This window comes from Artibeus jamaicensis, unplaced genomic scaffold (genome assembly GCF_021234435.1).
Source record: "Artibeus jamaicensis isolate MK-2021 breed Jamaican fruit bat unplaced genomic scaffold, CSHL_Jam_final contig_497, whole genome shotgun sequence".
Taxonomy (NCBI): Eukaryota; Metazoa; Chordata; class Mammalia; order Chiroptera; family Phyllostomidae; genus Artibeus; species Artibeus jamaicensis.
Window position 1 is genome coordinate 8,929,025 of NW_026521863.1, and position 132,052 is coordinate 9,061,076.

Sequence of the window (132,052 nt, forward strand, 5' to 3'; positions counted from 1 at the left end):
GGGAATGTGGTTATGAGCTACAGTTATACAAGTTTAACTTGCTGTAACAATTCATGGTCAACATCAAGATATGTTTCGGAAGTTGGGGATACATGGTTGGAGCTTAAATGAGAGATTGGGACAAGAGGTATAGACTGAAGAGGCTTTAAGGCAAGCGGTAAGCGAAGCTATCGGGATGGTTAAGATCTTCCTTGATTAATAGTAAGGACATATATTGATGGAGGAAAGGGCCCATGAAAAAGACTGAGAAAATGGTGAAAGTGGACATCCTTGTCTTGCTTCTCATTGGAAGAAGATGCTTCAGCACTGAGTGTGATGTTGGCTGTGTGTTTGTCATATGTGGCCTTTGTTATGTTGAGTTATTTTCCCTCTATTTCCACTTTGCTGACAGTTTTTTAAATCATAAATGGGTGCTAGATTGTGTCAAATGCTTTTTCTGCATCTCTCGATATGATATGACTTTTATCCTTCATTTTGTTTATGTGGTGTATCACATTAATTGATTTGCAGATATTGAATCAACCATAATTGAAAAAATAGAAAGATAATAAAAAAGAAAGGATGGAGAAAGAAGAATATTATCAATAGTAGTGTGGCCAATGGAGGTGAAGGTAGACACTGTTATGGAAGGCAAATGACAGAGTTTCGAGAGCCTGTGATAATCTGGGTCAAAGTACTAATCAATTATTAATTCATTGGACAAACAGTAAGCACTCATCATGTGTCTGGGGTGGAATTAGGCTCCGGGAACACAGAGATGGAAAGGCAAAGCTGCAGAGCAGTTCAGCAGAGTGTGAGTGTGGAACAGGTCCCTGGGTTTTGCCACCAGGAAGACACAGCGCAGTTTTAACAAGGTGTTGGGATCAGAGGTGAGGCTGTAGTTGCTGAGGTGTGACCCGGGACACAGGGAGAAACTCCTTTAAAGAAAATCTGTGGTGACCTGGCTGGTGTGGCTTTGCTGGTTGGAGAGGCATCTAGTGAACTGCAAGGTCAAAGTTTGGTTCCCTGTCAGGGTACACGCCAGGGTCGTGAGCTCAGTCTATGTCAGGCAACCATTGATGTTTCTCTCACTATGACATCTCTCTCTCTTCCTCCCCCTCTCCTTCTCTGGAATATATATATATTCCAGAGGGAAAAATATATATACACATATACACACATATATATATATACATATACATATATTCCAGAGGGGAAAAAATATATATATTTTAAAGTTAAAAAAGGAAAGAAAAAAGAAAATCTGTGGTGAAATGCAGGAAAGCAGTGGAGATCTGTGGGGCTCGCATTGGGAAGAAGGCATGTCTATACAGAGAGAAGCATGAGTTTGTATGTAAGCTAAGAGAAATAAGCCAATAGATTATATACTGCTTTCCAGAAAATGTTTATTGAGCAGCTTTTCTGTGCTGGACACTGTTCCCACAGTGGGAGGGCAGGATGAGGGAGCCGGGAACAGAGCCCTGTCCCCAGTGGGGCCCCTCTGTAGTGGGAGGAGACGGACATAAACTCCCTGTGCAAAGGCCTAACTGGAAAGAAGGGGAAGACCACACAAATGCCCAGGTGAGCAGCCCTGCCCGCCTGGTGTTTCTGGAAGAGATTAGCATCTGGGTCAGTGGACTGAGTCAAGAGATCCCCCCTCTCCAATGTGACAGACATCATCCAAGCCATTTGGAGCTCAAGGGGATCTTGCTCTGAGTCCAAAGGCCATGGAGCCAGAAGCTCAAATGCCTGGTAGCAGGAAAAGATGGATGTCCCAGGTCAAGAAAAGAGCAAGAATTTTCCCACACAGACACACCCAGAAATAACGTTTTACCATAAAATGAACTATCACGGGAGGTTAAAGAAAAGACGGGTTTGGAATACAACTGAAGCCTCAGGAGTAATGCATAAAGAAGTCTCCAGAAGTGATTGGAGGTAGGGGAGTAAGCACTGGTGTTTGTGTGTATAAGATTTGATAGGGATGCTTCATTTCATTTCTTTTACTTTTCCAGCTTTATTGAGCTACAACTGACAAATAAAATCTCACCACACTTAGAGTGTACAAAGTGATGATTTGATACATATGCCTGGTGCAAGGCTCCCCCATGGAGCTAGTTAAGACATTACCTCGCACATTTACTTTTTCTATGTTTTCTTTGCTGAGAACATTGAAGTTCTACTTGCTTAGCAAATTTCAGTTTTAAACACAGCGTTACCAACCATGGGATACTTCTTTGGAGACCTAGAGGAGGCACATGCAAACTGAAGAGACGTTCCATGACTTTGGCAAACTTCTGAATCTCTCGGAGCCTTTTTGTGAAGCAGACCATTGTGTTTGGGATTCAGTCCCCACACAGGTGCTGAGAGGGCCTGGCGGGCTGCTGGGCCCTGGCGCAGGTAGGTGGCCAGCAGGTCGTGCACATGAGGAGTGAGAAAGACTTTGACCAGGCAGAGGAATCTGGACTGGACAGACTCCTTCCTACCGTCGCACTGTCTAGGTGAGGAGAAGAGGGAATTCTCCGAGACCAATCTGGGCTCGGAGGAGAGGGCAAATGTTTAAAGGGCAGCCACTGAGGATGCCGGGGGCGGGAGGGTTGGGGACAGTGACTTCTAAGGTCCTTGCAAACTCTGTGCTCAGTGATATTTTTTCCCCCTGAAGAATTCTTTGAAGCCAATGGTTTCATCTAAAATGAAAGTGTCTCTGTACTGAGTCCAAGAAAAACAGAAGTCCTATTACCATGATAAGACTTGACAGGAAACGGTACCCGAGGGAGCTGTCCTGCGTGTGGCAGGGTGGAAGCTCTCCTCCATGATGCTGTGTTCTCCATCCATCCCCCAAACTGACTGACCTGGGCCTGGTCCATGCTGAAGTCTCTAAACTGACCTTACCTTGGACGTGATGGCCCTGGGGGTGGGGGGTGGAGCCTGTGCCAATTCACTTCCAGATTGGTTGGATGCCTAGGTGGGTTCTGTTTGCAGAGAGCCATGAATCTGGTAAATCCAATAAGAAAGGGCAAGGAATAGTTACGATATACAATGTTTTGATACGTAATTTATATAGCTCAAGGTCCAATTAGGGCATATTTTGATGGATCTAAATACCCAGTTCATTTTTTTCATTTAAAAACATAGTTTGGAAGCGTATAATATTCTTATCCTAATACAATTACTTGAAATTTCTGCTATTTTCTTTCTAGTTTCCTTTGCTAGACAAATATATGAAATATGGCCATTACAATATTGTGCTTTTACTTTTTTAATGTCCACTATATTTGGGTTGAGTCATTAAGTGAATTAAACTTCTTTTGTACTTGTTTTCTGTATATATGAAAATAAAATAAAATGTACAAGTATTTTCATGGAGTTATTAATGAAAGAAGTTAATTTACTTCTTTGTGATAATGATTTCACAGTTTTTCTTTTCTGTAAATAGCTACATCTTGTTTTAATGAAACGACTTGTGACATTTCCTGAAGTACTGTTAGTTTTTCTTTCTTTCATTTTTCTCACATACTCTCAAAGTTAATTTAAAAGCTTGCAATGTTTTTATCTTGGTATCTAACTGTTAAGGTTTTGTTCCTTTAAAAAGGTTTCTTATACAGACATGTAAAACCCAGGGTAAATTTATGGCTTTAGACTTGTGTTTAAGTTAAACAACAAAATCTGTTGTTGCTGGGTGAGAAAAAGATCTGCACCAGGATAGCTCTCTTTGGCCTTTCTTAAAAAGTGACATTTTCCTGTTAAATATCCAGTTTGGGGAAAGTCCTCAGAGGAGATGAAGACACTTTATGGGCATGAATGCCCATATGGGCTGTCTTCCTGATTTAAGGTCTAAGAAACCCATCAGTTCTCCATATGTTGACATCTTATACAGACTCTTGGTTTGCAAATCTGCCCAGAGGTCAGAGGTCAGTGTGATTGTGGTCCTGGGACCATGGGGCTCCCTCACCGGTGCTGTGGCTCTCCTTGGCAGTTTCAATTTCTGGACTGTTCCTCTTCAGCTTCAGTGGAGCTATAAGCTGTTTTGTGTAGATGTATAATGGCACCTATGTACTGAATACCACCTCTATAAACATATGATATCACATGAACAAACTGGAAAGCAGCTGAATTTGCCAATTGCCAATGCTTTAACCTATATTATAACACTATTTACTTTAAGTATTTAATTTTTTTCTTGCTATTTTTGGACTGTGGTCAAATCCACAGAATAAACTATGTGAGTAATTAATTCAGGCTGAACATGTATGCATGTTAAATTTCCATTCTTGGAAAAGAGTAAAATAATCCAGTGTTTTTGATCAAATTTCTTCTCTTGATTAGTCTTATGATTCAGTCTTTAAATTCTGCTTTAATGATATATTTAACTTAAATATAGTTTGACATTTGAACAATGATAGCAATTTGTTATTTTAAAGAACACAGGCTTACGAGGGAGGAAAAGTAAATTAAAAGCATTGGGAATTCAGATTTTCTGGTCACCAGGGAGTGAGTGATTTTGTTTTCTTTCTGGCACAGTGACAATGGGGGAATTTGTTTAGAAGTCAGGGTCAGAGAATCATGAAATTTCTGACCAATGGATATTCTTAAATTCTAATGAGATCTGATCAACTCCCTTATTTTTGTAGAGAGGTAAGCAGGGGAGAAAGGACGTGACTTGTCTGAGGACACTCAGCTGTACATGGTAGAGACTGACTAGGCCCTAATTCTTCAGCATGTTCAGCACTCCGCCTATTGTAACAAATCATATAAACTGAGGTGGGGGGAATAAAGGGGATTGGGGCAGGATTTTGAAAACAATGATCCCTTTGTTGAGTCCAGCTTTATTGGAACCCACAACTCAGTACTATCAAGGAGAAAAGAAGCTGAAATTCACCTGGATATATTTCACACCCTTGAAGCCTGCAAGAGATTTGGAATCGAATGCTGATTTTGACATTAATGATTCAATTAAATGTATTGGCCTAAACCTGTGCTTCTCAGACTTTACCAAGCATCAGAATGACTTGGAGGACTTGTCAAAAGCTAATTGTCTGAGCCCAAACCCCATGTTTCTTGTTGAATAGGTCCAGGTGGAGCCTGAAATTTGCATTTCTAGTAAGTCTGCAGGTGGTGTGAGGACCGCATTGGGAGAGCTAGTGATCTGGAGATCACCGAGGGTTTTCCGCATGAAAAATACTGGACCTTCTTCCTTGAACCTTCTCAGTGAGTGAAAGTTAATCCTTTCTACTTCCCTAACCCTGGGAAGGGGTAGGGCCAAGAGGGATTGTATTAATGGAACCAGTTTTGTGAGATCTTCAGGGGAGGGCAGAAGTTATTTTAGCATGATATTAATATAGTATTATGTTGAAGGTCACAGATGCTGTTGGAAAAGGAATGTGAAATATTTTACATGTCTGGCAAAAAGAGAATGTGGAGGAGCTTTACAGAGTGCATTGTGGTTTCTCAGGAGTGCCTTCCCAAGGAAGCCTCTCTCAAAACAAACCTTGTTTATTTAAATTGGAGTCAGTTGGGAGTTCCCAATGAGAAAAAAAAATAGTTGTAAGATCAAAGCACTGAGTGAAAAATCACACACACACACAAATATGTATAATCACTATCTGGAAAGAATTCTTCAGGTAAGAATTTTTCAGTTACATTTTATTGATGTTCTTTCATAGTTAAAATGGTATAAAGCCAGGGTTTTAATCCCATTTTACTCTTTCTTAAGCTTTAATACAATATGCTTGGTGTTGTATTGGGCTAAAGGCAGTTCTTTGATCGTAACAAGGAAAAATGGGGAAGTTCAAGTGTCTAGTCAGTTCCTGTTTCTATCACAGATCCGCAGTTCTGCCTGTCGCCATTTTTCTGTGGGAATCTGTACTGGCTGGAGTTGTTGTGCTGGGGTTTTAGGGATTACAGGGATAGTTTGCAGGATATGCAGTCTGATTGATGAATGGATGCACCCCTTCTTGTTGCCCATGGTTTATTTGTTTTAGGCCAGGTTTTAAAATAAATAATCCCCAAAGTTGGAACTTGTCCTTTAAAAAACTAAAAATTGCATTTAAGATGTAAAATACGCTCCCAATGTAAAATGTTATTTTACATTTCTTTTTTTTTTTTTTTTTTATAAAAGAAGCGATTTTACATTTCTTTAGTTTAAAAATGACCCTGAATCTAATTGAAGCCACTTAAAAAGAGGTGACCTTCTTTTTCTGGTAAAGATCTAATGCATTGCTATCTCCTTTTGTCTCAATGACATAGGACTATTTAAAAAAATTAATCTTTATTTTCTTTTTTTCCATTACCATTGAGTCCCCTTATATCCCCCTTCCCCCGGAAATCACCACACTGGTGTCCATGTCCATGAGTCTTTTTTCCCATCCACCCCCCACCTTCCCCGCAAAATATGGCTCTTGTAAAATGTAAATTTATAGAAAAGAATAAAAAACAAACACATACCTCTCCGTCGGCTTTCTGCTGAGTGTGTAACAGAGTTAGTGTTTTACCTGGTCCTGGATTTGCACAGACGCAGCAGGGAGGAGGATGTCTGAGAGAGGTCTTGCAGTGAAAAGTAGCCTGATTGATCATTTCGGGACCATCTGGGAAACTTGCCTCAAAGGAGCTGGTGGGTGTCCGCTTTCCCCATGGAAACGCCAAGGCAAGTTCTGGTGTGGGGGTTGAGCTTAATTAGGGCTACATATTTGAGACTTTTCCCCCTTAGTTTGGTTGATTTTTGAAATACTGTGGTTGTGTTTTAGAAGTAAGAATATCAGAAATTTAAAATGAGGCCATAATAATTTTTAAAAGTCAGGTAATACCAAATGTTGGCAAGGATGTAGAGGAATTGGAACCCATGTATTTTAGTAATGATTTGCAAAAAGGTGCAGCTGCTTTGGAAAACAGCTGATACGTCCTTAACTGGTTAGACCTCGAGTTACCATATAATCAATTGGGCAAGGCCACTCCTCTTTCTCTCCCTCCCTCTCTCCCTTTCCCCTCCCCCATATACCTCTGGAGGCTCCACACTAGAATGCAAGCTCCAGGATGTCCAGGCCTGGGCTGCCGGGTCTCTGCTCTACCTCCAACATCTGAAATGGAGTTTGGCACACAGCAGGCACTCAGGGTATTTTTCAGTTGAATAAACAAGGGAGACAGGTGTGTGGAGAAGTCATTAAGAGCACAGGCTCTGGAATTACCCTGCCCTGGTGTGAATTTTGGCCCAGCTCTTATCTTACTCTGGAAACTTGCATTACTTAGCCTCTTTGAGCCTTGGTTTCCCCATCTGTGAAATGGGACAGTAATAGCACATAAGATTTTTGAGTGACAAGTATTAAAAAAACTTATAAAAGAAAATTTATAACAATTAAGAATTGACTATATAACACTTTGTACCAAGTAATAAGGGTATCATCTCTATAGATAATTAAGATGTGGTCCCTGGCCTTAAAATCCTAAGGAACTTTCACCCTCGTAGGCAAGAAATCTGGAAAAGCCAAGGAAGAGGCGTAGGTGTATGAGGAATACATACACCGGAGTGAACTTACCACATCAGCCAAACACTGGGAATCACAAATCAGCCTGACTTTGTTGCCAGTTTTTAGCAATAAGAAGACAATAATTTTGAAATAAATTTCTTTCTCTAATATATTGTGTTATGTGTAAAAATATTCATGTGTTTAAGTGGACAAATCCGAATCACCAGGAGAAAAAATTATTTCATGCCTAACCCATGTACTTTATTTGAAAACAATGGAAATTAGTCCATTGAACATAGTATATATTTAAAAAGAATACTTATTTTTGTCTTCTACTCCTCTTTAAAAATGTATTTAGCGGGAGTGTTTTTCCCATTCCTGGACTATTTCTCGGGTGGGCCCCAAGATTATGGGGCTGGTTCTTGGGTTATTGTAGTTCTGTGAGGTTGTGATCACAGTAGCAGGTTGTAATCTTGAATTAAAATCCTTCCTAGACCTGAGTTTTAGAAAATATGCTGCCTGTGTGTGTGTGTATGGACTTTTTATAGTCCTAATATGTCTATAGTCCTAATATTGGGCAAAGGTGCCAAGTGTCAGCATTCTGCTTTCAACTTAAATAGTAAAAGCATTTCCACCACTGCTCTGTTAGAACAGGAGGGTAAGTGCCAGCCATCTCTGTAGGAGTGGCCCGGGACTGGCTTTTCTGTATAAAGCAGACAAAAATTCAATGGAGTGAATGACATATATTTAGCCTTTACAAAGTCCCTTATGCATATTTTTACATTTAACAAAAGCATGCACTAAATAAAACTATTCAGGGTGGTGTCTTACACATGTTAAGCTAATAACAATGACTGACGAACCCTGCCTTGTCACATACTATAGCTGGAAGCTTTCTTTCTCTGCTTCTTCTGTGAGATCTTAAATACATTCGCTTCACCTTACAACCAAAGAGCTTCTCCCTTTCCAGTCCTCTGTCCACACATGCCTCTCGGGCTCTACCACCCAGAGCTCTTAGTGTGGGGCACTTAGGTTCCAGCACGGTCCCAGGAGGATCAGACCGGAATGCTTGTGATGGGGAAAGTCCTGAGAAACCTTTACTTAAGCTATTCGATGTAGTTAAATGTTTCTCTCGGCTCCCCAGACTCCTGCCCTCACTACTTGCAGGACACAGGTGGTGTCCCCTCGGCCCTGCCAGGGATAACGTCTTGTCACCTGCTGGGATCTCTCTGGTTCTGGGTATCAGCCCTGCTTCCCCGTAGGACATTTACAATGTATACATGGCTTAACCCCCAAATCCTCAGCTTCTGCTTTACCTGCTTTTTTTTCCAGACCTAACTCACAGATTTGCTTTTTAAAGTATTTTCAAAAGCCTGTTTTATAATGCATGTCACTGCACCAGTTTTTGCTGTCATCTAGTGACATCCAATATTACATGACATTCCACGTTATACGATATCTAATGTCATATAAAAATAAATCCACTGTACCAGAAAGTGGCATAAGAAAAAGAAAAAAACCGTCCTGGGGAAAAAGTGCATTATCTAAAAACAAAAAGCAGATTAACAACTCAATGTAAACAACCACACCACAAATCCCCATTCGCTGATTAGCTTCTGAATAGAGGATTCACTAGTTAAGCTCTGTCTCAGAGTATTGACGAATCTGTCCAGCAGATTTTGATTAGGTTTTGTAATAGAAGCATTTTTGCCCTCCTCTTCTTTTTTTAAACCTAAAATCTTCACAAAAATATAAAATTTTGCTCTACAGTTTCCTGCTTCATGGTTAAATAGTCGAAGCTCTCACAGCTCGTCACATCATAAACAGGACCCAACACAGGACCCACGGCCGCCTGGCCCTGCACTGTGTCGCGACGCCTTGGAAATCACGGCTGGATTTGACTTCTTTTCATATTTTCCTCTGGCTCTTAACTTTCCACATAAGTTAATAGAGGAAAAAATATTTCTTAATACCCCCCCTTTTTTCTCTGCAAGATGATTTATAAAAAATTAAGTCATCGTTTCCATCGACCCTCCAAAAAGAAATAAAGTTTAGTTTGTGCCAATGCTGTTTATTTCACTAGCATAAAAGACTGAGAAGAAATAGATATAAACTCAGGACAGCCTAGAATCCCTTATAGGCAAAAATCACATAAGGACGTTTTATGAGGATGCTTTAGTTTGCCATTAAGTAACTCTTAAATCACTACTCCAGGTGTAGTTACTGTGGGCAAGTATTCAAGACTCGCCAGCCTTTGCTCTTCTTCAGAGTGAAGGGGTCTTTAAACGGCAGAAGTGGAAGACACAGAGGAGGAACACACGTACTCACACCCACACAGGCCCACACACGTGCACACCCATGCACCCACACACGCTGACAAGAGGCTGCCCCTGTGACTGCCCTGCGGGCTCAGCTGCTGTTTTGCAGCCTTTCTTGGTCTTGCTCAGGGCAGGGACACAGTGACCAGGCTGCATCGCAACGTGTGAGCACCCAGCTGGTGCTGCCATCGTCAAGAACAACACAGGTGAGCTCACACAGACCTGGTAATAAACATAATCACAGAGATGCACGGCAATGAAGCACGAATGTTTAGCACTTTACATAAATTGCTGTAATTATTATGACATTAAAAAAACACAGCTTCTTCATTTCTTGCTTTGGTTTATTTGTAATCAGTCTAGAATGTTCCCCCAACACATACCATTCCTTTCTGACATCATCATCACCAAGTCTAAGTGCATGAACTATGAGTACTTGGGCTTCTTTGCCTTCTATGGCATTCCTCCTATATCTCCAAACCAGAGTCCTCCTTGCATCCTCGGACCCAGGCCCTGTCTCCTCCACCCTCCCACGCCATGCTCCCAGGCCCCAGGGCTGAGGGGCTAAGAGGCAGTGGGAGGGCTGTGGGTCCCAACAGTGCACGGGTAGGAAGATAACAATTTGAAGGGAAGAAACGCCAAAACTCAGGGTCAGTCATATAGTAATAAAAGCACCCATTGAGAGTAAGGGCTGGCTCCCTTGAAGGCTTGAGTATTGATCAGGTGCACTGAAGGAGGGCCGTTAAGAAGAAAGGTGACATCCCAGTCACCATACTAACCACTGGCCCAGCATTTCCACCCAGCCACGTGAAGCCACAGACTTCTACCTCGGCTCCCCTTCAGGACACACGGGGATTCAGGGGCACCTCTGACACCCCCACCTAGTGCGGGGTGTGCCTAGCATGAGTACTCTACTTTAATGTAGGGGTTAATAACAACAGCCCGCCAATTTTGTTTGGAGGTAAAGTGTTCTCATTTAACCCTAACATCCCAGTGCGGTAAGCATCATTAGCATCTCCATTTAAAAATAATTTAAAAAAATTTCAGCTTTACTGAGGTATAATTGATGTAGAAAATTGTCATATATTTAAAGTATACTTTGTGGTGACTCAATATGTGACATATTGTGAAAGAATCACCCCCCCATCTAGTTAATTATCACCTCATGTATTCATCATTGTTCTTTTCCGTGAGAACACTTAAGCTATACTACCTTAGCAAACTTCAGTTATAACCCATTTTTGAAACAAGTAAATCAAAGCTCAGAGGCTGGTGGTCAAGCCAGAACCTTGGCTCATGTCAAGAAGGCAGAGAACACTGGGACTCACTGCAGGGAACTCGGGGAAGAGACAAGAGGAGGATGGGAGTCGCTGCCGTGAAGGTGGAGGAAAGGGGGCGGGCAGGAGGGGGCCCTGGACACCACACTTGCCCAGTAGCTCTGGGCCGTCAGCTGGGAGCTGTACGCGGGGTGAATTGGGCCCTTCCCGGGCCTGCCGCTTCATCTCAGCAAGGCTTCTTAGCTACAATATTAAAAACCTGAAAAAAATCTATCCTATTTTTGGAAATCCCTACAGTCTTCGTTGCAGTCATATCATCCGATTCCGTCTGTAATTAATTTGAAGGGACTGTAAAAATCCTTCAGCTGTGTTGACACCTGGCACCAAATGTGGCTTCTCTGAGAACACCTAGGAAGTTTTCTTTCTCTTGGAAAAGCTGAGTTCTGTTGTTTTATCTTCATGTCACCTATAAAATATTCTACCAGAGACTATTAACTATCAAACTGCTTCCCTGCTCATTCTGCTCTTTCCTAATTTTAAAACAAGAAAAAAGGTTCATTTTTGTTCTTAAATAGGATTTTAAAAATCTGTTATTTTTAGGTGATAAAATATTCTTGGCCCACTCTTCGTAGGTAGAGATCAATTGTTCTCCTCACGGATTTTTCTTGCTTCTTCTCGCTCTCACCTCGTTACCTTCCACATTCAGATTGAGATTGTTTTTCTACAACAGAAACCAGGTTTATATTTTTATGATGCAATAGCTCACCTCTAAGTGACCAAATCAGTGTTTCTCAAACATTTAGTCTTAGGATCTCCTTACACTCTTTTTTTAAAAAAGATTTTATTTATTGATTTTTAGAGGAAAGGGAAGGGAGGGAGAAAGAGAGGGAGAGAAACATTAATATGTGGTTGCCTCTCATGTGCCTGCACTGGGGACCTGGCCCACAACCCAGGCAGCCCTGACTGGGAATTGAACTGGTGACCCTGTGGTTCACAGGCCTGCGCTCAATCCACTGAGCTACACCAGCCAGGGCAGGATCTCCTTACACTCTCAAAAATTATTGAGAACCCCAGAGGGTACTCTTATAGGTTTATGTGAGTTATATCTACCAATATTTACCCATAAGAGAATTTAAAACTAAGAAAATTGTGAAATCCTTCTTTATAGTTTATTTAAAAGGCAGTAATAGTGTTAACTGAAGTAACATATTTTTTCAATAAAAAATAACTACACCACACAAAAAGGATTTACAAGAAGAACAGCATTGTTTTCCATTTTTGCAGATGTCTTCAATGTCAGCGTCACAGAAGATGCCTGAATTCCCTGTCCGTGTCTGTATGCAAGGTGCTACTGTATCAGACATCAGGTAGCCTCTGCAAAACTCCACTGAGAAAAGACACATGACATCTTCCTTTTATTACGAAAATAATTTCGATATTGTGGAACACCTGAGAGGCTGTTAGGGACCAGGATGGGTTCCCAAACCACGTTTTGGTAATCACTACACTAGATCATTATGAAAAGGCTTAAACAAACCTAAGAGGTCATTGCTAATAGTCATGGTCACATTTAAACCACCCCCAAATGTTGGTTATCTATAGGTATCCTTACAGATTGTCCTTTTGCGACTATGCTACCAGGCATTTATGTATGTCCTTCCTCCCTCCCTTCCTTCCTTCCTTCCTTCCTTCCTTCCTTCCTTCCTTCCTTCCTTCCTTCCTTCCTTCCTTCCTTCCTTCCTTCCTTCCTTCTTATACATCTCATCTTTTACATGCCATTAGAAGAGCTTAACACTTAGAAATAAACAATATGCTGTAGTGGTTAAGAAAAACACACAGTTTACAAGGTGCAGAATATTATGTGCTATCATTTGCATTAAAAAATAAAGAACAAGGGTTGCTTTATAGACTTTCCAGAAGAACATATGAAAACCTGGTGGTAGTGGTTTTGGGGGGTGAGGCCAAGTGAACAGAATATCTGGAGTAGAAAAAAATGGCTGTCGCCCATTCATAGTTCATGGTTTGTTTTTTAATCCGGTGTATGCATTGGTTTCTCAATTAAAATATGTAGCTAGTAACAAAAGGAAAACCGAACAACACCTTTAGAATCAGAACAATTCAGCTCAGAACCTTAGTCAGCCACTTATTGCCTACATAACCTTGGCCCAATTACTCAATCTGTTTCATACTCATTTTTTAACCTGTAAATTGAAGTTATTGACAGCAACTACCTTATAAGATTAGTGTGATTATTCCTAACACTAGACCACCAGGGAGCGGTAGATTAGTGTGATTATTAAATGAAAAAATAAAATAGTATCTTGTTCTTGGCCCATAGAAGCATATGTTTTACTTATTTTATTTTGTATCATAATTATCATCCCTTTATAAATCAAAGGCTTATTTTGAAAGCCAATAATCATTCTATAATATTTCTTTCCTTGTGTGAGTCTTAAGTTTCATTAGCTGAATATAGTAATGTGATTAAAGTCATGACTGGCTCATTGAGGGGCCATTTAAAAGTCTAGATATCGCTCAGTTTTTGCTGCATCTTCTTATCTTTCTGCCTAACATCATTGGGGCTAGACTTCCATAAGCACTTCTGTGTGCACAGCTGCCCTCAGTCAGTCAAACCTGTGCCTGGTCACAGGTCCATGGTTCTTTCAGCCTAAGGCAGAATCCCCAGCCCTAGGCCAGCCAGTCTGAGTCGGCCTTTTGCTCTTTTTGTGCTTGAACATGCTTCATTTATCCCTGCCTTTGCCCTACTGTATTTGGAACCTATTTTTAGTAAACTTCTTAGTTCTTGATTATTCTGCTCAGCTGGGATAAATTTGTAAGTCTGACCCTTCTGGTTTTGATTCTGTGTATGTTCTGGTACTGAATGCCCAACTCGCCTCCTACTTATTATACATGTGATTATTTACTGGGTGCTGTCTGTCCATCCATTGGGTTTGAGCCTTGCTGGTCACTTCACAAATGTCTGTCTGAGCTTCAGCTGCTACTTCCTGGTGCCCAAGAAAGCTGAAGATTCCCGCTCAATAATGTAGAGGTTTCAATGTAGAAATATCTTTCTCTGATACCGTGAAACGCACCGTATCAGGGATGGGTCTGGCTGAAACGGGTGTCCTACAGGGTGGCCGCGATCTGCAGGGGTCTCTCCACATCATCACCCCTCTGCCTGTGTCCCGATTTCCCCTTGTTAAAAGGACACGACTCATACTGGAGAAAATACCCTAATGACATCATTTAAACTGCATTATTTTTGCAAAGACCCCATCTCCAAATTAGGCTACATTTTGAGGTACTGGGGGTTAGAATCCAACATAGTTTAAGGAACGTAATTCTACCCTTCCCAGGCAGGGATTCCAGCTACTTAGAGTATGGTACGAAAGGGGCGGCCTGGGTTCCACGTGGCCATGTCCTTCTAGCTCCACACATGCCTTCCCCTTGTAGGGAGGGCCAGACCCAGAGGTGGGACACAGGGGCCTCATCGGCAGTGTGCCTGACAGTAACGCCCGCTATATGCAGCATCTGTAATTATAAACTATAGCAAACCCTGCCCCTCCCTTTCCCCCAGCCTCTAGCATTTCAGAGCCTGCTGGGCCAATGACACACAGCCAGCATCTACATCCATCTGCCTGAAGGCTTTCTGTGGCCCAAGGAGCCTGCTCCGTGCCAGGGAATTAACACGCCCCCGGAAGCAGTTCTCCACCCAGGACTGGGGACCATCCGGACCTACATGCCTCAGCTCCCTCAGTCCTTGTGGGAAATAGTTCTGAGAAGAGGGTCAGTATGTGAGTCAACACCAAAGACTTCCGCCCCTCATTTAAAAATGTCATTTAAAGATATTTGTTTAATGCCAACAAATTAACATTGAAGTATCATGCATATATTTTTCCATTATGTATTTTACGTATGCTCCTTCACATCAAAAAGCAAGTTCCAACAGAACTACAAGCAAAACAGAGACAGATTCATAGATGGAGAGCAGATGATGACAGCTAGCGGTGGGGGGGAGGGGTTGGGGGGGAGGGAGGGAGCAAAAACGGAAAAGGACTCATGGACACGGACAGCAGGGTGGTGACTGCTGGGGGAGGGGGGTTTAAGGGGACTAGTGATGATGAAGAAAAATGTAATAAAGACTATATGAAAAATAAAAATAAAGATCAACTCCAATAAAAAATAAGTAAGTAAGTAAGTAAATAAATAAATAAACAAATAAATAACTAACAAGCTCTAAGCCTTGGCTGGGTGGCTCAGTTGGTTGGAGCATCATTCTGTAACCAAAAGGTTCTGGGTTACATCCCCAATCGGGGCGTGTACAGGAGGCAACCAATCAATGTTTTTCTCTCACATCAACATTTCCTCTCTCTCCCTCATTGTCTCTCTCTCTCTCCCTCTCTCCCTCTTTAAAATCAATAAAAAACGTATCCTTGGGTGAGGATTAAAAAGAAAAGAAGCAAGCTCCAGGTAGACAGGGATTTGGGTCTGTTTGGCTGACTGCCGCAGCCCGAGCCGACATGGGCCCTGCCCTGTGCAGTGAGCAGGGCCGTGGGGTGCCGGGTATAAGACAGCGGACTGGCAGCGCTTGTTGTTATTATTATTATTATTATTATTGCCCTACATTTGCAATATTGTTGTTATTACTTCACATTTGTATTAGTAGACAAAGTTCTGATGACCTCATGCATTTCAGGGTCTTACTTTGTTTTATCATGATTTTCCTTCCCCTTAGTACTATGATTATTTGAGAACTCTTGTACCTGGCTCATGATGTTTGTTGGTATTTAAATTTCCAAACTAACTGACTAAGGGAGACATGTGACTGTTGCCAGAGTGGCCCATCATGGTCACCCCCTGGCCACACACACACCTTCTAACCTCCTGCTGCGGTCTCCTCTTCCAAATGTAAGATCATCCAGCAATTCTAATTCTTCCCTCAGGGACCCATAATGCATAAAGAATCGATCGTTATTTTTCTGTGAAAGGTGGCATCCCATTATTCAGTCTTTTTTTTTTTAATGTAACTGCTTACTTGTTCACTATTATTTTTCTCTGTTCATTCCCTTTTTCTCTCTTCATTTTCCAGGATTACTTTCTTTAAGACATACAAGCCAGTCTTCTTTCAGCCCAAACAAACAACACAAGACCTGGCATTAACCTTTTCTCCTTTTGAGGTGTTTATCTCCTTCGGATTTCACTAACTTCCTATAGTTTCAGACACAATTCAGCCAGAGAGCTGAATTAACGTGCAATCCCCCCAACCCCCTACCATAACACCAGTGTGATGATCATGTCTGCCACCATAACATTTTGTGGGGTGGGTTGTATTTTCTTTTAGAAAATATTACCTAATTTTTAAAGCATTATTTCATTGACCTCACCTAACACAATAGGAGCTTCTGGTAGATTCTCGACTCCTTGTCGAATTGATAATCACAGAGTGTGTAAAGCTGTCTTGGACCTGAAAGGACCTGAATGGTAAAATGCAGCTTAGTCATCTAGCAAGCACTTCTTTAATGCCCAGTGAGTTCAAAGAAAGTAAAAAGACACAATGACTGCCTGGAAGAACACAGAGGACACTACCACTCAAACAAAGAGTCAATTTAGTGGAGAAGGACTTAGTTGGACATGGGTGGAGAACAATTAGATTGATTATGTGGATCTGGAGATGCAAATCAGAAGGCTGCCAGAACAAAGGGAGCGGTTGAGCAGCCTGCCTGGCTCTGTGGCGCACCCGGGGCAGCCCAGCTTCGCTGCCTGGGACGTGGACACAGCTCCGTTCACTTGGGCTTTCAGGAGACTGACCACGTCGTACTTGAGTCACAGCCTCTCAACGTTTTCCAAGTTACCAACCGAGTTCCTCACATGCTTATGAGAACTTTTAGTCCATTCTCCCACCCCAGATTCTGGGGGTGTACATGTGTGTGGGTCAGGTTATCATTTTGATTTTCATTTAATTTTCCATAGAGCTCTCTCTTCTTCCACTTGTTAGTTGGTTAATACCATGTGGACACGATAGAATTTTATCTCCATTTGAGTCTTTTCCTTTTGTCAACAAATAGATTTCACAGATACTGTATCTATATAATAAAATTATCTTAACATTACTATGACTATTACTAACATTAATTGCTCTGATGAAGTATATTTAGTTTACTACTGATGAAACAATAGTTGAAAAAGTTTTTACCCTCCAAGCTTTATCTGACAGAGATAATGAGAAATTTATCAAATGGTTTGTACATTCAAGAAATGTTTATTGAGCACCTACTCTGTGACATGCATCATTTTTCACTATAAGTGAAAAACATTAAACAAAATCCAGACATTTTTTCTTGCAGTTCCCACATTCTAATGGGATGAGCTTGACAATAGAAAAATTAATAACATTTGAGATAGTGACATATTACATATGTATGTGATAGAAATCTTAATGTATACAGAAATGGTTCAAATATTCTATATTAGTTATCTATTGCTGCAGAACTTGCCTCCCAAATTTAGTAGCTAAAAGCAATGCATGTCTATTTTCTTACCCAGTTTCCACAAGTCAGGGATCTAGGATCAGCTTAGCTAATGGTTCAGCTCAGGGTCTCCCATGAGATTGTACTCAAGATGCTGCCCAAAGCCCGCCTGGGACTGACACACACCTTCCTGGCGGCTCACGTCCATGGCTGGCACGCTCGTGCTGGTCTGCGGCAGGGGCCACCACTCCTCAGGGTGCAAGACGCTGCAGGGCTGCTTGAGTGTTCTCACAACGTGGAGGCTGGTTTCATCCACAGGGAGTGATTCAAGAGAAGGAGGCAGAAGCCACATATTCTTTAAGACATAATCCCAGAGTTACGTATCCCGGTTTCTGACCATGCTCTGTTAGAATCAACGCGCTCACTCAAGATGAGGGGCTTCTCTCTGCCTCTTGAAGGGGAGATATCAAAGAGTTGGCAGATATTTTTACAAACCACTCTACCTATCCTGATACATTTAAAAACATATCAAACACATGCAAAGGTGTTATTTCGAAATTAGTTATGTTATGTTTTACCTACATTGTTAGTATAGAATGCCTTATTTACAGCTGTTGTTTTTTTGTTTATTAGTATCATTTTTGAACAAAGGATCATTGAAACTTAGGTTTCTTGAACTTGATTCGTATTGCTATGATTGCTTTACTACTATGTTATCAGCACTGTTTAGGGTTCCATCAATGAAAACATTTAAGCTTTAAAAATTTGGGTGGGCATTAGTTGATGAATTAAATATCACTTATTACTTCACATGGGCATTGAACGCGATTTGTTTCATGACTGGGAAACTCCAGTTGCATGGCTCAGAAGTAAAATAAAATCCCCGCTGGTTTTCAAATGCGTTACTTTAGGCAGGGCATTGATGGTCCGTAGAAATGGGGCTCCTGTGGAACTCGGGTGTGTCTGTCCTCATAAATGCGGTGTGACGGGACAAAAATGCGAAATCGTGGCTGGCTGCACTTTAACTGGGAAACCTAGTGAGAAACTGCATATGGCCATTCAGAGAATATCGATAACGTACAGAGAGACAAGTGGGTGAAGGAGTACTCCTTTGGTTGTTTAGCTGTGGAATGTGCATATTTGCCTGGGACACCTGAGAAATCCCCCTCCGTGGCCCACGTGTGCTGACAGCTCTTCTCTCTCAATGACTGAAATGGTCAGTTGGGAATTCATCAGGTTCAGCTTCTCTCCACCACCGGGCCTCCCTTTTGGACAGTCTCCCACAGGAAGCCTTCAGGGGGCTCCCAGGGCACCGCGGCTCTGCTGGGGATTGACAGGGACCAAGCCTCTGGACCTTTGGAGATAAAGGACTGTTGTCATCTGTAAAGGGCCCCCTTCCCCGAAGGGAAGGCTTTTACGGTTCTTAGTAAGTTAATTAGTAACTGAAGATAGTGTCATCCTTTGAATGGTTCCCACTTTTACAGCCAATAACTGCAGAAGCAAGTGCTAGCAGAAGACGAGATGAGAAAAAAAATCTATGAAAGATAATCAGTCTAATTTCAGACCTTGCTGGTTACGTAGAGATTTTGTCTCTACTCCTAGATTCTGCCCTGAACAGAAGCTGTTGGTAGAAGCTGTTGTTAAAGAGAAAAGGGTAGAGGAAAGATACTTGTTCTCTCACTCCGTTGCTGGGGAACAGGGTTGGCCCTTGGCAACCTGAGACTTTTCCAGTTGTATGGAGGTGTGGACTGAGGGGCTGGGAGCTCACTGTCAGGAAAGACATCAGATTTTATAGAATGGGTACAAAATGAAAATGAAAAAAAAAAAACCCGTGCTGATTAGAGCCATGTTTGTATCTGAAAATTCTTTTCAGTAGGAGCAGGCAAACCTCAGATGTATTTATGCTCATTGTTAAACATTGATAGGTGGCGTTGCAACAGTTAAAGTTATGACGACCTAGAGCGGGGAGAGATTTCATAGATGGCTTGGTTCTGACCCCAAACCCACATTCCTTCCTGAAGGAATGTGGGCACAGCAGGGACCAGAGCCTTCCAGTATATATATTTTTTCTTCTGGATAAACAAAACCATGGATTTTGGATTTTCACTCTTTGTAAAATAGTAATCTAATTAGAGGTCATTTTATGGATATGTTTTCATCTGAGGAAAAAAAAGAGAGAAGAAATGAGAGCCACAGAGCTAAATAGATTATGAGTTGTAAAAAAAAATCCAGTGAAATTCACTTTTGAACAGTGTTTGCTTCTGAGAAGTGGTGGGTGAAGGTGCAGGGCAGCTGGGTCCTAAATGATATCGGGGCTCCTCACTTCACTCCGGGTGACATTTCTATCTTGGGGATCGACACCCTCAAGGAGGAGCCAGGTTCGGCCTCTGATGACTAGTTATAGAAATAAGTGCTTCTTTGTGCATGTAATATTTTTATTTATTTTCTTTTAATACTGATGTAAGAGAAACCCTCCATTTGACAACCAAAGTATGATTTGCTATCATTGCGTTACTGAGAGCCTCTGACAAGTCACATACCTTCATTTTGCTTTAAATTCTGTAAACAAGGCACAGTTTTGAACCTTCTCCCTTTTCTCCCCTAATTTTCTATTTTCAAAGTCAGTGTCAGCAAGTGAGGCTACACAACCCTTTTGTAAGCCCCATGGAGTTAGGAGCAGCCAGAAAGGAATCCATCAAGTCCCTCAAGGAAAACTGTCATCTTCTGCACTCCACGACTGATGTCTCATGACTAGAAAGAAAAATTTCGAAGCTAGAAGCATTATTAAAAATCCTTTGAAAAAAAAATTCCCAGTAGAGTCACAAAACACTTAAGTTGATTTTGCACACACATATATAGTTACTAAAGATATACATGCAAGGACTATGTCTCTGTAGTCCTGGTCATCAGCATGTATTTCTATTCATGAGGTGTGACCCTGATCACATTTGCCCCTGATGGTCAAAGGTGATGCCAGTAACCCTTGTGAGAAGGGTATATAGTCCGAGTTTGGTTTCCGGTATGTGGGTTCCTAATGGAGTCTTTCTTTCTATAAAAGGCATGACCACTTATCCTCTCTGAACCTATTGCCTCATGTATAAAATGTACCCAATAAATATTTATGGGCTGCCCCCCCCCCCCCCCCCCCCCCAATCCTTTGGACCTTTGTAACCCTGGCTGACTTGCTCAAGGTTACCTGGCCAGCTATGGACTGGTTAAGAAGTTGAGATAACAAAACTGGTTGGGACCTCGTAAGTTCCCCTTCAAAACAGGAATTCTCTGAGAACAGGACCATCTCCAGCCAGCACCTTAGTGAAGATGAGGGTCTCTGACCATAGGACCTGGGCACAAAGGGCACAGCTGAGGTCACGACTGTATTTCTCCTGGTTTCCTGCCCTGCCGGGCTGGGCACCATGTGGCACCCACATGGTGGCATTTGGAGCAAGGCAGACGTGAAGCCTGCTGGCTTACCTCCCTGGTGTAGGCAGGTCTCCTCCTTGTTTCATTCCACCCAGAGCAGGGACTTCCTGGGTCTCAGGTATCACAGGCTTAAGCACCCCAGGGCTTTCCGTCGGGCTCTAAATGGAGCTTCCTCCAGCTCCTGGGATCTCCCCCGCCCCCACCCCACAACTGCTCCTCCCAGTCTATGCTCAGGAGAAGGAGAAAAAAGTGGGAAAAGAATGGATATAACCTCTTCTCTCTGTCACTAAAAGCAAAAGTTATATGGAATGCAAATGGAAAAAGGAGATTGGATCTGTGAGTTTTTCCAGAGTAGAATGACCCCTGGAAAACAATTACTGTAGCTATCATTCGTGAGCGGGTTGTGGGTTTCAATAACCATTTCGCTGACTTTTTGGCAACAAGTGTGAGTTTTCCTGTTCGATTAGGCCTTTGGGAGTGCTCTTAAAATGCTATGGAATTATCTGACTCTGTCCAGGAAAACACTGATTGGCATTAATTTTCATCCTTTCCTTTTGATGTTGAAGTGAACCGGAACACTTCCTGATTTTCTCATATGTTCTTTTCTTACCACCTTTCCCCCCCTCTCCAAATGATTACAGTAAATCCAAATACAAGGGTCAAGTTGTGGAAAATTGAGGAATAGGGTCCCATTACAGGCTCAGATATCTAAGGATCCCAAATAGGAGGCATCAATGTGCTCTTAGTGAAAACCTGGATGTGTTAAGTCAGCAATGGCTGCAGAACTGAAATACCCTTGATAGAATAAAACTGGAAGAAATTTTCTCTCTATGAAATTGTAGCTAAGTAGTAAAAGAGCAAATATCTTTTAGACTGAACTCAAAGTTCATTAAAGCTGCTTAACTATAGTCTAGAGCCTCATATATTCTATTTGGTTTAAAATGGCAAAAAAATATTTCTGTTTTGCTAAACTCAAATTCAAAAAGCACAGGATAGTAAATAAAATTATTTTCATGTTCTCATGAACACTTTAGAGCATTTTGTGAAGTTTGAGCTCAGCATGCTCGCGGTACTCAAATCTGTGTTTTATTATTGTGCTACAAGTTTATTTGGCCTAATCAGGTTATGGTTTTATTGGGAGGTTTAGAGTGATTTCCATCCATCTTTTTCTTCCCCCTGTCTGTTATTATCAGCATGAAACTTAAGTCTGAAACAAAAGTCACTGAGTCTGAAACTCTGGGTATTACACGTACTTGTTGGGAGATTACGAGTCTGCAGACTTGGATGGACAGTGTCGCAACGAGCGGTACAGATGGCATCTTCTTCTTTTTGGACACTCCGCAGCTTGATAGCTGGAACGAAAAGCGCCATAATCCCGTGGGGGAGACGTGGGCTGGGTTCTTCCCTCTCCCTTTCTAACGAGCACCTTCGTTGGCTGTTTGAGCACTTGCAAGAAACACAGCTCAACACTCTTCCAAAATGCTGCTATAAACCCTGGAAAATGGGATTTACCAGGGTCCAAGTTTCTCTTTTGGGTTAGAAAAGCTGAATCACTTTCTCCAAATCTGACCTGAAGTAGGTGAGAGTTTTGATTGTTTAACCACTTGACATGGGTCTTGGAGTTACAGATAGGGCTCAGGAAAAAAAAGTCCATATATCAGTTTTCCACCTCTAGGGTGATGTCATTGAAGTGACTGAATGATTAAAAGAATTCTAATCAGTAGAGCAGCATTTGTGACTCAAGAAAACAAACTAAAAAAAATTGAGGACTCAACACCTGAATTATCTGATAGAAAACCTGGCATATTTAGGAAGAAAACTACATTACTATGATGTGAAGAATTCAGGCCAAATGGAATTAAATGACAGACAGGATCGTCAACAGCGTGGGTGATTTAGTTAACCAATGGCCTTGCAGTGAGGTGATGTCATAGATAAGAAGGGGTGTCTCCCAAGATAAAAGATAAATGAACAGAAGAGGCACGCGTGAGACAACCACAGATGAAGACAATATTAAGTAATTTTGAGTGGTATGAAAACAGTAGAAAAAGCAATGTGATGAGAAGAAAATCATAATCTTAGATTGTGAGATAAAGTGTAATATTTGGAGCCTCTTGCTTATTCATTTTTTTCTTTCATTTTGAAAAACATTGTTTTGGGCTGAGAAAGGAGTCTGGATCTTTACAGATTAATAACTCGTTTAAACATTTGCTTATTTTGCTCCTCCCGTGTTTATCAGATAAATTCTAGGCATAACCACTAATCCATAATGCTCCACCCCTAGTTCTCAAATAGAACAAATAATAAAATACGGACTGGCTGATGAGGAAAATATCACATCCATCCTTAAAACTCCCTTGTCTGGTTCTCCCAGGGCTCTTTCCTTTGACTGAAGACCACAGAAGAACCCCTGCCCAGACGTCACACGATGCCTTCAATTTATAAGGGCTGCTCGCATGTGTTCTGAATCCTCCTCATGCCTAGGTTAGTGTCTTTCAAGTACTGAGTGAATATTTCATTGATTGAATAAATGATCTAAATATGTATGGAGACCCAAAGTCAGAAAAAGCAGGAAGCTGGAAAGAGAACCCTAGGAGACCTGGACTCGAATATCAGTTCTTCTACAAGTTCAATTAAAAAAATTATGTATTGATTTTAGAGAGAGAGACAAAGAGACTTGTTGTTTCACTTACTTGGGCATTGACTGGCCGATCCCTGTACGTGCCTTGACCAGGAATCAAACCTGCAACCTTAGCATAGGGGGTCGATGCTCTAACCAGCTGAGCTACCTGGCCAGGGCATGAGTTCAATTCAGTTTAAAAAAGGATTTATTCAGCCCCTGGTTAAGTGTCCGGAACTGTGTGTGGGAAACATGGAGGAGCCAAGGAGGAGGTCTGCTTCTGAAAGAGAGGGTATGGCTGCTATTTGGTACTACGCAGGCATGCACGAGGTTACAGTGTAGCTACAGGTTGGAGCTAGCAGGGGAGAAAACTCAGCAAAGCCCTAACCCATCATTTGATACCCACTTTAACTTCCAAAGCGATTTACCGAAGATTCCACCTTTATTGTATGCCATCATCAGTGACTTTGGATGTCGTCAAGTTTGCTTTTCAGACAGGAAGACAGGCTTTCCTGAAACTTTCACATGCTAACAGCTGTAATTAAGGTAGAAGGCCTTACTTAAATAGTAATTGGCTTCCAGGACTTGGAAGTGTAAACCAAATGCTAATTCATTTAGATAGTTCACCAAGTTCCCTTTAGAGGTCCTAGCCTGGCCTTCCTCTTGAGCTATGATATGTCTATGTCCTGAGTGCAGACAGTGTATTGACTCAGTGGGGGTGATATTTTGCAAAAATCTTGCTTGACTCCCAGAGTTTTACCTTTGAGCTCTCTAGTAATGACTAATGCAAATGTATTTAAAAGCACTGTGAAAACATAAGTAAAATTCTATGGCTAAATAGATATTGTTTCATCTCTTAAAATGTTTCTTCTTCCGGTCTATTCTAGCTCATCACACTATACAACAGATGCTGTGGCTTGCTGCTCGCCACCTTTCCAACATGGGCATCCAAATAGGCCTGTACCAACATATTGGTACATATCGCACCAATTCAACAAATATTTAATGAGGGCAGTGGCTGGCACACAGAGGCATTCACAGGTATTTATTGAATGAATAAGCGCCAGCTGCACCTTTGAGTCCATACTAGGTGCTACAAGCTAGGAGGTGGGGTCTGCCCTCAGGGATTAGCAGTCTCTAAGGGGACGAAGATGTAAATAAGTGAACCATAACTGAATGTAAGAATCGTTACATTAAGTGCCAAAAGAATCTCTAACTATGCGCGGGAGGTAGAGCTCCCTGGGAATGGAAAGGAGATGCAGGGGGCGGAGGGCGGGGGTGGGGCGTTGGGGGGCGGAGCTTGAAGGAGGAACCGTAAATGTTCCAATTTTGGATTTTGCCTCAAATCCGGGTAGCTCTGGCTCCAGACTGAGTCCCAGGAATGTGGAAGGGCCCCCTCCTGTCAGTCGCTGAAATTGTGCACGTGCTAATTTTTCTTTTTGCGGGGGGGGGAGGGGCTGACAACTTCCCATCTGTGCATTAGCTCACTTTGCAAATATGAATATTATAATACGGCAATAACCAATATATTACGACTCATTTTGATGCTGAAGTTATTGCAGGAGTATTCAAAGGGGAGTGAGATTAAATTTTGCCACTATGCCATCCAAAATATAAAATAAAGTAATTTCACCGTAGGAAATAAAAAATAAGGAAGACTTCATTTGCAGAGCCATAGCGACACAAATATTTTAAAATGAACAGGACAAGCAGATTCCTTTTTTTTTTTTTTTTTTTTTGCGTGTACTGTTGCTCACAGCGAGACAGACTGCCGCGCTACCAATAGGACCCACGCCTCACCCAAGCCCGCAGGCTCCCCAGGAAGCACGCACGGTCTACAACCCGCCCCCTGAAAAGGAAAGTACGCCAGGGACGCTCTGGGTGTGTGAGCCGAGGGCTTAGAGAGGGAAAGTAACCGGAGTTGCCCGTTCCGGGCGGACCCACCCCCACCCACGAGTTTCGCTGGGCCCCGGCCCCGCCCCCTTTATTATTCTGCCAGCAGCGACCGGAGCTGAAACTTTGTAACCCGAGCGCGCTGGCTCCACTCGACTCTTAGCCTCTGTGCAGCCGAGAGGGCGGCGCGGGAGGTGGGACCTGCAGGCGGGAAGGCTCGGACGCCAGTGCACGCCGAGCTGGGACCCGGGGAGAACACGCCGCTGCGTAGAGGTGGAGCTGGAGTAGGAGACGAACGCCAGGCCCGAGGACCCGAAGGGGTGGCCCCAGCCGTAGGCTCAAAGGAGCAGTGGGGAGCGGCGGGCTAGGAGAGTCCAGGGGGGTCTGGGGTTGCGGCCCGAGTTTCTGAAGCTGCCATCACCCAGGAGTAGCAGCTGTGTCGGGGGCTCCCGGCGGTGGCGGAAGCAGAAGGAGCTGCAGCTGGACGGTGGCAGCTGGAGGAGCAGCCGGCTGTCCCGTGTGCCGGGGGGAGCACCGCGCTGCCCTGCGCTGGGATGACCCACTGACAGCAGCCATGCATCCTTGACGGGGCGCAGGGACAGTCGCACGGTGAACCCTTCGGGAGACACAGTGGACGCGAGCAGCAGGACTTTACCGCCGACTCTAGCTCAGCTAGGAGCGAAGCCTTTTACCATGGAACCCGTGACCAAGTGGAGCCCCAAGCAAGTGGTGGACTGGACTAGAGGTGAGCAGCCCCGGGGCTCGGAGTCTCCAGCCCGGGAGATGGGGCCAGCGGGGAGCTGGGGTAAGGGTGCTCAGTCCCTCCTGCGGGCGAGAAGCATTGAGAGCGCAGCGCAGGGCGGCGACAATGCAAACTTTTTCAGAGTGGCCAGTGTGCCCCTCGCTTCTGTCCCTGCTTCCGGGGGTGTGGGTTGTGCCAAGCCGAGGGGAACCCCATCTTTAAACCAAAGAGTGAGGATGGCCTTTCTATTGAGGGGGGCGGTGTTCGGGATGCCTGTGTCGGACTGGGGGGGGGGGCTCTCTCTGCACCTCCTGGGTGAGGTGCCCGGTGCCCTGGCTGTGCGTCCCGGAATGCGAGGCACAAAGCGCCTTTGTGTGGATGACTCCCCTCGGACCTCGTAAATGCCTCCTGCCTGGAGCGCTCGCAGGCATGACGGGGCAGTTGGACAGGTACAGGGAGACTCCGGCCGGGCGCCGAGCCTCCGTTTTTGTTGGAGAAGGCGAGAGGGCAGCGCCGGAGCCAACGCTGAGGCTTTTGCGTCGGGGAGAAACTGTGAGCCAGACTGCCCGGGACTCGGTGACTTTTGCGATGGGAAGGCGCCAGTACCCCTGGTGGCGCTGCCTGTTTAGGCCACAGTGAGACCCTGGGAAGAAGAAATCTGTTGTGAACCACTGGCCTGACTCATGCATATTTGGAACGAGGGAAGCAGTAGGATGTGAAGGTAATGGATGATGGAGCAGGGGTAGAAGCTTGTATACTCTGGGCTGTCGCGGTTACTGTTTTACTCCCTCCCAAGATTTACAGGAGAGAAAAAAAAAAAGGAACAGAGGTTTCTCAGGCCTCTTTATATTCTTCCAAGAGAACCAAGTCCACTAAGAACAATAATATTTTCATGGGTCCCTTACCAGCCCCCTCCCCGCCCCGGTCTCCTGCTCCAGCTCAGCATCTCTGTTCCAGTTACAACTCCCTTTTCTCTTTCTTCTACCTGCTCTTCCAGGTGAGGAACGAGGTCCTTTCTCAATAATAATAACTAGAGTTGTATAGCGCTTTACAGTTTGCTAAGAGCTCTCTGTCTGTTATTGTCCTTGGTCATCACAGTAAGCCGGGGAGGTGGGTAGTAACACTGGTAAAATGAGGTTATCCCTCAAACTGTCTCGCCCGTGGCTGGGAGGCAGCGGACACCGATCAGCTTCGTCTCATTGCGCAGGCCTGCAGTAGGCAGAGACCACGTGGAATGGGATGCATGGGCGTGTCAGTGGGGTGTGTCTGGTTCTTTCCCGCCCTTCTGGGAAGGCGAAGGGATACATACACTATGCCCTGAGCAGAGGTTTGTCGAGTGACCAGAATTTCCTGGGCTCTTACTTAAAACGAAGTTGAAAACAAGTATTTGTACAGTGGGTAGAAAGTGAATAGCATTGTCCGTGCTTGGGACCAAACACTAACGTCAAAGCCGAAAATACCCAGAGCCCGTTTTGAAAAGGGTTTCTTCCCCCGTTCAAGACACTTCTAAGTTCTCCACTTGCCTACACTGAGTTGGTCTATTTTACTTGCGTATGGCAGAGACTACCTGCTGAAGAAACTGGTGATTTTGGCAGTCTTTGCCTTTGAGAGCTGCTCGGTCCGACAGGGTAGCCAGCCGCTACGTATGGCCCTTGAGCCGTTGAAATGTGGCCGGTCAGAACTGTGATAGTCTGTAAAGGTCAAGTACACATGGCATGTGTGTGCACACCATCCCATTAGTAGTTCTTAATCCTTATTACACGTTGAAATGATAGTATTTTGGAAACATTGGGTTAAATAAAATTTATTTGCAAAATTAATTTCACCTGTCTAGTTTTACCTTCTTAAATGTCCCTCCTAAAAAATAGCACACGAGGCTCACATTTGTGGCTTGCATTTCTATTGCACTGCTGTCCAGTAAGGAAAGGGTTACAGCTTATCACGCTGGCTTTCCTGAGCCTCTGCCAGCCTCCTTGATAATGTACAACCAGAAAAATGCTAACAGGCACACAGGAAGATTATGGAGTGAGATCTTCACACTCTCCAGATTTGTCTTTTTTTTTTGGTTCCTTTTTGGATTGGGAGAGAAGTGTAAATTCACATCCTGTTATGTTTGTTTAGCATTTAAAAGGAAGAGCAGACGCAAATTATTTTGGTATCCAGTTGCCTTGACGTGCTGGCTTGGCCAAGATGGCTTTCAGCCAGGGAAACTTTCCTCCTGACGTGACAGCGACTCCGGCTGTTCCAGTATCTGGGTGCCCGGAGCGCTGGACGCTGATTAGGTTACATACCTGTGGTTAGCACGTGACAACTTTGTACAGCAAGCCGGTGCCCTTTTGGACTCTTCGGTACAGCTTCAGAGCATGACCTGGATACTTAATGTACGAGGGTCTAGAAAGCCAAAAGGAGCAAGTACGTGGCTAACTTTTAGATGGCAAGAGGCTACACACTCCCGAATTCCGTGGTGCAATGCTGTCCTCGGATAGTTCCCGTAGGAGTAGTGTGCGAGGATTTGACTTTTGAAATGAACTATTGATGTATGCAAACTTGTTGGCTTATAGGACCATTTTCAGCTCTCTTTGCCCTCTACCCAGCCCCCACTTTATAAATACATCCTACTGATAAGCAGCTCTTCACGTAGACCTGGCCACTCTTGGTGGCCCAGGAGTATGGCTGCAGTGACCATGGGCACCGTGGAGAGCTTTCCGCTCCGTACTCACGTTGATGTTGTTAAGCAGATGTATGCATTAAGAAAAAGGTTGGTGTCTACAGAATGAATTGATTCATCTAGTTATTATTATTTATTTATTTGTATTAATCTTTAGCTATCCTGTCACCGATGGATCATAGTATCAGTAGATCCTCACTAAATATTAGCAATGTGTCAGGCACAGGGGCTACGCAACCTACAGGTGTTAGCTCATTTAATATGCACAGCCAGTTGAGATAGGAACTATTATTTCCATTTTGCAGCCGAGGAAACTGAGGCACAGGAAAGTTCAGCACCTTGACCAATGTCACACAGCCGGAAAGTGACAGAGAGGCGTTTGACCCCAGGCAGTGGGACTTCATTCCATTCTGTCTGCTCCGGAGGTTCTGGCCAGGGTCATGCCTGGAGGGCTCGGGAGTCCATCACAGGGGCGACCAGACCTGCGGGATTCCGGGATGTGTGTTACTGGCGCTGTGGGCTCGTGGGGCCAGCTGCACGGTGGACGTGTGCCTTACTCCACATGTGTGGTGTGTGTCAGGAAAGTTGTTTGTGAACCGAATTAATCCACGGTTCAGTAAAGGTTCCTTAATCATAATAACTGAAAAGTTACCATAATAGCTGTAGCATTTATTAAGTGTCAGATGCTGGGTTAAGTGCTTTATTTAGGCTTCATTTAATCCTCGGAAAACCCAGCGAGGTGTACAAACCATTATGAACCCATAGGAAAGATGAAGAAACTAAGCAGAGAGAGGGACAGAATTTGCTCAGTGTCCCATATTTGTGAGTGCTGGTGCTCTTCAGTGCTCTTCCCCCTCGGTCCCCTCTGTCACCTCGTCACGTGGCCTGGACCAGGCAGTGGGGTTTGGTGGTGGCACTGTGGGCTCTGGAATCAGACTCTGGGTTCATATCCCAGTCCTACCCTGGACTGTGTGATCTCATGTAAGTTCTCAGTAAATCACCACTCCTTGTTTTTATTGCTTCCTCTCTATCCTATAGCTCCAAGATGTAAATGGTCTGTCCTGAGGTTGATGCCTTCCACTCAGGGGGCAGTCGGTGCCTGAGAGATTTCCCTGCTATCAGCCCACCACTCGGAGGATGCCGGCCAGCACTTGCAGCTGCCGGAAGGGTCTCGGTTAGCCGAAGCATAGATGCTTCTTTTCAATATCGTGAACCTTCAGAACGTATTGTCTCAAGTTTTTTCTTATAGTCACCGGACTTCTAGTGAGCCTAGCTAGCCTTAGGACCGACTCTTGCTGTCAACAGCTGACCCCTGTGGCACCTGCCTCACCCAGGAGATTGTTAGAGATGCAGATTCACAGGCCAGTGAGTCGGAATCTGCATTTTACCTGGGTCCTGGGGGACCGGTGTGCTCAGTACAGTTTGGGAAGCACTGGTCTATCAAGCAGGTGCAAACGCGTCTTCACACTCTGTTGGTAGGTCCTGCTCTCCAGTCTGACCTGGGCTCAGTCTCTTTGATTTAAGTTCTCCAGTGATGACACTTAATTTGAGGATGCTTGACCGCCAGGCCACTGAGTAAAGCAAAAAGTTCATCTTAGGGTGTGTGCTTATATTTATAAGCACCACCTAGCAACAGCATCAGGTAATTCTCAGCAAACTAAACGAGATCGTTCCTCTGAGATTTCTTACATATTCCTTGGGATTGAAGAGTTCTCATAACAACTTTTTTTTTTTTAAGACGAGTAGTAAGAAGGACATTGTGGGGTGGTCAGTGGGCTGTGGTTCAAGTTTGTCCCCAGGGTCCTCAGGGAGACTTTGAAGGATGAGATGAGCTTTGGGCCAGTGACACGGAGTTGATTTGGGTTCATCACACAGAGTTGCTTTTGGGGGGAGATTTTATGGTTGGTGGAAAAGGACACTGCATGTCATTCAGGAGTAAATGACCAGGGCGGGTCTCAAAATCCGAAAGTATGGGCTGTGCCAAGGCAAGGTGTCTCAGTCTAAGTCCTTGGAGATTGGGAGGTGACCCCTTCTTGCGCAGGCCTCCCCTGCCCACCTCCCTTTGAGTTCACTTCACACACTGAGGGTTGCGGGGGCCTCTCTTTTCTGTGTCACCACTTTGGTGGCACTGCCTTGGCTTTTGACCCTCCCTACTCTGTGGTCTGCAAGCTCTGGGACGTTTCATCTTCTCACCTTGCTTTCTCTCTTTACTCTCCCTTTGTGCTGTTTCTGGAGTTTTCACCACTGGCTTAGCCATACTCTGGGCTCTTAATGAATAGAGCAAGTTTTATGAACTCGGCCTCTGCAGAGTTCTCCGCATTTGTTCCCACTTGACTTTTGTCACAGGCCCAAGACACGCACAGCGAAGGCACATCTCCGTTGCAGATGAGGAAACAGGCTTTTGGATGTGACATGAGTCATCCGAGGTCAAAGGCCAGGCGTTTGGACCGCGCTCCGCGCAGGCTTCTGTTCTGCTTTTCCGTCCGGAGGGACGGAGGGTGCAGTCTGTTCTCTGCTAACTGACAGCTGTGGGAAAGGGGCGGCTTCAAAGAACACCCCACTTCTGTGTTTCCTGATTGTCCTTGTAGGGTGTATACTCGTGAGATGTACCTTTTCTTAATTTTCCTTTTTTAAAAAAATTTCCACAGCTTAAGCAGAACCTTACATATTTTGGACCTGACCTTTTAGTATTTTTAGTATTTAATGCCAATTAATTTGTTTTTATTGTAGTTTATTGTTTCAGAAGACAAGTCAGTGATGGAGTGATTTCTCTTTTGACTATCTTTATCTAATTTTTATTTTTTTTCTTTAAATAATTTATTTATTTTTAGAGAGAGGGAAGGAAGGAGAAAGAAGAAGAGAGACATCGGTGTGTGATTCTTTCTCGCATGCCCCCTACTGGGGACCTGGCCTTAAACCCAGGCATGTGTCCTGATTGGGAATTGAACCGGCGACCCTTTGCTTCATAGGCCAGTACTCAAGCCACTGAGCCACACCAACCAGGGCTAATTTTTATTTTTATTTTGAGTGTTATATTACAAACCTTTTGTCTGATATAAGTAACATTTCAGGTTGGTAGAATCACAACACACAAACTCACAATACATTTAACTTTTTTAAGAAACACCTGTAACTTTTGTAAACCCCATTTCATGCTTGCTTTTGATTCTTCACATCTTTCCTTTAACTGCTTTGGGAGAGAGGTCAGGCAGTTAAAGTGAACGACACATAGGCTTTGAAAGAAAATAGAACTGGATTCAACTTCAGTCCCTGGCACTAACTGGTTCAAAAGTCTAGGGAAGTAAATTTCCTTCACCAAAGCCTTCCTTAGTTTTCTCATCTGGCAACTGGGACTGATAATAACCAAGTCACAGAATTTTACTTAGAATTAAAAGAGGAAATATGGGAACAGCACTTTGCATAATGCAAATCTTCACAAAGTTCTTGACTTATTCTTAGTCAAGAGTAAGTTTGGTTGATAGTCGCCTTTCACATGCTTGCTAAAAATTCATGACGACCCCTTCCACCTTTTATTGGCACACAGGTGGTAAGTTAAATCAGCTCCTTGTTCTGCCTTCTCACTGGTGGTAAGTTAAATCAGCTCCTTGTTCTGCCTTCTCATTGGTGGTAAGTTAAATCAGCTCCTTGTTCTGCCTTCTCATTGGTGGTAAGTTAAATCAGCTCCTTGTTCTGCCTTCTCATTGGTGGTAAGTTAAATCAGCTCCTTGTTCTGCCTTCTCATTGTGTGATAGTTTCCTCTCATTTCCTTTGAGGACCTTGTACGTCTCAGATGAAGGTGGGGTCACAGAAAGGTTTAGTGGCAGCTCTCTGAGGACCTACTAAGTTCCAGGTATCATTGTAGGTGCTGGCAGTCCAGTTGTGTTCCAGGTGCCGGGGTCAAGTTGGGTCCTTGCTTCAATGTGGGAGAAGTGGGGGTGACGATCAGCAGTACCACCAGCCACCACCACAACAGAACAGATGGACAAGAAAATATCAGCTACCGATAAGCTCAAAGTAAAGCAGAGATGTGAAGGCAAGCAACTGGGGAAGTGGGGGGGCATTTTTGGGTGGTGTCATCGGGGTGTCTCCTGAGAAGATGCCACTGAGGCATGATGACAAGAAGGAACCAGCCATTGCAAAATTAGGGGGAAGAGCACTGTAGGCAGAAAAACAGGTCGTGCAAACAAAGGCCCTGAGGTGTGAATGAGTTTGGCATGTTTGAGGAAAGGAAGGGCGGTGGAGTCACTCCGAAGGGCACAGGTGGTGGGGTGGCGGTGGGTGCTGATGGGGGGCAGAGAGACACACAGAGGCCAGGTCAGGTAGGGTCTCATCTTGGCCATTTTTTCTAGTTGTTTTGGAAAGTAGGGGAGTAACTTGATCTGATTTGCGTTCTTGGGGCAGAAATGAATTCAGGAATCCAGTTGGAAGGCCCTGCAGTATCTGGAGGTGATGGTATCTTGGTGGCTCCAGCATCTGAGAACCCAAGTTCTAGGTACAGTGGGTTCATTGATACCTTCACATCCCAGTAATTGTAAAGTCATATTTGAAATTGGGAGCCCTCGATACACGTATTCTTTCCCGGCCAGTATTCCCACAGCTCCCGGCCCTCCCCTCATCCTGGTTACTCTCTCACTGAAAACGAGAGTGGAGATCTTTCTTTTGCGTTCACATGCTTCGTGCACGTCATTGTTCTTTCCTGGCACATTTTGCTGGGAGCTACAGTTTCTGAAGCTGTTTATTCGTCTATGAATAGGGTTTTTGTGGAAGCGGACTTAGCCTAGTTTGTTTTCTTTGACATCAAATGGCTGATGGAACAGTTTTTAAACCTGGGATCACAAGGCCAAATGCAGTTGTGTTTATTAGAGCAAAACAGTTCCTTAGCACGCAGGTCGGTAGGTTGGAAAAATTAGAAAGCTTTTTCTGTATGAAAACTTAAAAACTATTTGAGTCCTTAAAAACAAGGAGGTGATAGAGAGATCTGATTTTAAATATTTGCTCCACTGCTAGACTGTCGTCGTACTTTTGCGCTAGGGCCACCGTATTTCTGGCTGAATAGCTGGTATCTTGAAAAATTTTCAACAGGTGAGAGTTGAACACATTTTTAAACAGTGCATCTCACCAGGGGAGGAGAAGGTGGCAGGGAATCGAGGGCAGGTAGGTGTAGAATAACCTGGAAGCTTTCTCTCACTATGCACACACCTCATCCCTCCACCCCTGACCTTAAAGATAATATCCATCAGCCCTCTCAGAGGAAAATCCCGAAAGTGTTCTCCACCAGCCAAGGCCCTGATTATGATAATCTGAATCATGCTTTCCTGAGGAAAACCGTTGGAGTGAGAGGAAACATTCTATTTCCTATTTTCAGAGATTGGCCGCAGAGGGGAAATTCAGGGCTTGGGGGTTTAGCAGAGAACACGTGTGTGCCCCTGGGCACATGCACGTGTCGGTGTTTCCAACTCGACCCTGTGCGAGTCGAACAGTCTTTTCTGTCCTCAGAGTACTTTTATATTACAGCATCTTAAGGAGGACCTGGAGCGTGGTCTTTGCAGTAGAGGACAGGCTAGTTCAAGGTGGTGAGTGGGCCAGACTTCAAGTAATGGAACACCTGCCGTTGTCAGCAGCGTCTTGACATGCACTCCAGCTGGAGCCTCGCACTAACCGTGAGCAGATGGCACGGCTGTGAGCAGCATTTGTGAAAATGACCGACTACACTAAAGCCTAAAATTGTCCGTAATAAGCGTTTAAAGAAACATAAATATTCCTTGTGAGTAAGATGTCTGGAGACATGTGATATGAAGTAGTGTGGTTACAGGCAGCCCTAGGCCAAGTTGGAAAGTCAGCTACAGAGCTGACCTGTGAAGAAAGACCCATTTTGGAGGTGGAGAAATTCTGCATTCTTGTTTGGCACTGCCTAATCGGGATACCTCATGAGCGCCTATAAATACACCACGATTGTACCTGGCTCCTGATATTTTTAAACTGAGATTGTCGAGAGGCCCTTTCCCAGCCACGTCCATGTGGTGCCTCCCAACAGCTTGTCACTATTGTTCTTGAACTCACTTCTTCCGCATCAGCCTCACCAGGGAACTTAGCCATGTGAATTCCCGGGCCCCACCCCAGACCCACAGAATCAGAAAGTCGGGCTGGTACCCAGGATGCGGTGTGTTAACTGGTGACCCAGGCGATGCTGGGGCTGGTTACAGAACCACTGGTTGATGCCACTGACGTGGAATGTACAAAAATAATTGGTGTCGGTTAGACTGTCTCTCGTATGTCATGGTTGACTAGGAAGTTTTCCTTCAGGGAAGGACATTACAGGTTTCAGTGGGTCAGTTAAGGCACCTAGGTCTATAAGCGTGCTTTTTGTAGAGTGGGCAGGGAAGAGTTAAATCTGCACCCCAACCCCCAGGGGCTCTACCCTGGGTCCCCCCTCCCTCCTTTTGTTGTGTTCCTTTGTGAGTGCCCAGCCCCAGGAAAACACATTAGTAGGGCCATGATTTAGGTCTGTTTGGGCTTTGTGTGGAATCTCCAGACCCTGATCTCATAGAGGAACGGAGTGTAACACCCTTCCCCTGATGCCGTTTTGAGAGGGAGCAGATCATTTTCTTTCACTTAGCACTCACACTTTGGCTTTGAACAGCACAAGCAGATGCGAAGAGAAGTGAGGAGGAGAAACACTGAAAAGAGAAATACTCAGAGTGGCAACTATGTTGCAGCTCTAGGTAAAAAGCTCTTTTGTCCTAGCACATGGATGTTAAATCAAGGCAGATAGGGTCTGGGAGTCCCTGAAGTTGAAAAAGGACAAGAGAATCCACAGTAAAAATGATACTTACAGGAGTGACAGCTGAAGATCAGGAACGGCATGGAGACTTGCAACAAAGTTGCCAACTCAGATGCCTACAGTGTCCAGGCAGACAATGCAAGAAATTGAAATGTGAGACAATAAGGCATGTGATACAATAGGAGTGGTGGAGACGGTGGCATATACAAAGACACATTGCTCAGTTTCTGCTGACTGTGGACTTACAGTTTCTAGGTGTTCTGATTTTTCTTTTGTCTTGAAATAAAGCTGGAAATCTGGATTTCTATATGATACTCCCATTTTCAGAAAACCGTCCATAGATTTTTTTTTGTTTTTGTTGTTTATTTTTTGCATAGGACAAACAAAATATATCCGATAGCCAGTTCCCTCTGTGGAGAGCTGTGCTCAGGTGTTAACCATCCAAGTGAGAAACATACCTATATGGTGTGAATACAGTAAACTGTATAGTAACTCGTCAACTATTTAGTAAATCTGTTTATTACCATAATTGCATTTTGCTACTTAGCTAGTGCTACTTCTAAAACTGCAGTATGTGATTCCATGCAGGTGTTGTTAAGGCAGAAATACTCATCTGAGTTGATGAGCCCAGCCGGCCATTGTGAGTGACCCTTCAGTGCACAAGCAGGAATTGTCACGTGGTCTGGGCAGTGCAGCTTGAGAGCCTCTGACTTTGAGGAAGTTTATTATCAATTCAGTGGACAGTGAGGAAATAATACAGGGGTTTGAGAGGAAGAGATTGCTGCAGAACTGTGGGAAGTGGGGAGGGTTGAGGAGAGGCTGAGAGACCAGCACCAGGAGGCACATGGGTGGACTCTGGGTGGGAATCGGAGAGGCCTGAGCTACCCCGCGGAGGCCCTGGGAGAGAGAGGAGGAGGAAAAGCTGAGAGAGGCCCTGCCCAGGAGCAGTCAGGAAGCCTGTACAAGGGTCTGAATGTGGGAGCGGTGAGAAGGGGCCTCAGGTGCATGTTCTGTGCTTCTGTACCTTCACGGGGCGGTGCCTTTGACTTCTGAGAGGAGTTGCTCTGCGGGTTCAGGAGTGGGTCCAGCATACAGGCACCAGCCTCAGAAGTGGTTCTGATTTGTAGCTAATAGCTCTTGCGTGGTACCAACATCTTGACTTAAACGCTTTACAAAGCAGCCATTAGAAAGTGCCCTCTCTCAGAGCAGCACTAGAACAGTCTCATGTTTTCATGAGGTGTAAACACCCTGCAGTTTGGCGCATGAAAAGTGTTAAAATAGGCTGGCGTTAGCTGAAACTCAGGTCCTCACCCTTGGGTGTGAAATGATGCAATATACATGAATATAACACCCAGAATTATTTCCGTACAGCACTTTCTGAGTCTTAGAACACAAAATAAAAGAGAGAGGATTAGGACAGCCTGTAAATGGGGATAGAAAGTCAGTGCTGATTAATGCAGAATGCATCTGGAGTCATCCCTGAGGTCTTAGCGAGATAAGTCGTCTGGCTAACGCATCTGGCCGCAGTTGCTGTGTGGGCGGGTGAACCGGTTCCCTGTGATCAGTGCCTCGTTGGGGTTGCCAAAGCAAACGGTGAGTAGAAGTCTCAACCGGAATAGTGCCAAGGATGTGCAGGCTCTTCAAGGGCCTGCAGTGACCGGGAGGGCGTGGCAGGCGCTTGCTCAACAGGCGTGGCCTGGCTGTTTTCTTATTCATCACTGGCCCAACCAACCCTCAGAGACAGAGGTGATTTCTCATGTGATTCCCCTCAGGCAAAGTTAACCTGATTCTCCAATTAATAGTAACAAGATTTTTTATTCAATAGGACCAGCTATAAAATGGTAGTTTATTTTTTCCTAAAATAATCTTTCCTAGTGCTCTGCATGGGGACAGTTCCACTCAAACTTGCTCAATTCTCATCTATGGTTTTTAAATGAATACTAACACCATGCACCTGGTATTCTGAAATGAGGGTCCCCGTCACATTCATTGTAGCTCTGGAAATGAGGTTTTCAACGAAGGGCCGTATCACTGGGACGCCTTAGGAGAAATACCCCCTAATTCTTCATAGCCTCAGTCTGTTAAATTGGATGACTTGTTAACTGACACTTTTACCAAGTCTGACGAGGGTTGATGGTCACCATGAGTTTATTCAACAGGTATTTATTGAGTGCCTACAGTGTACGGCCCTGGTCCCGAGCTGAGGAAAGTGCAGAGAACAAAATAAGCGATAGTTCCTGTCTTCCTGCAGCTGACAGGTGTAGAGGGACCGTAGGTGAAACTCGTAGCACAGAGAGAGGATGTACACTGCAGGGAAGGGTCAGAGTGGATGCAGGAAGGCAGTGGGGATGCGGCCAGAGGAAGATTTCAGCGGGCAGTGCAGCTGACACGTGGAAAAGTGTGCTCGGCAGAGGGAAAGCAGGTGCAAATGCCCCGAGACAGGAGAGTGTCTGACACGTGGAAGGAACGAGGAGGCCAGCGTGACTGGAGCGAAAAGGAAGAGCAGCAGCAGGAGGAAGAGATGGGAGAGGAGAGGGAGACCGGTTGGTGCAGAGCCTCAGGGGTCCTTCTGTGGCTCTTGGCTTTCGTTTGGTGTTTTGGGGAGCTGTTGGAGGGTTGTTCTGAGCCAAGGAGTGCTATCAGGTTTATATTTTAAGTGCACAACGTTTGCCATGTTGAGAGGACCAAGAGGGCAAAGGTGGAACCAGTTAAGATGCTGTGGGTTAGGATGTGCAGATCGGCAGTTATAAAAACAGGCGGAGGTGTGAAGTACAGCGTAGGGAATATAGCCAATAATATTGTGAGAACTATGTGTACCGCCAGGTGGGCACTGGAAATTTTGGGCGATCACTTCTTAAGTTCTATAAATGTCTAATCTCTATCATGTTCACCTGAAACTAATATAATATTGTATGTCAACTGTACTTGAAAAACAAAAAAATTATTTAAAAGGTAAGTTGAAAAAAAAAGGCTCTATGGCTGCGATGCTTGGTCCAGGTGGTACCCTGGCCTCCGGCAGAGGCATCGTGTTCTGGGAGTTCTGAGAGGTCAGCAGGACTAACCCCCAGGGTGGCCTGGTTTGAGAGGCCGCCCATAAAACTTTTGGTCTGGGCAGTTGGCAGGACTGATCAGAGGCGGAAGCGTGGCAGGAGCAAGTTAAGGGACTATTGGGATTTGAAATTGGCAATGCCTGTCAGTCCACTGAAGGAAGTAGGTTGTTAGGTACGTGTGTCTGGATTAATGGGGGAGGTTGGGACTGGATAGAAATTTGGTGGCCATCGGAGTAGGCGTGGCATTAAGGCTTTGAGACTGGATGATGTCACCAAACGAGGGAGCAGAGGGAGACAGGAAGTCTGGGGCGTCCCAACCTGTAGGTCTGGGAGATAAGCGACCAGCAGAGACGGCTGTGAGTTGCTTCCAGCGAGAAGGAAACCAGGAGAGGGCGTGTCTGAGGGGCCAGGGAGGAAGCGGCTCCAGAAGGAGTGACCCGCTGGGCCGATACTGTGGTTAGACCACAGGGAAGGGCTGAGAATTAACCACTGTATTAGGCCGTGTGGAGGACACTGGAGCACTGGACAGGGTCGTTTTGGCGGGTTGGAGGGGACAAAGTCTGAATAAAGTTGAGAAAAAATGGGAGAAGGGGAATGACTGTCCCCCACCCCCCAAGAGAGACCGCCCAATAGCGAAGCACCTTCGTGAATGAGCACAGCACTGCTCTGTTCGTGGTTGGACGCCTGCACCGGATGCATTTTATTTTAGTTCTTTAAAAATCTGTAGTCAACTTTTGGAATAGATAACTGATTGGCAATTAGATATTCAGTAAATTAGGACGTGTCACGCCCTCCTGCGCTGAGTAACAGGACGTTGCGCATTATGCTATCTCTTATTTTAATACTAACGCAGCCACTGGTTTAGGGAATGAGTACACACTGGTGACTTCTGCAGAGAAGAGTTATTCAGCAGGAATTCTCTCTCAACTCTGTGTTTTTTTTTGTTTTTTTTTTACAAATGAGAGCAAACAGGTTTCTACCTGAGTTCTGTGTTATTACATACTTTCACCATTTGGGTAGAAAAGATTTGTTATGGACGGATCCAAAACCTTGGAAGAATTCCTTGGTATTGTCGATTTACCTTCTTTTTGAGGTTTATTTGAAATATTCAGAATGCCATGTAATCACATATAAATAATGTCTTTTATAGCCCATATGTAGAAGCTATTTGTTAATGGGAAAATTGGTGCAAACAGATAAACCAGTCAATTTTAATTATAAGTCATCAAATAAATATTGAGCACCTATCATTTGTAATGTCTTTCCAGGTCAGGGAAGAGAAGGGGCCCTGTGTCTTTGGCACCTTCTGTCGAGACAAGTCCCTGGGCATTTAAGCTACAGGGCATCCTAGGAGTGCAGAGGAGGAGTATTAACTTGGATGGGAATGGGTGCAGCATGGAGGGCTTCTTGGAGGAAGGGACATCTAAATTGAGACCCACAGGAAGATCAGGAAGTAGTCAGGTGTTGAGCAGAGGAAAGGAAATATTTTGTCAGAAAACTGGGAGGCGAGAGAGAGAGAGAGAGAGCATGACATCTGTGAGCAACTGAAAGAGCTCGATCATGCTGCGTCAGTCATGAGTGAGGGGGACCGAGATGAGGCTGGAGAAGTGGTGGGTGGGGAAGAGTCTGGATGGCCAGGGCTGTTTGCACCTCTGAGCAGGCAGAAACCAGGTAAGAGCTTGATGCCTTTGAGTGGCCTTCCCTTGTGGAAGGAGCATGTGTGTGGATGCATACATAATACACACATATGTATACTCACACATATGCATATAACTAGACATACATGTGTATATATGTTTGTGAGATTCCTATGTTACTTGGTTCAGGATTCTATTAGGGAGGCACCACACCACTCTTTATGGAATGTGACATTGTTTGGGTTTTAGACCAGGAGTGAACCAGTCATTGTAAGACAGGGGCACCTCTGAAGCTCAAGGAGAAATATCAGTTAAAGGCTCTGCAAAGATTAACTTGACTTCCTGGCTGTGCATTTCTTTTGATCTGTGAAATGTGACACTGAGTGGACTTTTTGCATCAGGAAACATAAAAACTTCATTAAAAAAAGAGGAAGGAACCACTAAAACCTTGACTTGCGTTACAGAGGAGGCAAGAATTGGGCTGCGGGCAGTGGGGGAGCAGGGGAGTGGCAGGGGATGCAGAGAAGCAGCCCGGAGTGCTGAGGGGGTGTGCCTGGAGGTCACACCTTGAGCTGTGGGTGTTCCGTGTGTTATCACCTGTAATCTGCTGCTGGTGGAGTGACTGATTAATGATTAATCACTGTTTCCAGTTCAGGATATAATGTAGTCTTTGTGTGTTCAGAGCCTTTACTTAGTGGGGCAAGCCAGAGGGTAGCAGGGCCTTTGTAGGATTTATTCTCTAGAAGTGGTTAGAAATATCACACTGGGGTTAGCAAGCACCCCTCTCCAATGCCAACTTCAGGAGGATCTCCAGGCACGTAAGACAATGACCCCCACCCCCCCATTTGCACTTTGAGCTTGGTGCAGTTCATACTTAATTCTTGAAAACACACGCTTTGAACATTTCAGACCCAGGTCCAGATGAACCATACTTGCTATACCAGCTCCAGAAGCAGCCACATGGGTATTCATTTCTGAGGTCCTGAACTCTGGAAGAACACACAGATTATACTTAAAACTAATGGGGCTTGATTATGGCAGGATGCAAAACAACGAAATGAGAACCCACCTCGGCAGGGTGTGGCTGCCCTGTCTCTCACTTACATTGTTTCCCAGCTTGTAGTGGGTGGTTGACTTTGCCACATCATTCCCAGAATTAAACATATGCTCAGCCTGGGAAAACGTCTGTCTTCAGCAGTCCACAATTATAACTCAGTGGAATGTGGTTTTTAAAATAATTGAACAAGTTAAAATTTTAGTTTTTGAGAGTTACCATTAAAAAAAAAAAAAGCCAGCCAGTTTTTCTTCCCCCTGCCCTATGATTTGGGAGCATGTGATCCCTTGGGGGACATTCATAGCTATTACTTTAATCAATTTAACATCCTTCTTTGCATATTGCAGCAATCTGCAATTCTTTTTTATAAGTAAGTTCTTTTTGCACCAGCGGCTTTGTTTCATATCCCAAGGGTGTTTTTGTTTTCCTTCATCTTTTCTTAAAAAGCACCAGAATGGATATTGCAAAAATATTGTGTTAAGGTAGCATGCAGATCGATAACTTTTTTCTATTTTCTAATTTTACAATTAACTTTAACTTGAGATAATAGGTACTGTTTCAGTTCTGCCATAGAAATTCCATCTCCTACATTCATGTTCTAACGAAGCAAGGAGCAAAAGGTCATTTTCTAAGACTCATAAACAACACAAAAAGAAATGTAAATGCCTATAAGCAATCTTAGGAATTCAGGGAGAAATCTAAGGATCCAAGAAAAATCTGTCTAATTAAATGCAATTTGTGCTAAACTTCCTGGAAGTGAAAGGCAGGGAAACCAATCTTTTACAATGACTTTAATTGTCCTCAGAAGATCTGAAAACAATTTTGTGGGTTAAGATAGGTAGTTACCATCCCTGGAGATAACTATGTAACTATAATGTTATAAAAACATTATAAAACTATTTTTCTTACAAAAGCAGACTGCATCTTATTACTGTAATTGTTGGTTTTATTTGCTTGTTACAAATGCAAAGTTATAATGAAAGTGACACATTGTTGCAATCAGATGTAAAGGGTAGAGTTTTTTACTTTTAAGGATTTTGCCTGGAACACGGATCTGTTCATTCTCTCTGTTGTATACTCTCTGTGCTTTAGTGTGGGCCAGTCCTCATTGTAAACACTCATGGCCACTATAGTATTTATTACATAGTGGTTACGACCAGGGTTGTCTCTCTAAACTCTGGATTATTTATCGCCACTTAGAGATGTGTGATGTTGGCCAGTTTGTGTACATTGTTAAGTCAACCAGCTTATTTTTAAACTTGGGGTCATATTGGTACTAAACTTTCAGGCTTTATGTTGAGAATTAAGTGAGAGAATGCAGGTGAAACATTCATCACAAAAAATGCAATTTTTATCAATGCCTAATAAAACTCTAGCTGTCGTTTGGGTGCATAAACTACGGCAGTATCCTGGGGGGGGGGAAATTCACATTTCCGACAGAATAGTTTCAAATTAAACAAAGATATCCTGCCCTTTCCAGATGATAAATTACGGTTAGTGAGAAGAACAGGGGAGATAAGGTCACATACCCTTTGGGCAGTTTGTTGATATAAAACGACATTGAAAAGGGGAGATGCCAGTTCCCCCTCTTGAATTACCAGACGTGGATGATTCCTTAAATCTCTCCCTGGTGACTCCTCTCACCTGGTGTTTTGGGACCCGACAGATGCTACCTGCGATCTGTAGAGTGCCCTGAGGGCAGGTTGTCACCAACGACAGGCCCTTTACATTCATGTTTCTCGTTGTATCACAATTTATGTCCACAACTTAACTACATTTCCTGCTTAACTGTGACTTTGGATAACTAGTGGGTGTGACCGTCATCCTTGGGTGTGTCCACGGTGCAGTTTGCATTCCACTGAGTAATAGACCTCCGTCATCACCTGGCCCATCAGCCCCACTCAGGATGCGCCCCTCTTGCCAAGCCCAATTAAGGAAACCCGCCCGGTTTCTTCTCTGGAGCCAAGAAGTTATTTCGTAAGATCTGCTTCTGTACGCGCTCTGGGAATAGCTATCAGAGTGGGGATTACTTCTGTTCTGGAGTCCCCAGAGTGGTTTCCCTCCATGTCAAACATCACAGAAAGTTGCAGACTTCTCAAAGGACTTTTAGGTTATACATGCAAAGGGGTGAAAGGGTGATCCCTGCGGGTGAGGAAGAGGCACCTGTGCAGGTGGGCACCTGCCATCTGCGCTCACAGTGGACCCGGGTTACAAGCAAGACATAGAGCTACTGTTTGTTTTGGAAGGAGTGGGGCCTCAATGAAAGCTTCAGAGTTTACCTGATTTGCTTATCTATAGATGGAACGGACTGTATGAGGTACTTTTGAGCCAGTAGCAGGGGTTTGGGGCAGCTTTTATACCTTAGCCCATGGGCGCCCGCTTCCTGAGCATCTCGTTTCCGTGGTGACCAATGTGGGAGAGCTGCCTGGAAACCGGGCAGATCTGTATCAGGCAAAGAACACCCTTCCCCATGAGAAGCTTTCTTTTAGATCTGCGATTCTCAACCTTTTTCACCTTGTGGCACACCCAAACTAATGTCTAAAAGTCTGCGGCACACCAACAATTTTTTTTGCAAATCTGATGAAAAAAATAGGTGTAATTTTCATTCATTCACACTGAACGGTTATTGTGTTGTCTGTTGTCATGTTTTTTTAATTTGACAGTCTAAGAGAAAAGAGGTCAGTGCCCCTGAGTAAGCAGTCAGTTTTAGGAATTCTTGTGGCGCACCCGTGTGCCGCAGCACATCGTTGAAAATCGCTGTCCTAGATGAAGTTCCAACTTCATATGTCTCCCTAATTATTTTGTGCTTATGTATTACTTTAAAGAGTGTATTTGTAAGATAGCTAGACCCTCCCCCCACAACATGATAGCTTTAGAACTCTGTGTAGGAAGGTGTGATCCATCATGAATGGATTCATGCTCAATATTAATTTTCAATTAATTACAGAATTACCGAGTTTTCCATGAAAATACCAAATTTAAAAGCTGGAAAAAATCCATGGACAGTCCCATAAGGAGAGAGTTAAAACCCAAGCTAATGGCAGCAGTGTCTTCTAAGAGAGCAGGGCTGGTGAGTCAAACTGACCCCCCTCCAGGGGCCTGGAACAGCCAGGCCAGGGGTGCCCACCAGGCCTGAGTGGCTGATTTATGGCCCGTTTACAAGCCTTAAAGACCCAGGGTTTGCCGTTGGTGTCCTTCACTGCTTAAAGCCTTGCCTCAGTTAAGATAGTAGCAGCTTACTTTTATTTGGATATTTTCATTCATTTCATTCGGGGGTGGGGAGGTGTAGGCGGAAATCATATCGGCGTAGGGAGAACAGGAAGATTCTTAGAGGGAAGAGACCCTAGGTGCCTGGCGGGAGCACTAAGATCCTCATGGTGTTTCCCTCTGTGAACTGGAAGGTGGCCCGTGTGTTAGGAGAACTGGGGTGTTTCCTGACCTCTCCAAGGACCGTGGCTCCAACATTATGATTCCCATGTTTTCTCCCTCACTAACTGTAACTTTGAGGGTTGGCGATGACCCTAGATCATGAACTCCCAATACGTGTTCTGTCAAATGAGTAAATTGTTTCACTGTCTAAAGAAACTGTGGCCCGGAGATTTCTGTGGCTGAACTCCAGACTCCCAGTTCCGAATGACGTGGGGTGTTTTCCCAGCTGCACCCTGATGTCCCCAGCCCGAACCCTCAGTAATTTCCAGCCTCGTCAGCCCCCCCCCCCACCGGCAGCAGTGTGGGCGCCAGAGCCCTTTCCCTGTCTGTGCCGCAGCCGAGATCCCCAACGCTGTCGGCCACCTGTGATGTGCTGGACCCCGTGTCCGCTTTCGTGGGTCGGGTGAGCAGGGGCTTGCAGTCTAGAGGGGGGGGGGGCAACACTGATTATCCCACAATGTGGAGTGGAACATTCCATGAGGGACGCGTATTGGGTTGGCCAAGAAGTCCGTTTAGTTTTTCCCATAAAGTAAAAGACACATTTCTCATTTTCACCAATGACTTGATTGATGTGGATATTTTGAGGATGTCGGCTGTCTCCCACTGTTGGCTTCTAGTGGGGAGAGGCCAGGGGTGCTGCTGAACGTCTTCCAGTGCATCAGACAGCCCCACGGCAAAGGGTTATGTGGCCAAAATGTCACTAATACCAAGAAACTTCACAAACCACGTTTGACATTTGAATCGGTCACAGCACCTTCTCATACACTGCAGAAATCTTTTGTATGTGTGTTTCAGTTGCGTTTTTACCTTTCTTGAAATAATAAAGCATTAGTAGGCCAAAAATGTTGTATATATTCTTCAATCTTCAATATTAAAATGGCTGCACGAAAATTTACCAGTATTGATACGTTTTTTTAAATGCTCACCGATCACACTACAATCTAACAAAACTGTTTTGAATGAAGTTAAAGACAACTAAGCACAACTCCAGCCATCTTACAGAAAAAAAACAAAGAAATTTTTTGGCCAGAGGAGCATAGAATTCTGTGTGTGTGTATAGCTTAGGGTCAGTTGTCTGAGGACAGTTTAAAAGGACGAAGGGGAGTTTTCCAACCAGAACAGGCTTCTAGGTGAAGAGACTTGGGAAATGGAACAGCCCACTGCTGCTGCTGGATGGGCAGGTGGTAACGGGACCACGGCCAGTTGCAGAAATCACTAGGTTGTATTCACATGGTCCACCTTCCCCAGCCTGCCCCAGAATGGACAGAGGAGGCGAGAGTTCATCAGTGATGCTCTGCTTTCTTTATGTGAATGTTAAGTCTTTGAACTCGATGACTGGTGTCATGATGAGTGTGGCCTCTCAGGTGCCCAGGGGCTCCATGACCGAGACGGGGTCAGGGAAGAAGGCGCAGGAATAATGCTTTGCCTTGCACTCAAGAATCTGAAGGCAGAAGGTTCTGTCTGGAGCCTTCCTGCCCTGTCTCCAAGATGCCACGGGGTGAAGGTGTGGGGATGCGGGTTTACACGTTGGGCTTCTGGGACCAGACAGAGCTTCCTTCCAGAGCCCATGGCCTTGGAGGAAACAGATAAGGAAGGGCAGGAAACAGCTGCTGCTCACTGGCAGTCAGAAGGCTGCCTCACGGAGCGACTTGGTCACCCCAGGAATCCTAACGGAAAATCCTCACTGATTAAACATTTGGGGCTGTGGAATGTGGTTTGTTTTCATATGTTTGGCCTTCACCCCTTTGTCATTCTGCTGCCTGCCACTGTTACTTTTCTTTGTCCAGTAATACAGACATTTAAAAAAAATTTAATCATTGTACTCTAGGTCATTTTAAAATTAACTGATTTTCCCTCCTCCAGCTGAACATTTCTCCTTTTTCAGAGTTGGGCGTGAGGATCTAACAGAATTTTTCCCAGGTATTTGCATAAATGCTTATACGTATTCATGTGTAATTCTTTTCATTAATGTAAATGGATTTGTGCATAGTTTGAATCTGATCCATAGTCGGTTTTGACACTCTATTTAGTTAAACCGCAATATTTTAGAAATGATTTTTAGACAACTTAGTGAACTTCAAGTCATTTAGAAATGGCCGTATGAAAATCCAGGTGCCTCTTAGGAAGAGCAGTGGGTCCTGGCTACCCCCCCCCCCCCCCCCCGCTAGACAGCAAACTGGGGCTGTTTCATGGCACCTGGTGCACTGTCCTTGGTCGGCCTGATGAGAGAGAACTCATCTCTTGCCATGAATTTACTACTCTGGCACCAGTGCTGCTTCAAACAAATATTTAGTCTCTTCTTATACCAGGATCATATCCAAGTGAGAGGTGGGCTGGTACAGAATCTTTGAGATCTCTGACAGAGAAATAGGGACACTGTGGGACTTGTGTCTTTCTACAAAGCTTGCTTCATAATTTTGCAAAGCCTAAGAGAGGCTGGTCGATTTCTGACCCAAAGGTCATGGTGACTTGTTTGAATTTTAACGCCGAGAAGCGGGATGCGGAATAGATCAGGGGAATCCTTCGGAAGAGGAAATGGCTCAGGTCATTGTTTTGATCCCTGCGCAGGCTGCTGACATCACGGGAAGCATGTAATGACAACTTGGTAAAATTGTCTTGGACATGTGGGCCTGCCAAACCCCGGCAGACCGCTGGCACTCGAGGCTGCTCCTTGAAGGGCACAGGCAATTGTCCCAGGAGCAGCAGTTGCCACTGGAGTGCTGTCATTGTGACCTCAGTGCCTGTTGTTTGGATAAAGGGGGAAGGCGCCTTCCATGGCTTGACAGTTTGCCAGCCACCTGTTGTCATTCTTTTTCTTCAGTGTCTTCAAAGCTATCAGAACCTGGTCATCCGGTTGCTTTTAAAAATAATGCAGCTGTGCATAAAGGTATAAAACCTTTAAAAACGATGTAATTATGAAGGACACAGGGCAGTCTGTGCTGATTTTCCTAATCTTATCTCTCCTTGAAGGCATCGCATTTCTTGTATTTCACACTGCCAGTTGCTGCCTTAAAAAGGAGAGATGGACATTCACGGTCAGTTACTTAGATCTTTTGTTGGAACTGTTACCAAATAAGCATTGGAAGGACCTTCCAATTTCTTGAGGATGTGGGCCTGAGCCTTACAAGGAAATCTTAATCTCTAGATAAGACGGCACCTACGCAGTCCGGTACTGCAATCTGGCTTTCAAGGAAAGTGGAGTTTGTGGGGCATAAAGAAGCTAAGAGCATGGTGTATCTTCTGTTGCACGTGAAATTGCTATTTATAGTTCAGTAGTGTCACCGCTTTGACAGTGGACAGCAGGGACATGGTCCCTCAATGGGTATTATGGGTTCTTCAGATGTAGATTTACTGTACATTCCGCCTTCATTCATTTGGGTATTTACTGTACATTCTGCTTTCATTTGTTTATTGAGCATCGGCCAATTTGATCCTACAGAGAAATCTAGGAGAGACCTGTTTCTCTGTATCCATCCTTTCCATGAGACCATCCTCCACCCCCCCGCACCCCCCCACACATTTGGAGGCTTTATTTTTCTGGGGAAGTCACACTCCAGGGCAGGAGCGTCACCTGCCCCAGAGAGAAGGCAGAGCCAGCTGGGGCTGAATAGAAAACCCTCACCCCAGGGCTTACCGCTGGTACGACCTTGCACACTTAGCCTTTCAGAGACCCATCTGCAAAATGGGGCTCATAATTCATCATCTGGTTGTTACGAGGATTAAGTGAGACACTGGGAATATGAGTGCCCAGCTCATGTTACGGAATTCCAAAAGGCCCAGGAAAAGGTACTTGTGATTTCCTTCTTTCCTTTTCTTCTGTCATTCCTTGGTCATGAAATGAGATGGCCTTAGCCCCAGACCGTTGGGCGCTTGGTTTTCAACACTCCTCACCAGGGCTACTACTACCTTTCTGTGTCTGACAGCCAGCACGGAGAAAGTTTACTTCTCCAAACAGTACTCTCGTAGAGTTGCAGCCGAGTGTGATTTGCTTTCCTCCGTTCCTCCCCCACTGTGATCGCCATGCTGCCACGAAGCCAGTTAGTTCAGGGGCAGAACTAATCTTAACCACAGTAAGGAGTCTGGGGCACCGGTAATATACAGTTACACTCAGTGACGAGTACAAAGTCTCGAATTACTTTGGCACAAGGTGTAAATTTCAAAGTCTCTTCCAGGTGCTTCCTCTGGAACCAAAAAAAGCTAGAATCCCACGGGAAAGGACATGTTATTTTTAAAAATGCCATTTGGAAACACGTGCACACCAACACTTCACAGGAGGGGAGTCCGTGGTCGGAGTTCTCCGGCGCACATTCTTGCATTAATTTTTAGCAGGGGCTCGAGTTGTGCGGTAATCATTGTCAGCCCTCGTTTGACTCATGCATTCCTCGCTGCTGCAGTAAGATGTGTGTTTATGTGAAATATGGAAACGATTTCCCGCTCCTCTTTCTTTTGTGCTGGAGTTGGGACGGAGCAGCTGAAGTTTTCCTTTGTTACTTTTCGAGGGTCTTCAGTTTCAGAGCCCTCACAAGCTTGAGGAGGGACAGCTGGCAGCATGGCCGGGGCTCATCCTCCTGGGATCTCGCTGACATTCCTGCCGGTAAAACCGGACCCTGAGTGCAGCATCCTTACACTGAAACGGGGGGCTCTGCCTTCTCAAACTTGGAGTTGCTCAACACTGAAAACAGAATGCAAACTAAAGAAATGGTAGAGAGCTTGCCACCAAAGGAAGAATTTCCTACCCTGCCTTTGGCTCCTTCATTAGGAGCCATATGTCTTGTGTGTCCTGGCCTCTGGTTTTTTTCCTTCTCTTTCAACTGCTCTTCTGCTTGGGTCCCCTGAGGACGGGGTAGGTGTAGGCTGAGTTTTTAAAGGTCCAGAGCTTAGCTGTAGGAAAAGAAAAGCTGAAAAAGCATGCGTGCTCCCCCCACCCGCTTTTAAACCATTTATTCTCCTAAAAAAGGACGTTCTGTGAAAACGATCCCAGGCCATAAAAGAGAGTAGAAGCTGCTTTCATTACATCCAACCCTGCGTCCTCATTATATCTTGAGCAATCCTTTCAGTGTCTTGGCAGATAGAGTTTCTTCCCTCACAGCATAATGTTTTTCCAACTGCAGAGTTATAGCGGCTTCATGTGCCATGACACATGGCTAGGTGTCAAGATAATTTTATAGGGGAAAAAACTCAAAAAGACTTCTAAAACATGCAGCCTTCAGGGGAAGAAAAAGTCAGTTTTGCAAAGAGAGTTTAAATAAAAGGGCATTCATGGGTTTATGCTTTCTTCGTGGGCACATCCCAAAGAGGGCGTAAGAAAGAGGACTTGTATCTCATCCTTCATTCACTGAGTCCCGAAAGGTGGTAGCTGTGTGGAAGGAAGGCCCAGGTGCTGGGGACACAGGAATGAGTGTCACACTCTGACCTTTGTAGAGCTCCATTTCACAAAGGAGGCAGAGACATGCATAAAAATACATGGTCCAGGTGGCAGGAAGGGGGGTCAACAAACCCTGCGGGGGTGAGAGGTCTGTGGCTGGGGTCCAGAGACCGCCTCCTTGAGGAGGAGAAGCTTCGGGTGAATCCTGGAGGGGTGGGGGGGCGTTGCCGGATCAGATGGGCGTGTGGGAGGCAGTGCAGAGGCGTGACAGTGTGAAGGGGCAAGGTGTGTGAGGACAACGGATCCAGCTCGGAGGGGCTGGAGCTGTAGGGTGCGAGGTGGAGAAAGACGGATGAGGAGGAGCCTGGCCAGGAAGCCCAGGGCCCGCTCTGGGAGGCCTTTGTGTGCCCTGTGGTCGTGCTGGCGCCTTCAGGATTTTGCTGCCCGCACGCAGGGGGCCTTCTCTGATTAGTGTCACTCTTTGTCTCCTCTCTCTGCTTTAACGTTCTTCCTGGCACTAGCACCGGGCCTGTTAGAGGTCCGAGCGCTTGCTGCCTGTGTCCTGCCATGAGGAGGGAAGTCCAGGGAGAGCACGGACTTTCTTCAGGAGTGACTGTAGCCCCAGTGCCTGGTGTTGAGTGCTGTTGCGTTTGAACTTCATCCCCTGAGTGTTGGGGAACCATCAGCAGGGACTACATTAGGGGCAGGCGTGGGTCACATGAGTGTATTTGGGTGTTAGAAAGGGTAGGACGAGTGACACTTAGAGCTGATGACAAGTCTTTTGGAAAGGAACTCCTTGGTGTCCTTGGAGGGACAGGGGAGGAAGGTCCTGTTCCCAGGCAACCTCTGACGAGCCCCAGTTTTGCTGACCTGGTTAGTAAGCAATAGCTAATACAGTCTCATTCTCCTGGAGATGTTTTAAAGCGGTACTAAGAATTGTAGAGATGCTCAGAGAATTGTTTTCCCTTCTCTCCAAAGCCGCCCAAGCACTCCAAGAGAGCTCATGGAGTCTTGACGTCCTGCAGTCACCCACCGCGTGGCGATGGTACAGTCAACAACAGGCCACGTGTACTGTGGTGGTCTCATGAGATTCTAACGGAGCTGAGAAATTCCTGTGGTCTGGTGACCTTGGGGCTGTTGTAATGTTGCAGCTCGGCGCTTCAGTCACGTGTCTGTGGTGGCGGTGCTGTGACTCTGCCATGGCTGCCGGTCCTGGACCTGGTGTGTGGTCCTATTACTTGATAATGGTAATACGTGACTGTGTTATTGGTTTGTGTATTTACTATACATTTCATCATTATTTTAGCATATACTCTTTATACTTAAAGTTTGTAAAACAGCATGCTGCGATGTGCCAGCAGCAGCCTCCTACATCTCACATTTGCCACGTGCCTTGAATGTGCATTTTTTCTTGTCCTTGAGTCGGTGTTGTGTTGTTTTGCACAGTAACACACTGTGCAGGGGTGTAGCCTAGGAGCAGCGGCGGTACCATGCAGCCAGGTGTGTGGGGGTCTTACGTCTGGGCCGCTGTGGGTGCGCTGGGTGATGTTCACACCAGAGCGAATCGCCTCGGGATGCATTTCTCAGAACGTATCCCTGCTGGGTGGCACAAGATTGTGATCGCTTTCTTCATTTATTGGTAGTTCAGTGACAGACTGATTGGAGAAATCTCGATTCATTATCTTTCTTTGAAATGCATTGAATGCTTTGACAGAACCTGTTTTTTATGTAAAAATAGGTTTTAAAGGACTTCGAGATAGCTGACCTCCCACCTACTTGTGTCTGCAGAATTAAGGAGGATGGAGAAGTGAGCGCTCTACAGTGTCTCTGACCCAGCGGATGCATGTGTCGTCCTGTTCACGGGCTTGTGGGAGGGATGAACTCTTCTGCATACACACATTTTCCCGATCACTGAACTTTTATCACTGGAAGACCTGAGTATCTTTTATTTTTTGTTTATTTTGGATAGAAATCTTTCTAAATCAAATTGTTTTGCTTTCTTGTGTTCATAAACAGAGTGTGTTCAATGTTCTGTGAATTTTCATAATTACTGAAGTGTGGGCTTACCATAAGAGTATCGTATTGGCACTTGTCCCTGTCTTGGCGAGGGACTCTGGAATGCTATCTTTGCCAAGGTGCCCACAGTTTTTAGGTAGTAGATAGATACCTCTACCAGCAGACCACTAGGGGCGCTTTGGAATTTACTGAACTTGGCTCTTTGAAGGCTGGGAAACAAAATGACCTACTTGCTTTCTAGAACGAGAGGAAATTGGCCTTGGTGAGGCTCTGTCTGCGAAGTCTGATGGATATACTTTACTCATAGGCTTAATGTTTCAAAGAAAGAGGACTCATTTTTCAGTTCTTATATTTAACCATCCATACTTGAAATTTAAAAAATTATAATATTATTTCTATTGACAATACTGCTGGGTTTGCAGGGTGAAAAAACAATTCCCAGGCCTATTATACTGTTTGTATAGAGGGCTCTTGGCTTACCTTTGGTTCCAAGGTGTGTGAGGTGAGGTCACTGGAGGTGTTTCTCTACTAAACGTTTGTTTTCCATCATCTTTGGCAACAATGACTATTTATTGGGCATCTACCACATGTAAGGCATTGTGAACAACACAGGGAAGTGGCTTCTTCCTGGGAATTCAGATTCTAGTTTGGAAGTGCATCAGTGCTGGTACCTGGAATTTGTCAGAAGGTACAGTGAGTGGCACAACCTTGGACATGCCCATGGCTGAGGAGACAGACAGCTTCCAGGTTCACTCCTGCGGAGCCGAGGGGAAGAGGCCCCCGAGGAGGGGGACACTATGGGATCAGCCTTGCTTGTCAGAGCTGTTGTATGTGGTGTCCAGATTAGCATACCCAAGTTCAAGCTTGTCTGTTCACGTCAGGCAAGTGGGGTGGACAGCAGAGCCTCTGGGAGTTGGGGCAGGTGATCACTTCCATGTGGGGAGAAGGCAGTTCAGGGATCACGGAGGATTAGTGTTGGATCTTGACTAATGAGTACAATTGCTGTATTGCAGAAGGCAAGGGAGGGCTGGCCAAGAGGAACATAGTGCCCAGGATGGGGGAGGTGGAGAAGGGCCAGGTGTGTGTCGCAATGCGGAATTGTTCTGTTCTCAAGAGAGCTTGTTCATTCTCCCAGCTTCTGCCTCTGAGCCTCCTGGTGGGAAGACAATGGGTTCTGGGGTTGGATGAACTTGGATTTCAAGACCAGTTCTACCACTTCCTCGGGCTGTCATCTTCAGCAATTTTCTTAGTCCCTCTAACATCAACTCTCTCATAAAAGGCAGGGAGATAATAAGACTGATCTGATGACTCTAGAAAAATAAATGAGACTTGCATTTGACCCCGTACCATAGAAGCCTAGAGTAGGCTCAGTAAATGGTAATTTTCTTTTTGGCTCCTACTCAGGGTCCCTGTCTGGAGCCTCCTGGTGCCCACAGGCTGTGTCCACTTACTGACTCATTTACAGTTGGCTCAGCAGGTGCAGGAGGAAACGCATTACCTCATCTTCCTACGTGGCTCTCCCTTTTCAGATCTGTTCCCTCTTTCATGTTGCCATTTTCAGTCCAATTAGAGTTTGAGTTCTTACAATTAGCCTAGTTCATACTCTTAGGGTCATCTTTGATTAATTTTTGCCTTTCATGTGACATTTTCTAGTCTGTCACGGTTCCTGTCCATTTCTCTCCCTTGTACTGCCTTGGTCCCTGTCTTTTCTGGGCTCACATCACTTCTCAAGTGGTTGCTCAGAGGCTCGTCCGAGGGCGTGACATTAGCTTCCGTTCACCCAGCACATTCTTCAGTTACTGCTGACATCCCCTCTTTGTCCATAGTCCTTTGATAGAGCTATATCCCTTCTGTCTAACCTTGTTCTTCATTAGTTCTCAACATAACAGGGAGTATTTTATTTGTGCTTATTGTGTGCCAGGTATGTGTGAAGGTCTTTATTTATATTAGCCCATGCTTCTTTATAACAGTCCAATGAGGAACTATTATTCTTGCCTTTTTATAGTGGAGGAACACGAGGCGCAGGGGAATGAACTGATTGCCCAAGGTTGCATAACTAATCAGTGTTTGATGCGGGAGACCTGGCTCCAGACCCTGCGTTCTGAAGACTTGCCCTGTCTTCCTTGTCTTTCACCCACGTGAACTCCTAGAGAGCGGGGGCTATACCATTCATCTCTGCTCACCATATTCCATACATCGCGTTGATGTACAGCTAGCACATACTAAATGCACGCACTGCATAATTTCCTCCTTTCTCCTTTGAGACCTGGTTCATGTCCCTGCCACTGTCCCAGCATCATGGTCAGAAGGTGGATGGAGCAGTGAGCGCTGTCCTACAACCTCTTTATGGTGGTGGGGGCAGGGGAGACGGTTCAGATGGCAGACACCTACAGGATCTGACCTTGGGTCAGGTTGTGTCCCTTAAACCCTTCTATAAAGTGGGGATAATAGTAATGCCTGCCTCATAGAGTTTATATGAAGTGCTTTAGTCCTGTGTTTAGTGCACAGGAAGAGGTCAATAAACATTAGCTTTATGATGCCCTCTCACCTCTCACCTCTTTCAGGTAACTTGTGTCTGTTCTTTTAAGCCTCTTCCAACTTGTATGTTCTCTATGTCACTTGGGTAACTTATTCAGCTTGCAAAGAACTAGATACTTTTTCCTGTTCGACCACTTATTAACCGTGTGACTTTGAGGTAGTCACTAAATTTTACAAGTCTCGGTTGTATCACGGAGACAACAGAGGGTTTTTGTGGATTAAGTAAGGAATATGTGACTCATTCTAAGCACTTGGCACACTTCGGTTTTCTTGCTGTTTTTCCTTCCTTGCTACCCACTCCTTCTCCACTGACCAGCAGAAACTCTGTCACTGCTCATCAATAGACTCATCAATAGAATCTAACTTAGTTGCCTGGAAATTACATGGAGGCACGGGAGGCTCCTGTTGTATGGGACAGACTGGACTGTGGTCCGTTAGCAGGAAATCCATGAAGTTGAAGAGCTCCTGCCCAGTGTCCTTTAGCCTTTTGGAAACGTACTCTTGGTGGTCGTTCTGAACGTGGCCAGCCCTTACTCCAGCCAACACAATGTTGGCATCCTTCAAACTCATCCATTCAGTAACTAATTCTTGTATCCTGATTCTGTGCCAGGAGCTGTCCTTGATGTTGAAGGTCTGGTGATAGACAAAACCAACCTGGTTCTGGCTTTCAAGGAGCTCGTTGTGTTGGGGAGACAGACACCAGCCAAGCAAACATTAAATTATAAAATGAGATGTGTTATGATGAGAAAGCAAAGGTGCCATGATCCACAGTGAGCAGGACGTAGTGTTGAGAGCCAGGGAAGTATTCCCATTGGAAGGGATGTTTCAGCTGAGCACTGAGTAGGACCATCTGACCAAAGAGTCCGTGGAATACCTTCAAATGTATTACTCACTGTTTTTCTTTAAGGGAAGATGCTGTTTAGTACTTTATTAAGCTTGAATGATGACAGATGATAATTAGTCTTTGAATCTGGAGGTGCCCAAATGTGCTGTCTTTGATGTTTTTTTTTTTTAAATCTAACTTGTGTATAAGCAGTACGTGTGTTGGGCTGGGAGGGGGAGGCTGTGAATACTTGATCACAATCAGGCATTGTGTTTTTATTACACTCGGGGCCGGGGCCGTCAGTCAGGCCCATCCGGGCACTTTGTCACAGTACAGGTCGCGTTGTCTGGGCTTGCCTACCCAAAGGCAGGTGCTCTCTATTTTAATCTGTATTATGTATATTTGCTCTGAAAGTTGTTTTTGTTGAAACTTGAAGAGCCAGGTGCTTGCAGCCAGAGCATGGTCAGACTGACTGGGAATTTGAACACAAAGAAGGGGCACCTCTCAGCCCAGTGTGACGGGCTACCACAATATGACAGCTGTTTGGGGCATTGTCCTGTAAAACCCCTGGTGCAGTTATCACCACGGAACTCATTTTTTGACCTTTTTCAGGAAGGGTATTTCTTGAAACGTTACGGCAGACTTCCAAACTGAGGAGCCTGTGATAGTTCTAGAGATGATTTTAGATTATTAGACTGTCAAGGGGAGACTGTAGCTGGCATTCCGTCAACACCTGTCACTTGTAATTTCTTTTTTAGCAAGAAGAAGCAAGCCCTGGGAGACAATTATATCTAGCTGACTTTGCTTTTTAAAAAATTATATTTATGCTTGTGATACTTTGTGTTTATGGCAAGTGATAACTAATTTATAGGAGTGATTGAAAGCCTAACAATGATGTTTAAAATGAATTGATTTTTAAAAATTAAGTATGTAATAGTAGAAAGGACACTCAAATTTGGCAAAATTATAAAGCTGGTTCTTGAATGACTAAAGTTTGGGGATCACTGCTTTGGTGTAATCTGGACTTTTCTCCTGCTATCTGGCATTTGGTTTCTACTTCTGAGGGCTTATTTAAAATTTGGATGTTAAAATCTGATAACATAATAAAATATTACTTCCTACCCACTAGTATGGATGGCTCTAATAAAAAAATGGATAATAACAAGTGTCGGTGTAGATATGAAGAAATTGGAACCCTCATACATTGCTAGGAGGAATAAAAAAATGGTGTAGTCCCTTTGGGAAATAGTTTGGCAATTTATCAGAAAGTTAAATATAGAGTTACCATATGACTCAATAATTCTACTCCTAGGTCTATACTCGAGAGAATTGAAAACATATGTTCACATAAAAATCTGTCCATGAACGCTCATAGCATCATTGTTTATAACAGCCCCAAAGTAGAAACAACCCAAGTGTCTCTCTGCTGATGAATGGATTAAGAATTATGGTATAGCCGTTCAGGGATATTAGCTATAAAAAGGAATGAAGCACTGATACTTGCTATAACATGGATAAACCTTGAAAACATGGTGCTAAGTGAAATAAGCCAGATACAGAGGCCACATACTGTATGATTCCATTGATACGGAATGTCCAGAATAGGCAAACTTAGTGAGAGAGAAGGTAGATTAGTGATTGCAGGGGTTGGGCAGAGGGGGGATGGACAGTGACCGCTGATGGGTATAGGGTTTCTTCTTGGGATGCTAGAAATGTCCTCGAATTAGATGGTGGTTACACAACTTTGTGAACAGATGAAAAACCACTGAATTGTACACTTTAAAAGGGTGAATTTAATGGTATGTGAATTATGTCTTAATAAAAAATCAGTCATCGTAAAAATCTGTGGCTGGTTATAGATGTCTCTATATTGTCACCACTGCCCACAGGATGGGACACATGCCATTTCCCCCCTGTTCTTCGGATTGTGCTTCTTTGATACAGTCTGTGTGGCCTTTGAAGCCAGAATTCTAACAGAGACTGACATGGGAGGGCCCCCTGCTGTGCAAATCATAACATTTTGTTTTCACCAACACAGTGGATATGTGAATTATTGTACAGGGTCCAGCACAAATAGCACCTCTTCTTATTACAAAATCTTTTATCACAAAGTCATAAGTATGTAATTCTGTAACATCACAATATCACACTCAAGCACACCATATGACATTTTAGGTGAAATGTTCAAATTGAAACTATAAATTATTACACCCATATGATTACCCTACCCACCACACTCAAGCAGGCATTACTTCGGAGGGACCTTGTTGAGAATTAATGAAGTTGAATGGTAGAGACTGGAACCTGGGTCTTTTAATACTATACTTTCTAGTATAATTTATAAACAAATTTTCACACATGTGAGCGGTAGGTGGCCAAGGTCAGAGTTGCAACATGGAGTTGAACATGAGAAAGTTTACTCTTGTCAGATTAACTCACTTATTTGTATTCTAATTTACGTTTTCACTGATGCCACTTATAAATATTGACTCAAGATGTTGTTAATAAAAAAATAGAGTACTTCATAATTTACAAAGCACTTTTAGTTTGAAGCTCAGGAAAGTGAGGTCTAAAAGTAATAATGGTCCTAGATGCTTAGGAAATTAAGAAGTCCAGCTGGATTTTGCCCACTTATTCTTTATTTATTCAACAATTACTTTCTGAGTGTCTACTGTGAGCATGTTCATGAGCTGCAGATTTGTGGGTAATAACATAGACAGGGGTCCTACCTCTTATGGTGCAGTTTAGAGGGAGGAGGCAAAGAGAAGGCCATTAGCCTAATAAATATGGTCATTTCGAATAGTGATGTTTTAAGAAGAATACAAACAAGTGGTATGACAGAAGTGATTTTGATACATATGAGAGAGAAGATACCTACCAAGAAGGGCTCCTGGTGGCTAACTGGGTGCAAATGTAAGAATGGAGGGCAGCAGCTGTCTGTAAATAGGGACTTCTCGTGCAAGCTGCATTTCAGAGAGAAGCCTGCACCAAACTGCCTGCCTGCACTGTGTTCCTAGCTTAGCTAGTCCTTGTAAAGGAGTTTCTGGAATTGCATTCCAGTCACTAGGACTGAAACTTTTCCTGTCCAATCAGAGCTCTGCAGCCCTATTTTCATTAGCATCTTCATCAACCAATCAGAGTGGCTCTATTTGGACCAGTCAGGACAGTGCTTTTTGGACCAATCAAATTGTGAGAATTTGGAGTCCACGTCTACAAGAGGACAGACTAGTTAGGGACCAGTGGTGGAAACTTCTCTATATAAGTCAGCTATTCTTGGCTTAGGGGGAGTGCACTTTTCCTTTCCATTAAAGGCTGAAGATGCATTTCCCCAGCTGAAGCTGAAACGTGGAGGATGTCTTGATGTAACAGAGCAAAGCAGAACAGAGCAGAGCAGGATGGATCAAACCTGAGCAGAGCAGAGCTGTGGCCTCGTCCCACAGCTGCCTCCTAGCCCTGCTGTTCCACATCCCTGCTGAATCACAGCTGAGCTCTCTGCCCTGCAAACTTCCCTTCTTCACCATACCCCAAATTGGGGGTTTCCGTTGACATTGAATTGACAACGATCATTAGTGGACACACAGGTGGACTTTTTGAGATTGGATGGTCAAGGAGAGCTCCTCAGAGAGTGGACAATCAAGTTCAAACCAGAAGTACCTAAGAAAGTCAGCTGGGAAAAGATCTGGCCGAAGCCTTTGCTAGGGAGATGAACATTTAGTATAGTGCAAATCCTTGGCATTTCCTGTGCTCCTCATAGGATCAAATTTTGTGACTTGAATTTAAACCATTGTTCTCGTCATCTGTATACACATCATTTTCTACTTTTTGGCAGAATGTGTGTGCATGTGTGTTTCTATCTATATACACACATATATTAGACATAGTATAAATAACAAATATATTATAAAAAAAGAAAAATATCATTCTAGATGTGTGATTCCCTTATCAGGCACAAGCCTCATGCAAAATTACCTTCTAGGAATATGGCCCATGTGGTTGTTGCTTGGATGACTAAATAGATGACTTTTTTAAAGGTTTTACTTATTTATCTTTAGAGGGGAAGAGAAGGTGAGAAGGAGAGAAATATTAATATATGGTTGCCTCTTGTGGGTCCCCTGCTGGGTACTGGCCTGCAACCCAGGCATGTGCCCTGACTGGGAATCAAACTGGTTCACAGTTTGATTGCCCTGACTGGCAATCCTTTGGTTCACAGGCCTGCGCTCAATCCACTGAGCTACACAGCCAGGGCTAAATAGATGTTTTGAAAAAGAAAATGGCATTTCTCAGTTGCTGGCCCTCCTCAGGACTACCTACTGACCATATTTTTCATGGGGGTCTATGAAGGCTTCTGTAAGCCCCCTTCCTCGCACAAATGCTATAGGGCAGTGTCTAGTTGATGCTAAATCTATATATCAAAGTTGGCTCAGATGGAACGAACTCTTTGTTCTGGGGAAAATGTCAGTTTTTCAGAACTCCCAAGCAGAAAGCTTTTGTTTTGTTGGTACTGCCAGGTCTCTCCAAAACAAAAAAAATAATTGAATGAAAGGACTGAGTTGACATGAGTCAAATACCTGGAGTTTTAGGTGGGTGGTGTTGGTGATGGTGGTGGTGGTGGTGGTGGTGATGGTGTTTGGTGATGGTGTTTGGTGAGGGTGGGGAAGAGGTTTCAGTGCCTGTGTCTTCACGTAAGGACTGGCCTTGGTCATGACTGTCAGGCTCTCTGGACTCTCACTGGACGCAGATTGCCATCTCACCTGCATTTCCTCTCCCCAAAGCGTCACCTCCCTCCTTGCTGTCCTTCACCTGCATCCTGCAGCCCTTCCCTGTTTGTTCTCTCTTTGGTTAACTCCTTCTCACAGAGCAGCACTCCCACATTCTCTAACCCCCTGTAAAAACAACATACAAGTGGAGGAGAACAGCTTAATACCTCCTCCTTCACTCATCCTTTCTCCCTTCCCCCACACAAGTTTTCTTTCAGGGAGTTCGCAGTTCATTCTCTTAGGGCAAAGCCAGAGTGCCAGACTACGGCAGAGCGGACCCGTTTCACGGTACTTCCCAGTTTTGCAGCATCCTTGCTTAAGTGTCCTCCTACGGGGCAGGTGCTGCTTCTGATTCTGCTTGTGGTCAGATGCAAGTCGGTGCATGAGCCGTGTGAACTGGACTATTCTTTACTTTGGGAGCAAACGCCCGACAGGGTTTGTTTTCTCTTGTTCCTTTTTGTTTTCCGTGGCCACTGGATACACAGGTGGGCGTGCACCTGCACTGACAGCTACTCCTCATCCTCTTTTTCTTTGTAGTGTTGTTTCCCTCTGCCTTTGTCTTTTTCGGGGACGCTAATGGCATACAGAAAACTTGTCAGGTTTTTGGAAAACAACTTTGGGAAATACAGGTAGAGAGTTTTGTGAATTCCACAGATATTTGATCCTTTAAAGGCAGCCACATTTATTGGTGTGTTACTACCCACTATGGTCACCACTGGCCTAAAGGACCAGTTTCTAGAGCCACATTCGAAAGTGAAAGAGCTACAAAGGAATTCTATCCAGATTTCTTGGTGAGAAAATAGAGTTTATCTCACCTGGATTTTGGAGCATTACTAAGAAATGTGGAACACCAAATCCTGCAGATTGCTTGTTGCTAATCCACCCGCCCCATGGAGAAGTTGGTGCCCCCAGTTTATTTCTTTTTTTGTTTTGTTTTAAAGATGTCTTTTATTTATTTTTAGGCAGAGGGGAAGGGAAGGAGAAAGAGACAGAGAGAAACATTGATGTGTGGTTGCCTCTCACGCACCCCCTACTGGGGACCTGGCCTGCAACCCAGGCATTTGCCCTGGCTGGGAATCGAACTGATGACTCTGGTTCACAGGCCTGCGCTCAGTCCACTGAGCCACAACAGCCAGGGCCCCAGTTTCTTCTTAGTTTTCTCAATTTACCCATCTAGGGGGGAGAACCATTTGTGTTTACCTGGCCATTCAAATTTCTAAGGGCAGTTGTAGGCTTAATGACTTGTATAATTTTCTGTGACATCAAACCGTGCTTCCCTCAGTTATGGGGACATCTGACCATTCTGCCTTGGAGGACGGAGAGGCTGTATCTGCCGGTGAAGGGCAGAGACCTTGGCTCCAGTCCCTCGGGCATGAGTCGTGTTCCTGTGTGGCCTTGGGCAAGTCGCCTCCCCTCTCTGTGCCTCAGCTCTTTGTCTCCAGTGTGGGGTACTTATGGTCTATGGTTGTGGGGATATTAGGAAGATTTAAGGGATTTATGTAACATTCAGTTTGGGGCAGGTACCTACCATGTAGTAAGTGGCATTTAACCATTTGTTGTTATGATATTTGTAATTTTATATACCCATTTTCCCAAATTTTAGTTTATTCTTAATTTTGTGCCCCTGAAGACTTGATTTCTAGTTATCTGTAGTACTTGATGTAGCAATACCAATCCTATTGCATTTCACATTTAAGAGTTTTAAGTTGTTTGAGGCCATCGGTTTGGCAGGTCTGAGCCTGAACGTCTTCCACTTTCCCACCAAATGCAGACCCCCGTGCGCGTGCCACATGCGGTCTGCTCCTGTATCGCGAAGGTGCCCTGGAGAGGACCCCGGTCCGCAGGCCTCGGGCTTCTACTGTGGACTTGAACATTGTGTGCTGTATATCAGTGGGAATGTTTCCATGTGTAGAAGTTTTTTCATCATGAGTCAGTCCTAGCTGAGCCCACACACGGCCTGTATTCTTGTTAAGTAGGCTACAAAAGGAAGAGTATAATTTTTAACATTCTGCTGTAATTCTGGGCCTAGATGATCTTATCACTATAACCTCAGAAGCCCTGCTTTTCCACATGCCAGCTACCTGCCCTGCGCATGGGAGCTGGCTTTGATATTTGAGCCCTCGACCCTTCTGTTAACAGGGCTTTGGGGACAGTGCTGTCTTATTAATGTGAACGGGGGAGGAAGAAGGCAGTGCCCTAAGACTGGAGAATCATAGACAGTAGCACTCGTGGGACCGTGGGACTAACTCTCCAGCCTCCACCTGTCACACTGTGGGGAACAGGTGATCTGCTGGCGGTCACGGCCAAAAAGAATCAGAGCCAGAAGCCCACATGCTCTTGTCTTCCTCCTTCATGATGGCTGGGTAGAAGGAACATCACACAGACAGGCCTCGAGGTGGAAAAGAGCTTGGGGTCTTGAGACACCAGGCAGAACCAGCGTCCAGCAGAGTGGTTGGGGGAGGCCGGGGCACCAGATGAGGTCAGAGAGATGGGCAGGAGCAGACAGACCAGGCTGGACTTGGCTGGGTGCGCACTTTTATCCCCAGTGCAGTGGGAAGCCAGCAGGGCCTGGACAAGAGAGTAACATTGAAACTGCACTAAGCGGCTTGGATGGACCTTAAAGACATTTAGGTGAAGTCCTGTGACTTTTTTCATGCATTCGTTTGTTTCACAAATATTACTGTGCACCAGTAGTGATAAGCAATAGTCAAAAAGAAGCCTGTACATTTGTGGCACTTATGTTCTGATACAAATCTTATAACATTTTTAGGTGGAATCCATGATTTTGGCAATTTCCCAAATTTAGGAATACTTTTCCCGGAAGACAGAACCACGGACCACTCAGGTTTTATTTTACCTCCAATTCGCTCTGCCCCAGAGGGGCCACCTAAGCACCTGGGAGTTTCCCAGTCTCTCCAGCAGCTTTTATTCTGAGCACTTAGAAAATCGAGGCCCTGAACACATTGCATTTTTTAATTTCACAAAGTATATAGAGTATTATGTACTTCATCGCGTTCTAAGGCCTTTATAAATATTGACATTTAATTTTCCTTACAGGTCTGTGTAGTAGGTAGTACTACCCTCCCTGTTTCATAGATGAGGCAGCGGAGTGGCCTGTCCCGGGGACCCCGCTGGCAAGAAGCGGGACCGGGATTGGTGATCAGGCTTTTAGCCCCTGCCCCGGATTTTTGATATAAGTCGTAAAAAGTTATTTTTTTAAATTATAAAACATCTTTCCCCCCTTTGCATTTGGGTTTCCTTTGGACGTTTAGGGTTATTTGCAGCCAGTTTTAGTGAAAGTAAAGGAAGTCCTGGCCCCATTCTGTGCGGGCCTGCTGGTCCTTCATGATTCTTTCCACATTGAGTTATCTGTTCAACCTAATTTGTGTAAATGGAATGTGTTTAATTTCACTCCATTGAATGATGTGCTTCAGACCTGCCAGACTTTCTGTAATTTCCCCTGACAGACAGCACAGAGCTGGCAAATGGGCACATTTGACAAACAGGGTGAAGTGTATGGTGTATTGAAAATGCTCAAAACCAGTTCACTTGAAATTGGGGGTTTTGTTTCCCTCCTTTGTGAGACGGCATAATAGTTCGATTTAACTATTTATAAATGTTTAATTGTATTTTAAACAATAGAGTAAATGGACAATAGGCCCTAACTTATCGGAATAATAAAACTGGGGGCAATACTATTTAAAACCTTGCGTATTCATTTATGTGTCCCTTGAGGGGAAAGTCTTTAGGCTACTCTGAATTCTGTTTTTAGGTCGGTAGCAATAAGATGTTTCTGCTTGGTAATTTTCCTGTGTCTTGGGGGTCTTTTGTTGAGGTTAGTTTATTTATATTCCCCAGGATCTTTAAGGAGTTTCTGGCCCCCTTTTTGGGGAAATGTACTGTATTCTTCGGTTCTCAGTCTGTGATCATTTGCACCCCTTGTTCTATCTGGAATCCTCATCACACCTCCCATCTCAACCTTCTTCTCTGTGTCTAAAATAGTTTCTTAATGCTCTAAAGATACTTCTGGAATCCTGTTTCTTCAGGGAAACTTTCCATAGTTAGTTGGAAGAGAAATCGGGTCTCTGCCCTGGCTGGTGTGGCTCAGTTGGACTGAGTACTGGTCTGTGAACCAAAGGGTCGCTGGACTGATTCCCAGTCAGGGCACATGCCTGGGTTGTGGGCCTGGTCCCTGGGTAGGGGACACGTGAGAAGCAACCACACATTGATGTTTCTCTCTGCCTCTTTCTCCCTTCCTTCCCCTCTGTCTAAAATAAATAAATAAATAAAATCTTAAAAAAGGAGAACTCTGGCCTCATCTTTATTTCTACTTGTTTTGTTATTCAAGGATGAAGTTTAATGAACGTCCATTGTACATGGTTTTTCCCTTTAATTTTAATGGACGAATTTATTCTGCGTCTGAAAACCAGCACAGATCTCTCAGTTTTATGCTTATCTTTTGAACAGTGAACTTGTTTGGCATGACAAACATGAATTCTAATTCAGTGGGTCGTTGGGCCTTGTTTATTTCATTAGGAAAGCATTTATCATGTGTGGATGAGTATGAAGTAAAATGCCATTGGGTTCCTGTTGGTTTCCCAGGGCTGCTATAACAGAGCCCACAGACTGGGTGGGTGAAAGAACAGATTTATTTTCTTGCAGTTCCGGAGGCCGTAAGTCCGAGATCACGGTGTTGGCAGGGTTGGTTTCTTCTGAGGCCTCTCTCCTTGGCTTGCAGATGGTCGTCTTCTCCCTGTGTCTTCACCTGGTCTTCAGGCTGCGTGTGTCTCCTCTTCTTATGTGGATATCAGTCATATTGGATTCGGGTCTGTCCATGTGACTTTTCTTTCACTTAATCTCTTTAAAGATGCTACCTTCAGATAGTCATGTTCTGAGCTATGGGGGGGTTAGGTCTTCAACTTAGGGATCTTGGGGAGACGACGCAATTCAGCCATAACAATGAGCAAGGAAGAGAGCATCCTGAAGGAGAGGAGAGTGTAGGACGTCGGTCCTGACCTGGTTTAAAACCAGCTAAGTGATTTAGGGTAGAATTCACACTAATTAGCCTTTTGTCCATACCTTTCCAATTTTTTGGATTCAGTGAAATCTGAAGTACCTTCTAAGCACCTCTAAGATGCTATGTTTCTTGCTTCTTAATTAGGAAGACAGTCGGAGAGGTGATTTTATGCTGATTTGCTGGGTAGCATGTGAAAGATCAGAGCTTGTGTCAAATAGACTGATTTGATTTCCATCTCTTTTCTTCTGTGTGAAGCTGAAGGAAATGGCTTTAAAGACCCTTCTCTTGGCACCTGACAAGCTCTGTGACTGTGGAGAGGTTATGCAGCCTCCACAAGCTCTAACTTAGCCACCTAGGTGGTGGGCATAGTGTCGTTAGGGGCTCTCCTTAGCTTTAGTCCTTTGTCACTGCGGCCTGCAGCAGATAGATTCTGCCCCTTTGCAGATGCCCTGGGTAGCCCCAGGTGCTGAGACCCAGCCCCTGCAGCCCAGGTGGGGCATTGCTGCAAATACCCGCTGGCTTGTGGGGCCTCCGCTGCCTGCTTGACTCGCATGTCACAGAGACCACTTGTGGCTCCATGCGGTCAAGGTGGAGCAAGTGTTATCTCAGAGTTCCCCCACCTTGCTTGCTGTGTGATGGGGCCCTTCTGCTACACAGACGTCATTTCAGGGAAGTCAGATTGGTTCCAACTCATCTGGTTATCCTAAAACAATTGGTTCTTACTTCTTCTTTCCATATTTAATAGCACCAAATGGTTATCAAGAAATTGTTCCTCTTTCTGAATCTTATCAGGAGGCAAATGGGGAAAGTTTGTGGGGCAGAGATGTCATTTAACCTAGAACATTAGATTTTATTTTTTCCAATATATTTTATTAATTATGCCATTACAGTTGTTCTATTTCCCCCTTCATTCCCCTCCATCCTGCACACCCCTCCCCCACCATTCCCCCCTTTAGTTTATGACCACGTGTCTCAAGTTCTTTAGATTCTATATTTTCCATACTATTCTTGCCCTCCCCCCTATCTATTTTCTACCTATCATCTATGCTTATTTTCTGTACCTTCTCCCCCCTTCTCCTTCTCCCACTCCCCTGTTGCTAACCCTCCATGTGATCTTCATTTCTATGGTTTTGCTCTTGATCTAGCTGTCCTCTTAGTTTGCTTTTGTTTTAGGTGTGGTTGTTAATAACTGTGAGTTTGCTGTTCTTTCACTGTTCATCTTTTTAATCTTCTTTTTCTTAGGTAAGTCCCTTTAACATTTCATATAATAGGGGCTTGGTGATGATGAACTCCTTGAATTTGATCTTATCTGAGAAGCACTTTATCTGTCCTTCCATTCTAAATGATAGCTTTGCTGGATAGGCCATCTAGAACATTAGGTTTCAAGATCCCTGAACTTTGGTATTGCTAGAAATAAGTGCTAGACTTTTGTCTACTTTTCCTAGACCAGAGAGTACGCACAGAGCAGAGCATTTGTGGGGGATAAATGAAGTGTGTGTGTGTGTGTGTGTGTGTGTGTGTGTGTGTGTGTGTGTGTTTGAGGGCGGGTGGGGCCAGCAGTGTGCCTCTCACATACATTGTTGTAGTTTAATTGAGTTTTTATGCTTTGCATTGGGATTGACATTATAAAAATCTGGTCATTTAAAACACTAGATGGCCTTTGTCATTCGACTTCAGTAGTTCAATCAACTCAGGCAAAATTTTATTTCATTAAAACTGTTGAAACAAGTTGACCAGCGAGTTCTCTGTCTAGGAATAGAGATTCCCAAGTTCGATTTGACTAACCTGTTTGAATCATTATATGATACCATTTGAATACAAACCTGTTGGCTGTAGCATTTGGCCTGGAAAACTCCCGTAAGCAAACTCATTTAACATTGCCTTTTTCTGGTACCACTGATAGGACCTTTGCCTTTGGATTCTGTATTCATCAGAGCAAGAAGTTTTTCAGTAGCAAGGGACAGGCGTGTAGGATATTATTGGGACATTGTTTTCTCCCTCTCAGGGATTTATTTCCAGAGAACTGGTCAGAAAAATGACTGCCAGCATCCTCAAGGTTGTGCTCTTATGACTTCCATTTGGAAATGAAGGAAGAACCTCTGTCTTCCATATCCATATATCAAATATCAAGAAAGATTTTGATTGCTTCCGCTGAGTCACATGGTCATCCTGGAACCTAAAGCTGGTTGACTGATGAAATGCTGTGGCGAAGCACCCTGATTGGCAGGCCCGCTGGAATCACGTGGGCTGGGAGAGGAGAGAAGTCCCACAGGAAGAGCCGCTTAGCAAACAGTCCGCCGGGTCCATACAGATAACTGGGCACTCCACGTCATCAGGGATTTAGCGTTTATTCTTTTAGTGGAATGGGAATGGGAAAGTAATGACCCTGAAACTGAACTGGATCTACCTGGACATTTTAGGCTGTCCATTTCAAATCTGTCTGAGATGAGGATGCACTCGAAAGGTGTCCATCAGGTGGGAGATGCATTATACAGACAGTCGGGTAGTAGAGCCTACCTGGTGATTTCTAAGAGTCAAGGAGCAAAGTGACACTAATGGCCCCTTTTGCTTTCATGCCAGGGCTGGACGACTGCCTGCAGCAGTACGTCCACAAGTTTGAGCGGGAGAAGATAAACGGCGAGCAGCTGCTGCGGATCGCCCACCAGGACCTGGAGGAGCTGGGCATCACGCGCATTGGGCACCAGGAACTCGTGCTGGAGGCTGTCGACCTTCTCTGTGCCCTGGTTAGTTCAGCAAAAGGGGGTCTGTACCATGAGGATGTGCTTTAGAACGTTGTTCTCTTAAACCTTCCCTGTTTGCCATTGAGCGTATCATTGTTTCCTTCATGAGTCACTGATGTGAACTGAAGATAATGTGAGAAGCCAAAGAAAGCAGTCATTTCCCACATTCAGAGTTGGCAAATTGTGGCCTGTGAGTTAAATACGGTCCACTGTCTGTTTTCATAAATAAAGTTTTATTGGGACTCAGCCAGGCTCCTTCATTTATGGGTGGTCCCTGCCTGACAGTGGCAGAGTTATTTGTAATGGGGACTATGGGGCCCCCCAAAGCCTAAAATACTATTTTGCCCTTTACAGGAGAAGTGTGTCTATTACAGAAAAACTTCTCATTAGTCTTGTTTTTGAATCCTTTGTAAAGAATAAGAAGATGGAGATGGTCCTGAATGAAAACATCTCCCGCATTGCAGTGACAAACAGGCTCTGATTTCTGCGTCTGTTTTTGTTACTACAAAGAGCATTCTTATGCTTCACAGGTATTTGTGATGTTTCTATAACTGATGCCTGTGCTTGAAGTAATCAACCTGTGAAATGGTAGCTAAACGGGAAAAATGTGGACTTAGTTCCACGTTGCAGATGACTGAGCTTTGCCTTGACCGTGACTGAGTTAAATCCTGCCAGGTTCTGACTCTTGCATTGCACCCATGGCTCAAGGGAAGGCTAAAACACCCGTAAGGGCATTGTGTCCATAGACAGGTGGCATGGGGTGGGATCCATGTCTGTCCATCACGGTGCCACACTAAAGATGCAGTTTCCTGGACTGTCAGGATTTGGATAGACTGGGCAGCATTCGAGCTGGGTTAGTCATGCCATGAACCTGAGCCAGGGCCATATACAATTACATCACTGAGAATGGTGGGAAAGAATGTGCTCCCGATTATTTTGCTATTGCTGGTCTGCGTTCCATTGATTATATAACACTTGTGGCATTGTGCGTATTCTTTTGCTTAAAATGGACAGAGCCTTGTCTTCGGCTCTGAGATGCGCCGCTCTTGTTTAGGAAAGTAATGGGGAAATTATTTGTGGTTGATAAATGAGCTGCCCCAAGGGAGACGCCATGGCTGAGTGGTGTGAGTGGTGGCCTGGGAGGCAGGCTTTCTGATTCCTGATTGTGGGTCTGCTCCATGCTCCTCACTCTGTGACCTCCAGGGGAACGGTGGTGCCTGCCTTCCCGTCTATACCGTAACGTTCCCCGGGATGTGGCCACGTACCAGCGTGGGTTTTTGCACTGTGCAGAAGACATCTGAGAGTCCTGTTTATTATTAAAGCCGCATTTTAAAAATACAGTATAACATGTTTGAGTTCCCTTTTATCATGCTTCCTGGGGACAACGCATTTCACTCTTTCCTGTTCTTTTGAATCATTTCTTTAACTTTGCAGTGGGACTCTGAGGACAGGTAAATCACTTTGAAATCTGCAGCATGGGAGGGCAGGAGGGAGGCAGAGGGAGGCACCATTGCTTACAGCAAGGGTGATAATAAACATAACAGCTGCCTCTCTTTGCTTTTCCCCCTTCCCTACCTCTTAAGCTATTAGGCTGAAATGAACAAAGCTGGATGGACGCCAGGACCTAAAGCTGTGCTTTATCTCCTACAATTTCCTTCTCATTTCCTTTGTAGACAAAGTTCTGACCTCAGACTCACTGGGCACATGCTCGGTGTGCGGCCTGCCAGTGAGTATCTCCGACAGCAGGGTCGCTGGCGGGTTTGCAGATGAACACGCCAGTTCTGGGTCGGGGGGGAGTTTTAGAGTTTGACTAAAATGTCTTTTAGTCTTGAAATGATCTACTTCTTAAATATTCTTATGATAACGAATGCATTAATAACACCGTCTATTTAATCCACTCACACCACGCTGATCTGCATACCTATAAACCGGTAATGATTTTTTGCCTTGAAGGGTCCGTCTCTCGGGCAGTTCCTTAATGTTACTTGTAGTTGGCTGTGGTGCCATAAATGGGGTTTTCGTGTAAACACAATTTAGCGGATGTTGATGTTATGATGGGCAGGAAATGAATAGAATTGGAAGTAAGGAAGGGGAGCGGGTAGGAAAAAATAAAACCATTGGAAAGTTTTGGAAAGAAAAGAGCAGGTAGAAGGGGTAGGAACCTCAAATAGGAAATAGCTACTGGTCAAGATCCCAAAACCAGTAAGTAGAGACAGACCACAAATAGCTTAGTCCTGGGGAGAAAGCAAGGAGAGAAACCGCCTTTTGTGAACATTGACCTTGACTGGCTGGAGTGGTTTAGGAGAGTGTCATTGATTGTGACACAGAATCAGGACCACTTCCCAGAACTGAGTTCGGAGTGAGAGCCTGGTTTTTCCCTCCCTACCCCTGAAGCAGGCTCAGGCTGCTCTTTGTAGTAGGATAGTTGTTAGCCACATGTGACTACTTCAGTTAAAATTAATTAAAAGGAAATAAAATCTAGTTCCTCAGTCGTACTAGCTACATTTCAAGTGTTCAGTAGCTAGCCGTGGTTACTGGCTGCCACGTTGGGTCAGTGCAGATGAGAACATTTCCATCACTGCAGAGAGTTCTGTGGAGCGGCACTGGTCTAGAAGGGTGTGCTTGAAAGTAATAATGTGTAATCGTAACCCATTGTCTGTGCCAAATCCACCAGACCCTTGTTCCCTGAAGACCAAGGCAGGGACAGACGCGTTTTTTTCGAGGTTGCTGCAGGCTGAGAAAGTGAACGAGGTTGGAATTAGTACACGTGCTAAGTGATGCCACGTGTGTGGGATTGAATGCAATACCTGTAATGGATCTACCTGCCCAGGGTGCTGCTGCACACTCTGTGCCCCTAACTTCACTCGTTGCTCATCATTTACACCCACAGGGCAAATCATTAAAAATGTTGCCTTTTTTATGGGGAGAAATCATGCAGGTGGAGTAATCCTTGCTGGCAGTTGGTATTTAACTTGATCTTGTTTGTGAGCTTATTAAGTGCCTTTAGGAAAACCGTGAAGTGTATTTCCTAGGTTGTAACTTAATTGGCCCAGTTCAGAGAGATGTTTGATTGCTCGTCTCTGACGCTCCCTTATCATGAATGTTAGATCCTGAGTAGAGCCAGCAGAAACGAGAAAGGAAGGTAAGAAAGAAGTTGCCTGAGATTTCCCTTCGCTAATACGTTGATAATTTAAGGTCCCAGGAAAGTGAGAATCTTCCTGTTTTCTTTTCTCCTGTCTCTGGTGTCATTTCTCTGCTGGACCAGGAAATGACCTTGGATGGCCGACTTCTAATGAAGTGACATCTCTGTGGAAAGTTTTTAGTATGTATGTAGATTTTTGGAGGCTTATTTCATTTCTTACCTAGTTTCTATTTTGTTGATACTTTATCTCTAAGCAATTTCCCTTTTAAGGGAAAAAGATACTGAAAGTAATTGAATTTGGTCTGAGAAATTATTTATTTTCTGTCTTTGCCATGGGGCACTTAAGTCAATAGAGCCCTTTCCTGATTATGTTTCTACAGTACAGGTTCTTTTGAGCTAATATAATCAGTTTCTTGTTCTCTTGGATTCATGGAAGGGGGTGGTAGGAGAAGGAATCTCCCTTCTTTACTTTGCTCGTTTCTCCTTTCTTAAAATTTTTTTTTTTTTTAGTATAGCTATCTCTAGCCATCCCTCTAGTCCCGTGAAATAAAAAGAATCAGAGCAAGTGGAGTCAAAATGAAAAGAACCAGTTAATACAAAGCTATGCTTCCCCTTTATTTTAAGATCCAAGGTGGTAGGGTTGTAGGAGTTTGAGGTTTAAAGCTTCCTGCCACACTAACATGCATTTAATCCCCTTCGAGTTTAGGAAGTAAATGTTGTGTGTGGTAATGAAAGTTCCAAGTAATTTATGGTGATGTTGTGATATAGAAAACCCACTTCTCTGCTTTTAGTTAGAACTCTTGATATAAGTTGACAGGCTGAGTAATGGACTGAATGAGGGGACAGTTCCCTTCGATCATAGTCACCAGTCCTTTAGGACAAGCTGTGGTATCACGTGGCTCTTTATCCATTCACTTGTGAGTCTGGTTCTCTGAGTTGAAGAAGCCACGATGAGAATCCACCCTTTTATTTTTGTCTTCTCTATTGAAGGACACTATTATATCTTAGTCGCTAGAAAAGGACAGTGAGAAAAAAAGAATGAATGTAAAGTTTAGGTAGAACACTTCCGTTAATACAGAGCACTCATTTTTATTATGAACTTTACAGTTTATTTTCAAGGTTTGCAAAAAGAGTTTTCAGTTAATGGATCTGGAAGTGTTTTTTTTTATGTGTATATTTGTACTTAACCCTTTAAAAATTTTCTATCTCAATTTAACATAAATTTAAACATCCAATAAAATCTAGTGAAAGTTTTCACTAAGGTAAAGTCTTGTTGTTATTACCACACTTCTTGCCAAAAAAAAAAAAAGAGCTCCCCAATATGTCTCTGCTTTGTGTATCTCAATTTTGAGATATGACTCTCTCTCCCTGGGGCATTAGAGATTGGGCTACCAGAGAGGAGGGGTAAGGGACCATTTAGGTACAGGGGACAAAAGCTTTGCTCAGATCGAAAGAGGGCTTGCTGGCCTCTGAGAAGAGGGAGGTGTGGATGGCTCTTCTCGGGTAGAGAGTGTGGAAGGGGGCGGTGCACTCAGTATGGCGATCCAGAGCTCGTGCTTTCCATGCAGACTGCTGAATTAGAATCCCATCGTACCTCCCATGAGCTGTGTAACCGGAATTTACCTAATGTCTCTGTCCCTCAGTTTTTTCACCTGAAAATGAGATAATACGATTTCCACCTGCACAGGCTGTTTGCCTGAGAGAGTTCTTGTCCCGCACGCAGTCCGGCTCCAGGTGCACAGGCAGTGCTCAGACGCGTTGGCCATGGTGTTAGTTCCAATTTTTATTCACAGTTTTTAAATGGTGCCACATGCTTGCCTTGAGATCCTACTGATCCAGTATCTAACATACCCCAGAAAGATCTTCTCTTTTTGTTAAAATGATTAAACAGACGATAATACGGAAATTCATCTCTCACTTGCTGCCAGAGTCATCTCAGATTTATGTGTTGTTTTCTGGGATTTGCTCTTTATCTGAAAGAGTCTAGTCAACATTTCCAGATGAAATTGATTTTTTTAAAGCACCCAAAGAAGTTGGGCGTCATCCAGAAGGAACATGGGTGAGACGCTCCTGAGATGGAAGTTACATTTCAGGCAAACTGACGTTTAGTTAGTAGTGCTCTGTGTCAGCGTGAGGGTCTCATCCGATGGGAATTCATAGACTCAGTCACCATTTCATTGTCTGCTGGGCTGGAGACATAGCAGGGAGCAGCGCACACAGCGCCGTCACAGACCCTGTGTCCCAGGGAGGATGATAGCGGCAAACACGGTGGTCCAGAGAGATAACACATTAGGTGAGGTGCCGCAGAGGGACCCCAAGGAGGTATCTGGCAATGTCTGGAGACCTTCCAGGTTGTCACAGCTGGGGACGGGGTGCTACTGATATCTCGTGACTGCAGGCCAGCTCAGCATTGTGCAGTATATGGGAATCTCTCCCCTACAACCCAGACAAAGAACCATCGGACTGGCCATGTTGGGAGGGCCCAGGTTGACAAACTCTGCTGTTGATGGTCTGGGAAGCTTCCAAGAAGGGAAGGGGGCATCTGGGCTAATTTGGATTTTAAGTGATAAGGAGCTGTTTCTGCCAGGATTTGACAGAGGAGCATTTTGGAAAGAGGAACGAGCAAGACCAACGTCCCTGAGGCAAGTGTAGGCCGAGGGAGGACCCTCGTGGGTGAATTCAGCACTGTGGGTAAATAACAGAGGGTTTTGTGGCCATCATAGGAGTTATTCAAGTTACCCAATGGGCTTTTGAGTTACTATGTGAGTTTGGACTTTGTTAATTGTTTTGAATTTTTCTTGCTTGATTTTATTTTCTTTAGAATTATGGCCTTGAAACCGACAATATGAAGAACTTGGTTCTGAAATTGCGAGCGTCTTCCCACAACTTACAGAATTACATAAGTAGCCGGAGGAAAAGTCCCAGTTATGACGGGAACACTTCCCACAAGCCCCCCAATGAGTTCTTGACTTCCGTGGTGGAGCTCATAGGCGCTGCCAAGGCCTTGCTGTCATGGCTGGACCGGTGAGTTACGGGTGTGCTTTACTGTCCTGTGAAAGGAGGCCCGAGATGCACAGGGGCCTGTACTCCGTCTTAGGAAAATGAACCATTGTCCCTTTCTTGTCCCTTCCACAGGAGCTCGGTTCTGGATCAGTGGTAGTTTTTCAGGTCCCCTTTGGAAATTCCTAGAAAGTGACTAGCAGGAACAAATTAACCTCAGCTTAGAGAAGAGTGAAACTGTGCTCGAGTTGTGTTTTGCCGAGGTTAAACATGAGTGATTATTTGCTTGTATGAAGGCTGTTAGTTGACTTCTGAATGGATTTCTCTTGGCTCATTTTAATGTGTGTGTGTATGTTTTCTGAATCTAGCACTTCTGTATTTTCTATTCAGATTCTGGTTTTGTGTGTTACTTGAGAGGAAAGGGTTACATAACAAATAATTGAAGGTAGCTCGTTGAGATCCAAGCTCGTCGGCATATTCGGCATAGTGTGGGGTCCCAGTGGGTTCCCCTCCTACACTCCCACACTTTTCAAAAGGATTTTTGTTGTTTTCCAGGGCCCCATTAACAGGGATCACTGATTTCTCGGTCACGAAGAATAAAATCATTCAGCTTTGCTTGGACCTGACCACTACAGTCCAGAAGGTCAGTACGTCGCTGTCACCTCGTAACCCTTTTTCTCTCCCTGTTTCCTTTTCTTTCGTCTTCAAAGTGATTACTTGCAGGTATGAAGTACTGTTCTTTCTCTCTCTTCGCCTTTTCCTCCATTAGACCTGGGGAGGGATGAAAGACTTTAGAGACACTGTATAGATGGGTTCCGAAAAAATAACCAGTGGCCTTTACCTCAAAGACTACCTTCTCTTACCTTAAAATAGTTGGGCTAATTGTCCTTTACTTTCTCTGAAATGTAAGAGAACTTAATTTTTTAAAATAGAAATTCTGGAGTAACTAATTTTTACTATAATCTTTGTTTTTAGTTTTTTTTTCATTTTGACCTCTTGTGGTTGGGCATACCAGTCAGGATGAGCTAGGTTGTGATGCAGTAACAAATAACCTCCAACCTGAGCAGTTTATTTCTTGATTATCTACGTCCAAATGGGTCAGCTTGGGGAATCTGCTCCAGTTCTCCTCGCTTCCCAGCGTAGGCTGGCAGAACACCCGGTATCTCCTGTTCCTCATCCCCTGGCAGAGGGACGGGGAACCGTGGAGGATTTCCTACCGACAAATGTTCTGGTTTGGAAATGACATGTGTCAGTTTCCCTTACAGCTCCATGGCCAGACCTAGGACCAGGCAGATTTATTTCAGTCAATTAGTAACTGACTAGTTTTTGTGGCCTGAACTTTAAAAAAAAAAATTATTATTAGACCATCAGCTCTTAGGGTCACTTCTTATCATTTCCCTGGCACCTAGCAGACACTGTAAACTATTTTTGTATTGAGTTGAGGCTATAAAACGTAAGGAAGAGGTTGTTCTCTTTCCAGCTTCCACTCATTTCTAAAATTCTGCTTCCACATTTGTTCCCACTGCTGATTTGGCAAAATGTAAAGAACGTGCTTCCCTCAACCCTGCCCGTGCCGTACAACAGATGCAGTTCTGAAAAGCCCGTGCTTTCTGTTTGTTCCTAGAATGTGAGGAGAGAAGTTTGGCTTTGTTCGGGGCAGCTGTCTGAGGTTCGGTCTTCATAGGCCATTGACCTGCAGGCACATGCGACTTTATCACATGCTTTCGAGGCCATGTTCTTAGAAAGGATCTTGGAACAACTAAAGTGGCTCTGAGTTTCTGCTCTTTTTTATAATGTGGAAAGTAACTCTGACAAAAACAGCCTGATACCACTTGTGATAAATTAATCACAGAGCCTCCAAGTCCTGGCATTTGTGGTGGAAGACATTTCTCTGACACCCTAAGCTTTCTATTTCTTCTGTTTTCCTCTATATTTTGTCTCCTGTTTTGATGTTTTATAGAATGTTCTGGTGATCAAGTAAAATGACAGTGTAAGAGTTGAGAGTTAAACCTTGTAATTAGCAAATGGGAAAGTTTTGCTCATGGACATATCAACTGATGGTTGTTGACACAATTCACTGTCAACAAGAATCCCCAGTTTGGGGTACAGGGAGGAAGGAAACTTTATTCAGGGCAGAACAGCTGGGTTGTGATACCGCAGGGCTGTCAGGCAGCTCTAGGGCCAGGGCGCTCTCTGGCGAGACGGCCCTGCTCCTCCCCTTGTAGGTCTGCTCCACTCTGCTCCGGAAACATCTTTTGGTGTTCCAGTTCAGCCAGGGAAAGGCAGTCTTCAGGGATAGGTGGAAAGAGCAAGTACACTCTCCTGAGCCAAAGGGGAGCTGGTTTGTATAGACATAAGTTCCTGCCCCTGAGCCCCGGTGGGTCTGTCCTCAGGCAAATGAGGACTACAAATCATTGCAATTTGATTGGTTCAAAAGGCACGAACAGAATAGTGCCACTCTGGTAGGTCGGGACCTCACAGCTCCAGTTGGATAGAGGAAGCCTTTAGGAAGCCTTTGTCCTATTGGTGGAAAGAGGATTCCAGGAACTCGTTTAAAGGGCTGGCTCAATGGCAGAAACACAGTGCAGGCAGGCAGCTGAGTGCAGAGGCATGTAGTCCAGTGTGAGAGACCCTGTGTAGAAATGGCTGCTAGGCTTTGATCTTTTAAAATTTCAGCCCAATTAGCCACCGGAGCCCTTTTTAGCAGGTATCTTCTTTCTCAGGGTTCACAGGTGCCTCTGTGTTTTATTTAAAGGGCCCTAGACCATATGACTGATTCAGGCTGCCCTTGCTGTAGTGTAGGGAGAGGAGAAAGTGCTGAAGCCCAAGGCTGAGGTGGTGTTTGTTTTCAGAAGATGAATCTGCTTTGCCTTATCAGGTTGATATTGGCTTTGTGTAGATATTTGGACTAATCCTTCCATAAATATTTATTCAACACTTTCTGCGTGTCTACTACCCTTCCAGGCAGTGGGGATATCAGTGAATAAACAGATAAAAAAGTCCTTGACCTCATGGAACTTACAGTCTCTGGGGAAAAGAGAAAAGGAAAAGATAAGTAAGCAAAGTACATGTCGAGTTAGGCGAAATTGGAGAAGTTCTACGGGGGAGAGGTACAGGAAGTATTGGGAGTGGAATCCAGTTTGAGGTATGTGGCCAGAGGAACCCTTTCTGCCAAGGTGACACATGGGTAATCCAACCAGAGTGACTGATTGTGCTTGTCTGGACGGAATGGACTTACTGCGTGGTCTCAGGTGGTGTTTTCCTTGTAGCCATAGAGCGGATTACTGTGGATGGTGAAAGAAAGACTCCCCCCTGGATGCTGGGGTCTGGACCTGCTCAGGTCGGGAGAAGGGCACCCATGAGTCTCCTCCTCACACTTGCCCCTGCTCACTGGGGCCTCACCAGGCCTAGCATGGGATTAGTGGTGATTTTTAAATGTACATTTAAATGAATGAGAGAACACTTTTGGCCAATAAGCTGATGAGAATTTGTCTCTTAGAGGAACTTTAACCCAAATTTAAGGAATATAAGAGGTATCGTTTTTGTTTGTTTGTGGTTTATTTTTTCATTTTGTTTCCCGTTGGTGTTCACTGAGCATATACTTTAAGGACGGATAGTTTCAAATCCTGTCTCTACCTTAATTACCCCTGGGACCTTGGATAAAGCCCTGAAAATGTATGAGCCTCAATTTTTCATCTGTAAAATGAAAATGCCAATATTTATCTCACCAGATGATCGAGTAGAATTTCTACAAGGTATTGTCAAGAAAGAGAAAAGGGGAAAAGTATAATAAGAGGACAAATGGGGACCAAAAAAGTTTTTTTAGTGTATATATGTATGTATATGGAATATTTACATACATCCAAAACACTATATACAATGGAATATATTAGCATAGTAGGCAGTTTGGAAGAAAAATTGAGTTTATCTTAGTTGGGAAAGAATTGAAGAGGGAACATAGGAACCAGGCCAAAAAAAAAGAAAAAATATTTTTTTACAAAAAGCATATTTATCACACTTATATATTCATGTAAAATTAAAATTAGAGAAATAATATATAAACTGTCAAAAATGATACCTAAAGATCTTGAGGAAAATTAAATGATATATAACATGTGCAAAGCACCATGCCCACTTAAGAAATAGCCTATCCATAGGAATTATAAAAATCTTGCCTTGTACTAAGTTTCTGGAACCAAATTTGATGTTTTAAGGAGAGGAAGTTAACAACTATGTTTCTATTATATTCTGGTATTTTTTGGTTTATTTAAATTTTAACAATTTTTCAGGATTAAGCCTGGCAATATGTAGGGATCCAGTACAAATAATGCCCCTTTTTTATTACAAAATCTCTTATTACAAAATCATAAGCATGTCATTCTGTAACATAACAAGCATACTCAAACACACCATATGACATTTTAGGTGACATGTTTAAATTAAAGGTATAAAACTATAAATTATTACATCCATATTATTATCCTACCAACCACACTCAAGCAGGTGCTACTTCTGCCAGACCCTATATAAATATATGTAGGAATATTATTTGATAAACTTAGATTGAAAAACCATTGTTGACTGTTGATGACCCTGCATTTTCTGTAGTAGTTGGAGGACCCAGGAGCTTTGGCAAGCGGCGTTATTTGTTCACGTACACTTCCGTTAGAAATGCCCATTTGTATTAAATGATCAGTTGAATGTCTGTTTCAGTGTCTGGGGAATGGCAGGGGCAAGACTGAATTGATCCCACCCTTTCTTACAACTGGGCGAGGCACCATTTTTCTTTGAACATCTTGGCAGAAGGTCTGTTGACTTTTAGGAAGAAACTCCCTTTTTCCATTCATTCCTTTTACCTGGGGACTTGAAGCAAGAAAAGTTGCATCTTTATTTCCAATGACAAGGAACTTGTTCTCCTGGAGTCTTTGTTCTTTGTATCCCTGTCTGTGAAGACAGGCATTTGCTTGTCCCTTTGTCCTTTCTCTCTTCCCCATGTGGCTCTTTCCCCTGCTTCTTTCTTGCCCCTTCCCATCATGATAATGTGTAAGTCAGTCTTCCGATTTGAAGGAAGGTTCTAAGATTCTGTGACTGTACATTTGTAAGGAAACTGCACACTTCTTCCAGGTGTGCATCAGCTCCAGTCCCGCATCCAGTCGTCCAGACAGATCTGTCCAGTTTTCAGGCTGTGATTTCAGGTGAAGGAAGCTGAGGTGGGAGGGGATTGCAATCGATACTGTCAATCCATCCTCCCAAAATTGCAGTGACATGAACTATGGAATCACAATGGTGGGAGGTGAAATGACAGTGGTGGGTGCTGACTTCCGGCGTAGAAAGAAATGAGAAATGTAAAGCCCAAGAAAACAGAGTGGAGACAAAGGTAGCCATGAAAGCAGGCGGGGAAAAGGCAGGAGGCCCTTTCCTGAGAGCCGGTTGTGAATCAGTCATGTACCGTGTGCTCGAGCGGTGACATGAGTTCTCCGAGGTAGGTCCTGTCATCCCTGATCTACAGAGAGGGGAACAGGCATGGAGAGGTTGAGCAGGCTGCCAGACACTCCTCAGGTGGGCAGAATAGGGAAGAGCATGGAGGGAAGGGGCACCTATTGGTTGCCCAGGCTGGGTCTCTGCCAAGGAGGTTTCCCTGAGTCTGAAGATCCAAGTGACCACGAATGTGACAAAGTTTAGCCTGCTTGTCTGGCTCGTGAGGACGTGACTTGGTTCCAATGCTCCTGTTTTCCATTCCGTGGCCTTCACGCCGAACAACATGAAGTCACGCCTGCAGCTGCTTTCTCCCAGTAGGAATGAGTGTGGGAACCCCACGCATGCATGATGGTGGAAGTTAAAAAGTGAGCTCTTTCACGTGCCAACTCGAGCCATTCAGGGAGGCAGAAGAGTTTCTGTTCCCCAGTGACCCTCTCATTACAGAGGGAAAGCTTCTTGGATCCATCAAAGAATCGAGGATCAGGAGCCGTGAGGTGGCACCTCGGGCCCTGGTGTGGGGAGGGCAGCCCTCTGCCTGCAGGCAGTTAGGCCAGGATGCTGTCAGTGCTCACGTCACTTTGGGGTTCGTAGGGAAAAACCACAAATGCAAATTATTGGTTCCATTTCTAGCATAAGACCACGTGAGTACTCTCTTTTCCTGAGGTTGACATTTATTTAATAATTCTGTCCCTCAGGCAGTGCTAACGGGGGATGGAGCCATCACAGGAGTTGCTAGTCACTCACCCTGCACAAATTGGAGGTGGAAAAGCACAGTTTTGAACTCTAATTACTTGTGTTTTTCCCATAATTTGAATTTATATCAGATTCAGGCATGTAAAAATACATTTCTAAATTTCTTTTTCTGAGCCTGTTCTTACCCGGCTGCTCCTTTCCTGAGAACTGGTATAAATTTGGGGAACGGTGAGAAACTATCACTGTTTCGCACATTTTTGCTGAGTAGAGAAAATTTTTAAAAACTTTAGGCAGACACGGAAAACCTGATTATAAAATCACTTAGGGTAGAAACTGGTAGCTCTTTCTATCCCCACTCCCGCATGACCTGAAATGACTTTTTGATGGAAGGGAAATGGACAATTCCAGCAGACTTGATTAATAACCTTCATGTACATAAAATAATGACCACTTCCATAGCACGTCCCAGTTTGGGATTATACTTAATGGTGCTAAATAAACTCTGAAGAATGTAGCTGGTCTCCCTCTTCTGCATGTTCTCTGCCTCCTTGATTAGAATCCTGTGCTGCAGACAAGTTCTAGAAACTGAGTCACACCCTGGCTGTTACACTTTGGCTGCTTCTGGATAGGACAATGGTGATTCCTATAATCAGCTCACTGGGTTCATACAGTTTCAAGCCCTTTGTTCTTAAGCTGAGTAAATAATGCTTTGCATTCCAGCCCTTTATTTAAGGTCATTAATAGCATACCTCAAGATCGCTTTTTTGGCACTGGGTTAAATGAATGTTTTGTTGAACCTTTTTCATCTTTTAAGGACACAAATATCTGATTTAATCTCAGTGGTGCTTAAAATAAACTTTTGTGGCTGAGCCCTATTTGAAAGCTATTCTTATAGGCAGGCCCAGGGCTAAAGATGCCTGGTTGGTTGGCCCCAGTGCCCACCCAAGGTTACATTTGGGAGCCATCGTCAGGTTTGGGGACTATGACTTACGGCTTCCTGCTCTCCACACAGTCCGGAGAGTAGGTGGACTTCAGCTCAATGACTGTTGTAGGTTTTCAGGTTAATAATCAGTCAGATGGGTTTCTGGGTGGTAAGCCCCTTGGGTTAGGATAGAGCAGAACCTTAGGAGGAGTCAAATGGCCATTCCATCCCCCTCAGGCCCTTATCTCCGTCCAGGTCTCTCCTCTGTCTGTCTGTCCAGGATGGCTCAGGCTGCAGGGCGGGGGGCATATCAGGGACCGCTGGCTCTAGGAAATATCTAGAATGCTTAAACCAACAGTTTTTGAAAGTTTTTAGTTTTCATATTTACTTTTTATTTTTCTTTTTCCCTTCTTTAGGATTGTCTAGTAGCAGAAATGGAGGATAAAGTTCTAACCATAGTAAGTATATGTTCTCAAAGTTATTATAAAATTCCTTTTACCAAAACAGGGAGAAGTATTTTAATTAAAGTAAATGCACTGTGGTCAGTTAATTCAGGATATACTTTGGATTATTGCCTTTGGGATATGGGTCTATTAATTTAGATGGGAAAGAAAGAATAAAAGTTATTGAACACCAAGACCAACTACTGTGAAAATTTCTGTGCTGAACTTGGATGTACTGAGGTCTCTCTTTTGCTTTGTTTTCTTTTTTTCCCCATGAACATTTCATCAGTGTGCAGTTAGACTTAAATTGATAGCTAGCCTGTTAATTGGGGTCCTGCTGATCTGCAGATTTTGCCTTAAGACCATTTCGATTAAAACAAATCCTTGGCAAACACTTTGTGATGGAGGGGGATATACTGTGCTTGTTGAACAGCATTTTGTAACTATTCATCATCATTTCCTCCTTTTGACACAAGCCAGCCTGTGCTCTTTTGATAAGGCCTTCCTCCTACTGATGTTGAGGAATTTAGCAATGAAACCACTATAAATATATTTTCCATAAATAGGGAGGCTAAACCAATTGGAGGAGTTTAAAATGTGTCACTTGTTGGATTCTCCCCCTTGGAAAAAATTTTACTCTTTGGAATTTCCTGATTTTTTTTTTTTGTTGTTGTTTAATTTTGAAACTTTGGATGGATCTGATTGCGGGAAGTAACCACATATAACTACTGTGATTTCTACGTGGAGACCATTTCGTAGGGACCCTCACCTTGTCTTTAACATTTTACGTGGTCAGGGGTTGGCATTCAAAGAATGTGAGCATCATCATCATAAAAAAGATTGTGGACCTGAATTCAAAACATAAAACTATAAAAATCCTAGAAAAAAAAACCAGGAGATGTTCTAGGTGACCTTAGGTTTGGTGATGAGTTTTTAGATACAATACCAAAAGCATGAACCATCAAGGAAAAATTGCTAATGAGATTTTATTAAAATGTAAAACCCTGCTCTACAAAATGCAATGTTAAGAGAAGAAAAATATAAGTCCCAAACTAGGAAAAAATATTTAAGAAAACCCCACATATCAGATAAAGGACTTGTATCCAAAATACACAAGGAACCATTGAAATGCAATAATAAGAAAACAAACAATGCAATTAAAAAGTGTGTGAAAGATCTGAATGAAAGGACATCTTACCAAAAACGATACACAGCTGGCAATTAAGCATTTGAAAAAATATACATCATGTTTCATTAGGGAGTTGTAAGTTGAAATGAGAAGATGCCTCTGTATTCTTAGTAGAATAACCAAAGTACAAAACACGACACCACCAAATGCTGGCCCAAAAGTGGAGCAGTGGGAGCTCTCACTCCTCACTGGGGGATGCAAAGTGGTGCAGCCCCTGTGAAAGGCAGTGCGGTGGTTTCTTACAAACCTGAACATGCTCTTACCCTGTGGTGTAGCAGTTGCAGTCTTAGGCGTTTACCCAAATGAATGAAAAATCTACAGCTACAAAAACTTGCATAGACTGTTAACAGCAGCTTTATTCATGATTACCCCAATTTGGAAGCAACCAAGATGTCCTTCAGGAGGTGAATGGATAAACAAACTGTGGTCCATCCAGACATTTTACAGCTGAATATGATTCATCAATAAAAAGAAATACGTTCCCCAGCCATGAAAAGACTGGAGAAGCCTTAAGTGCATATTAGTAAGTGAAAGAAGCAAATCTGAGAAGGCTACATATGGTGTAACAATAACTATTTGACCTTCTGGAAATGGCAAAAATCATAGAGGCTAAACAGTCAACGATTGCCAGGGATTCATGGTGGAGGAAGGGAGAGAGATGACAAAGTGGAGCACAGGCGATTTCTGGGGCAGTGATACTATTATGTGTGATACTGTAACAGTGGATACGTGACATTATGCATTTGTCAAAACCCACAGACCTGTGCAAAAGAGAACCCTGATGTCAACTGTGGGCTTTAGTTAGTAATAATCTCCCAATACTGGTTAATCACCTGTAACAAATGTAATGTGCTAATGCAAGATATTAATAATGTTTTGTTATTATTAACTGTGTTACTGTATAACTATTGGAAGCTGGGTGGGAAAGGAAGTATGTAGGAACTCTGCCCTTTCAGTTCTATTTTTTAACCTGTCAATAATTTTGTCAATATTTGGTGTGCAGAGAGTATGAATGATCACTGAAAAAATACAGATGGTTGGGAATTGGTTCTCCTGGGCTGCCAAAAGGGGGCTCCTGCCCTGCCTGTGTCCGTCAGTGGTTGTATATGAGATGATATAAAAGCTGTACTTTTTAGACAAAGCTGAAAGAGTGGCATCATTCCTGCAGATAGCAAATACGGAGTCCAATTTCACTGAGCAGTATTATCAAAATGATTGCTGACCCTAGCTAAAGATTATAGGCAAAGTGCATTTCTTTCTAATAAACAACCTGAACTGAACTTACAAGCAAAATAGAGACAGACTCCCAGCCAGAGAGCAGGCTGACAGCTATGGGGAGGGGGAGGGAGGGGAGGTGGGGAGGGACGGAGCTAAAAAGAAAAAGGACTCGTGGACATGGACAACATGTTGGTGATTATGGAGGCCAGGTGGGATAAGGGGGATAAATGGTAATGGAAAAATACAATTAAAGTTTTTAAAAAATAAAATAAAATCCAGCTTGAGATAAACTTGGGTGATGGTTGAGCCTCTCCCAACTTTCTGCCTGTCCAACTCTAGGTCAAGGTTCTAAATGGCATCTGTGACAGAACGATCCGGTCCACCGCGGACCCCATCATGAGCCAGTGCGCATGCCTGGAGGAAGTGCACCTGCCGAACGTGAAGCCTGGGGAAGGCCTGGTGAGAATTCCAGCAACACTCATTTTATTTTCTAGTAATAACACACTGTCATTTATTAACTTTTCCCCACAATTCCATATTGCTATCACTATAATTCCCAATGGAATTAGACTGTCCTCCATCATGTAGTTAGGAACTTGCCATCTTGAACTGTTGATATGTTTTTTCCTAATATTTTGTTTGTTGTTTGTTTATGGGAAAGGAGGGAGAAAGACAGGGACAGAAATATCAGTGTGTGGTTGCCTCTCTCACACCCCCACCTGGGGACCTGGCCCGCAACCCAGGCACGGGAATTGACCAGCGACCTTTCGCTTTGCGGGATGACACCCAACCCACTGAGCCACGCCAGTCAGGGCTTGAACTGTTGATAGGTTTTATGTCTTCAAAGTGTAAAAATAAATACACTTTTAAAACTTGTCACTCATATCTTGCAGGAATTGTCTTGACAGTTCTATTTTTAGGAGTTAGCAGTGCAGGGAAGTAGAAAACATTTACTGAGAGGAAAGACGGTCTTTGGGTACAAAACAACATATGCTCCGAAAGTCTCTGCTAGCACTCAGGGTGGGTGCGAGAGGAAGCTGCTTGGAAAGAAGGATTCTTAGAAAACCATTCAGAAATGTTTCATCGGTAATGTCCTGAAGCTCCGTAATAACAGGCCCTGAGAATATATACAGGGTAGTTCCTCATTACCTAGATGAGCACTCAGACTCCTGATGAGATTAACTTGCTGAAATTTAAGTGACGGGAACTGAGGCCCATGGATGAACTTAGAAACTTTGAGTCAAGCTTAATCCCAGCCCTCAAGTGACTTAACCTCTGTATGCGTGGGTTTCCTTATCTGTCAAAGGTGAATAGTAATAACTGCCTCTGCAGGGTGTTGAACGTATTAAGTTAGATGAAGGGTGCTGAGCATCAGGTGCTGAACATGCAGTCCATGTGCAGTAATTGGTGGCTACAGCTACTACAGCTGCCATTGATGATGAGGAGGAGGAAGAGTGCCTAGGAGCTATAGGGAGATATCAAGGCTGTCTCTACTCTCAGAAAACCAAAGGTCAACAAGCCCTCATTCTTAGCAAGTAGAAATATGTATACAGAGACAGCTCGGCTTCAAAGTGAATGATGGACTGGAAGACTGGACAGGGAAGGCTTCCTGGAGCTGAGTTTAGAGTTATGCATTGAAGCAGAGAAAGGGCCCGAGTGGACGGAAGTGGAGTTGCTATTTCAGAAGGTAAAGCTGCACAAGCACGTGCTCTGGGCAGGGGCATGCCCTGGGCAGGGAGCAGCTGATCACTCTGAGAATGAAAACACGTAACTGGAGAGGAGAGGGATGGGGCGAACCCTCAAGGGGTCATCTTTGAGGAGATTCTCATTATGGAAGGGCAAGTTCAGGGTCAAAGTGATTTCTTGGGGAGAAGCTGTTATTGTGACATTGATACGAGGGTGAGCAATTACTCTTCGCCCAATCCAACTGCAGAAATGTGTTCTCGATGACATGGCTAACTCACAGGGAAAAGTGTATTTGTCTGATGCTTCCCTTAAAGCAGAAGGGGGCTTGCTTCTAGTTTACTTCTTATTTTGTGTTATTTAATAAAATCATTCATACATCCTGGTCTGGGTTGTTCGTGGGTTGAGTAAGTCAACCTACAATGACGGCTGATACCAAATTTGACTGAATATATTGTGTCACTGAACAAAGAGATGGTCAGGAGAGAACAGCCCTTGTTTGAAAGGCCTCCTTCATCCTGCAGGGCTGGGAAGATTCTCTCTGAGTCCCCAGAGTCACAGCAAAATTTGGTGTGCCTGGTACACACATGAGGATCAAAGAGATCTCGTTTCTGATTTCTCCCACTAGTATTTCAGTGTGTTCGGTTCCCCTCCCCTGCTCTGAGGATCTTGTTTCACAGTGTTTCTGGAGGCTTCAAAATGAGCATTGTTCTGCAGGGACTGCCTTTAATGTTTTATAAGTTCAAGTCACACTTGCGGCTATATTTGTAAACAATGGAGTAATGAGTTAATATTATCTGTGACTCCCTCCAGGGCATGTACATCAAATCAACCTATGATGGACTGCACGTGATTACTGGAACCACTGAGAACGTAAGTGCCTGTCCACGCAATGTAAAAGCGATCAGATGTTTAAACAAATTGGACACAGGGTCCCCATGCTTTTCATTTAAATGTGTGCATGCTGTTTTATTGTCTGTAGTGAGAGCATGGGCGCCTGTTTCGTTTATCATGCCGCTAGTATGCTGCTTATCACCAGCTGTTGTCAATTTATTATTTAAATTGCCCTTTATTGCTCTTTCATGCATCTTGCCCTGTGTTTACCCCACCTTTGTTTTCATTATTCCTTTTGTACCCTGAAAGTATTAATGCATAAATACAAAAGACAGTGATCTGTTTCCTATTGAGAGTCACTCTTACAAGAGCTATGTGTAAAATACAGTGTTTTTTGGTTCGATGGAATCTATGTGTCACCAAAGCGACTATTTTGGGATTTTTGTATGACAAAGATTCTTTTTATAGAGTTGTATTTCATAACATTTGGTATGATGTTGAAATTTAGGGTTTTTTGTCCCCTAAGCTTTTGAATAGAAACAGTGAGGCTGTTGCTGCTATGAGAGACTTTGTACACTATTATCCTTCGTTTGGAAATTCTCCTACATGGATGGCATTTCTTTAGCCCTGAAACATTTTGAATTTGTGAAAAGTAGAGCTCAGTGAATGCTTTCTTTTTGCAACCTACAAGATGGCAAGCTTTTAAATGACATTGATATGAAGCTTAAAGTGTCTGATTAGCTTCCAGGGTCTGTGTAAAAAAAGCATGTGTCTGTGGAGTTAATTTACCATTTAATCAACTAAGACAAGAGGAAATGATGTCTTAAAACAGAAGAAATTGGGTACCTACTTTTCTAATCTGTTTGGCAGAAATGTGTGTTGAATTTAGGTCTTTTGATAAAATGGCATGACCTCTGATGAGGGTTTGTGACACAGACTTGGTTTTTGTAGGAAGAAAATAATGGCATTGCTTAAGGCAGTTAGTGAATTATAAATAAATTGTGTGGTTCTGGCAGATGAATGAGTAAATGTCTTTAAGCGTTCTTTGTTGAGCTACATGGAGAACACACAGGGAACCACTAAAAATTTTTATACCATCTCACCTAATGGGCAATAACAACACAGGAAGTTCTTCTTTTAGACTGAGGATGGTGAAAAAGAAGACAATGAATAGTGTATCACACAGTTCACCCCTTGTCCTTATCCAAGACTTCATATATTTCAGCTGAACCATGACAAGAATACACTCGGAGACCACTCAGGGCATTGTTTTAGAGTTGGGTGGATTCAGAAGGGTGGTGACTGAGAGTTAAGCTTTTAGAGTTGTTTTTGCACCTAGCAATTAGGTGATCTCATTAACAACCAGACCTGTGTGGCTCTAAATTCCCTCTGGTCTTCTTGAAGCAATTTCAATCTTGGATAAATGGAGAAATGTGTGGAACACTGTAATGTCGCTACTGGACGGCACACAGATATTTCATCTTCAAAGGGAGCCCCTTCCTTTTGTTTTAAGGATGAGAGATGAGTGAGAGACTAAATGAGCTGCTTTTCAATCAAATGACATATCAAATATAACGATACATTTTCCAAAAATTCCCACCTAGTCATAAGACTAGGTGAGTGATTCAGGGTTTGCCTGGATGTAGTTGACCCTAGTGAAGGACTGTACGTAAGTCGCCCCAGAGACGGGTGGTTTCCCTCCAGTTAAAGATTAAGAAATGAGCACTCGTCTCACTCTGGTGATCCATTTGAGAATGCCACCCGCTCTTTCAGACATTCAGCCCTGTTCACTGAGCACCCAGAATGTGCTGAACACTTGCTAAGTCCCGTAGATGAGGGTGGGAAGTTAAGTCAGAATCCACGTTTCATGGGCTTAACTTGGACATCTTATACTTCATGCTGGTTGAAAACGCCCACTACAGGACAGCTTTCCAGCTTAAACTTGCTATGACTTCAGAGTCAGAACGTCTTAATGGAAACCCAGTGGGGTGGGTGATAGTGGACGAAAATGACCCATTGCATTGCCAAGCCAATGATCTCCGTGTTCCTCTATCTTGGACTCCAAGCTGAAGCAATGCCAGGGGCCATCTCAGTCCTCTAGGACTTTTTTGTTCTGTTTTTGAGGTTATCCAGGAAGCCGTGATCATTCTAAAGTCAGACCGGACAGTATCTAGTGATTCTTTATCTAGCTTTTTTTTTTGTTTGTTTGATGTTCGACACCTTGACAGGAGTCTTGACAGGATCCCCTCCGTACCCCTGTTCCACCTCCCCCGACCCCATGAGATGAAGTGGGAATGAGATTAGCTTCTGAAGAATGGATACATTCTTCTTCAGGTCATCACCCTTCTGCTGCAAACCAGAACAAGCATCGTTTTTCAGCAGGCCTGCTCATGGTGAAGATAGGCAAGAGCTCTTGGCCTAGGGAGAATTGCAGTATCGCTCTCTCTTTACCGGTGTTCTGCCAAGCACAACTCTTAATCACTCGGTAGGACATTTGAGAAATGAATGTGGGAGGATCCTTAGGAAGGGAAGTCAATTCAGGACATTGGGGCTTTTATTTTAAGATTGCGCATCTGTAAATGGGGGCTTCCTGGCATGGGGGCCAGCTTTTATAAGGCAAAACTTGCCTTAAACAAGTCTTCAGCTCAGGAAGATGAGCTGGGAAAGTTGGTCTCTTGCTCTGGGTTAAGCATCTGACACACAGGGACAAAAAGGAGCATTGGTGTGTTCATTCATTTTTACATGCCTCAAGAGAGATTCCAGTTAGGCCATCTCCCTCCGATTCCCATGACGCCGGTCTCTCAGGTGAGACACTGCTGGTTGTTATAGCAGCAGGTTTTTCTTAAAAAATAACAGCCACACCTGTGCTCTGTGTAGGCCCTAGAGAAATGAAGGGGAGTGTTGCCACAGTTTGATGCTGCTTTTTGCTCATGCCTAGTGGAGTCTGTCACAACAGCTGAGTGAGAAAATTCAGCAAGTGTGTCTTCAGTTTAGTTGCCACCCCCCAACCCTGTTCAAAGGTGCTATTTTTTTTAAGGATAGTTGTAAATTGTTTGAGATTCAGGCAGTTACATCAGTTACCAAATAAAATGTTCTGGCCTAGACAACATTTGATTATCATGTGAAATCAAAGGTTTATCTTTTCCTTCTCTTTTGTTCATGTAAGATATCTTAATCATAAACAATTCTAGATTGGTTAAAGGGACAAGAATACTATGGCCAAAATATTTGATAAGTAGACTACATCAGTATGTCTATATAGACATACATATGTGAGTATGTATTTGCAAATTTGTGGTAAAGTATTCTTTTGGAAAGTAAAGTCTGGAAGTTTGTTTTGATACTGGAAACATGTTTATTTTGAATTAAACCTGCAAATGAGGAGAAATTTAAATGTATTGTCTTTAAAAAAAACATTTCTCTTTTTACCATCTTTCTACTTTAATACCATTGTGATAACATGTAAAACAGCGTTGAGTGAAAATAAGACTTAGCTTTAATAATGACTTAGAAGGAGGTGGAGTGACAGAGTTACAGTTAAACAGCTTTTACAGGATTCGTTTTATAAGGGTGGGTATTTTTTAGGTGAGCCCCAGTGGCTTTTACCAGCTCATCACATCCACAGCGTGTCCCACTCTCCCTGCCAGGTGACATGAAGCCAGCTGTTGTCACTGACAGATTACCTGTTATCACAGGCCACTGATAAAACAGACACCGCAGGTTTCAGTGCACCAGGTTCTGCACAGGATGCAGTCTCAGGGAGCTCACATGCGCTGTGTAATCTGTCTTGAGAAAAGCACATTTCCATTGCGCATTGTCTATAGAAGAAAGAAGGATGAAGAACCACAAGCAGAAAGAAAGGCAAAGCTTAGAAAATAAGACCGGTCTCTCTGTTTCTCATAGTCTCCTGCAGACAGGTCTCAGAAGATCCACGCTGGGGATGAAGTCATCCAGGTCAACCGGCAAACTGTGGTGAGTTTTTCATTGAGACCTAAGACATAATACTCCCCTCTAAGGATCTGCACCTAAATCCAGAGCCATTTTGCTTGAATTTTTAAAATTTGAAGTTTTCCATAATTTTAGGTAGTACTGAGATGAACATATTTGTACCTACTTCTTTGCTCCCAGCTGATTTCCTTGAGATCCATTCATAGGTTTGATGTTTTTCCTTATTCATGAGCGGGTCCCCTCCCTTCATTTTCTTTCTTTGAATGAAGGTGGGATGGCAGCTGAAAAATCTGGTGAGAAAATTGAGAGAGAATCCGACGGGAGTTGTGCTCTTGCTGAAGAAGCGCCCCACAGGGTCCTTCAACTTCACTCCTGCGCCTCTGAAAAACCTGCGGTGGAAGCCGCCTGTCGTGCAGGTATCTGGGTCTATTTCCATGGTCTCTTATAAGCCTCCGCCTGGTATCAGGGCTTGGCCAGCACTCAAGAAAAAGCAACATAAAAATGGGAAGGAGATCGGTTTTGGGATCTGTATATGCATAATTCTCCTATAATCCTACTTACACAAAAATAGACATTCTAGATCTGCACTGAACAGTACCGTGACCACTAGCCACATGGGACTATTTAAATAAAACGAAGAGCTCAGTTCCTCAGTCTCACTAGCCACATTTCAGAGGTTTAGTAGCAACATAGGCTAGTGGCTGCCATGGCTGCAGGAAGTTCATGCTCAGTCCTTCTCTCTCATTTCAAATGGGCAATGATATGTATCCAGTTTGAACCCTAACCTTGGGGAGACCATGTGGGGTTGGGTCAGGGGTAGGGACCATGGGAATAACCCACCTGGTGGCGAGAAGCATCACTTGATTGTGTAGACATTGTTTAGAATTGCCTGTCTTGGCTGATAATCAAAACCAGACTGGCTTTTAGTGAGGCTTATTATTTAAATGTTCTACAAACAGTACACTCCTTTGTCGCCTGCACCTTGGTGGACCGTGCCCACCGACCAACCCCCTCGTTATACCAGTGGTCCTTTGCATTTATTACCTAAACCACACATGAAAAGCAACGGCATTTGAATGTCCTTTTATAAGGTTGGGATTGTAATGTATGTGTAACTGTGGTTTGTTACACATCTTCAAATGGGAGGAACAGTTGTAATCTCAAGCCATCCATTTGGATACTTCATGATGCACAGAACACTGGGAGGTGGATTAAATAACAGGGCGTGGAGGGTGGAGCAAGGAGGGGCACAGAATTAAACTCCTGTCTTAAATAATAGCTGATTGTATTAATCACACCCCGACTGCTTCTGTGTGCATTGCTCAGTGCAGGGGTAACATCTTTCAATTTGGGTGGGGAGGATTCTCAGAATGTATTACTTAATATCGCAGAAGTCTTACTTCATCTTTAGTAGTTGATGGAGTGCCTGCCAGCTACTTGGTGCACAGAAGAAATGTTAGGCTCTGAAGAAGGGGAGGTGGGGGTGGGCCGGGGAGGTGAAGGCCCCCTGCCCATGGAGGGGGGAGCACTTTGGAGCCTGGAATGGCAGATGGGATTTGGCCAGTGGGACACCATGTCACAGAGGAGATGGATGCTGTTCTGATGAATGCTGTTCTGTAGACATGCGTCTACAAATGCCAGCAGGGGAGGGTGGTGTCCTAGGCAAGGTTTCCTAGAAGCAGAGTCTGTGACGGATTCTTGTCAAACTGATTTTTGAGGATGTGGCTTCGGGTAAAACTTGTAAGGGAGGAAGGGAGACAGTAGGGAGCAGGAAGCCAGCAAGGTGGTGTGTCAGGTAAACTCTGGCCTTGGCCTGTTGTACAGGTGTAACCACAGAACAACAGGCTCCCATAGCTGTACTCAAAGGGAGGGGCTGTCCGCTGGGAGTCATTCTCCAGAGAAGGAGAGAGCTGTGAGCTTTGAGCAATCAACTCATGAGCTGGGTTGGCTGGCTGGCAGAGGGGCTGTGGGTATATGGGCACGGTGGCCCTACTTCAGGAATGCGTAGATGGGACATTCCCTCCGTTTCCCACCCCCGTCAGCCCTGGCAGAGGGCAGGAGAGGCAGCGGGGCTGGTGGGCCGAGGTAGTCCAGACTGCCAGGGTTAGGAGCATGCACTTCATCCCCGAGGTGGGCAGTTGTTTTTTACATGAATCTATGCGTTGGGTTTCCAGGGGTGCCCTAACAGAGCACCCCAGAGTGGGTGGCTGAAACAAAGTTCCTCTCCTCACAACGCAGACGACTAGAAGGAGTCTGAGCTCAGGGTGTTGTCAGGGTCGGTTTCTTCGGAGGCCCCTCTCCTTGGCCTGCAGACATCCGCCTTCTCCCTGCGTCCTCATGTACTTGTTCTGCCACCAGTCTGTGTCTGAACCTTATAGGGACACCAGTCATTCTGGATCAGGCCCTAAGCTAATGAGCTCATTTTAACTTTGTCTCCAAGGCCCTATCTGCAAATACAGGTACATTCTGTGGTCCTGGGAGTTAGGCCTTCAACTCGGGGATCTTGAGGCGGACGTAGTTCAGCCCAAGACATAATCTAACAGAGGAAGCACCAGGGGGGAGCTGTTGTATGTCTAGGTGGTCGGTGCTGTGGTTCTGAGAAAGGCTGGTGACGGGGATTCAGTGAAAGGCTCATATATGAAGCTCTTTGGAAACAGACTCACAAAGCTGCGCAGCATAGTGGTTAGGAGACGGGCTCTACACACAGTTCAACCCCTTGAATTCAAATCCCAGCTCTACTGCTTATGAGCTTCGGGGCTTAAGACAAAGTACTTATCTTTCTGAACCCCCCTCCTCACTCATTATTAGTGTGGACTGTTAGAAAAGTCCACACTAATAACGTGGACTTTTCACTTTGGGCTGAGTGATGAGGAAAGCCAGCATGGCAGGTGTGAAATGTGACAGTGACAGTGAACCTGGGTGGCCGTATCAGTGACAGAAATTAGCATGTGAGCAAAGAGCCATCTGGAAAGCAGAGATGATGGCCCATTTGAGCATCACAGAGTTTGAAGTGATAGGGGAACATTCAAGTGGATGTGCCCAGAAGCTAAGTGAAAATCATTCTAAGTGTAGGTTAGAGTCGGACCCTTAACCTCTGGACATTCGCTTAGGAAGGGCGCACTTCCGTTTTCTCTGATTTTGTCTACCTTCACGCCAAGTTCGCTGAGTGTGGAGTTTGGGTTAAGAGGTGATGGTGAGGGATGAGACATTCACTTTTGCTTTAGACCCAGGGAGAGGACTGCTCTCAAAACGCAGAGGCCTTTTTATAGCTCAGGTGCCATGTGTTCTCGCGATATGTCAGGGCATCTACAGAATCTGTACCTGTGCTCCGTAGAGTCTTTCAGCTCCTCCCCCGTGTCGCTGTGTGAGTGTCTTTCTTCAGGGGCCTTTGTGTTTTGGGTCATAGTCCTGGTTGGTGAGGAGTGCTGATTTGGAAGTAATCATCAGTGTTGGCATTTTCAGAGTGCTTGGTCGGCGGAAATGCTCCAGTTTGCTTTTCTTTTACTTGTTGAGGACCTGGATCCTGGCCCTGTGTGTTCAGACATTGTCCAAGATAAACAGGTTGAGATGTTAATCAATTACACATTGAGTAGAGTTGACCTGTTCATGGCCAACATCCAGGATGTGGTGCTTATGCTACAGGAGATGAAAGACTGAGCCCCTGTTTTTCTGAGTCCTCTGGGAAAATGGGCCATCACTCTGTGATCAGTGGCTATTCCAGGCCTTCCCATCCTTTGAACCTAGTTCACCATCTCATTATGGGGGCACAGTGGGATCTTCCATCACCATCTGGGCTAGGTAAGGTTTGGGGTGCCTTTTGCTGTCTGTCCAGGGCCCAGCGCAGTTCTCACGTGGCCCCTCCATGGACGTCTTCATGCCCTGACTCTGAGAGTTCCTTGCTGTTCCTTTGCCGACCAGAAAGTGATTACTGTTGTTGTTAGTCTATAGAAGAGATAAGACTGAAGGCCTCATGCAAGATCTTTAAAAATAGGTCTTTTGACATCAGCATAATTAAAATGAAGCTGTGTGGATTTTTTGTTTTGAAAATTAGCTTATATGCATGTGTATATATGTGTAACACTGAATTAAACGCTGTACGGTTGTGCATTTCCTGTGTGACGAGCAGAGTGCTAACAGCATTACATATATTATCTCGCTGGATTCCCATAGCTACCCTGGGTTGGTCCTGTACTTGTCCCCATTTACTTCTCTTTTCTAGACAAAGCGCAGAGAAGTTCAGTGATGTACACAGCTAGTTCCCCCTGACACGTGGTTTTCTTTTCGTGGCTTTAGTTATCTGTGGTTCCAGTTAACTGTGATTAACCATTGTCCAAAAACATTAACTGGAAAACTCCAGAAATAAGCAACTTATCTACTTTTAAGTTGCTTGCCCTTCTGGGTAGAGTGATGACATCCCTCCCTGCCCCGCTCTGTCCCACATGGGGCATGAATCATCCCTTTGTCCAGCATCTCCCCATTGTACGGGCTACCTGCCCTTTAACACTTCATAACCACCCCAGTTTTAAGATCAGCTGTCAGGTATTTTGAGAGAGAGACCCCATTCGCGGACCTTTTATTACACTATATGGATTCGGGAGGGGGAGACGTGTCCCAAGGATGACCTCCAAGGTGACCTCCGCCCTTGTGCACCTGCTCCTGTTTCAGACCTCGCCTCCACCCACCACCACCCAGTCCCCCGAAAGCACCATGGATACCTCGCTGAAGAAGGAAAAGCCAGCCATCCTGGACCTTTACATTCCTCCCCCGCCGGCCGTGCCCTACTCTCCCCGGTATGTATGGCTCTGTCCCTCTGTGTGGCATGCACATCTCCTGTTCGTGGAGGTTCCAGGTGGTGGCGTGAGATCCCAGGGCTCTTGAGGGGAAAAGTTGCTGAACCCCAGTGTGGCAAGTTCCAGTCCTAAGACTGTTGTTAAGGAGTGTGATCCTGGGGGTGGGGGTGGGGTGGGGGGGCAGCAGTGAAGGTGGTCAAAGGCACAAACTTCCAGTTATAAGATGAGTAAGTCCTGGGGAATGTCATGCGGGATGGTAACTATAGTTTACAATTGTACATCTTGTATATGCAAGTTGCTGAGAGAGTGGATCTTGAAATTCCTCATCATAAGAAAACAAGACTTGGTGACTGTGTGAGGTGATGGATGTTATTTAAACTTACTGTGGTGATCATTTCTATATCTATCTGTCTATTTGTCTAAAATAATTATTTTGTACACCTTGGACTAATAATACAATGTTATGACAATTGCATCTCGGTGAAACTGGGGGGAAATCTGTGACCCTTCAGTGGGGAAGTGCAGGGACAGATCCAGGTGTCATGGGCCTTGTTGCTTTATAGCTGGGTGGGGGAAGGGCTCTTCACAGAAGCACGAGCTCTTGGCAATGCACTGCTGTGGCTCCTCCTTGGACAGGGGAAGGGGCTGCTGGGGGTCCCTAAAGCTGAAGCTTCATGCACTACCTGGTAAATTCACCTCTGGGGAGGAAGGTAATAAATATTTCTGGGACATGAGCTAAAGTTACAGCTTTATTTTGCTGAAAGAGATACATTCTTCATAGCACTTAAAAATGTGACTGTAGGTGTGGATAATGCTGTATTTGCACACGTGTGTGTTTATGTGTGTGTCTACCATAAATTCTTAAAGGCCATTGCTTTATAATGGCTTTCTTTAATGTTACACGGTGTAATGAGGGTGGCCGCACTAGATGTTATATAGGGGTGATTTAGGTGTGAAATATAGGCTCATTCATGTTAACTTACACATTTACATGGGTTGGTAAAGCCAGAGAATCTGGCTCATTCATTCTGTATGCATTGACTTGGTGTTAGCCCGGGGTTTCCATATTACACGGAACAGATACAGTTCTTGCCCGCAGACAACTGCCAATGTCTTTAGTCAGCTGTTCAAGAATAACTTGAGAAATATGTAATTATGCTATAATGTTTCATAAGACAAAGTTCAGGCTGAGCTTATAGTGGTGTTTTACTTTATATTGGAATGTTTCATTTGTTTGTTTTGTTGTAAGCTGAACCATTTGCTTCTACTGGATTTATTTCTGCCACCAAGAAGAATTAACATCATTTTCCTCTTCTTTGAGTCCTGATTTGCCCAGAACTCCTTAAGGCACATAGAACAGTCGCTTTAGGTGGTCAGGGGCATTCTGGTTGGTAGACAGGACCCTTCCTCATAGTCACAGACCAAGGTCCTGTGGAATGGGATCTTATGTGTGTTTAAAGCAACAGGCTGTTGCCTTTGCATATACAAAACACGAGAGTGTCACTGATCATCAGTGTGTGGGTCGTTCTATCAGAAACTGTAGGGAGAACAGCCCCCGACTCCCACCCCCAAACCTGAATGTTCTTGTCTGGGTCTCAGGGCAGTGGCAAGAAAGAGAGAAATGCACGTATTGAGCAAGAAGAGGAAGTGGGGCTTTGAATCTACTTGGATGGGGCACAAGTGCACGTGTGTGTACACACACACCACCAACGAAGGACGGTTTCCGAGGAATGAAAAATGCAAATGGTTATGGGGAACCAATGCTGAGTCATGAAAGTTTTGTGAATGGGGAAGTTACATGCCAGGTTTAAAATATGGAGATGGATTCATGGGGGACGGGGTGCATAGGCAGCCACTCCCTGGGGACCACCACCGCATGGACTAAGCCGGTCTTCAGGTTGGTTTGGACTCAGCTGATGCTGTATTTTGTCTGGTAGTTTGTACAGTAAATCATCTAGTAGAATTTACTAAATGCAGAAGACGTAACGAGCCGGTCACTTGGACTCAACTGAAATTAATTTTAACTTTTATTGTAAGCTGACATTTAGGAGGAGTCAAGTTGTAATCAAAGATCCAACTTTTGCCAGTCTCTGTACTTAGTTCAGAAAATAGACACGCTCCATTGAGGACTACAAAGGCCCTTTGTGTTTTTGACATAATGTTCAAATCTGACAGCCCCACTACACATCAGGTGTCTTTTTTCCCCCTGGATCTTGGCAAAGACACTACTCTGGGCATGAGAAAAATGGTCCAATGGGTCACACCTTGACTTGAGAGTCTGGTGGGACATTGGCGGTTCCCTGGCAGGACAGAGACATGGGGAAACCAGATCCACCTTCTCAAAGATATATTTGTATCCTTTGAACACATTTGAAAAACACTTATTTCCCATTGTTTAGTAGGGTCATGGCATTGACTCACACTTAATAGTATCTCTGTGTATTTGAGGAACAATTAGAATTGAAAAAGTAACCCTTTTCCCTCTGGCGGAAAAGGCGATTTACATTTTATGTGTAAATCACATAAGGCTGCGTTCTGTGATTCTTCAGCGGGGGAGGGACTTTGTCAGCAGGTCCCTTATTGCCCACTGTCTTCCAGGGACGAGAATGGGAGCTTCGCTTACGGAGGGGTCACTAAGTGCAAACAAGTCGTGCCTGCTCCCAAGGGTTCAGAGTCCCCCAATTCCTTCCTGGACCAGGAGAGCAGAAGACGGAGATTCACCATTGCCGACTCCGATCAGTTGCCTGGGTATTCGGTTGAAACCAACGTTCTGCCCACAAAAATGAGACAGAAGACACCGTCTTATGGTACGAGTCTGAGTATTTGTTTTGTTCTGCTGTTTGCACTTCTTCTCCTCCCCACCCCCTTCCTTATTTGGAACTGTTGGATGAATTTGGCAGGCCCTCAGGGTAATCTGAGGAAAACATAAACCTCAATGAAATTCTAAGTATGAGACCTTTATTCATCTCTCTAAAGCGAAGCCTTGTTGAGTCATTGCTCTGCCTGGCATCAAAGCCCAGCGGGTGAGATCATGTTCCAGTTTTAACTTTCAGAGCCTGGCGTTTCACTGTGGAGTCGCTTCGCTCTGTGCGCCTGCAGACTCCAGTTCAGCACGCCCCCGTCTTGATTGTGTGCTATGGAAATCCGATGCTTTCAAATACTTTCCTTATTTTATATTATGTTATGGCTTCTGCTTAAGTGAGTGTGCTTTGGCGGGGGTGGTGGTCTAAGTTGCAAATACAGGGGAAAGATTCTCTGAGCTAAAAAGTCACCCAGTGTCACTTTCCTTCCCCTCCCTCTGAAGGCAAGCCCCGGCCTCTGTCCATGCCTGCGGATGGGAGCTGGATGGGGATCGTGGACCCTTTTGCCAGACCTCGAGGCCATGGGAAGAAAGGCAAGTTTTTAAGCAAATCATATCCAATAAGGAATCCAAAGACCCGGGCTCTAGTTTCAGCCCTATTTCTAAATGTATTGTTGTAACTGGAGAGAGGACTTATTCTCTCTGAGCCACATCTTGTCATCTCTAAAATCAGGATGGCTGAAGATCTCTCAGATCCAACTTATTTCTAGAACGGCCGAACTATGCAATGCTCTTAGTGATTGTAAATCTCCCGATTAGCAGTATGTGCTTTGAAAAGGCTGTAGGCATTAATGGTCCGGATTCTAAGCAAGTAGAAATAAATTATTCATATGCAATCGCATCCTAAATTTTATGGCTGATATTAGTGGAGTCTGTTTGACTTTTCATGAACAGGCATGGATTTCCCCCCCTCCCAAATCTAATCATTGTGGTAGGGAGTAATTACTGTGGGAAAAGAAATTTGTGTTTCGTTAACCCTGTAATCGCTCGCTGGTTATTATACCAGTCTGGAGGGGAATGTTCATAAATATCCCTGTGTTTTTGCCAGTTTACACTTGATGATCTCAACACTGGCAGGACATTATAACTGCCTTTGCAGCAAGGAAACACAGCAGGCTTTAGATAGGGAAAGGAAAAAGGAAACGTTCTGAAAGCAGCCTCTGACCTCTTCTCGGGACTTGGTAAAACCAGGTGCCCGAATCACCTGGGTTGTGCTCACGTGGAAGAGGAAGAAGACACCTGTGTAAAGTCCAGAACACCTCCCGCTGACGTGTGACAGTCTGTGGAGCTGTCAGCAGATGGCAGGCTGTGTCCTTTGTTTAGTTTTAGAAATGCCAACATCTTTGTTGCTGCTCTCTTAGCCTTTTAAGGTCTGATTTAGCCTTTTATTTCCTTCACGCACTGAGAGATGGCAAGGGATGGGGGGAGTGTGAAATCAGTAATTGGAAGCACACTTGACCCCTTGTCCCACCTTCCACATTTTTTCTTGTATGATCATTTTAGAATGAAAAATGTCTGCATGGTGCACACCTTAAAAAGAGGAATGCAGCTTTATCGAGATGTACCTCACATATACTGTGAAGCCCACCCTGTTAAAGTGTACAACTGAGTGATTTTGAGTATAATCACAGGGTTGTGTGTCCATCACTGTGATCTGATTGCAGAACGTTTTGCCACCTTGAAAGGGGACCCCGAGCCCATAAGCAGTCACTTCTCATTTGTTCCTCCCTCCGTCCGTGGCAACCCTACTTTCTGTCTTTGTGGGTTTGCTTATTCTGGACATTTCATGTCAATTGACTCATACAGTATGGGGCTTTTTGACAGTGGGTACTTTTTAAAAGCAGCTTTCCCTCTTTGATTACAAAAGCAAAACAAGTACATTGAAGAACATCTAGAAGGTACAAGAAGATAAAACCCAGCTGTTAATCTGCTTCCCCAAACTAGAAATAATCACTAGGAATGTTTTGTGTGTCTTCTGGTTATTTTCATAAGTACAATTATACATTTAGAAAAAATTGCAGAATGGAAGAAATAGATGTTCAGTAATACTATGTAAGCTGAATATTTATCTAGAACATGTTTTTAATAGCTGCATTAGTAATCCATCTTGTGGCTATGATACCTATTATTCAGTCATTGTTGGACATTTAGGTTATTTATGTTTTTATCCCTACACCCCCCCATCATAAATAATGCTTTAATAAGCACCCTTGTACATAGATCTTTGCACATTTTTAGGGGTGGAATTTTTTGGTCAAAAGAATGCCAAAGTGCCCTGCATTGTAGATTTCTGTTCAGTTTCATAAATACCCCCCACCAATCCCAGGGGAGTCTGCTGGTGTCTTGGGTGGGATCGGTTTGTCTTGTTCAGAAAAGTTCTGAGCATTGCAGAGCATTAAAAATTTTGGACCTTATCCAGTAAAGGTGACTAGTGCCTGTCCTTCACTCAGGGTGACAACGGAAGGTACCCCCACCTTTCTGAATGCTCCAGGATAAGAAGCATGTTCTAGAAGCACACGCTGTGTGCTGCAGGCGTTGTGGAAGGACAGATGGGGAAGGGGTGATGGAGTTGCACAGCTTTCTCTCTTTGTTTCTTGGTTTCAAGCATAATTATGAAGATTGTTACACTGGTAAAGAAGGGCAGGGGTCAACGAGGCTGTGTAGCCTGTCCTGGGAGCAGGGCAGAGTGTGGTACCCACCATAGGCTTCAGGCCCAGTTAATAGTGTTATATGGTGTTCGGTTATTTTAATGGGCTTGTGGTCTTTGTCTGGAAACAGGTGAGGAGGCCCTGTGTCGCTACTTCAGTAATGAACGGATCCCTCCGATCATCGAAGAGAGCTCCTCCCCCCCATACCGGTTCTCCAGGCCCACCACGGAGAGGCAGCTGGTCCGAGCAGACTACATCCGAGGCAGCAGGTGCTACCTCAGTGCAGATCTCCATAGCAGCGCCACGATGCCATTCCAGGAGGAAGGGACCAAAAAGAAATCCGGCTCCTCCGGGGCCAAGTCCTCGTCTGCGGAACCGTCCCTGCTGGTCAGCTGGTTTACTCGCCTGAAACTGTTGACGCACTGAGCCCTGCCCTCCCCGGACTCCCCACCGCCCCCGCTCCCAAGTGCCTTGCTTCCCCCGTGGACAACCTGTTCTGATTTTCATGCACAGTATTATGTAGACACCTTTTGTGAATTAATTTTATTTTATATTTGGAAAATTGTACGTTGCCCTTCTTGGAATGTTGAAGGAAGTGGGTGGGAATGAATCTAGAGGGTCTTAGGCGCTGGTTTGTGGAAGTGGAAGGAAGAGGTGGGTAGAGTGGGCTTTTCTTGCTTCCTTAGAGTCAGAACGTGGAGACACGCTCTACAAACCAAGCCTCTGCCAGGAATGGTAAGGTCCCTGGGCAGAACTGGGGCATTATCCATTGTTGGGGTGGGAGAAAACTGGTGGCCATTGTCCCACAGGTGTGTTGGTTTGTGGTCCCACCGGTCCACCTGAAAAAGTCAGTGGAGAAAACATTTTCATTGTGATTTTTTTCAAGCTACATACCCCATTTGTCAGTGTAGCTGCGGCTTTGACTTTGAAATAACGTGTTTCGGAAGTGTCTGCCGCTCTTTCAGAGCAGAGGTGTAAGCATAGACCTGTTACACTTGGTTCATCCCTCTCCGTAACAGTCTCTGTGCAGGTTGATTGATACAGAAACACACTGAGATAGGGCTTATCACGCACACAGAAGTGTATGGTTCTGCGGGGCGGTGTTTTCATACATTATTGTCTTCGAGGGAGAAGAAGCTATGGGATTTGCTGACAGCCAAAGTATCGTTAAGGAAAAGGAAGCCACCGGACTCAAGTTTGTGAAAGACACATCGGTTTGCATTTGGACCTATTTGGTGTCTATCTTCCAGAAAAGAACGGACAGTTCTTCAATATTACACATTTTGCTAATTAGAAATATCTTGGAAAGTCTCACGGTCACAGATTTTCAAGTAGCATCAGGTATTTTGGAAAAGTGTGTCTGGATATTAACTCTTGTTTAAACTGAATGTATGATATTTTGTTAGAATGGAAAACTACTATCTTGTTAATTTAAGTGTTTTAAATATAGTTGTATATTTTTCTTACTCTTAGTCACATGTAACGGAACTATTTCTGTTTTGCGCCATACACAAAGCTCGTGAAAAAGAGCGTTTGGGGTGTTTTCAGGTTTACAAGTGACTGACCGCATGGCTGTCGCCACCAGGAGCACGATCATTAAAAAACAAAATAAACCCTCCCAAGAATTTGGGATTTTGATGGATTAGAAATGGGAGTGCGAAGTAACAGTACATGTGGGGGATTTTCTGAGGTGTCTTTTTAGGCAGAGCTGGAATCCCTGATTCAAAAATACCTGAAGCCCCCACCCCTGAAATATTTATTTTGCCGAACTTCCTGAAATTCAGTGAATTGGAGATTCCCTGGAGTAAGCAAACAGCTTCCCTTTAAAACGGCTCGGGTGAGGTGAAGCAAACGAACAACCCTCACAGATTAGTGTGATTGAATTCAGCCAGGCCTGGCCTGTCACCCTCTAAGGGAACTGCAGTTGAGGATATGGGTGTTTCATGGGGGACGGAAAGGAGTTTGCCAAACCGAGGGTAGAAGAGGCGGGGATTGGTTGGGAGTTTAACAACACAAAGTAAGGGCCAACTGTGGGGGCAGGAGGTCTGGTAATTGGGCCCCAGTGACCACGAGGGAGCTGTGGGAAAGGAGGAGCTGCAGCCCTTGCCCATTTCATTGTTAGCAGTGCTGGCTTCACGCCCAGAAAGTGGGGTGGCAGCACTTCCTCTCATTCCCTGGATAACAGGGGGACGGGCTCTCAGCGCTGTGGTCTGGCTCAGTCATGAGCAAAATAGCTCTGGAGGTCTTAGCTGGAGATTAGCTCCTTTTTGTGGAGAAAAGGCCACTTGCAATCAATCGACCATTCGCAAATGAATTTGCAGAAGTCAGTCTTCACCCCAGGTAGTGCCCAACTTAAATTACTGTGCCAAATGTTTTCCAGACTGTTCCCTGAAGTCCCAAGGGAAGGCCAGAGAACTTTCTGGGTTTTCCACCTTCTTTGGTGAAGCTTCCACAGATTCATTTTTATTTTTATTTGGACTTTTCTCCTGAAATAGATGACTGCAAAAAAAAGTTTGTATATGTCTTCACTGTCAAGATATATAAATGATAGTTTAATAGTAATTTCTTAGAAACTAACAGAAACTGCTTACCTTAGTAGTAACCCAGGTTGAGTGGTGGACAGCTGCTAATATATGAAGATGCAGAATGACACTCTCTGACATGATACTTTAAAATAGTGATTTCCAAAAATACTACCAGCCCAAATTCAACACACACCCCTTTTTGTAATAAATATTCCATAACATCACTACAATCATTAAATAAAAATCAAGGATGATAAAGCCAACCTTCACATGTAAAAGTGTCACTATTCCAAAATGCAATCAGTAGGCAATATAACTGTCCTCAATATCACACCCATCAATTTAACACCCTAGCTGAAATGTGTAAGTAAATATCAATATTTTATAAGTGATTATTTTAATGTGTAAGTGCCCGAGCATGATTATATTACAAGATGTTGTGAAATAATGAAACAAGGCACGTGCTTGTATCTCTCTATAAAATCACCAGGATTGTGACAAGTACAAGTGCAAACCTTCTACGTTGGCAACTCAGTAACAGGAGCAGATTGATGCCAGCAATAGGATTTTCTAAAATGTGGCCAATTCTTAATAAAGCTCTAGACAAAACAGAAGTCTACAACAGCAAGACACACAGAGTGCTTCCTGGGTGCCTGTTCTAAACCCTTACAGCTTTGTCAAGTGGGCGCCACTGGTATTCCCATCGTACATGCCTGGGGTTATCCAAGGGCATGCAGCTGATATGAGCTAAGCTGGGGTTAAAGTGGAAGCAATCTAGTTCTGGTCCTTGCTCATATCTGCCTTGCTTCCCAAACTTCCCTCAGTGTGTAGAATATTATGGTCGCTTTCCTGGAAAATCCAACACATGTTAAAACTGGGTGAAGGATTCCCTCAGTGTGTATAGACAGAATAAGATTATAGCCTCAAGTGATTAAAAAATGGGTTCCCATCCATGTGACTGTTTGGTGGACCAGATGAAACTGTGCTGATGGGGACAGTTCTTTGTCATGAGGGGTCTAACCCACAGGGCTTGTGCAGCACCCACATTCCAGTGGTGATGTAGCTTGTGGTCCCATCGTTAGCACCTCAAGAGCCCTCATGTTTCCCAAACTGTCTCTAGGGAAGCCCTATCACCCATTGAGAACAAGTAATTTAAAACATCCTGTACCATCAAGTCGTATTTTCATTTTCATGTTATGTGTTTGTCATTTTTCTATCTTTGCTTCTCCTTAGTTCTCTTCTCACGGAAAGTTTTTAGAGTCAGTTCTATGGGGGTTGTTTTTGTTCTTGTGTTTGCCACCCCGCCTCCCCACTCCAAGCAAGCAGTGGCTGTGGCCTCCTCTGGCCCAAAAGACCATGTATGTTCCCCAGTGTCAACTTGTTCATGCACAGAGAAAACTAGGAAGTATTTACATCTTTTATTTCCTAAAGAGCTTGAGTAAGTACATCTCTTTATTGAACGCGTGAACAGTGCCAGCAAAGAATAACACTGAAGTTGCTGTTTAGCCACTATGGCATCAATGGGATGGCCCTGCAAACCTGATGTGGCTGTTCCCAGCTAGTGTATCTGTGATCGGTCTGAACCGACGGGTCATTCACGTTTTGCTCCCACCTTCATGGCTAGTCACTGCATCATTTCCTTTGGAATGAGACGGACCACTGCGTGCTACTTCCTTGCAGATCATATGGAACATGGGTTTTTGGTATAGCTGCTTTTTGGCTTGGCCAATGAATTTGATTTTACTCATTTTAGGAGTTATTCGGCTTATGTAATTTTTTATAGGTTTATGCCAATCACCTGGAAATTGAGTATTTAAAACTCTGTTGATTAAAAATTGGCTTAAGGAATACTCAAAAGCTGAGGTTTCTTCAACTATGTGGAAGGCTTCGCATGGTGAATCAAGCCTAGTAGGACCATAGTGTGTGTTGGTGATGCCTAAGGGGACTTACACACAGACTGTAGGATATGGGATTAGAAAAAAATATTCATCGTATTGTAAAATTCACCTTACAATTTTCTGGAAATTTCTCAGCTGCCAGGTTTTGTCTTCAGGGTTTTATTTATTTTTGGCCAGAATTATTGCTGGAAGTGTAATGGTTTAACAATTTTTAACAAAAGCAAGGTTCAGCATAAGTAAAGAAAAAAAGAGATGATGTGAAATTCAGATTAGCCACAGGGCCCTGTTTTTCTCTGATTTTAGGGATGTGAGGTCTGCCTCACACCACGTGGGTGTTTGTATGTATTGTGTAGAGAAGAGAGGTTTTTCTTACTACAAAATTCCTTCTGCAACAATGGCCTATGGCTTACCAATTTGGAAGGAGGAGAGATAAGATTTTGTCTATGATCAAAATAATGTTGCTCAGCCAGGAGGATGTCCTACCATCTTTCAGAACCTTTGAGGCACCTACTCTGTTCTCCTCACCTAGAACCGCACCTGGAGCCAGGTTACTAAGAACTAGACCTGGCTGCAACCTGATCATCCCGAGGCATGTTCTGAAATTTTACGGCAGTGTGTAAGAACCTCATCTTCTGAGTTGATCAGCTTTTTCTATGTGCTGCCAATTTGCAACGGGTGGCAGGGATTAAAATCTGTGAGTGTACAACTGAAGGAGGTAAGCTTTAACCCTACATTCCCTTCCAGGGCCCTCTGGCCACTCTGGAGTCATTGCCCCAAGGGAGAGAGACAGTTCACAACCCCAGGGCTCAGGTCAGGCTCGCAGCTGAACAGCACACCCACTGCCTGTTACTGAACTTCTCGGTTCTCTCAAAAGTTGTGAAGCTGACACTGTGGGGGCAAATGAAGCTATGAACCTCAGAAGGGATACAGCCTTCCCGAAATCCTGGTAGCTCAGGTTATAAATATTCTCATCATTTTCTCTTCCCTGACCTGGAGCAAATGTTTCTGAAGAAACGATCAAAAGGAGAGAAAGTGTTGGGGACAAAATTATTTCCCCTTGCTTTTCTGCTGACCAGACCCATTAAAAGGAACTTATAATGTCACTTTATTTTTAGGGTGACAAAGACTGGATTTTACAATCTCCATCATTTTGACAGATCATGGTCTGAACATTTTGATTTATCTTAAACATGAAAGAGTGTTAAAAATGAAGTTTAATGTAAGGTAATATTGTCTTTGAAGTGAGAAGCTGTCATTTTGTTTTGTTTTAAAGATTTTATTTATTTTTAGAGAGGGGAAGGGAGGGAGAAAGAGGGAGAGAAACATCAATATGTGGTTGCCTCTCACTTCCTCCTAACCAAGGACCTGGCCTACAACTCAGGCATATGCCTTGACCGGGAATCAAACCAGCAACCTTTTGGATCACAGGTAGCCTGTCAGTCCACTGAGCTACACTAGCCAGGGCAAGAAGCTGTCCTTTAATTTTTGTGCGGGTCAGGTTCTATTTTCATATATATAATTTATATCTATATTTATGTATATGTAAATAAAATAAGACGTATATGTCATTTCAGTTGAGGCTGTGTCAGGATCTGAGTGGGTAGATTTCAGGAATCAGTACTAATTTGGAAGTCTTTGACTTTTGGCAATTGGCTTTGAGTAGTCTGAAGCATTGGGGGCTTGGCCTTTGAAGTCAGATAATCCAGCTGTTCCAGTTTACCACTTACAAGCTCTGTGACATGAAGCTGTTTACTTATCTCTCTGCTACCCAGCTATGTATGAAATGGGGATAATAATAGAATCTACTTGATAGGCTTATAGGATTAAAGGCATTAACGTTTGTAAAGCCCTTACTGCAGCCTACCTCACAGCGAGTAATAGATGTTGACTCTGGCTGGAATACGCTACCTGTAGTTTGTGCCTCTCAAACTCTAGGCATTCAGAACTAGTCAGTAGGGAACGGCTCATTCTCTTGTCCCTAACCAGCAAAACAATGCCTTTGTCATGCAGCCAGAAAGCTGTTGCTACCCAGTCTGGGGCCTGGCAATGTGGTTTTTAGTGGTACCAATCTGAGTGACTCAGAACTTTGGGTGGAGCCAGAACTCAAGAAACCGTAAAAGTCTATGATTGGACTCACTCAGAATAATAGAGTATTATTTTAACATTGGCTTGATTTATCATGTGTGTGTTTCTGCTCTTTAATCCCCTCAGCAATGTTCAACAAAGTGATGTAAGAAAACAAAGGAAATCAGAACGTTTTCCCCAACTCCTCAGTGGCCAAATGACTTTCACCTCTCATCCCTGGCTCCAACTTACTTCTGTGTTTCATATCATTAGAAACGGAGGAATCTTGTAGACTGGTACCTATTTTGAAATTCTCACGACAAAGAGCTCTTACGTGAATATAAACCTGATGGATTGTGTTGCCTTTGTGGAGGCTGAGAAAGACCGTTCTTGGGGATGCCTCTCCCTGTGAACGCTTTGGTGGGTCCAGGGAGAAGTTGGAACAGACTCTACGGGAGGGGCAAAGGGAGCTGGAAAATGGTTGCAAGACTCAGCTCTCATTTGGGTTATTGAGTGGTGCCCGACTGTCAACCATCTGGGCATGTACAATGCATCAGCCAGTCTGTGAGCACACAGACCAGCAGATGCTTAGCTGGTGAAGATACAGGAGTTGAGAAAGTTGTTTCTGGAAAGACTTTCATGAACAGAGATGGGTTCTGAATGCCCACCAGTCATGGTCTGTGTATCTGCCACCGGAATAGGGTGGAGCCATGACTATGGGTTTTAAGGTGAGTTTCCCAGCCCATTCTGTGCTTGAGCTCCTGCGTTGTCCCTCCTCTGTTAGGTGGAACCACACAGATCTGTGCATACTCCTGCCCATTAAAATAAAACACGTGCATCACCAGTATTTTATATAATGCAGCCTAGCAGATCGCAAATGCAAGGACAGAGACCGTGTTCTTTTCTTCCTGACAAAACTCAGTTTTGTTCTGTCTTGTGTCACAGTTGCATTTTGTGCTAATTGTCTCCCTGCCTGGATCTCACCTTCACATCCCTGGACACTTCATGATAACCCCTAAATGTGGTTTTTCTCATCCATTTATTTCTTAGGAAATAATCTGTTTAATTCCTAGGTGAAGGGAGGGCCACTGTGGGGGACTGACTGAAGTGGCATTTTATATTTCCTGTGCCCATGGCAATGTCCAGGGTAGGCAAGGGCTGGCCACGGGCATTCAGGTCAGATGAGCAATTAAAAAACCAACCAACCAAACAAACAGAACAAAGCCACCTTTCCAGATTTCTCCTCAGTGAAGGGAGGCTGCTGAAGCCCCTTAAAGTGTGTTCTATTTGATGATTTGAATAGAATTAGAATCTTTAGATGACATAAAACACAAATGCGAGAGTGCAGAATTTGGTTTCTGTGTTAGTTTTAACTGACCCACAACTACATAATTTTAGCTAATATTCTTCCTAAACGCCCCTTATGTGGCACTTAGTTCTGTATTCTTCAGTCCTGAGGATGCGCTTATTCTTCTGAGTCCCATCACCGAGGCCACTCCCAAGGTAATCTCCGTGAGACTTTTCTTGACCCTACTCTGGACAGAATTAATTGGTTTCTCCTGTTTTCCTATAACATGGACTCATCCTGTTATTAGATGTTTGGCTCCCCAGCTCGGATTATGAGCCTTTCCAAAGCTTTCCTGTATAGCTCACATGGTAGGTAGAGCACTATTATTGAAGTAACTAGATGGCGAAAATTAATGACCTTGCAGTCAGAAAAAAAAATAGAAAAAGTATTCAAATTTTCTGTGGAAAAAAAGATTTTATATTAAGGGTTTTTTTTTTCAGACTACTACGTATAGAATTTCATTACATTGGCTGTCATTCCAAAGAAAAACATTATACCAGGTGTCAGAACTCAGTCATATTTATAGGGAGAATAAACCTTGGCCATTAACAACAGCTTCTCTGGTTACAGGATTACAGTAACTGCTGAGAATGTAAGTGCTTTCAGAAGTCTACAGAGGACTCATTAAGGTTTATACAGGCAATTTTAAATTAAGCATAGAAAAAGTAGTAGGTGGGGAGTGGGGGCGAAAGAATGTTTCCACAAATTCACACAAGACACAGGACTGTTCCAGTTGTATGATGTTTGGGAGAGCAATTTGGACCTCGGAAAACCAAGTATATAAATACAAATAGCGAAATATTGCCAAGAGCCTTCATCCCAAGAGGGTGAGTGGTGGAAGCACTGAGAATATTGTTGCTGTGTTCTAGAGACAACAAACGAATACCATTGAAGACTCAAGGGTCTAGTTTGAAAGGAACGTTGTCCTTCGCTCATTGCTACATTAAGCTCACTGGAGTCTGAGATTCTACTTTGTTGATGTATAAAAACATTCAGAAACTCTGCACTGCCAGGCAACTTGAACTCCAAAAAGATGACAAGTAGCAGGAGATGTTCAACCAAGATGCAGTTCCCATGAAGATAAAAAAAAAAAAAAAGAGTAAAAGGAATAAATACCAAATGATTAAATAAAGAAACTCCTTTGCAAATTGCAGTTAATGATAATGACAATTACTGGACCTCCTTGTGGTTGTTTTTGCCCAATGAATGGTACATCTCTGTACTTTTGTCAAAAGCACTCTTGTAGGATCGTCTAAAATGTGCATCGCACTAACTATATGGGAAGTAGGACTGAATCCTATTCTTGGCCATGGAAAACGCGTGGTTACACAAATGCCAACATCCTCTCCTGGATGTGGAGCACGGGTCCCGTGCCCCAGGACCCCCTGGTGCTCCCTGTGCCTTTTCCCCTCTTGTCTCCACCTTTACTCTTTCAGCCCCTCACTCTGCTCGTTTGCCGTGTCTCTTCCTGAAGCCCCTCAAACCTCAGTCACCGCTGTTCCCCTGCTTTGCTGTCTGTGCTCAGCCCCTCTCCTGCCCTTTGCTTCCTGCAATGGGAGAAAATGCAGCACATTTACTTGACAACGGGAGGGTGAACAACACGTAGTCCAGCCCATACAGCTTCACAGACGGAGGGTCTCAGTGGGTTGTTCTTTTGGACGAACATGTTTGGCAAGGAAACGAAGGACGGAGTTGGGCAGTCGTCTGATGGCTTTTCTGAAGTTCAGGAAGGAACAGCAGTCCCTCTGTGGAGCCTTTTTACTGCTTCTTTGTTTTCCACTTCATTGATTTCTGCTCTTTTGTTTTCTCCTTCCGTCACTTTCCTTTGGGTCTATTCTGTGGGTGGGTGTGTTTAGACTTGTATTAGGCTCATGTCGTAACGATCGCAGCATCTCAGTGATAGAGCAAACTACAGGTTTACGTTTTCCTCCTGCAAGGTCCACTGTGATGCTCCAGGTTGGGCAATGCTCCACCACAGCCCTCCTCCAGCTGGTGACCCAGGCCACGCCTATCTATGGTTTCTCCAACTTGAGGCTTCACACGTACCCTGGCATTATCCATCTGGTGGCACGGGCTGTGGGACATGGGAAAGTGAAACTAGGTAAACAGCTTGCCTAGAAATGACCAATATGGCTGCCTTAATGGGAAGAGAGGTCAGGAAAGGGGTACTGGTGACTCACATGGTCTCTGCCATGTTCCTTTTTTTAAACAAACAAAAAAAGCTTTATTTTTTTCTCTAGATTTTTCTTCAATTTCAGTGGACATTCAATATTATTTTATATTAGTTTCAGATATACAGCATAGAGGTTAGACACATAGTTTAGGAACTGATCCCCCCAATAATTCTATTACCCACTTAGCACCATACATAGTTATTATAATATTGTAGACTCTATCTACTGTGTTTCTTAAGTTGGATATTTAGGTCATTAACAAATAACTTTTCTAATATTAACACTTGAGACTACAAATTTTCCTCAAAATGCATAGATAGGTGTGAAGACACAGGGAGAAGTTGGCCATTTCTCTACAAGAAATGGCCTTTCTCTACAAGATGGCCTGTCTCTACAAGCCAAGGAGAGAGGCCTCAGAGAAAACCAACCCTGCTGACACCTTGACCTCAGACCTCTAGTCTTCAGGACTGTGAGAATGTACATTTCTGCTGGTGAGGCTGCCCAGTCCATGGTCCTTTGCTGCGGCAGCCTGAATAGACTAAGGCACAAAGTGATGCACAGCCCTGTTGGCCAACACTTGAGATGAGCCACAAGCCCCTTCCAATGGGTCCCTAAGCAGCTGTGTCTCACTCAGCGGGGCTCCTCTGGAAAGCTGCACAGGGGAGGATGAAGAGGGAATTTGTCTTCCAGGGCCCTCCCATCTCATTTTCCCATGGGAAATTCAAGTCCTTGTGCTTTCCATGTTGTGTTACCTAGCCTATCTGGTGGCTGTTCAGGTTGCTAGAGCCCATGTCATGCAGTGTGACCATCCAGCTGAGTCCATAAAGGGCAGGAAGAGCTAGACACCTGGGTGTGCAGGTGGTTGGCTTGGCTTCACAGTTGACCATCAAAGGGACACCTGGCCCCGATCAGCCCTGACAGGAGAACCAGGTAGCCCAGGTGAGTTGGTCAGGCACGGGTAGGGGTCAAGGCAGAGCAAGTGTGAGGGTCTGAGGCCTGGGGGATGCTGAGCAGAAGGGAGGAGGTGCACGAGATCCATGATACATCACTAATATTCTAGTTCTTGGTTAGGATAGTGGGTACATAGGCATTCACTTTACTGAGTTTAAAACAAAATAGAAAACATAAAGAAGCATGAACCAGTGATGATGATGATGTTTAAAGAGTCAAAAAGTAGTTCCTTCAATTCTGTTAGGTCCTGAGTTGCTTTTCAATTTTGAGAACCTCTATTTTCCTTACCTCCGGGAAATTAGATGGTTATTTTGAAAAGCTCATTTAAACCTGTTTGGGGGAGAGAAAGAACCAAATCTCCTGTAAAAATTCAACTGTTACCTCTCTAACAAGTTTTATTCACTAGCTATTATTTCAGAGATGAATAAAATAACATATGATACATTCGATTATAGAAAACTTTCTTTTAAAATCAAGCCTAATGAAATAATTGAAAATGTGTGCTTCTAATTTCCAAGTCTTGCTAGTTTCTTGTGTTTTGCTAAAAGTAGAATTGTTGCACATGTGTGTTCATATCCATTGTGGTTACTCACATGGCTACAACATGCAGCAGCCTGTGGTTAGCATAGACCCTGAACTTGACAAGCATTCTTGCTTTTCTAACATTCCTTTCCTATTGCCTCAATTAAATACTGGACACAACAAAACATCTTTCTTTAATTTTCTTTGCAGCCATGCTTACATTATTTTGTTAGCTATGTAAAGCTGTGCGCCCGATGGTTGGCTTTCTTTTGCTTTGGTAATTAATTGACTTTTCATTTAGAAAAGAGTACAATGCTTGATGCATTGATAAGAAGGCAAAAAAAGTCAGTCACACACAGTACCGGTCACAGTCACTGCAGGAAGCAGATGACACCCTCGAAAGGAGTCATGGATGAGAGTCTTATGAATGAGTCACTTACAGAAATGTCAGCAGATGCAAAGATCCCACAAAGGATGGATGGCAAAGCACCCCAGGATCAGCTAGAAGAACTGAAGGTTAGTGGGGGGATTGGTTCCTGACACCCAATGAGGATGCAGCAGTAGGAGGGGGTGGGGGTGCTCACTAGGAGATATGATCTTTGGTAGCAGGGAGGGAGGGATCTTGGTAGAGGGAGCTAGGGGGAGGAGAATGTGTGTCCTGGGTCTTCTCTTCTCTGTCACTGACTCTCCCTTGACAGGACCCCACCAGAGCCAGAAGGCAGGAGAGTCCCATATATGTAGTGTCCAAGGGAAGCGTCCAAGGGAAGTCCTGTGGCCCAAAGCAGGGGTCGGGGAGGGGAGGTGGGGAGCAGCATCTGGCACACTCACAGGGCAATGGCTACAATGGTAAGCACATTTTAAACAATTTTTTCAAGTGAAATAAAGGACCTTACCCTTCGTGTCTTGACCATTACCATACAGTGTGGTGCAAAAGTAGGTTGATAGTTGTTGGTATGAAAAATAATGCAATACTTAATAATAATGATACAAGAATAAACTTCTGTGCTTCATATACTCCCAACTGTCAACCTACTTTTGCCCCACCCTGTATTTGTTCAGAGACTTTTTTTTCCTTAAAAAATTTTAGGTTTTGATAACTTTGTCCCATCTGAAAGGCTCCACAGGGCAAAGTTTCCTTTGGACCCTGGGGAACATCTGTTGTCATTCTTGATCTTATAGACTGACAGGTAGAAGGATGGCATAGGAAAGTAGGAAAGAGGGACAAAAAAAAAAAAGAGTGGCAGGCTAACACTTCTGCATGAGCCTTTGTATTTATGTAACCCACACATTCTTTAAAACTGCTTTTAAATGGAAGGTTTTAAGATGGTTAATCCACAATGTAGAAAGAGATCTTTAGCAAATAATGTATGACCTCACTTACACATGGAATCTTAAAACAAACCCCTACAAACCCGTGTTTACAACACAAAGAACAGATTGGTAGGCGCTAGAGATGGTGATGGGTGTGGGTAAAATAGGTGGAGGGGCTCTAAGGTACAAATTTCCACTCATAAGATCACTAAGTCCTGGGATAGGATCACAGCAGGCTGGCTACTGTTAACAAAACTGCACTGTCTATTTGAAAGTTTCTAAGGGAGAAAAATCTAAGGAGTTCTCATCACAAGAAAAAGTTTTGTATCTCTGTGTGGTGACAGATGTTAACTAGAGTTATTGTGGTAATGGTTTCCCAATACCTAGGAATATCGAATCCTAATGTTGTACACGTGAAACTACTATAATGTTGTATGCCAATTGTATGTCAATTAAAGAATGGAAGATATCTTTAGGAAATTTAGACATTTCAAGATGGAATAGACTAAATGCTCTCTGCTTTAGAAACTGAGGTGTCTTTGCATTGTGCTGTGTTCTTTTTAAAAAATTCTGAGTGATTTGAAGGATAAATAAAAGGGGAAGTTAATGCCTATAAATAGAAATAAAATTCAGTGAGTCTTTCATTTGTATGGAGGAGGATTCCTTTTGTGTTCCTCAGGAGAAGAAATTTCCTAGGGCACACGTCAGCTGGAAGAGCCCGTTGGAAAAAGCTGGTGCTTCTGCCGCCCGGGCTCTCCTTTCCGGAGCAAATTGTCCTTCTTTGTCCCCAAGACAGACACTCCCCTTCTGCATTGAATCATCAGGGGCTAAGATTTGCTTCTTGTTGCTATTCTATCACAAAACTGCAACTTCTGCAGGACAAAGAGTCTAAAATATGAAAATAGGGCATGAGCAGGCTCACAAAACATGTTGAGTGGATTTGGGGAAGACTTAGACAGAACGAGACTCTGAACATGTAAGATTTGGAGGGAGAAATATTCCTAGAACCTGGTACTTGCCCTCCAAAGGTGGGCTGTTCCAGGAAAACAGAGGGTGTAAAAGAAAAAGAGGGAAGAGTAAGGGAGGAGCCTCCTACTTGGTTCCTGTATCACTAAGTTTTATGTCTTCTTGCAAGTTGATAAAGGGGAAGAGTGTGCAACGAACCCCCCACTAGACCTAGGAGGTTTCCCACACTGAGCAGAGAGCTGTTCACCCCAGGAGCACTGTGTCTTTACTTTCTTGATATTCCCTGGAAGCCTAGAAAAATGCCTGTGTCATTCTGGTAGAAGAGTCTGTCATAATCATCTCTTGAATGTGATTATTCAAGAGAAGGAAAGGGCTTAGAAAATATTACTTGGTGATGTTGATGAACCTTGTGGAAATGCGCACTGGTTCTTCAGGTGTTTGGCAACTAAACAAAGATTTACTGTATATAAATAGTTTTAAAACCACTGCTTTGTTGAACTCTGCCAGATTTCTGACTGGCTAAGCTAGCAATGACAACGCTAACATTGTTTTATAATTAGACTTTTGTCTTTCCACCTCCTTAGAAGATTGTTAAGGAAATTCCAGGAACTCTGTGCTATCATATCAAGCATTCCAGAAAGCAAACTGAAACAAAACAAAATGTAGTGTTTTTGTTCCATGAAATAATCACCATTATTTCATGATGACAGTTACTGTCAGACTCAGAAGGGTAAGAACATTTTTTGTTGAATGGGGCTTATTGTTTTGTGGAAAATAACCAAACCCAACGACACTCAAGAGGAATGGTTAGGAGCCTTTGAAGAAGAACTTTCTGCCACGACCCCTCTGTTAAGACCATTCTGCTGCTCCTCACTCTTGGGCCATAAAATGTAATTTCATCTTTGGAATCTCAGAAAAGATATAAAGTGGTACACCCCAAAGCTATGAGGTTCTTTGCAAAAATGTGGAATTGTTCTCTTTTGCCCAGGAAGTCAGTAAGTTTGCTTTTGCTTTTTACACAGCACATAGGAATAGTTTACACGCTATCGAGCTTCAGGCTCTGGGGCTCTTGGGCTTTATAATCTACAGGAAGATCTGCAATGCCCTCTACCACCAAGCGTTCATCCCTGGGTAGTTTCTTCCCACATTGAATAGAGACGACCTGTGATACCAACAGTGATATTGCGGAAAAGACAGTGTGTGACCTTGGAGGTAGGTCATGAAGATACTGAGACTCCCACCTTGCTCTCTCTTGGACCACGCATCTGGAAGACAGCTGCCCTGTGGAGGACACTCAAGCTGTCCGCTGCAGAGTCTGGCCCTGTGCAGGGGCACGGAGGTTTCCCAAAGCACTCGGCGCTGTCTCACCAGCCTTGGGAGTGAGCCAACCTGGAAGTGGATCCTCTACCCTGTCAGGTCTCCCAAAGACTGCAGCCCCAGCTGACATCCGACAGTCACCTCACAGGAGAGTCCTAGCCACCCACGTGACCAAACCAGGTTTCTTTTTTTTTTTACTCTGAGGTTTTATTTATTTATGAAGAACTCAATGAATTTTAAGTTTAAGAATTTAATAATGCATGGTTTACATATCCATCACCTCATACACTTTGCAATTTGACTATTTGCTGAGTTCTTTACATAATTAATGTATTTACATTTAATTTTCTGCCATTTTCCCTTTATCTACAGACATTCTGTCACCTTGATGAAATGACTTTTTCTTGCTTTTTTACCCTGTAAATGTATTTCTTGTTTTTAAAATTTTTTTTCAAATGTAGTTTGTGTTCAATATTATTTTGTATTTGTTTCAGGTGTACAGCAAAGTTGTTAGTGGGGTGTCCAACCTGTGTCCCGCAGGCCACGTGGGGCCCAAGATGGTTATGAATGTGGCCCAACACAAAACCATAAACTCACTTAAAACATTATGAAATTTTTTGTTTTCATTAGTGTTTGTGTATTTAATGTGTGGCCCAAGACAACTCTTCTTCTTCTGGTGTGGCCCAGAGATGCCACAAGTTTGGATACTCCTGGTAGACAATCACACACTTTACACAGTGTTCCCTTGATATTTCCAGTACCCACCTGGCACCATATGTAGTCAGTAAATATTATTGCTTATAGTTTTTATGCTGTACTTTACATCCCCCATGACTATTTTTAAAGTACTAATCTGTACTTTTCAATCCCTTCATCTTTTTCACCCAGTTTCCCAAGTCCCCTCCATTCTGGCAACCACCAGTCTGTTTGTTCTCTGTATCTATGAGTCTGTTTCTGTTTTGTTTATTCATTTATATTATTCTTTAGATTCCACATATAAGTAAAATCATATGGTATCTGTCCTTCTCTGACTGACTTATTTCTCTTAGCATCCTGCCCTGTAGGTCTATCAATCCTACCGCAAATGCTGAGATTTCATTTCTTTTTATGCTGAGTGATATTCCACTGTATGTATGTACCAGAGCTTTTTTATCTACTCATCTATTGTTGCTTCAGTTTCTTTAGTTGTAATTGGTATGTTCACTTTTTTTATTTCTTCTTGATTCAGTTTTGAGAGATTTTATGTCACTAGGAATTTATCCATTTCTTCCAGACTGCCCAATTTGTTTGCATATAGTTTATTGTAATATGTTTTCAAACAATCCTTTGTATTTCTGTGGAGTCAGATGTTACTTCTCTTTCATTTCTGACTTTATTTATTTGGGTCCTCTATCTTTGTTTTTTATAAATTTTTATTTTATTGATTATGCCATTACAGTTGTTCTATTCCCCCCTTCATTCCCCTCCACCCTGTACCCCCCCAACCCCTACCATTCCCCCCCTTTAGTTTATGACCATGTGTCTCAAGTTCTTTAGATTCTATATTTCCCATACTATTCTTGCCCTCCCCCTATCTATTTTCTACCTACCGTCTATGCTACTTATTTTTGGTACCTTCTCCCCGCTTCTCCTCCCACTCCCCTGTTGCTAACCCTCTATGAGATCTTCATTTCTATGGTTCTGCTCCTGATCTAGCTGTCCTTTTAACTTGCTTTTGTTTTAGATGTGGTTGTTAATCACTGTGCGTTTGCTGTCCTTTCACTGTTCATCTTTTTTATCTTCTTTTTCTTAGATAAGTCCCTTTAACATTTCATATAATAAGGGCTTGGTGATGATGAACTCCTTGAATTTGATCTTGTCTGAGAAGCACTTTATCTGCCCTTCCATTCTAAATGAAAGTTTTGCTGGATAGAGCAATCTTGGTTGTAGGTCTTTGGATTTCATGACTTGGAATAACTCTTTCCAGCCCCTTCTTGCCTGTAAGGTCTCTTTTGAGAAATCTGCTGACAGTCTGATGGGAACTCCTTTGTAGGTGACTGTCCCCTTATCTCTTGCTTCTTCTAGGATTCTCTCTTTCATTTTAATCTTGGCTAATGTAATGATGATGTGCCTTGGTGTGCTTCTTTTTGGGTCCAACTTCTTTGGGACTCTCTGAGCTTCCTGGATTTCCTGGAAGTCTATTACCTTTGCCAGATTGGGGAAATTCTCCTTTGTTCAAATAAGTTTTCCACTGGTGGCTGTTCCTTTCCCCCTTCTAATACCCCTATAATTCGGATGTTGGAGCATTTAAAGATGTCCTGGAGGTTCCTAAGTCTCTCCTCATTTTTTTGAATTCTTGTTTCTTCATTCTTTTCTGGTTGGTCATTTTTATCCTCCTTCTGGTCCACTCCTTTGATTTGAGTCCCAGTTTCCTTTCCATTACTATTGGTTTCCTTTGCATTGCCATTCATTTCAATTAGTTTAGCCTTCATATGTTCCTCTAATTTGTGACTAAAATCAACCAGTTCTGTGAGGATCCTGATGACCAGTGTTTTGAACTGTGCATCTGAAAGTTTTGCTATTTCTTCATCACTTAGATTTATGGACTCTGGGGCTTTGCGATCTTCTTGAGCCATTTTTGGTCTGTTCGTGCGCATTAAGTATGAGGAGCGGAGCCTTAGGAGTGGGGCAGGGGAGGGCCTCCAGGGTGGGGTCGCTGGGTTGTGACGCTTTATGTGGTGGCCGGGTCAGAGTGGAGAAATGGCGTCCCCCTCTCCTACTTCCCACCGCTGGGTGAGGAGCGAAGCCTGAGGTGTTCACCAAGGTAGGGTCGTTCAGGTTGCTGGGTTGTGATGCTGTATGTGGGGGTGGGATCAGAGCCGGGAAATGGTGGCTGTCTCTGCTGCCTGCTGTCTCTGCTGCCTCCCGTCGCTGGGACCCGCTCAGTCCGGCCTCACTGTCCACTCCCTCACTGGTCTATCTGTGCAGGAATGTGCCAGCACAGTCAACCTGCTGCCCTTCACCCTCACCGGATCCGCTGGTTGCTCACTGGGTTGCGCCCACTAGGTCGCTCTCTGGGTCGGCCCTTTGCAACCCCACACCTGGGATCCAGGCACCTGAGTCCGTCTGACCGAGTTTTCCTGTGCAACCCCGCTCCGCCAGCTGCTGGTTTCGCCCCTCTTACAGGTCAGGCTGAAGAATTCGTTGTTATTGGACTTCCGAAAAGTTCAATTTTCTGTGTTCTGGCTGTGTTTTCTGTTGCTAATATTTTGTTGTCTCTAAACTTGGTTGTGCGAGAAAGCACGGTGTCTCCACCTACGCCTCTATCTTGGCGGAAGTCTGGGTCCTCTATCTTTGATTCTTGCTCAGCCTGGTTAAAGGTTTATCAATCTTGTTTATCTTTTCATAAACCCAGCTCTTGTTTTCAGTGATCTTTTGTATTGCTATTTTATACTTTAATTTGTTTATTTCTGCTCTGATCTTTATCATTTCTTTTCTTCAATGCACTTTGGGATTTTTTTCTAGTCCCTTTAAGTGTAATGTTAGGTTGTTTATTTGAGATTTTCTTATTTCTTAAGGTAGGCCTGTAATGCTATGAATTCTCATCTTAGGATTACTTTTGCTGTGTTCCGTAGATTTTGGGTGGTTGTGTTCTCATTTGCATTAGTCTCAAGGTATCTTTCAATGTCTTTCTTGATCTCATTCTTACCTATTCATTGCTTAGTAACATGCTATTTAGCCTTCATGTGTTTGTGTTTTTTTCTTGTGATTGATTTCCAGTTTCATACTATTGTGGTCATAGAAGATGCTTGATACAATTTCAATTTTCTTGAATTCATTAAGGCATGTGTTGTTTCCTAACATATGATCTATCCTAACAAGTGTTCTATGTGCATGTGAAAAGAATTTATATTCTGCTGCTTAGGGGTGAAATGCTCTGCAGATATTAATTGAATCTATCTGTTCTAGTGTGTCATTTAAGGCCATTGGTTTCCTTATTTATTTTCTGTCTAGAAGATCTATCCACTGATGTCAATAGGGTGTTAAAATCTCCTACTATGAATGTATTACTGTTAATCTCTCCCTTTATGTTCATCAGAATTTGTTTTACGTATTTAGGTGCTCCTATGTTGTGTGCATAAACATTTGCAAGGGTTATATCTTCTTGGATTGCTCCTCTTATCATTATCTAGTGTCCTTCTTTGTCTCTTACTATAGTTTTGTTTTGGAGTCTATTTTGTCTGATATAATTAATGCTACCCCACCTTTTTTCATTAGAATTTGCATAAAATATTTTTCCATCCTGTCACTTTTAGTTTTTTATACTTGCTGTCTTGCTGTTGAAGTTCTAAGTTCCTTGAGCATCTTTATAACTATTTTTTAAAAACCATCTATTTGGTACATTGCTTGCCTCCATTTCATTTAGTTTATTTTTTCCTGGAGATTTCTTCGTTTCTGTCATTTGGGGCATATTTCTTTGTCTTCCCATTGTGGCTGGCTGTCTGTGTTTGTTTCTATGTATTAGGTAGAGCTGCTATGTCCCTGAGTCTTAGTAGGGTAGTCTTATATAATAGGTGTCCTGTGAAACCGAGTGACACGGTCTCCTCAATCAACTGACCTAGTGCTCCAGGAATGTTCCTTGGTGGGTTATGTGATTGTAATTGAGTCCTGATGGCTGTAGGCATGTCAATGAGTGGGGTCACCCCTCAGGCTGGCTGACGGTATCAATCTGCTATGTACGGTCTGCTGGGTAGGTGCTGAGCACACAGAGCGGAATTCGCCTCAGGAGGGTCTGCTGCCTGCCAAGGTCTCCCTTTGGATGTGCTGCTTGTGGAGCTAGTTGAATCCTGCTCCGATGCTGTTTGAAGATGGCCACTGAGTGTGTTGGTTCTGTGCACTCTTGGGAGGGACTCTGGGGCAACCCAATGTCAGATGCTGCCTATGACCAGCCCTGGGGCACTTGTTTAGAGCTACAAAGCGATCTACAGATTGTGGCATCCTCTCCTCGCCCTGGGTGTACATGAGAAAGGTTACACTGTGCACTAGCACTGAGCCCAGGAGAGGTCAGAAAAAGGCCCAAGACACCCTGATATCTGTCTCCACTTGCCTTCTGCATGATGGCTGCCTGTTTGGCCAAGTCATAAAAGAGCACTGGAGGCATGTGAGTTGTGTGAAGTAGGTTCTCAGTGAGTCACCGGTTAGGGGTGAGTTGTCAGAGGGAGGGCCAGAAGCATTTATCAGGCCCAAACAGACCAAGATTTGGCTGTGTGAAGGGAGGGCTGTGTACTGGTCTGATATGCAAGTGAAAAATGTCATTTTTCCTAACACTACACAACTCAGTCTTTCCTGGATTCTTTCCAGATCTCCTGGAGACTGTGAGCTCAGTAGAGTGGGCTGCTAGGAGTCAGGAGGGTGGGGCTAGTGGATGTCCCATGAAAGGGAGACACCAGTCAGGCTCACAGGAACATGTGGGGAATGGCCTTTGTCCCAGAGCCAGACAGCACGGTCTCTGGCAACCCCTGGGTCTGCCTAGACCTCCATCCCCAGGCTCAGGCAGCTGACTCCTCCACAGGGCATGAGTTTTGAAGGGCAGCGGTCAGGGAGTTGGGAGGGTGGGGCTGCTGCATTTCCCCAGGCTGAGTCCGCAGAGGAGGGAGTGCTCAACCCAAGAAAGATGTCATCTGTGATATGGGAGAGTGACTCAGAACAGGATCCAGGGAACAGGGTGGCCATCCCTTTAGCTCTCTCTATGGAGCCTCAAACCCTAGTCTGTCCTCATAGTCTGCTCTAGTCTGCTCTTCCCTCCCTTAGCCAAAGCCCAGGTGAGTGGTGTTAACCCTTTAAGAGGGTAATTGAATATCTAGCAATCTCACATCTCTCTCTGGCAGACAAAATTCCCACTGATTTTTACAGTCAGATTGTTATGCAAGCACCTCTTTCCAACTCTGGTGCTCTGGGCTGGGGACGCCAGTGTGGAGTTGAGACCCCACACTCCTCAAGGGGAACCTTTACAGCTAAGATATCTCTTTGGATTTTCAGATGATGCCATATGAGGGTGTGGGACCAGCACTTTTGTATCTCCTCCCTTCCTACCAGTCTTGATGTGGCTTTGGTAAATCCTTAGTTATAAGAGTTATATTCAGATACTCCACAGTTTCAGGTTGATCATTGTGTTTTAGTTTTAATTCCAGTTTGGTCCTGGCAGGAGGTGAGTGTAATTTCCACCTACTCGACTGTCATCTTAGATCTCTTCCCAAATTTTCTGACTAATAGAGACAAGTAAGAAAATACATTTTTATTGCTTTTCCAAACTGTTAAATTTTAGAAGATTTGTTATACAACAATAGATAACTAATATACCAATTGATGATTATTAACTCGGAGTCACTAAGAATGATTGGGTGGTGACACCTTGCAGGACTGTGGGAATATTCTCTAAGAGGCTATGGATGCTTTAATCAGAATACAATATATGGTACTGATTCTCCCACAGTCAGAATTCATAAGTCCAAGAATCAAGGGGTAGAACTCTGAGTATACTATTCATTATTATCTCTAGTGATCTACCATCAGTAAAATTTTGGGTTCCCACCCCTGTGACCTTATAATTTGCTACTCTATTGGACTTAATTGCTCATGCTTCCCCCAGGAGATAATCAATGATTTCATTGAACTGGAAGTTAATACTGCCATTTAGCTACTTTGGGCCTTTCATGCCTCTGAGTTAACAGGCAAAAAAAGAGGGTTACTGTACTGGCCAGAGTCATACTTAATGACCTAAGAATGGGAACAAGGCAAGAATGTCTACTCCTACCACTTCTAGTCGTCATTGACCATAGAGGTCATAACATGTGCAATAAAGCAAGAAAAATTAATAAAGAGCATAAAGATTTGAAAGAAAAAAAAACTTTTATAGTTGCATATGGCATGATCCCTTGTGCTGAATGGTGATTCCACAAAGAAAAAGAAAAAGAAAGAATGACTGGAATAGGAGCCGAGGTGAGGCCCAAGTTCAGATAATAAAGTGTCCTTTCACTGCATAATTTATGCTAGAATTTGGGAAATCAGAGTGATATAAGGGGACTGGGTTTGGGGAGGCTGATTTGTGAGCAGTGCATGAGTTACAGTAGAGTGTGAATAAACATAGGATGAGATCAGAAATGGAGTAAGGAAAGAAAATGTTTGTTTCTAAAATTCTTACAACATTATTAATGACTTGGGCTTAGAAGGTAGATGGAACTAATCCTTGAAGAGCAAAATACCAAAGCAATACACATTCATTGGAGACACGCAGAGGTTAGACCCGAGGCTACCAGTGCTAAATTCTTGTTAGGTGTCACTCACTGGGTGCTTACTCATGGTAGAAATTGAGCATGCACTGCTAAAGAGTTTACAGAAAAATCTCTAACTTCTTCAAGACAGTATTTCAGAGAACCACTCCCAACTATCACAGATAATCAAACTCTTAAAGGGTAGAAGCACTTGAAATAGGATCTGTTGTAATCCTTAGAATATAGCAAGGAAGGGAGATACTATCAGAAGATCAGAGGCAAGAATTATGAAACCACAGACCTCCACTCCCACCAGTTTGGACCACTAGGTTGAAATCTCATATTAATCACAGTGAAGATATTTTATGAGGTATTGCTGGATTTCTAAGAATGTATGGCACTTCCAAAAGCAAGTTGAAAATGGACAGCAAGGTGTTCCTGAGGGCAAATTCCTACACCAGACCTGGTATGTGGAGCCTAAGTCTTGCCCATACAAGAAAAAGGCTCACTCATTAGGCCTCTAAAGAGACAAAAATGAGTAGTCAGCTAACTCTCAGCAAATGCAAACACACACTCACTTCAGGAGAGGCTTGGGGGAAAGGAAGGAGATGGATTTAAACAGGAATACACAGGTAGTTCCAAGGTTATTGCCGTGTTCTAGTTCTCAAGTTGCAGGGTGGGTTGCGTTGCTATCATTTTACATGTAGTTTGCATATATTTGTGGCATTTTTATTTCAGGCAAAATGGAATAATAAATAAATAAGACAGTACAATCTGTTTCTCTGACCTATTCCCACAAAGAACACAGAAAACAGATTTAAGGGTTTGGGCAGATGAAACTGTGAGTTTGCATTTGTTTGTTTTTCTTTTGTTTATTTGTTGCTTTCAGTTCTATGTGCCACATAGGAGTGAAATTATATGGTTCTTAATTTTTCTTACTGACTTATTTTGCTTAGCATAGTCTCAAGATCTATCCATGCTGGTGCATGTGGCAGTATTTCATCCTTTCTTAAGGCTGCGTAGTACTCCATAGTGTGTGTGTACCACATCTCCCTTATCCAATCCTCTATCAGGGGACACTTTGGCTGTTTCCATGTCTTGGCCACTGTGAATAACACTGCAATGAGCACAGGGGTGCATACATCTTTACAAATAATTGTTTTCAACTACTTTACATTTTCAACTGTCCTTTCTCTTGGATGCTGCTCGTGTACAGTTCTGAGACCAGAATTTTTATATCATCTTACAAAAATCTTTCTATAAATCACCCGACAGCCACATACATTGCTAACGAGAACACCAAAGGACACAGTGCCCACGGAGGACAACTTGGCAACATTTAGCATAATTATATCTGCATTTCACCCTTGATCCAGCAATCACACTTCTAAGAATTTATCCCAAAGTTACAAATAAGAAAAATACAAAATGCAACAAAGAATGCATAATGCCATTGATTGCAGCATTACTTATGATAGCAGACAATGGGACTGGAAACACCGATATGTCCTATCAGCGGGGCCGGGTTGTACAAACTGCTGTGCATCCACATAGCGCTAAGGAGCTACGTGGAGTGAGGGCACTCTCTCTGTCCTGCCAGGGTGTTCTATGGGTTAGTATACCCAAACAAAGGATACCGGCCCTTTTACTTCACCTTTCTTTGGTGGGTGGGTTCTTACTTATCCTTAAGACAGTACAAGCAATTGCCTTCTTAGAAACAACTTCTCTTTCTATTCATTCTCAAGACAGATTCGATGCCTCGCCCTTCTGCTATCAAAGCACAGCGTCTCTGTCACTGCCCTCCCTGAGTTGTGTCCTAATTATCTGTGTGTGGATCTGTCAGGTGGTCCATGAGGCTAATTTCTTGAGAATGAGATTCTTAACTCATTTATAACATGCCCAACAAATAATAAATCCTCATGGAATGAAGGAATGATAAACAAAGACAATTAATGAAGAAATCTGAACTTTGTTGAAGACACAGGAGGGGAATTCATTTTCAGAAGAAGAGCAATAGTTTCAACTTCTGCAAAGTAACAAAGTGTTGATCAGAACAAAGATACAGAGGTGCAAGCTGCAGAGGAGAGCATGTCTGGTCTGTAATGCATTTGGTGGAGGATGGGAAGGCTTCCCAGAGGAGGTGTTGCTGGAGGTGAGACTTGAGGGTTCATTCATTCATTCAAAACAGAATTTACTGGGCACATGCTATTTGATAGGCACCGTGGCAGAGACTAAGGGTATAAAAACAGACAGGTCTTTGAGTTAGGCGGTTTGACAGTGCGGCTGGGGGCGGCATTCCAAGAGAGGGAATGATTGCCCTAGCTGGTGTGGTTCTATGGGTTGAGCACCAGCCTACGAACCAAGAGGGGAAATGACTGGAGAGGCTGTGCTTTGAGAGGGCAAGGACTCAGAGCGAGTAGCCAGTTATCCAGCCCAGAAGTATTGTATGTGCACAATGTAATTTGTGATATGAGACTGGGTCAAGAAATTCTGCATATTACTTATTCTGAGTATTCTCAGCTTGTTATGGGCAAAGGTGCTTGCTGTGGAGAACACCCAAAGTTTTAGGAATCATTTTTGAATTGCAGATAATCACAATGGGGCAGTTACTGAGAAGTTTTCCCTTATACATGAAATAATGATTAGGATCCCTGAAAAAGAGGCATATGTTTTTGTTTCATAGTATGTATGTATGAGGCCTGTCCAGAAAAAGTGCAGCCATTGTTAGTATGATGAGAACAGTTTGCACAACATTGATGTAACCTAGCAGCCAAGGAGAGTGGACTGGAATGTGCATGTGTGAACAATGACGACTTCACTGTACTAGTCAGTGGGGGTGGTAGACACTGTTGAGTGAACATATGTACTGTGTGGCCATCACATTCAAAATGACTGAGCAATGGATCTGCATCAAGTTTTGCATTAAGCTTGAACACTCCTCCATGCAAACTATTGGGATGATTCAGAAGGCTGCAGCTATGGCAACTGGTGATTAGCAGCTTCATCATGACAACATGCCCATACACACGTCATGGCTTGTACAGAGATTTTTGGTGAAACATCAAATTACCCAGATGATTCAAATTTCCTAAGCCCAGATTTGGCACCCTGTAACTTCTGGCTTTTCCCCAAACTAAAACCACCTTTGGAAGGGAAGAGATTTCAGACCATTGATGAGATTCAGAAAAATACAATGGGGCAGCTGATGACAACTAGGAGAACAGTGTGAGGTCCCAAGGTGTCCACTTTGAAGGGGACTGAGAAGTCATTGTCCTTTGTACAGTGTTTCTTATATCTTGTATCTTCTTTAATCAATATTTCTGTTTTTTGTATTATGTGGTTAGATACCTTCTGGACAGACCTCGATGTACTGTTAAACCAAAAGGGTGATGATACTGGGACCATTAATTTCCATTCTTTTGGGGGACACATGGCAATGGAAGGTAGAACAGAGGTGAGGTGTATCACCTTTGGAATTCTCATTAAAATCATAAACGTATCAGCGATTTGAGCAAAAGTGGTCCAAACCCAGTGTAGATGAAAAGGGGGTTCTACAGAAAGTAATCTCACAAGGTGAACTGATGATAAACTTCTAATTGGGCAGGTCGTGGTGGGTAGTCCTGTCCAGGCATATATGTTTTTCAGTTAAAGATTTACCTTTGCCTTAAGCAAGCCCTATCCATTGTACCTGTGCATCCAGGTTAACACACCTTGAAATAAGTGCAACCACCCTCGAGAGAGCACATGAACTCTTAGTAATCCAATCCCCACTCTGTTTTCTCCTACCTTCATGCAATCTTCCTCAAGTTCCCTCTTTAATTTCAAAGAAATTAAAAGAAACTGCAGAACTAATAGCCCCCAAAGCAGTTGAGATCTTGCTTCTCAGCAACTGACACTGGTTTTGGCTCAAATAAAATCTTATAAAAATTCTTTACATGTTTGAACGTGTCCTACCTTGACACCTGGAATTCATGTTTTCATTTAAAATAGAGTAAGACGGTCCCCTCTTCGCACATAAATATGACCACTCAAGCTGACACTTTGTAAAATGATCCTCAAAATCGATGGCAAAAGTTAGCATTTTTCTGTGAACTTGAAAATTTTTTTTCAAAACATCAAATGCTCTGTCAGATTAATATGTAAAGCCGAAAAACAGTGGTAAAAATGATGTAACACTTTGTAATCTAAAATGTTAGAAACCTTGAGAATGAAAGAGTCTTATTTCTTTGTAAAAATTAATCAAGAATAGTTTGTACAGTGCTACCTTCTTCGTATCTTTCCTATGTTCTGGAGAACTGTCACCTTCCATAATTAAGTTAGAATCAGCTCCCAACATTTTATCCTTTTGTGCTTGAATGAGGGGGATCTTGCAGAGTTCTTCAGTGTGATTTTGTTTCTTTTGCCCACGTCACTTCCTCTGAAACACCTTCATGCTTTGTCACAACCCCATGTCTCACCGATGTGGCTCAGTTCACTTTCGCTGATCTTCTGGCTGCACACAGGGCCTCAGGACCAGGGCGGCATTCACACTCCCACGGATGGCTGCTGCTGCTGCTGTCCTCGCCTTTACTTTGATTGGAACTTCCCTTCTAGCCTTGTGACTTTTTGTTTCTCTGCTGCACTTCTGTTTTCGTGCTCCTTGATGATCCATTTTTATGCACTCTCTCGTACACACCTGGGTTCCGTGTGAGCTGAATGACGGACACACAGTGACCAGTCACCAATGGACTCTGGAAGAAGTGATGTTGACCGGTCACTGGTCGTGAGGTGCATCTGCTGCTCATGTGATTAGGTGACTGAAAAGCTAACAATGAAGTTTGTACTTAATGTAGTCTCTCACAATTAGTTTACTTTGGTAAATGCAGTTTGCCCTATGCTGTATGACTGGTGTCATTTAAGCAGACCACGGTGACTGAAATGTATGCATATTGGAATCCTTGCAGGGTGCTTGGTCTTGTCCACGCTGTCTGTGGAGTCTTTTGGTCCATTCCAAAAAGTCCTTGAAATTTGTTCTTGTCAAAAACATTCATGCTTAGAAAACGGTCTTGGGTTCAAATAGCCCATCATCTTTATTTCTACTTTGGCTTCCAGAATTAATACATAAAAATACTATCACCACGTTTTATCGGTTCAACAATTGTGTGTTGCAGCTTTATTGCCAATAATAATCCTGCTTGTTTTGGCAGCCTATCTGGTAATGGCGCAGGGGACTAGGTAGATAGGCCAGGGTTTGAATCTTGCAGAAGAGGAAATTTTTTTTTAATTATGTGGATCAAGTGTCTCTGGGATATTAGGGACAGAAGCAGATGCCACACTTTCAGCATGGACCAAATGCCTTCACAGGTGTTTTGAACAGGACCGAATATCTGCGAAACTACTGGGACTACAAAAAGTGTAGGCCAGTCCTGTCGACTGCTGTACTATCTGGATGGAGTTTATTTCTTCATTTTTGGTAATGGCAATCATCATAAAGCCAGCTACATGTAATCACCCTAATATAATTTTTTAAAGTTTATTTGCAAAAAGCTATCATTACAGCTAAAGTTAATTAATCTTGGGCGCACCTTTTCTCCAAACCTTTGTTTCTCAGGATGAAAAAAGATCCCGACAGCACTTCTCTTCTCTTACTCTTCATTTCCCAACCTGGGATGATCTTGAATTCCAGTTTAAACTTTATCTTAATTTATCCCTAAATGCCCTTGGTGGCCAGTCATGACCTTTTAGCTTTAATCTTAACTTGGACTCTGTCTTTCAAACAGAGCCAGAGTGTTCGGCCTTTGTTTTCCTGTCCTCAGTGCCTATGAGGGTCTCTGTAAACTGCTGTCAGGAGCAGGATGCACAGATTCCAGAGACAGGGAGGCTGGACCACCCTGCGGGAGGGCCGTGTGCTGTTGGCCACACACACTGGGGAGCTCACACACCCTTTGGTGGGAACAGAAGTTCGGCCTCTTGGTCTTTGGTGGTGTTTGGGGCGTGTTTTGTGAGTTCCACCATGTGTCTGTTTGCCTCTCCCTCCCTTCTCATTTTTTGGAAGGATTTCAGAGCAGCACAGCCCAGGGGTCATGCAAGGCTGAGAAAAGTGAGCGTTGAAGAAGATGCTCTGGTATTTTCTTCCTCTTGAAATACAGAACTCAGAGCAACAGCCAAGTCTGTATGGAGATCAGGTCTGATTGTCCCATAGCATGGATGTTGGTGATAAAAGGAGAAAGTTTTCCAGGGGGCGTTTCATTACAGACAGTGCTGAGGACTAACTTCACAGCTGGTTGATGCTAAGGCCTGGTGTTTTGCTCAACCTGCAGTGCCCCCTTTCCAGCTTGCTGGTGTCCTTGGGGTTGGTTGGCTTTTCTTCTGCTGCACTGGCTGATGCAGCATGAGCCCGAGGCCTGACTGGGTTGGTTCTAATTCTCACTCCCCCCCAGTGGTTATCAACATGTTAAAATGTTCTTCACTTTACTTGGGTCTGCAAAAATTGAGATCAGAAATGTCATGTCAAAAAAAAAAGGCAGCTACTTTTTAGCTTATTTCCATTTTTTCTGCTCCTTGGATTTCCTGGCCTCTGGACAACCCACTTAAGACATAGTTGAGGCAATAACAGCATAATCATGGAGAGATCACAGATGAATATTTAGGGCTCAGAAATTTCATAAATTTCCTGAGTTACTAGCTGTGTTGCAAACAAAATTGAGAGCAGGCATTTTGCCAAGAATTATAATACAAATAAACACAACATTATTATAAATATTTTAATAGTCATCAAAGAGGCCCAAACAAGAGAATATCAAAGACACACAGGATAATAGGCAGTGCCTGTGTAAAGGGGAAAACGAACCACTTCGTCAATTCGGGCAGGATGCCTGTTAGTTCAGACAATACTATGCAAGGTGTGTAACAGCAGCTCTTCACATCAGCCACTTCCATGTGGCTTGGGAAGGCTGCCATCACTGTCTCATCAAGAACCACATTTTCTATCATGTAAGTTCAAATGTCAGAATAAGTATTTGATGTTAACTAGAAATTAGAGTGTGGAATCAGTGTCATTTAAAGTTTTCTAGACAAGCCCCTGAAGTATATCTTAAGCAACCAGTGGTATATCAGTTTTATGGATGGAAACATATTAAGAGCAATTTGTTTATACTAGCCATAATTGGAGATAATTTAGCTCCAAAGAATGTTACTTCTATTTGATGTCAGTAGATATAAGCAATGAAAGAGAGAAAAGAAATGGCCAGGAATCTATAGATTAAATACAGACCTTTTTTTTTTTTAGTTCCACGTTACTGCCATGATCACTGATTACTGCAAATCTCATATATTCAGAGCAAAGGAGTAGATTCTAGAGACATGGCTAGTAGTTCTGGCTTTGTCATTAATTCTATCAATTTAGTCAAGGTGCTTAACCTTTGATTGCATTACTGTATCTGTTAATAATACACTGTCTTTATCAGTTGCATGGCTTTAGTCACCTCATTTCAATAGCCACAATGTGGCTAGTGGTTATTATATTGGACAGCGTGAATCGTAAACCATTCTCACCATTGAAGGAAGTTCTGTTGGATAGTGCTGGGACAGAGGTAGACTTATCTTCAGCTGGAGCTGAATTCTGGGGTTGGAACAAACCCTCTGGGGTTCTTGCTTCTTTCTGCCTCTCATCTATTATTTCTATTGTGTTGGTTCTATTGTCAGTCCAGCAAGATGGCCCTAGCAGCTTTAATTTCACATCTTGATAAGTATAAATTCAGCCTGAAGGAGATTCTCTTCCCTACTAAACTATAATCTACAAGCAACAACAACAACAAACACCAAAAATGAAATTACTTAGACATGTTAAAATAAAAAATGATGGGCAGACTTCTGGTCAAGATGGAGGCATAGGCAGATATAGTTCATCTCTTCACACAACCACATAAAAATTACAACTGAAATATAGAACAGCCATCACTCAGAACCATCAGAAATGGAGTTGAATAGAAATGTAACAACTATGGAATTGAAGAAACCATATTCATCCAGACTAGCAGGAGGGGTGGAGATGAGGAATGGGCTGGTCCCTCACCCACCCACATGTGGTGGATAAAAACTCCAGAGGGATATCTTGGGCATGAGAAGTTCCAGCCCCATCCCAGTACCCCCCCAGTCCAGGGTTCCAGTGCTAGGAAGATAAGTCCCCACAACTTCTGGCTGCAAAAAACAGTGGGATTGAGTCAGTGAAAGAAACTGCTGGATTCCAAGCAGTTCTTAAAGAACCCACACATCAACTCACCCACTCTGACTCACTCCCTCTGAGCTGCATCCCTGGGGTAGCAGCTTGCAAGGCACCAGTGACATACTGGGAGAAACTGAAGTGTCTGGCATCAAGGTGAGCAGAGGCCATTGTCCCTTTTCTAAACCCTCCCCCACAGAGCCTGGAAGCTGGTGCCATATGCAAGACTCCATCAACCTGACTAACACTGTTTGACCTGCCTTGGAGATCCCCAGAGACTCTGCCCCATCCAACTTATGGGCTCACCCAAGCTGCTTTTCTTTGTGAATGGCTGGTCTTGGCTGATGCTTCACAACTTCTTAAATCCTCTCAAACAAGCAACAGCTACCCTCAGTGGCCCCAGACCCAGCACTAGTAGCAGCCAGTCTAGATTCACAGCTTGTGAATCTTCACCTGGGAGTCTCTAAATGTAGCATAATCTGCCATCTCAGATTGCTTTATAACTTAGGCAGGGGAACTTGGCCTGTACCACCTGGGAAACCCCAGGGCCAGCACATCCAGTGGAAAGCTACAGACCATGTCAGAGCACCACCACTCTGCCTTGCACAGCTGATTCTCCACAGAAGGCA

General features: G+C 43.9%; 1 protein-coding gene across 2 annotated transcripts; it reads left to right on the forward strand.

Moving 5' to 3' along the window:
- The first annotated feature begins 25,533 nt into the window (after window positions 1-25,533).
- Window positions 25,534-102,577, forward strand: CNKSR3 (CNKSR family member 3). 2 transcript variants are annotated; one of them, XM_037157618.2, is made up of 13 exons: window positions 25,534-26,176; window positions 67,889-68,052; window positions 74,013-74,215; window positions 74,747-74,834; window positions 81,701-81,742; window positions 84,474-84,593; window positions 86,631-86,690; window positions 90,555-90,623; window positions 90,869-91,015; window positions 95,265-95,389; window positions 97,988-98,196; window positions 98,694-98,783; window positions 101,028-102,577. In XM_037157618.2, exons 1-13 carry the CDS (start codon window positions 26,125-26,127, stop codon window positions 101,321-101,323), a joined length of 1,665 nt encoding a protein of 554 aa, XP_037013513.2. In that variant the 5' UTR covers window positions 25,534-26,124; the 3' UTR covers window positions 101,324-102,577. The 2 variants fall into 2 exon arrangements, with proteins under 2 accessions (XP_037013513.2, XP_053524656.1); XM_053668681.1 differs by lacking the exon at window positions 67,889-68,052 and having other exon boundaries at window positions 25,535-26,176.
- Window positions 102,578-132,052: the final 29,475 nt, after the last annotated feature.

Coding starts and splice junctions, on each gene's coding strand:
- CNKSR3 (XM_037157618.2), top strand. CDS start 26,125: ATGGAACCCGTGACCAAGTGGAGCCCCAAGCAAGTGGTGGACTGGACT. Junction 95,390..97,987: donor GCCGTGCCCTACTCTCCCCG/GTATGTATGGCT, acceptor ACTGTCTTCCAG/GGACGAGAATGGGAGCTTCG. Junction 98,784..101,027: donor TCGAGGCCATGGGAAGAAAG/GCAAGTTTTTAA, acceptor GTCTGGAAACAG/GTGAGGAGGCCCTGTGTCGC.